Source organism: Xenopus laevis, chromosome 7S (genome assembly GCF_017654675.1).
Source record: "Xenopus laevis strain J_2021 chromosome 7S, Xenopus_laevis_v10.1, whole genome shotgun sequence".
Classification (NCBI taxonomy): Eukaryota; Metazoa; Chordata; class Amphibia; order Anura; family Pipidae; genus Xenopus; species Xenopus laevis.
Genome location: NC_054384.1, coordinates 12,564,690 through 12,708,868, shown reverse-complemented (window position 1 = coordinate 12,708,868; position 144,179 = coordinate 12,564,690). Strand labels below are relative to the sequence as shown.

Sequence of the window (144,179 nt, the reverse complement as noted above, 5' to 3'; positions counted from 1 at the left end):
CTTGGTATTGGGTGCCGGCCGTGACAATCGCGTTTTGGAGTGAAGTTTACATATTTTAAGCGGCTTTGGGCTGAAACTCATTGCCCGAAAAGGCTTACTAATTGCCCGGAAAGGCTTAAAACAAAGGGCAAGAAAAGATGTCACCAACAGATGGAGTCTGGCTTATCACAAGTTACTCTGCAAAACAAGTTTGTTGTTCCAAGCAGCAGTAGTAAGCTTCAGCCTCACCCACTGTAGCCAAAGATGGAATGTCTTTAATGATATCAAGTAGAAACCTGTTTTTTTATGACATCATCGCGTTTTGGAGTGAAGTTACAGACCACTGCCTGTCTGACCCTTGCTTGAATGCTGCCTGTACCGACCCTGGCCTGCCTGACCACACTATTCCATCTAAGACCTGGCAGCATCTGAGAAGCTGAGGGCTCCTCCCAAGGCCAAAGGTGGCTGCTACAGAGAGAAGGCTGAGCCGTGGCCAGGAGCTTAGCACTAGTTCTGGATTCAGGGTGCCAATCGTGACAGTAACATGACACAAATGCCTTAATTATGACATTTGTATGGATGCAACATCATGTCCCTTTTTCACTTTGCACCGCAGGACTATTTGTGAATGCTTAAATCATCCAAAAGTGCAGAAGTAAGCTCTATTTCAGACACTTACATATTTGCTAATTTTCTTCTTAAAACTTGAATTGACAGTAATGGATTAACAGAAGAAAACATTCACATTTGCTGCCTCATCGGTTAAACAATACTCGTAAACTCATTGCTTCTGCCAATTCTACAGAGATTTCTACTCAGCCCCTGCAATTTACAATCAAGGCAAGCAGCTGATAAAGAATTAGAGCTTAGAGTTATGTTCCTGCAAAATAAATCTCCATGTTTTTAGTACGTTTCTGTGTTCTACAACCATCTCTCAGGGATTTCACCCCGTTTTTTCTTAATAGATTAATTGTATCTGCAGAGATACTGATCCTCCTTTTAATAATGTCAAGAATAATGCCTTTTACCAGCAAAGAAGCCGCGGTATTAATTAGATGACTTGTGTTCCTACTCTGTTTTGATTCAGAATGCTCATTAATATCATTCATGGTGGAAGGTTTTTAGATAACGTAAACTGTAGCTAAGATCCTACCGTACACAGATATTAAAATAAATTCTTCATAAGAAAACCCTTCATTGGCATCATTAAACAGTGCACTTGAATAGTGATGAGTATCTTACTTACTAAAGGCAACATTACTCAAGTGAAGAAGTCAAGCTAAACTACAGAGCCTCATTATTCATACTTTGGGTGAGTGAGCACAAAAATAATAATTGTTGCCGTTGCAGAGAATTTGAGCTGCTAATGAAGATTTTAACTGTTTTTCAATGCTGCCATACCTAGCCTGTCTTTTTATGGTGGCATAAATATCCAGCAATACCAGAATTGACTTTATACATTGGCACAAAAGTGTTACATTTATTAGCACTATCTTTTATTTATGAAGCAAGGAGCTTTTTATGTGCTATCCTATTTCCTTCTGAGTCGCTAGACAGATACAGGGACACCAGAGATGTGAACTGGAACTTTGAAGCACATTAAGGAGACATAACCGACAGATCTTCAGTTGCTAATAAACATCCACCTGCAGGAACAGACTCGGTTTTCTGTGACCCCTTGGTTAGTCCCAAGCAGCTGCTAGAAAGGTAAGAAAGTGAACGTTTGCTTTATTATTATACTTTATTTATCAACTATCTTTTATTTATGAAATGCCTCCATATCATGCAGCTCCTGGAGACGAATACTTGCTCAAGTTCAGCTTACAGTCTTAATTCTCTACCACATTCAAAAAGAGTCACCTATAGTGCTATGGTCAGAATGTGGGAGGAAAATAGAGAACCCAAAGGAATTACTTCACCTAAAATGTAATGTACCAAGTGGAAGGCCTAAAGTCTATAGCTGCATACAAAGTTACCAATAGCAGGCAAACAACTGTGACTACATTACGAGATTTTTGTAATTGGGGCATAGATGCACATAGGAATTCAGTGTTGGACTTAAAGGGGCCAATTCATTAACTTCGAGTGAAGGATTCGAAGTAGAAAAACTTCGAATTTCGAAGTGTTTTTTGGGCTACTTCGACCTTTGACTACGACTTCGAATCGAAGGATTCGAACTAAAAATCATTCGACTATTCGACCATTCGATAGTCAAAGTACTGTCTTGTACTTTAAGAAAAAACTTTGACCCCCTAGTTCGCCATCTAAAACCTACCGAACCCAATGTTAGCCTATGGGGAAGGTCCCCATAGGCTTGCCTAAGTTTTTTTGGTCGAAGGATTTAATAGTTTGATCGAAGGATTATTCCTTCGATCGTTCAATCGAACTATTTGCGCTAAAATCCTTCGACTTTGATATTCGAAGTCGAAGGATTTTAATTCCCAGTCGAATATCGAGGGTTAATTAACCCTCGATATTCGACCCTTGGTGAATTTGCCCCTTAGTGTACCCTGAGCCCACTATAGAACCTGACCTCTAGGGCTCCCACTGGAAAAACTGGCCTCTAGGACCTGGCACCTGCCATGCCACCACCTACCCAATCCCAATGCTACCGTAAGCCACAACCAATGCCGATGCCCCACCCAATGCAGACGCCCCCCTCAATCTGTGACACCTCTGGCTGAAAGTACTGGTGGTGGTTATTGAGAAGGCAACTGCATGAACTGGGGGATGGGCTGGGATTTTTCCCTATACCCCAGTGGGCCAGTTTGATCCTGATGGAGTTACATGTTGTGACTTAAAATGTAAGACATACGGTACAATTAAACACTACAGAAAATGGTGAATGTATTTACTTAATAAATATAAACTATGTATATAAATAAAAGTTTAGCAATGCACTTGAACTCACTGTAACGTGTATTATAAAGAATAATGTACACACCCTAAGGAGGCTATTAGAAGTTACAAAGAGGTTTCACGACGATATAAAAGCACAAGGTCATAGGGAAGAATATGGTCTCTTTTAAAGTCTCTTTTGTTAGAGGAGAAGTTCCTCATTGACTTCTTTTCCACCCTCCAGGAGCTCTTAGAGTTCATATGTAGTAACACCATAAACATGAGACCATATAATTCATCTGTTTCTGGAAGAAGAAACAAATGACAAATACCTTAACATGCTAATTAAATTGTACCACTACTATTGTTATATAGTACAATGTATGTTTGGATCGTGATGCATAGCTGGAGAAAGGAGACATCAGAGTGGTTCAGTGGGAGACAAAGGCTAAGACAAGAAGACATATGAGTTACTCAACTTGCTGTAAGCTGCGTTTTTACATTACACACAGATACTATTTATTTTAATAATTATTGTAATTATTCTGTATCACTTTAACAGCACAGCTAACATTGTGAGTTTTTGGAGAACTATCATGTGGCATTTTCATATTTAATGCAATCCCTTGCATATAGTTTCTTTATTGCTCAGTGGAGTTTTGCTCAATAAAATTGTTCAAACCAGCACTTAATCTGATGGCACTTGAAAAAATGTAGAACACGATGTTGTATCTGAAACACAAAATAATTGCTCCTGTTATGTTCAGCTGAATAATTACTTTGCATCCGGCTTGAAGGAAGCAAGAACTACGTGTTGTATGTATCTGCATTTGCCATTTTAATTGCATTACATTTACTTTAATTTAATTGCATTACTTTGGTGAGTTTCTTAAATTCAGTATTAAATAATATGAATACATTTAGACAACTGTGGATTACTGTCTCGTCTACTTTATTGACAATAATTGCATCCTGAAAAGATTTCTGCTTGTTCAGGTATGTTTGTTGTTAATGTTTTTTTTCTATTTTTTTAAATCAACAAATGTTAATTATATAATATGTTTCTTCCACTTCTAGACTTCCTAATTATTTTGCAGTTCAGTATTTATACAATGGAAAACACTAATTATGCTACAGAAAGGCAAATGCAGCTGGAATCCCAGAGTGATAACTACTCCAGTCTGTAACTCTAGTTCTGTTTGCATTATACCATCTTACAGAAACTGAATGTATGACTTCTGTACCCTTCCTACTCTAGTTAATAAATTATTGATTTGTTTACAATGAATCACTAGTGCCTAAGTATTGTGTGAATTAAGTAGTTATACCTTCCTCTGAGAAGGCCCAAGTAGTCCATGCTGTAGTTTTCCATGGAGAGACCAAAAGAAGTCTAGGCCAACTTAACCCCTCATTCCCCAAAATTGCCTAAATAAAATAGGTTTAATAGTTTTTCATTTATATTTTGTTCCATGTACTTGATTTTCTTAAGTAATATGATTTTTTAAAAATAGAATGACAGCTCCAAATTGAGAACAATGCATATACAGTATAGAGGCATGTTCTGTGCACACAGCAACTTCTTCTTGTACTATGACAATTTACAAAGTTAAAGGGATACTGTCATGGGAAAAAATTTTTTTTCAAAATGAATCATTTAATAGTGCTGCTCCAGCAGAATTCTGCACTGAAATCCATTTCTCAAAAGAGCAAACAGATTTTTTTATATTCAATTTTGAAATCTGACATGGGGCTAGACATATTGTCAATTTCCCAGCTGCCCCAAGTCATGTGACTTGTGCTCTGATAAAGTTCAATCACTCTTTACTGCTGTACTGCAAGTTGGAGTGATATCATCCCCCTCCCTTTTTTCCCCCAGCAGCCAAACAAAAGAACAATGGGAAGGTAACCAGATAACAGCTCCCTAACACAAGATAACAGCTGCCTGGTAGATCTAAAAACAACACTCAATAGTAAAAACCCATGTCCCACTGAGACACATTCAGTTACATTGAGAAGGAAAAACAGCAGCCTGCCAGAAAGCATTTCTCTCCTGAAGTGCAGGCACACGTCACATGACTTGGGGCAGCTGGGAAATTGACAAAATGTCTAGCCCCATGTCAGATTTTAAAATTAAATATAAAAAAATCTGTTTGCTCTTTTGAGAAATGAATTCTGCTGGAACAACACTATTAACTGATTCATTTTGGAATTTTTTTTTTCCCCATGACAGTATCCCTTTAAAGAAAAATAGGATTTATTTACCCCTACACGTGACTTTTTTTTTCCTCCTCATGAGCAAGCAAGTGTTGTGGTTTGGTTGAAGCAGGTCATATGGGAGACTTCAGTGCAGAAATCGAAATACGTCAATTGAATATGAAATAAATGAGCATTTGTGACTTTCGTCATTATTTTTCTCCCACCAGAAGTAACCACAATGCTTTTAAGCTTTAAAGACATGACAGTTTTAAATAATACCCTATTCACCTATAACTGTATCTTGTTTTCGAAAGATATGCTATCAGATGCGCCATTCAGTGCTGTATAAATTGAAAATCTTCAGTAACAATTTAAACAGCGAGAGATTTGTGCTCAGCAACACAATAAGCTGCATCTCTTTAACAGTAAATTGCAAACTGATGGCTTAGACAATCTATGCATCATTCAGGTGGTTTTACAATACCCCAAAATGCCAGAGACAAATATTTTATTTTAAAATGAAAACTGATTAGCTTGTTTTAGACAAAGCATTTCTTCTGTTTTCCAGAAAACTGACTATTTCATCCACAGGGAGAAAGAGAACATAAACGATGAGGAGACTGTACATATCCATCAAGCCTGACTAAAAAGCAATAACAAAACCAAGGCAGCAGAATCCAGAGGAAATTGTTCTGTAAACTGGCCTTTAGACTGCGCATTCAGCCAAGTTGTGCTCTTATTACTCACAAGCAAGTTTACAGGTTATTATTGGCAATGGATTGGCTGCTAAATTTCTCACTGATGAGCCACATACATCTTATCTAGCCAAATATAAGGTCAACAATGTGCACAACACATAACGGTAGCACCAAACCCACTTGAGGTTTCAGGACAGCAGAAGCCCCAGGATATCAGCAGAGGAGGACATCATAAGATGGAAGTCATTTTATATTATAGTTTCTAAGTGATTTCAAGACAGTGTCATGACACCTCTGAAATGATATTGGGATGGTGTCATTTGTCACGCTCAGTGTTAAAATGACATTTGCGCGTGATACTCAGGTGCTAGTAAGTTACACCTACACCTACATCTACAGCCCACAGTGGAAGCCTTGCAATTATTGTTACAATAAGGATGGCAGTATATTCAGGGTTCCCATTTATCAATAAACACACTTCCGTGTGATCCGTCAGACACTCTGAGAGGCCTATTTATTTTTTAGTTTTAGATACAAAAAAAAATACGATCTCTGAAGAAAAAAATATCATCCCCTGAGTCTCAGCTGGGGACAAATGACAGTTTAAATTTCAGCATGAGGCATTTCTTACGCCACATCACTCCACAAAATCTCTCTAATATACCTAGATGAATGCCCCACTGCCACCAAACCAAAGCACACTTTATGCACATGGTCTATCTATTCTCTAAATTCCAACACTTTTGAACCTCCTTAACTGATGTTATAACCTATATACTCGATTCACCTACTGATTGGGACCCTCGGATAACCCTATTCAACCAAATGTCTGGGCTGGACCCAAATAGGGCTGAGACAGTATTAATATCCTTATTGTTGGCATATGCCAAAAATTGCATATCCACCAAATGGAAATATCAGGCAGGTGACCCCTCCTAAAACTTTTTTGGAATAAAAATGACTTGTCAATATATTATTTAATCAGGAGAGGCTTATTATTTTACTTCTCCTCTGTCTACTATTCTTATGCAAAGATGCCCTAAAAACCGGCCTGTTCCTTTTAGACCCCTTATAAGAAAGATATCTCCGGTCCCTTGCATTGCATATGCAGAGGCATAGTAAGCCCTCATACACCCCTCGGCACCCTACATTGCATTATAGAGCCTGAGTCATTAAGATACAAACTATTAAAATGACTTAGACATTACAGAATATACTCTACAGTAGTGGAAATCTACTATAATAGATTAACTCTGACATCTGTTATCCATTAAGAAACTCCTTGTATGCAGAATTGCTAAACATTATAAAATTCGACAAAATGCACATTATTAATCTAAAATAATATGATGCTGCAGGATTTAAAGATATCATAAATTATACATCAGTGTCAGAGGGTTTGCTGTACAATGTAAAACTGGCTTCATCTGTTAAATTGGACACTGACTATTGTTAATAATATAAACCAGGTGTTATTCCAGACACTTATCCAAACAATGATAAAGCACCTGCTGAAAATGTATATTTTTAAGAGAAGGCAGCAGAAATAAACAAGAACATTTAGAGTCGGTGGTATCTGTCTATCTCAATTACATATTGTACATAGTGGTGCAGTGTCAACCCTCTATTAATAAGATAACTATATTCTGCATAATATGATACTTTTCCCATCTAATTATCATCATGTCATAAGCAAACTCATCTTTCATTCCTTTCCAAAGACAGGCATGTTTAGCCTGTTGTCTCCTGAAACTGTAAAGCTATTGTTGATGAATGTGACAGGGGTAGTTGTTATGTATGTGTATAATCATTTATATAGCGCTAGTGTGTATATCAAAAAGACTTGGGTGCTGGAAATAACTGCCGAGACTGGAGAAGATACAATACTAGTAATAAAAGGAATCATGAACACCGATGAGATGGAAATGATCATGGTTTTATTGGCTGTAAGGAAGCATGTTTATATTTTTTCATATTGTTTGGGAGCTTCATTGATATTGTATATAGAACAATACATATGCATAGGCACACAGCCCCTATGTCTTCTAGGAACCTTACTCACACTGGTCATGATCAGAAATGCAGAACACTGAGAAGTAAGTCATATACAAATCAGTAGATCACAGCAAGCTTTGTCTTGAATTATAGCCCCACCCGAAGGAAGGTAAGAAGGGCAAGTCTTCATATTGTATTTTGAAGCCCATATTGGGGATATGAATACTCAAGCAGATTAGAGAAATTTTCTTCTTTAGGTGGATTATATTGACACAGTGTACATGTAAAGTCATTTGCTTGGACGATTGATATTGAATTGTTTAAAATATTTAATAGATAAAGTGAGTGTCACTTATGGTATCCCAAAACCCAGATCAAACCCCAAAGTCCCGGTATCGACTCATGTGTCTGCCATTCGCTTCAGGAGGAGCCCTCTGCTACTCGAATGCTGCCAGGTCTTAAAGTTAGAGGACCAAGGGGGAAGTTCTGGGCAGGCAAAGGAACCGTAACATATAAAGGAAGGACTGGGAACAGAGAAAGCAGATGTGGAACAGGCAGGGACAGTACTAATCAGGGCAGTACAGAATCAGGAACCAGGAACATAGTCAGGATAAACAGAGTCAAAACCAATCAGTAACACAGTACAAAGTCCGGATCCACAAGAGTGGTCAAACAGGCAAGGGTCGGTTCAAGCAAGGTCAAGACAGGCAAAGATCTGGAACAGAAAATTAGACAAGAATCACACCCAGGAACTATGGAACATAGACCTACGTCAGGCAATGAGTCATTGCAAAGTAGGGGGTTTTGTAGCCAGACTAATGGTTTACACTGATCACTTATGGCCAAATTAGCAGAAAGTTAACCTGAGGCAAAACAAGTTACACCCAACCCTTGAATTGAAATGTGATATTAAATTTGATTTGTGACCGAAAATAAAATCATTATGAACCAGGATTTCTATAAACTGATATAATCCTTTTTATTTGTGGACTATTGTTAATGTGCGTCCAACATTGTTGGTTTTGGGAAGTTTATAGAATAGCTATCATTTCTAATCCACAAGTCTAGAAATAGTGTTTATTCACCCTCAAGATATTGGATTCATAATCTACTCTCAGGGGTCTTTTATTGCATGGAAATAAGTTGTTACAAATGACACTGATGGAATGACCATGACCCCACATTTTAATGAGCAAATTACTTAAGTGTCCACTGACTAGTAATGAGCGAATAAATTCGGCAGGCATGGATTTGTGGCGAATTCTTGCGTTTGACGTCTGCGAATGTTTTTGCAAAACTGCGTCAAAATTCGTCAAAAATTTTCAAAATTATTCGGACTTTAATACATTTGGACAAAGTAGCTGCGTGTATAAAAATTGTTGCTCGAGTCAAAAATTGTCAAAATTATTTTGACGCCCATTGACTTCAATGAGTTTCGCAAATTTTCTCTGTTTACGCAATTTTTTTGCAGTTTTCACAAATTATCTGGCAAATCGAAATGGGACAGATTTGCCCATCACTACCACTGACATCAGTGCTCTGAATGATGATCTTGGTAATATTCCCTGCCCTGAAACAAGGGCTAATTGCAGGGCATCTTTTGTTTCCATTGCCCACTGCATACATAGGGGTCTGTTTGAAGTCTAATGCTAACCAAACTAACCAAAAAAACTAAACTAACTAACTAAACTTACTAAAACTGTCATGCCAAAAAGGGACCATTGAAAGGTGAGTGAGAGGTATATAGGGTCAGACTGTGCCGGCAGGACACTGGGGAAAAAATGGGTGGGCCCCAGCCCTCATGAACCTGCCAACTGAATCCTGCCCACCCCTATCAGTCCCCCATTGCTTTCCCTCCCGATCCAGAACAGATTCTGCCTAGATCCTGCCCTCCAAGCCACTCTCCCTCACTCGGGGGGGGGGGAGCTGGTAGTGGGTGGGCAACAGGGGCCCTAGAGATGGAGTGGGTCCCTTGGTAGGCAGCCTCCCATAATGCAGTACAACCCTGGAGGTATATAGCATAAAACTGCAAAGACAGATATTTGTTTTTAAAAATACATACCCACAAAAAGTTCATTCAAATTTCAAGGTGTAAAGAGTAGAAAAACATATTAAACATGGCAGAACAATATAAGTAGTGTTAATGAACAGAAATAGATTTGAAGCTTCCCAGTGAGCGATTATTATATAAATATTAGAAAAATCGTTGTCTTAGAGACACAAGTTCAGTTAGCTCAAGCAACATTTGACCTTGTATTTCATAAAAAATATATCTAAAATGATACATAATTGATTATTACTTGCACTGTATGAAGTCATGGAAAAGTTTAGCCATGAAATGGATTTTATTCTTTTAATTAAGAAGTGATAAGGTAGATCCTTATTTAGCTTACGTGCTAGATATGCCTTTTGTTTAACTCAGTGTGGGCCGAAAGTGTAACTCTTGTATAATTCCCTGGTACTATTCAGTCTTACCAAGAGAAGGTACAAGTTCAGTTACAGCCTCTTATATTGAGAGATGGGGTGGGTGCATTTTATTTGGGTATATGAATATCTCATACAACATGGTACATAGGTTCCATATTTTCCAAAATCTATGCATCTAGTCTAGGTAATAAGGCCAATCCAGCCCAGTACTGGGCCTTTTTCACAGTTGATGTTTCTCTTTATAGGTTAATGTTTCCCTGCAGTTCTTATATTGGCCAGGAGTGTCAGATGTCCCTGGTTCTGTCTCTTTGGACCCCATTAGCTGGATGTTGATGTTGCAGAGTCTGAGGCAGTGGTATGAAATCAGTGATCACCTGCAACCCCACCCTCAAGGGATGTTCCCAGGGATCCCACAATCCCATAGGGGTCTGATTCCTCTATAGCCACTGCCCTGACGTAGAAGACATCAGTGGGACTTGACAGTGTAAGGAAACATTATGTATTAGCTTACTATAGGAGTGAGGCAGTCTTAGGGTAGTTAGTAGAGCAGCCCAAGTCTCCAACTAGGAGACCAGCAGAATCCCCTGCCAGCATAGGGATTCAAACAATTGGGCTCAGGGATATAGAAATTCCTGGAGTAAGCATCAATATGAGCATCCTAGTTCACCTATAAGTGAGTACTACCTCTGGTTGTAAATATTGTTCTGCCTGTGCCCAGTACCATCCAACGAGGTAACTATTTTAAGTATCTGTGAAGTGATTGAATATTGTACCATCTACGATATAATACCAAAAAGATTGTATGAGATCCAACAAATAAAGTAGTAAACCACTGTCCTTCCTCCATCCTACAATTAGGGCTCGTCTGAGAGAAAGAATCACATGTAACACATGCTCTAGCAGAAGTTACAGGGAAATGCAGGGCTGTCAACTTCTGAGTGTGGAGTGCTTGGGGATGTGTCATGTTGGTTTGCTACCTGTGTTGGTGACATCAGTGGAAGTACATACAGACATGTACAAGAGGTCCTCTACAATTAACCAATTATCAGTATATTAAGGATATTGAGACTAAGGATATATAGTTTGTGCCTTTTAAACAAAACAGGGATTGTTTGTCCATATATTGCAATATATTTAAGCTGACCAACTACGTCAAAGTCAACCCTGGACTGGCCAGTCCTACACGCACTTTCATCAGATTCATTAATATTTGTCCTGTTTTTACAATATATTTTTTTGCAGGGACTACATTTCACCTTTGCTACCTTTGCTAAAGTTGCTTTCAAGATTAAAACTCCCACGATTGCCCTTTAAATTGCCTAATTCTACTGCTTCATTATACATTTTACACAGGAACTAAGTTTACCTGCAACTTGATTGCTTTCAAGGTTAATACTCCCAAAATGGAAGTTACATCACACGCATGTGCACAACCTTTTCTGAAGCCACAGAATCAGTGCTGTACATGCCCACATTGCTCTGTTGACATTACTGTGGTTGACAGGGCCTCTTATTAGTCTTGAAATAGACAATAGCAGCTGATTGGATGAAAGCAAACACACTTTGGGACACTAGAGGGACCTTTCCTTCTCCCTTACACCCCCTAAAACACAGTTAATTTTGAGTCTCCACTTGAGTTGAGTGGACAAACATGTCTACAGTCTTTGCTTTCTGCTGTAATAGGGACTCCATTGCTTTAATGTGTAGTTGATTCCTGAATATTATAGAGTATCTGGCTATGTTGGAAATTAGTTTTGTCTTTATATGATGAACTGTGAACAACATACGCATTTTTAAAAGAATTCATTTGAATTCAAAGTCGGAAACATTATTAAATTTTAATAGGAGTCAGTACTGTGAAAGCCAGGCTCCTTGGCCTGACCTCTCTTCTTGAATTCTTCATCAGAGATTCAAGCCTGCATACAGGGAAAATTTTGAAAAACAAAACTGAACCGATTCAGTAAAGTCTAAAATGTGTTATTATTATACTGTATAATCGTAGACATCAAGTTAGATGGTCCCTGAAAGCATGGGAACCATTATTTTTGATAGACTATGCCAAAAGTTGAACAATCCTGTTCTGATGCATATACAGTATAAATGGCCAAGCCCTGTTCTTTTGATTATAATCTTTAAAGGACAAGCATAAGAGAGGTGATTCTTACCAGCAAAATGTTTTGGCAAACACTTACAGATTCCACAAACAGGTGTTGTAAAGGTAAAGTTAACATATTTTAAACAACCTTAGGGTGCACCATAATTTTACTTAATTATAGGCTAAATACAGAATATGTTTTATTCATATCCCTTATATTCCCTGTTCTTTGTATTCTTAATTTAGCCTGTAATTAAGTGCTGGGTGCAAGAAAAACATAAGGCTAGTACGAAATATTTGGGGTATTGTGCTAAACACAAATAAAAAGAGAATGGAATGATTTGCAAATCGTTTAAACCCTAAATTTAATTATAGATTGTAGTAATTGTAGTACAAATACAAAGGTTATTACTGAGTATATGTTATTGTTTTCTGAAAAATATAGCTCATTTTGAATTTGATTCCAGCAACATTTCATCAAAAAAACTTGGGCAAAGGGCATGTTTCCCACTGAGTTGCAGACTTCTTCACACTCTACATATAAATTCACTATGTAACCGTTTGGGAACCAAGGAGACCAATTTCTGTAGCTCTGAAAAGCGAAATGTCGTCCCTTTCTTGTCTGATTTCAGCTGCTCAATAGTTTGGGGTCTCCCTTCAGAATGTGCCAAGTGTTTTCAATGGGTGACATGTCAGAACTGCAGGTACGTCTGGGGCCACTCCTGTTGTAATAGGTGCAGAATGCAGTTTTGCGTTGTGTTCCTGAAATAAAAAAGGCCATCCCTGAAAAATACATTGTTTGGATGAGAGCATATGTTGCTACAAAACCTGTATTTATCATTCAGCAGCATTAATGGTGCCTTCCCAGATGTGCAAGCTCTTCATGCCATGTGCACTAATGAAACCTCATACAATGAAAGACACATGTGTAATATAAGGTATCCCAAAGCCCAGAACAAACCCCAAGGTTCCTGTTCACGCCTTTGGGAGGAGCCCTCCACTACTCGCTGCCAGTTCTTAAAGTGAGTATAAAACCAAGAATCAGAGATGTAGTTGGGGCACAGACCAGGGTTAGAACCAACAGTAGCACAGTACAAAAATCTGAATCCGAAGAATTGTCAGTAAATAGGCAGAGGTTAGTACAGGCAGCAAAGTATCAGATGTCAGGGACAGGCTACAGTCAAGGAACAGAGATCAGAACAACAAGAGCACCCAGGAACTATAAGGAAATAGACCTACGTTGGGCAAGGAACAAGTGGCCATGGGCCCTTTAAATATTTGAATTTTGCACCCAACGTCAGACCCAACACTCGGAATATAAAAGAAGAGGAAGCGGCAGGTATTCACACACTGTGCTCTGGTAAAAAGCTATGATTTCAAAGGACCACAGATTTTCCACTTTGCATCTGTCCATTTTAAATGGGCCCAGAGAAGGCAGTGATGTTTCTGGATCTTGTTGATATATGGTTTCTTCTTTGCATGGCTGAGTTGAAACTTGTATTTGTGGATGCAGCAATGAACTGTCTTCATTGACAATGTATTCAGGAAAGTATTCCTGAACCCATGCAGTGATATTCCACTACAGAATTGTCTGTTTTAATGCAGTGCCCCCTGAGGTCCAAAGATAACAATCATCCAATATTGGCTTTCTACCCTGCCCCTTACACACAGAGCTTTCCCTGTGTTCTCTGAATCTTTTAATGATGATATGTACTATAGATGATAAATCCCCAAACTCTTTACAATTTTACATTGAGAAAAGTTCTTCTTAACTTGTGTGTGTTCCCCTCCCCACCTTTACTTCTGAGAGACCCAGCCTCTAAGGCTTTTGCTCTTTTTTTAGTACTACACAACTCTTTCAGTCTTTCGGTGCCCCTGTCCCAACTATTTTGAAATGTGTTGCTGACATCCAATGCACAATTTGCCTTCAAATAAAGGGTTTAAATTATTGACAAATCATCTCATTCTTTTTATTTACATTTTACAACTTTCTTGAAAGGGGGTTGTCATTTGTAATTGTATATAAATAATGCTTTTAACTACTTATTCGGTTTATGGCATTTAGGAAAACACATAAATGTATTTCAGGCATTTCCTGTCCTTCTTCCTAGAATTGAATAAGAAAAATTCAAGGCTGTCCTTGAATTCACTGCATGTTTGATTCGTACTACTGTCCTTTATGTAGAGGGCTGCCAAATTATACAGCAGTAATGTGCTGTATAATTTGGCAGCCCACTGTATAAAGGACACTAGTGAATGTTAATAATTAATGTCAGCTCCTGTTCCTTTTGAGCTTATAGTCTCGTATTCCTGCCTCATGTTCAAAAACCAGGCACTAGGCTCAATTTAATCAGAAACCAATTAACCTGCTGCTGTTTTAGAGAAAACTCTAAGGGAGCAATTTATATTTTTATAAGAGGTGCCAATGTGTATCACTTATGAAACAGGTAAGGAAAGTTTTGAATCTGACTTCATTTTTTTAATAAATGTTTTAGTTTATTAAAAACTTTTCCAACTCTCAACAAACTTTTCCTGACAGCAAGTTTTGATAAATCATAAAAGGATTGAACTGCTGCGAATCTTTCAGGACCACTAGTTCTCTTGCATGAACTCATGAGAGTTCATGGCATATGCACCCTAGCAACCCTATAATTCTATTAAATATATTAGACAAACTAGAAACCCAGAAATGGTTTAGGGATCACAACAGTTGTATTCAAAGTTGTAAATCATTCTAGAGTGAAAGGCACACAATAATATACATATTAACATACTGTATAAGTAGCAAATCTAGTAAATGTCCTGGATTAGATGGGATATTTTTAAAAGGGGCCTACACAAATGTTGGCCAATAATCAGTGCAGAGAGAAAAGAGAACAATAGGATAAATGCCAGAAAATTAGTTTTTCTCCATCTCTATAAGAGCCCATAAGAAGTGAACATTCACTAGTATGAAGGCAAACGAATGATTGGTTCTCGTTGATTACTATTTACTTCTATTTACATGATTTTCATGTTGTTATATTGCTAACTTTGTCTTGCAACCAGAAAGTATTTCTATAGACAAAATAATGTCATTAATGTAACTTTATTACTCAAGAGTCATGAATATGCTGATACCCTTATAAATGGTGCTAAGTGATGTTATGAGTTATAATCAGTGTTTAGTGATGTCATTTGTGTCAAATGACTTATGGAAATAAAGAACCAGGATATTTTAATAAAAAAAGTCCAACCAAACCAGAATCCACGATTTTTATTAAAAAAACACGATTTAATTGGATTGGGGACAAACCTGAAAAAAATCCCTGATTTATCAAGGGTCAAATTTCGAAGTAGAAAAAGCTTCGAAATTCGACCATCGAATTGGAATACTTCGACTTCAAATATCGAAGTTGAATTTTTTTACCTCGAATTTGGCTATTTGCGGTCGAAGTAAAATCGCTCAATCGAACGATGACATCCTTCGAAAGGATTTCGTCCATCGATCGAACAATTTTTCTATGACTTCAAAAAACGTCGAAAAATGCTCTAGAAGGTCCCCATAGGCTAACATGGCACTTCAGCAGGTTTAATTTGGCGAAATATTGAAATCAAAGTTTTTTAATGAGACAGTACTTCGATTATCGAATGGTCGAATGATCGAAGTATTTTTACTTCGAATCAAAGTCATAGTAGCATATTCGATGGTCGAAGTATCCAAAAAATTACTTAGAATTTCGAATATTTTTACTTCGAAAATTCCCTCAAATTCACTTCGACCCTTGATAAATCTGCCCCCAATTGTAAAGGTTTTTCCACCACCTGATGCTATCAAAAAGTATAAATACCAATTAAAAGAGTTTATTATAGGATGAGTTTGCTTTGAAGTGCCGCCTTTCCTTTTTTATTGCCTACTGCTTCCCAAAGAATTAATTGTATCAAATAGAAAAGTCACCTAACACATGGGCACAGTGATGTAGCTCCCATAATAATCCACATTTTTTTTTATCGCTATTAAAGGCTTAAGTTATAAACAAGTATCTTAGTAGTTAGACTACAAAGTCCATAGCGTCGAGGAGATGAAAGTCAGTAAACAAGAAGATCAGAAGCAAGAATTTCTCCAGGCATAATACCTTGTAATCTGTCTCCAAAGCAACACAAATGCTGGTTATGTAAAAGAAGAATAAACAGAAGAGACAAATGACTCGGCAAATCAATAAACTTCATGAAGCCTGAATTCTGACATATTAAAATGCAAATACACTGGTGTCTTTTGATTTTGGAAATTGATATTGTTATTATTATTTTATATCTATTTGAGCTCATGGTGTTAACCGCTTTATGTATTTCAATGAAATACATTGAACAAACACTTTCACCTCCCATATATCAATTCTTTTGCTCTTCTGTTTATGCAGAGTAAATACACCCCCTACTAATAAAACAGAACCTGGTTTAATAAACTGTGCACGATTAGAAGTGACTGCATATTCACCCAACAACACTCTCATAAACTGATTGAGCTGTCAGCTTAAAGGAGAAGGAAAGGTTAAAACGAAGTAAGCCTTATCAGAAAGGTCCATCTAAATATACCAGTAAACCCCCAAAGTAGTCCACTGTCAAAAGAAACACTGCATTTCTTTCCTTCTATTGTGTACACATGGGCTTCTGTATCAGACTTCCTGACTTCAGCTTAAACCTCATTGCCCTGGGCAAGAGCATGCTCAGTTTGCTCTTCTCCCCCCCCCTCTTCCTTCTCTCTGTTATCTGAGCCCAGAGCAGGGAGAGACTCAGGCAGGAAGTGATGTCACACCATGTTAATACTGCAGCTCCTATCCTAAACAAACAGAGAGTTTCTAGAGCTTTTTACTCAGGTATGGTAAAACATTCTACAGAATAAATATAGCAATCTAGCTTGCACTATTGCAGATAATCTATTGGCAATAAAATGCCTCCATAGCTTTCCTTCAGGTAATTTGTCTGTGCTATCCATTTCAGAAAGTTATGTGTGTCCTTTGGTATAACCACTCAAATGGGCTGTTCCCAGCAACTTTTATGCCCACATAAACTTCCCTAATCTCACATTTGGAATTAGGGTAGGTGCTGCCTTCATGATGATATTGAGGACACAAAGCATATGTGTATCAGCTGGCAGTTATCCTCCTGCAGATAAAGGATATATAGTAAGATGGTGAGCACTTTGCCCTATAGCCAGTTACCATTGTAGGTAGGCTGGTACACAAGTGTATGTATTCATAGAAAATCAGATGGCACACACAAAAGCATTCGTGCTAAATGGTTGTAGTTTTATTGAGATCCCCACAACATTTCGGAGGCACAGCCTCCTTTCTCAAGTGCTCTCCACTTTCGAAACATTGTGGGGATCTCAATAAAACTACAACCATTTAGCACGAATGCATTTGTGTGTGCCATCTGATTTTCTATGAATATATGGACTAAGGATACCAAGGATTGCAGCAAGGATCCCAGATAGAGCACCACCCAAAAAAGTGAGCAGATTCTGCAATATTATATACATGGTAAACAAATGTTTAGCATGGCATTTGCTTTCACTTGATGTTACATTCACTTTTTATTTCTACACAAATCCCAAGCATGCTATAGACCCATAAAGGCTTCAGTCCCAATGATCTAGGACAGAGTTGTGTGGCCTTCTGGTTCTCTGGAACTCTGTCCCATGTGTTCTGTGACAGAACAAAATATTTCTACAGAACCAACTCCTGATATATCTCCTCTATAGGGATGTAGCGAACGTCGGAAAAAAAGTTCGCGAACATATTCGCGAACTTGCGCAAAAATGCGAGCGGTTCGCGAACGGTTCGCGAACCCCATAGACTTCAATGGGAAGGCGAACTTTAACATCTAGAAAAGACATTTCTGGCCAGAAAAATGATTTTAAAGTTGTTTAAAGGGTGCAACGACCTGGACAGTGGCATGCCAGAGGGGGATCAAGGGCAAAAATGTATCTGAAAAATCTGCCTGTGTGTGCTTGGAAGAGATAGTGTAGGGGGAGAGCTGTTAGTGATTTCAGGGACAGATGATAGTAAGTTTGCTGGCTAGTAATCTGCTTGATACTGCTCTGTATTGGAGGGACAGAAGTCTGCAGGGATTTGAGGGACATTTTAGCTTAGGTAGCTTTGCTGGCTAGTAATCTACTGTTCTCTTTAAACAACTGCCATACGTTGACCTTGTAGGCATTGTTTGCCCAGTTTTTTTGGACGCAGCCACTGAAGCACAGTTGCCAGAAAAAATATGCCATATAAATGCTGAAAATAGTCATTTTTCGCCATACGTTGACCTTGTAGACATTGTTTGCCCAGTTTTTTTGGACGCAGCCACTGAAGCACAGTTGCCAGAAAAAATATGCCATATAAATGCTGAAAATAGTAATTTTTCGCCATACGTTGACCTTGTAGACATTGTTTGCCCAGTTTTTTTGGTTGCAGCCACTGAAGCACAGTTGCCAGAAAAAATATGCCACATAAATGCTGAAAATAGTCATTTTTTGCCATATACGTTGAGTCAACGTATGGCAAAAAATGACTATTTTCAGCATTTATATGGCATATTTTTTCTGGCCTCTGTGCTTCAGTGGCTGCGGCCAAAAAAACTGGGCAAACAATGCCTACAAGGTCAACGTATACACTACTACAGCGGTGGATACGGATTACGTAAAATATATTATGGCTGCTTGAAAAAAGTCACTCCGGTGTTTTTTCTGGAGACGGTAATATTATGGATATTTAGACAGAATGTGAACAAGGTCACACAGCTAGATGGCGGGTTGAAGAAAACAGTGTGCAAATAATGCCTACAGGGCAAATAATGCCTAAAAGGTCAACTTATACACTACTACAGCGGTAGTAAAATAAAAAAAAGTAAAATAAAAAAAAAATGAATATTAAAAAAAAAAAATTAAAGTTGGTGCTGCTGAACTACTAGGAGCAGCAGATTAGCACACCAGTCCCACTCCCCAACACTGCTAGACTAATAGCACTGGGCTCTTATAGTAGTAGTAGTAGTAGTAGTAGTAAAACAACAAAAAAATAAATAAAAGCAGTCCTTACAAGGACTACTGTTATTGCAGCAGTCAGCAGATGAGATCAGAAGCAGGACAGCTGCCCACTGCAGCTACATACAGAGCACTGCAGTAGAAGGTAGATTACTAGCCAGCAAAGCTACCTAAGCTTAAATGTCCCTCAAACCCCTGCAGACTTCTGTCCCTCCAATAACAGAGCAGTATCAAAACGATTACTAGCCAGCAAACTTTCAACTGTCCCTGAAATCACTAACAGGCAGCAGCTCTCTCCCTACACTATCTCTTCAGCACACACAGGCAGAGTGAAAAAACGCTGCAGGGCTTCGGTTTTTATAGGGAAGGGGAGTGGTCCAGGGGAGACTTCCTGATTGGCTGCCATGTACCTGCTGGTCTGGGGTGAGAGGGCAAAAAAAAGCGCCAACAATGGCGAACCCAAAATGGCGAACGTCGCGCGACGTTCGCGAACTTCCGGCGAGCGCGAACACCCGATGTTCGCGCGAACAAGTTCGCCGGCGAACAGTTCGCGACATCTCTACTCCTCTACCGTATCTACTGGGAAGTAGAGCTTCTGCTCCATAGCAAATGTTATTAATAACTATTATAGAAAACATTTTACATTTAAGCAAGCCATCAAAATGGAATAGATTTCTTTGAGAGAAATATCAATATTACACCGGCGCTTAGAAGGATGTATAGAGAGAGACTGCCCATGATGGCTGCATTTGATCTGAGTTGCAGCTGATTATAACTGACCTGAGGTTGCGTTTAATTGAAGCTATTTTGTTAACAGCGCATCCACAAAAATGTCAGTCTGGGTGCATTATAAATTCATGATCGTTGCTTGGGAGGGATATATATTCTGTAAATAGGCAGATGACTGGGAACTAATTGTAGGCTGTAATTTTATATCTCGGAAAACTGAAGAGGGTCATAACCAAACAAGTGCATATGAATAATGATGGTAGGGAGCCGCAGCGCAGCAACCCCACAAAGCCATGAAGATCTGCTACAGAGTGAGAAAGGTTTATTAAGCTTCAAGAATGAATTAAACTTTTGTAATCTTGTTTCTTAACCTTTTAGCATTTGCGCGGTGCCTTCATGGAAATTAAAATGTAGAATCCTCTCTACCGGATGATTTGTTTTAATATCATGCACTTATAAAAAATACAGAGAAAGCAGAGAAGCAGAAATGGAAATGAGTTGATTGTCTGGATTTGTTAACCCTAGCCAAGGATGCCACTAATAAATATCTGCATTATCAGACTGGGGATCCAAACCCTACTGGAGGACCCAACAACCCAACCACAAACATACCTAAAAAACCTGTGGTGTAAACTGATCACCCAAACTAAACAGGCAGTGTGCCTGCAGCAGTTTTCTCCCATTGACCCAAAAGCCAAGTCTGACCCTCAGGGGTTTATTTATTGAAGTCAGATTTTTTTTTGTGATTTATTAAACTCCGATGGTGTAAATAGTCCAAATAAAAAAGTACTCCAGCTCAGACCTGCCAAGATCATGCAGAAGTCAATAGCAGATGTCCCATTATCATTTTGAGATATCCTGATCTGCGCAGGGTTTCGTACAGAAATTCCAAAGATTTTGTGGTTTTTGGGCAATAATCCAAAAAAAGTTGGAGTTTTTGGGATTCAAATCCCAAAAAACCATACGATTCAGATTTTCTCAAGACATTTTAGTGAAAATGTATTGATACCTAGGGGAGAAAAGTCTGTGCGGATTTGGTCGGAGTGGTTTTCAGAAAATTGTGAGAAAATTTGGGATTTTGATGTATAATTAATGTCTGTAAGAAATTTATTACTGAAGACACCAATGTGTTTTGGACAGCAGAACTGCTAAACAAAGATGCAGATGGACTACAATTCTCAACATTGTCCAGCAAATTGTTAAAGATTTAGCAATCATGGGAGGTATAATGAACCACTTCAAGAAGAGGTATGCCTCCATAATATCAAAGGACGTTAAAGCAGCACTCATTTAAATACCAGCTCTCCAGTGTAAGCAACTCCATCAAAATGCAAAATAATCCACCAATGACAATTCCACCTGATCTGTGTAAATCTGGCCTTATTGTCTGCTGCATTAAAGGGGCGTTAATCACACAAAATGCTGTCCCACTGTTCCCTTTAATTTTCTATAGAAGATGACAAAAAACTTAATTACACATGCAGGAAAATCAAAATGGAAAATGGAATTATAGATGCAAGAAAATTCCCCAATGAGAATGCTGGTTAATTACAATATCGCAACCATCTTGCTGGTATCTTACATATGGAGATTATGTTATTTTGGTGTCATCATATTACTCAGGAAGAAGACATGGTCATAAAGAACAGACTTGTTTAGTGCTGGGAAGCTGTTCTTAATTCTTCCAAATCCAATTGCAGGAACAAAGAACATGGAACAGGTTCACACAGATTAGCTGAGATTATTTTGCATTTTGCCGTCACGGGTACTGGACAAGTAGAGATCACTGTACAGTCCGTTAGCAGTGAAGATCTATGGGGAAGATTTACTAAAGGGTGAAGTGGCTGTCGCTAGCGTAAATTCACCAGAAATCAGGGACATTGCCAATTCACTAACAGGCACAGATGACAATTTGCTAGCAAAGGAGACCGTCGCTAGCGTTTGTTCGCACTCTATCACCAGGTGACTTTTCACTCACAGGTAAATGGTCGTTGCTCTCCGAATTCACTAAAGTGCTGATTTTCCTGAACTTTACCTCTTTCGCCAGAGTTGACTTTGCCACCTTAGTGGCCACCTAAAATTAAGCTACATCCTCCTCAATCTTATGTCACTTACATCATCATATCCTGTCTGACGAAAATGCATTAAAGTTGAAAAAACACTGGTGACTTTTCTTTTTTTTTTTTAAGCGGGATTGCCTGCAAATATCCTAACAAACTTTTTGGGGTTAACATTTTTCCCCAGACATTTGAGGGCCATGGAACAGTCATTTTACAGTGGGTTCATGTCTAGGGCATTTTCTGATCTCTTATTAAGGTTCCTTGGACATTTGTGATAAAAAGTGGCCACTTCAAGCAATTGTACTAACACCTCTAATAAATATGTCCATAAAACCTTAATGTACCCGCTGTATTCAAATTGACCTAAGCGTAAGATCACTAGCGACTTTTCGCTAGGTATAATGGAACGCTAGCGAAACTTCGCTATGAAATGCTCTAACTAAAGAAAAGTCGCCAGCCTTCTGCTGGCCAGGACGCAACTTCACATTTTAGTGAATTAACGTAGTGGTAACGAATTTGGCCCTGGCATAGTGGTCGCTGGCGACAATTTGCCCTTTAGTTAATCTGCCCCTATGTCTTCAAATTAGCAGCTCCCCTTCTCCTTCTTCTGTCTGGCTGTGTTCTTAAATAAATATTGCTCAATAACCTTTCTAACCACCTCTCTAGGGCCCTTGGCAGCATTAAAAAATAATAGTAATCCTCCACTCCAATGAGACTTTCAGTTGATCTGTGTTAATCTGGCGCAATTGGTCTTGCAACTGCAGTTGTAAGAATCACTGTAAGTACAGCTTCCCAGAACTGAACCAGTCTGTCCTAATCCTCATGTAAATTCCAGTGTAATATAATAAAACCAAATGACATAATAATCTCCATATGGACAATACCAGCAAGATGCCTGGCATAGTGCTGGGAATCCACATTCTTATTGGTGAATTCACTTGCATCTATAATTAGGTTCTTTTGTGGTTCTGCAAAAGCTGCTTTAAATGCCTCCTACTTGCAGGAACAAGGAACCACCCACAGATTAGCTGAGATTCACATTGGAAGAACTGTCTGCGGTTTAATGTAGCCACTGGCTCTGGAGAGCTTGGGATTTGCAATACTCCAAAAGGAGAGACTGTCATTGATCATATAAAGATAGATAGAAGAAGATTATATTGAAATCCCAAATGGAATGAAACCATCTCTACCTCTTCTACAAAATAGAAATATGCAGCAAAGTCCATTGTCATTTATATAATATTTTAAAGTTGTGGTTACTGTACAAATATTTAATCCTCCAACATCCTCCTAGAAGGTCTTGCTTTGCCCTGAATTTTTGTTTCAGGCTGTCTATGAGAATTTGTTGCTTTAACGAATGGAGAGAAAGAGGCAGATCAGCTGCAGGCTTTTTTCATTTTGTGACTGTGATCTCCTGGTGAGGGTTTCTGTTCTGCCTGAGTCCTGGGTCATTGGCTGCTGATTTATTTTTGATTTATATCTCAATCTAGAGATACAGTATTGCACAGATTTATTTTGATTGTTTTCATATGACCATTATGTTTGTGAGGTACGAATTCCGGCTGATCACTAAGCCTTATACTCACATCATCCTGAAATACGGTGAGATAGTGAAAGCTTATGCTTTATTTTTCTTTACAAGATTGAAACTCTGGGGAGAGAAAAAAGCAATAAAACTGCATAGAAATAATAAATATTAAAGAGCCCATTAGATTCATAGAAAGCTTTGCATCTAATGCGAATATATATATATACAGTATTCCTGGATCCTGGAGCACTCCCATGCATCTTTGATCCTTGAAAAAGGTCCAAGTGTGGACCGAAACATGGGAACACCAAGGGGCAGATTTATCAAGGGTCGAATTTCGAAGTTGAAAATACTTTGAAAATCGACCATCGAATTGAATTCGAAGTCGAAGTTTTTTTCATCTAATTTGGAAATTTGTGGTCGAAGTAAAATCGTGCGATCAAACGATGAAATCTTTCGATTCGAAGGATTTCAGCGATCGATCGAATGATTTTACTTCACTTCAAAAAACTTAGAAAACTGTTCTAGAAGGTCCCCATAGGCTAACATAGCACGTTAGTAGGTTTAATTTGGTGAAGTATTGAAGTCGAAGTTTTTTTAAAGAGACAATACTTCGATTATCGAATGGTCGAATATTCAAACTATTTTACTTCGAATCGAATTTGAAGTTGAAGTCGTAGTATCCTATTCGCTGGTCCCTCGATAAATCTGCCCCTAAATTATGTGTGTATAAAAAAAGGACATTATTTCACAAAAAAATGGGAGTGCTGATCCAGGAATAAATCATTCCAAAAATTGAATGTATGCTAGAAATTGATAGTGCACCCCAAATAGGTTTCAGTAAATCAATACCAAGCAATAAATATTTTCCCAGTGAGAGGATAACAAGCCAAGCAAATCACAATGGTGGGGCATTAGATACTTTGAGGGTGAAAAGGTTAAATAAGTTCGAAAATCAAACTTTTTTTTATACTTTGTGCCTTTTTGCTTAGCCAATATTGAATAACTGCAAAATGAATTGAAGACTAAGGGGCACGGTGGGACAGATTAACAGTTGATTTAGGGAGTTATTTATCAAAATCTGAACATTTTTCACTATTTTCTGAAAACCACTCTGACCAAAGCTGCACAGATGTTCACAATAAATGTTCATGAATATTTCTTGTTCAGAAAGAAAAACTCGATAAAATCATGAAAAAAATCACAATCATAAGATTTTTCGGATTTGAATTTTAAGATTATTGAATGAAACCCAGTGCAGATTAGGATATTTTAAAAATGTCAATGGGACACCTGCCATTGACTTCTACATGAACTCAGCAGGTCTGAGTTGGAGTACTTTTTTTCTGACTTTTAACACCATTGGGGTTTAATAAATCTAGGAAAATTTTTAGTTTTTTTTCTGTAAAAAAAATTGTGTTTTTTCTCTTTAAAAGTCTGACAAGAAATAATCGGACTTTAATAAATAACCCCCTAAGTGTCCCTTTACGAATAAAGAATACAGCATGTCTAAAATTATTAATTTTTAAGATTTAGTTCCCCTTTAAGATTAGCTGTTTATCTTTCAGTGGAAGTGCTCATCCTGTTGAAAGAAAAACCAGCCTGTGCCCACAGACTGTTACACAAAACACATTTGCAAGCTGCAATATATCTTTTTCAGGGAAATCCTTTTAGAAGCAGAAATAGGTCTCTTTTCCAGGCAGCATTATAAATTACAGAGCCATCACTTCAAATACAATTTATACCTGAATTATACACATGCAAAAGAGGGTTGAACTAAAAGCCTGTTCCTTAATTCTAAGAGATGGTCCTGAAGAACATTAACCTCTTTAGCTTCTTCTCGTGACTTGGTGTATTTTATATGAAGTGTTACGCAAGTGGCTTCAGAGTTTGAAGGGGGACAAGTGAGACTCAAAATATTAACCACAAAGCTACAGATGCATAGCATTGCATGTATACTATTTGTATTTTTTGATCTTACAGTTAGGTTTTTGCTTAATTGTGATGGTTGTGGGCACCCATTTGCTGATGTGACGGCACAGCAATACCAAGTGTAGATAATTAACAAGCCGATGGATTTTTTTCTATACAACTCTACTTGGCCTTGGTCTATGACCATTTTCAGCTTAGCTTCCCCCAGTGAGGGGCCCAGTACAGTAGTCTCTGTCTGTTAGATAAGAAAGAAGAGGTTGAAAAGCTTGAAAGCAGTTTTTGTAGTTTTAGTTTGCCCACTGCTGCCGAAAGGTAGAACCTTGTTATACATGTAACTACACTATACTAGAACAAGCACAGGTGAACCTTTGTGTCAAAATGTTCAATCTATCCTCCCAGCACCCTGTCTACATTCAGTTGTGCCATTCTTATTCACTACAGTGACAGGGGCAGTGTTTTGCAACTGTGTGGTGTGGTCATCTAGAAAGAAAGAAAGAAAGAAAGAAAGAAAGAAAGAAAGAAAGAAAGAAAGAAAGAAAGAAAGAAAGAAAGAAAGAAAGATGGAAGGAGGGAGGGAGGGATGGAGCGAGGGAGGGATAATTGGATAGATAGAGGGATGGATAGATGGAAGGACGGACAGACAGACAGACAGACAGACAGACAGACAGACAGACAGACAGACAGACAGACAGACAGACAGACAGACAGACAGACAGACAGATAGATAGATAGATAGATAGATAGATAGATAGATAGATAGATATAGATGGGTAGATAAATGATAAATAGATGATAGATAGATGCTAAAAAGGCCATAATTGAAATATAATTTTGTTCTTCCATTGGCTCCTGTGCATTTTAACAAAACTGTTTCACACAATATAGATATAGATATACAGTATATGTAGAGACAGACAACCACAGACAGGGAGAGAGAGAGAGATTGTGTAGATAGATATAGATAGATTTATAGACAGATAGACATAGACAGAGAACAATCACGTAGCTATAGATAGATGCATAGACAGAAAGACACTGATAGAAATACAAATGGGATAAAACAGTAACTGGAAGATAAATATTTTCTTCATCTTTCTTGAAGGATCTTTAAGAAATTTCCCTGCAGAAACGATCTCAAATAATGTAAAAAACAACATAATCTTTATTAAGGGCAGTTTGAGGTATTTCCCCACGAGAAAGGCACAGAGAATCAAACAACATGGATCTTTGCTTTGTTTTGTTTTAAACTCCAAAGACCAATTTCTTGTGCAAAACACCTACAGTCAAATTTTATTTCAGCAAATGCCAGATCCTGAGAAGCAGATGAAAGTGGTTTTATTACATGGAAGTTCTGAAGCCCCCAGTGTGACAGGTGTCATTATTCATGTTGGATAGTAATATAAACCCATATTCATGTCAGTGACAATTTGCAAGTAACAGTGAAACTTGAAGTCACCCCCAGCCACAGTTACAGTAGCTCACACATTTTTCCACATAACATATTCCCATATCCTGCTTGATATGTAATTGATAGAGGCTTTAAAGTCCTCTTATATGGTATCTGTTAAATATAATTATCCAAGCAGCCATAAATAGCAATGAAACAATTAGTAATGCAAAAGGTCTTCTTATTTCTAACTACAAACTCCAGAACCAATGCTTATACACAAACCTTTGTTTGTAAATTCTAACTTGCCCTAAAGAGCCAGATGGCAATGTGGGCCTTTCAGTTTTGCTTCAGACATGGATAGAAGCCCCAATCTGTCAGGAAGAACCAAGGTTTGTAGTTAAATTCAAGGGGTTGCGAGAGAGAGAGAGGTTATAAAAGCTCCCCTGCTGCAGCATCCAGACAGATCCAGTGTGTGTTAGACTGTCCATGAGTGCAGACAGGCTGCTGTTTCATGCTGTGCAGTTTTGGTTGAGTTCTGCATCTCTAGAAGTACAGAGAGAGCCCATCCTGTTCCCTGCCGTGCTGCTAGAGACTGAGGAGTTAAAAGGTGCCACTGTGGAGATTGACCCTGCTGCAGAGCTGCCTGTAATCTCCAATGTGACTGCCTCTGAGAGTGAGTCACTCAAGGGAGGATATTGGCAAGCCTACAAGTGTGGTCCCCTGTGTAAGGACAGGTCTTGTTAGTTTACCTGCCACATAGGAGTGGCTGCTAAGTTCTAAAGGGAGAGGTACTTTTGGGAAAGATAGTGCTACCTGGGGTATAAGAGCTCTTGGGGAAGGGATATTTTTATTTGAATTAAACTCTGTGGTCATTAACCCCTTCCAGTGTGATTGGGACTGTAATACTAAAATGACTGTATTAGAGAGACAGTCAGTGTAATATCTAATAGTGAGTTAGGTAGTTCCCCATCTGCCCCCAGTGCAGGAGTGTATTGTGTATTAGATGCCCAATTTCTTCAGTTAAATGTAAAAGTTTATATTTGTTTTACTGCAAACTTGTGTATTCATTGTTCCTCGTGGAATTCCCCTGAGGTATATTTCCTCAGTGTCCACTAGGTGGAGGCATTGCGCTGTAAATTCCAGTTCCCAGAATCTTTCATACACAAATAGAAATCAGGGCCCTGGATTGCAGAGGGTTAATCACTATTTAATAACACAAATTGAGTTATATCTGTATATATACAGTATGTATATATATATGTATGGGATCCGTTATCCGGAAACCCTGTATTCAGAAAGCTATGAATTACGGAAAGGCCATCTCCCATAGACTCCATTATAATCAAGTAATCCAATTTGTTTTAAAATGATTTTCTTTTTCTCTGTAATAATAAAACAGAAAACCTTGTACTTGATCCAACCTAAGATATAATTAATTCTCATTGGAAGCAAAACCAGCCTGTTTGGGTTTATTTAATGTTTACATGATTTTCTAGTAGACTTAAGGTATGAAAATCCAAATTACAGAAAAATATGTTATCCAGAAAACCCCAGGTCCCAAACATTCTGGATAACAGGTCCCATTTGGAGGGGTTGAACTTGATGGATTTTGACTTTTTTCATCCCAGATTAACTGTGTATCTATATAAATATTTCATATATATAACATTACAGAAAATCCCAAATCAACGCAGTGTTTTTTAAAACCAACATTTTACTTTCAGAAGAATAAATTTAATATGAAAAGCATTTTCAAGTTTGTGTTACATCGTTAATTTATTTTTTTCAGACCAAAAGCCGATATCTTGGGAGGTCACAACACAGACAATTTAATTTCAGTGCCAGTCCATGCATTTTTAGGTGACATTTGCGATGCATTTGTAACATTGCCCATCTCTGGCCATTTGCAGTCACTGGTGCAGAATGTACCACATCCCCATTATTTTTTAATGAGTTTCTCATGTACTTTTGAAATGTACATTATTTCATCTTGACAGTAAATTAAATGTACATTATTTCATCTAGACAATAAATTACAATCACATAAAACTTTGTCCATTAACAAAAAGGTCTAGACAAACCTTTTGCTCATATTTTGTCCCTTCCCTTCCAAAAAGTGTCTTGCAAATATAACTTTCAAAATTGTGACAATGTAAAAATGTTATGGAGACAGGCACAAATTACCCCCATAAGGTCCCTGTTTTTTCCTGTTTTTTCCATGATACAGTATCTATTGCTGAGTTAGCTCACCCCCTGGACTGCTAAAGCAATTTGTATTTCTAGACTTTTACTGGTAGGCTCTTCTATGCTTCACAGTGCAAAGTGCAAAAAAACAGAATAAATCCTGTTTCCCAGGCACCCCCAGGGGCATTCCGCTGAGGCAAGTTGAAACTTCAGGTCCTGAGAATACTGGATAACAGGTTCCATGCCTGTATTCATTTGTTGAGGTTCAAGTGTATCTGCTCAGTCTATATCTGATGGTTGTTAATATGCTTTCCCAGGAGAACGTTCATTTCCTCTTATGCATAATGGCGTCATAGTAATTCTAATTATCCATACAAAATATGTGTCTATATTAGTTGACTTAATTTCTGGTGTTACTACAAGTGCATCGGGCAAAGCACCATTTTGGACAGAATTGGCATGATTTAAAGCCACAATGCAGTGTTTTAGATTACAGACTCATTGTGGCTGTGAGCAGGAGATGTGTCTAATGCAATTGTGACTGATGCATTGTAGTGATGGATGAATAAATTTGCCAGGCGCAAATTCGCAGTGAATTTCCGAGTTTCGCATTGGTGAATAAATTTGCGAAACTGCGCAGGAATATTCGCTGGCGAAAAATCCACAGCGTCAAAAAAAATATGGGCACATGTCAAAATAGACTTGCACATAAAAATTATCGCACGTCAAAATTACCCGTACGCCCATTGATTTTAATGCATTTGGACAAAATAGGCGCGTATATAAAAATTGTCGTGGGCGTCTAAATTGACGCGCATCAAAATAATTTTGATGCCCATTGACTTTCTTGGGAGATTCGAAAATATTTTGACGAAGCAGACCAGGACAAATTCGCCCATCACTAATGCATTGAAATGCACACAACTGCATTTGCATTGTAACAAGAACTGGATGCAATTGCAAATAAAATGTTCTTTTTTGGGACTTTGTCATTTCTGTCAAAAGAAGTAGTTGCACAACATTTAAGACCAAGAGCTACAAGGTAGCAATTCTAGCCACTGCACCACTAAGCTGTGGTTTTCACTCCAAAAAAGAGCTTGCAATGGTTTAGTAGGCAATTTATTAAATGTAGCGTTAAAACAAAGTTCTAGTGGGCAAACCCAGGGATAATATAGCTTCATTCCCCTTGCTAGGGCTTACAGGGGAGTTGTAACACAAACCGAGGTAGTGAAAGAACCACTGCCACCTAATTATTCTTCTAAATAAGCTGCTGTTTTCCATTAGAAAAGCTTCTTCATGGTGATTTATTAAGAGTCTCAGCTCTATCCATCCATATTGTAAGGAGTGATTTTTGTAGCCTGTGTGTTCAAATATTTTCTATGGGTTTTAAAAAAGATCACCTTCTGCACAGCTTGGCAGGTGATTCCAAGGAAGTGCTATGTAAAACACTCCTTGTATTCATGTAGGAATGTGAATTATGCAAGTGTTTGTTACATAGTTAGTTACATAGTTAAATTGGGTTGAAAAAAAGACAAAGTCCATCAAGTTCAACCCCTCCAAATGAAAACCCAGCATCAATACACACACCCCTCCCTACTTTTAATTAAATTCTATATACCCATACCTATACTAACTATAGAGCTTAGTATCACAATAGCCTTTGATATTATGTCTGTCCAAAAATTCATACAAGTCATTCTTATAGTCATTAACTGAATCAGCCATCACAACATCACCCGGCAGTGCATTCCACAACCTCACTGTCCTGACTGTGAAGAACCCCCTACGTTGCTTCAAATGAAAGTTCTTTTCTTCTAGTCTAAAGGGGAGGCCTCTGGTACGGTTATCCTCTTAATGGGTAAAAAGGTCCCCTGCTATTTGTCTATAATGTCCTCTAATGTACTTGTAAAGTGTAATCATGTCCCCTCTCAAGTGCCTTTTTTCCAGAGAAAACAACCCCAACCTTGTCAGTCTCCCCTCATAATTTAAGTCTTCCCTCCCTCTAACCAATTTACTTGTACTTAGTCTCTGCACTCTCTCCAGCTCATTTATATCCCTCTTAAGGACTGGAGTCCAAAACTGCACTGCATACTCCAGATGAGGCCTTACCAGGGACCTATAAAGAGGCATAATTATGTTTTCATCCCTTGAGTTAATTTACCAATGCAAATGCCTGTGTGCTCCACAAAGTGTTATAGAGTTATTGTATGTGCTGTTCATTAAAAAGAAAAGGATAAGAAGGGCCAGTTCTACATCAAGCAGATAATCATGGTGAAGTCCACAAGGAACAAAATAAAGTCAGAAAACTTTGGACAGGAGACCATAGTAAGTGAGCTTATGGAGGCTATATCTGACTCATTAACTGAATTGTGAGTGCTCAGTCTTATCCCTCACACAAAAAGTGTCCCATTGACTCACATGTCCCAATGACCTTCACCATTTGACAATTTAAGACACAAACACAAATTGATACTTACTGAACTCCAAAAAGAAGTAAAGTAAAGACAAAGGAAGATATAAGAAAAGGCAAATGAAGATATAGATTGGTGTACATGGAAAAACCAGGAGAGGGAGGATAAAAAATATGAATTGGAGTACATGGAAAAAGAAGACAACCAAAAAATCTATCTATTTGCACCAACGCACCCTTCTTTGGGGGGGGTGTTACTTGCACCTCTTTTATAAAAAAAAGTTTCTCATGGTCTCATGCTGAAACAAACCCAAAGTAAAATTGAAATGGTCAGAATATTTACATTGCAGTTTATCCATATTTCTATGGAACAACATGCCTTTATTTTCTATTCTGCATATATTTGTTGAAAGTATTTAAAAAAAAGTATGCAAACGTTACATATTTATATTTGTTTGCTACATATTATATTGTCCTCCCCTTTCCCTCCAAGAGTTTCACTAGTTCTTAATACAGTATTCTTTGAATCATTTCTAGATACCCACAAATTTAGTCCTGGAAACAAATCAGCAGCATGTGGAGATCTATGAGAATTGCATGCCCACTTTCTCATCCAATCCCACTGCTTTGTGCATGTTCTGCATTTGGTTTCCCAAGGATGAACTGGAAAATCAAAGGCTTTATCATATTGCTGGTAATAAAGGCTGTCTCTGGTAGGTGATATACTCAGTGTATTACAGTGCAATGTAGACTTTGTGAATTAGAAAAAAAATAATTAAAATCCAATAATAAATCCTCAAAAAATATAATATAAAGTAAACTTTTGTAGGTGACTCAGACTTGTAAAATTCTTATTATACACACCAGGGATGATTTATCCTTTACATTATTTATCTGTATAATACACACGCACACACACACACATCTTTAAAAGGAAAAAAACACAAAAAAGTCCCTTGAGAGATGTTGTGCCTGAAGCTCAAAATTTGCTCTAGTCTTGATCTTGTCTCTTTGTTGACAATACAAGTGGCAAGCTTTAAGGTATAGCATTGTGTGGGGCAAATTTAAATACCCCAAATTGTTATCTATGAAAGAAGAAAACACAGAAGGGCTTATACTATCTAGGGATCAGAAATCTGAGAACACAAATTTTTATAGGATGTTTAGGAGGATGTATTGACTTGTGTAAGTATTCGGACACTTGACCAATTCTGTCGTATTACTGATTTTTTTTTTAAATACATGTATTTAAAACATATTATCCAACTTTGGGTGAGGATGAAGCAGATGTACATACCTTATATTTGAATACAGGTATGGGACCTGTTATCCAGAATGTTCAGGACCTGGGGTTTTCTGGGTAATGAACCTTCATACCTTTATTTATCAAAGTCCGATTTTATCTCAACATTCTCTGCTACAAACTCCGATCAAATACGCTTGGGTTTTTACGTTTATTTATTATTACATTTTCCAGAAGATTTCAAGATTTTTTCAGATTTTGCACCCGAAAACTTTGATTTCTTATGCTTTTTTTGCCCGAGTATTGCACAAATCCAGCACACATCAAAAAATCATTGGGACTTCTCCCTTTGACTTATATGCAACCTCGACAGGTCTGAGATGCCAGATTTTCTGATTCAGACTTTTCCATCCTCGGGGTTTAATAAATTACAAAAAATTCATGATTTTTTAAAAGTCTGATTTTATAAAAAAAATGTTATAAATTTTTTTTTCGGGATTTTTGCATTTGGAGTTTAGTAAATAACCCTCCAAGTCTACTAAAAATTCAGGGAAACATTAAAAAAAAAAACATATAGACAAATACATGTGGTCCTCTGCACTCAACCCATAATAAATATATTAAGGATATTGAGACATTATGTGCATTAAGCTATTAAAAAATGCCTTACCCTTTAAACAAAACGTTTGGAATGTTTGGATCAAGTAGAAGGTACTGTTTTATTATTACAGAGAAAAAGGAAATCATTTTTAAAATTTTGGATTATCTGAATAAAATGAAGTCTACAAGAGATGGCCTTTCCCAAATGTGTATACAGTAGAACCCCCATTTTACATCCCCTGATTTTAAGTTTTCCCTCATTTTACATTGGTGTTTTGTGGTCCCACCTATATATAATGCATAATACATTTCCCTGATTTTACATTTTCCTGGATTTTACATCTTTTTTTTCTGGTCCCCTGAAAAACGTAAAACGGGGGTTCAACTGTATATATTTTTTTAGCATGTTGTCTTTGCCAATATTTTGCACCACCAAATTGCCAAAGTCTTGATAAAATGCCAACTATGCTCCAAGTGTCAGATTTGCACCACACATATTGCACTTTAACTTTTTTATCAGGTAAGATTTTTCCAACATTAAACAAAAAAAATTTTTTTTGAATACCACCTAAACCATATTTTCTTCTCTCTGGTTTGCGATCTTCCTTTTATATATTTACATTTTTCTTTTTTTGTTCTCAGTGCTACACACACTCCCCTTAAAAACAATACATTTGGAAAGCAATTTATATAAGGGACAGACAAATAAACCTAAGGCCGGAATTGGAAGGTCGTGCAAATTGAGTTTGAAATTGTTAAGCACTGGGATATTTCAAATGAAATATTGGACGGTGCAGTCAAGGTTACTTCTCACATAATAGTAGTTTCAGTACTGACCTCATTTGCAGTGATGAAGACCAGTAACAGCGCCTTAGAGCAACCAACAGGGACCTGCAGAGCAAACAATGTTGTTGAATATAAGCAAGAACATGAACAATAAGGATGACAGAGATCATTATGTAAGAAGAGAGGAAGATGAGTTGACAAAGAGAAACAAAGAAAAGCAGGAAAACAACTATATAATACTATCTTTGTTTTTTTTTCTCTTTCTCACACATACATTTATACTGTATTTATATACACCTACCCTTGTTGAGGGGATGTCTTGGTTTGCCACTGGCAGTTTATCTACAGATACAATCTGACATCTGAACAACAGACATTAATCCAGTTAATGTGTTCAGCAGATGTAATAGAGAACAATGCTTGTTTATTTTTATTACTACAAAGACCTTGGCAAGAGATGACTGCAACTGGTTATGTACTGCCTGTACCTCCACCATGTCTAAATTATCATTTATTACAGGGATAGGTATTTGGTACAAAGTCACCATGCTGATCTCAGTTTGTTAATTTTCAAGTATGTTCCCTTGTCTCTGTGGATGTTATTGTAACTCAACAAAATATAAATAACATTGAGTTTAAGGATAAAGCTTCAACTCTACACCCCAAATGCACCACTTCTCTTCTAGTGAGGTAATAAAAATATTATAGTCCAGAAAAATTGTAGTTTAGTGGGAGCACTTACCGGACACTGGGCTGCACACTCCGCCGCCATCCCATGCGGTTGATTCAATCCAGAAAAAAACAAAAACAGCGGAACCACGGGGGAGTCCAGTAAAAATATTAAAAAAAAAATTTAATTTTATTTAGTATACATATAAAAACAAATTAACGCTTAACGCGTTTCATGGCGTCCTGCCACTTCATCAGAAGTGGGCAGCCAGGGTTCACTGCTGCTCTAATTTGTTTTTATATGTATACTAAATAAAATTTCAATAAAAATATTATGTATGGTGCCACTCTGTAGAGTAGAACTTGCCTTTTATTAGGCACATCATTTGCCTTGCTCTAGATATTTGCACAACAGACCAGCAAGTCCATGCAAATGTTCTACAGAAAGTTGATTTACCAAAGTCATGATTTCTTCTTGGTCAATTCCATTTCTTGGTCAATCTTCCTTCTTCTATTAAATTGTATCCTGCACTAGCATGGATAAGTCCACATGGGTATTGGAGTCATAACTGGTAAAGTGTTTGTTCCTTACTAATGGTACATGTCCAGTCCACTTTGTCATTAGCTTACACAAGATATTAATTATAGGTAAGTATTCAGTGAACTGAGGTAGGGCTCCACAAGCTAACTCTAGATTGCGTTGTCCAAGTTAGAACCTGAGTTAATTAAAAAAACGTTATATCATTTTTTATTGTATTATTTACTTTTTTTAAAAATCTGTAATTACCATTATTGGGAAATTATTGCACATTAAAGGAGACACATTTGAAACACAAAAATGTGCCAGTGCATTATACTCTTATATAGAATGTGCTTTAAAAAAAACAGTAGTGCTACTAGTCCCGCCCATCTTCACCATTTCCTGATGCCTCCGTTCCCAGCACACAGCACTATAGGATAGGAACCAATCAGCAGCTAGGCTGACCTCATAGGGAACTGAAGCCTTTCTTTTCTTGTGTGAGTGAAAGGCTGTGATTGGTTATCCCCTCCTACTGTGCTTCTGGCAGGGACCCTTTAGGATACTCCCACCCCTCATTTGAAACAGAGACCATAGATGATCTATTGGGAGCTCCAATAAGAGGGCCATTTTTTTAATTTTTAGCCAAAAGTAAAACCAGCACTGTATAGTATTCATCATAGCATACAAGAATTAGGTTTTTTTTTTTTCATTTATCCTATGTGTATCGTTAAAAAGTACCTGTAAGAATTTAAATTTCTTACAACAAAGGGGAAGGGTATATTTTGGTATCTCGAATTTTTAGTTTTGAGAAAATATAGAAAAAAAACACAAATCTTTATAGATTTGTGAAAAAATTTAATTTGATTGTTAGTAAATTTAAATTTGATTGTTAGTAAATTGAGTGCCAGCATACACAGTTTTAAAAAAAAATGCAATGCCCCCAAAGAGAAAAGGGCAGCAGCTCCATCATTTCTCCACCCTTCCAGTTGTCCCTTGGCAGACTTTGGGTTTTTAGGGGGCTTTTAATATTTTCCTAAAATGAGCTCTGGTCTGGGGAAAACTGATCATTTAAATGCATACAGTATATAACCTTATATACAGGTATGGGATCCATAAACCAGAAACCCATTATCCAGAAAGCTCTGACTTATGGGAAGCCAAATCTCATAGACTCCATTTTAATCAATTCAGTTTTTAGAAAATGATTTCCTTTTTCTCTGTAGTAATAAAACAGTACCTTGTACTTGATCCCAACTAAGATATAATTAATGCTGGGTTTATTTAATGTTTACATGAATGAGATCCAAAATACAGAAAGACCCCTTATCTGGAAAACCCAGGATCTCTGGAATTTTCGATAGCAGGTCCCTAAGCTGTATTAGACATTTTACTTTCCTTGCCTTTTAAAGTTTTTGACGCTGGCGTCCATTTTTTAAGTCAAATTTTTTTGATGCCAGGGAATTTTTGAGGGCGTTTTGCGAAATTGCGCAAAATTCGCTGCAAATTCGCACCTGCCAAATAAATTTGCCCCTCACTACATACTTTGCCACTTTAAACCTACCGAGCTACAATGTTAGACCTTCCCCATCAGTTTTCTAAGGTTTTTTTGATCGAAGGAAAATTGTTCGATCGATCGATTAAAAAAATTAGAAGGATTTTATCGTTCGATCAAACGATTTTTCCTTTGATCATAGGATTTGCGGTAAATCCTACGAATTCGATATTCAAATTCATAGGATTTTACCTCGAGGGTTGAATTAGAGCGTTTATTAACCCTCGATATTCGACCATTAGTAAATGTGCCCCTCTATGTATGGTGTTCTCAGTTAGTGATATCATCACATCCTTAGTGTTTTCCTTTCAGTTTTATGCAAAAAAAAATCATTTTTATAGACATTATAGACATTAATATTACCCTGAATTAAAACTGCACCCAATGGAGTCACTGGCTGAAACCAAAATATTCATTAGACTTATATGATAACTTCTCCTCCACAGACCATGCATCTTAATTTGAATGTATGTATGAATGTATGAATGTATGTCATTAGTTTTTTTTTAAGCATGGCTTTTTTAGGAGAAACACTGGATTCATGCAGCACATTTGTAGCCCACATTTAATAAGTTACTAATGGGTAGTGATGAGGATAGAAAACAGAGAGAAATTCGAGAAATGCATTCGTCAATGGGAGTTTTATTTTTTACGCGCGCATCAATTTTTTCTTACTCAAAATACAATGGGCGTTTTTTCTCATGGCGACTTTTTTTGTCCTAATGCATTAAAGTCAAAGGCTTAAAGTCAATGGGCGGTTTTTCTTATGGAGACTTTTTTGTCCAAGTGCATTAAAGTCAATAGGTGTCTTTTCTAATTTTTCCTTGCAGTTTCACAAAAAAATTCGCACATGACGAAATTCGGAATTTCACTGTGAATCCATGGCTGGTGAATAAATTCGCTCATCACTAGTAAAGGGTACTCAACACCCAGTATGTGATAGATCCATATCTCACTGGAAGACCCAGAAACATCACACAGTTCTTGCAAGGTCCTGCATTTAATGCTAGGGCATGCAAAGTGTATTCTGCAGTGGGGTATTTTAGCCAGTAGAGAAAAGCTAAAAATAACTAAAACACTCTTACACACAAGCATTAATTCATGCACTTGCAGTGGATCTTTCACGTGTTCCACCACGAGGAAACACAAGAAGAAAAACAGCCTGTACTTTTCAATGAGTTTGTACTCGAACTGATGCATCCCACCTAAGTTGGGAAATTCCCTGCAGTAGAGTGAGAACAAATGGCTGTGTTTACAGGGAATGCTGGAACGCGCATCCAGGACTTGGCCAGGCCGGCCGGGTGCCCTAGGCAACCTGGCCAGCAAGCCCCGCCCCAGACTGACAAGCCCCGCCCCTGGAATGCCAGAGTGATGGAGAGTGAAGAGACAGATGGTGAGGGAGGGGTGAGTGATGGAGGGGATGGCAACAGAGGGGAGAGCAACAAGAGAGGGGAGGGTGTCAAGGGGGAAAAAGTAAGACTAGGACAAGGGGTAGGCAGAAAACAGTTTTAAGGTAGCTGCCCAGTCCCCCCCCCTTTTTATTGCACCCTAGGCAGCTGCCTCTTCTGCCTTAAAGAAAATTTGTTCTATCTATAAAAATTTAGCAAATGTGCACTGAATGTTCAATAAATCTATCCCTCAAATACATAGCAATTCTTTGTTCCTACATTTTGATACAAATAAATGATTAAACAGTGCCCTGCTCCCATTCCTAACAACGTTTTTCCTGTTGCTATTGATAGTTGGCTATCCCAATCTCGAATTCAAGCTGCTGTCATTTTATTAGGTCAAAAAAAAAAAGACCAAATGACAGCTTTTGCCACCAATAATGAACCACGTCAATGCAATCTTTACATATTCATTTGTTAAATTGGGAAGGAAAAAATAACTCAAGATAGGCTTGCTTAAAATATTTATTAATTTAAAAAAGTTAAAATATTTGTGTATACAAATTGGATGAGGAAAAAACTCATGCATACCATCAGCATACAATTAAAAAAGAAAAAGAACTTGACATGGATTGTTAAAACAACTTTGTTACTGTAACTTTAATTAAAAAGTTACATATACCAAGTGAGTCCATCAGATCAAAGACAAAAGCATTTTTTTTGTGCCTACTTTTGTTCTAATGACATACATATATAGTCACACTTTCACTTAAGGTTTAAGCATTATTATTGTACCACTCAGACTGCAACATGTGAACATCATTAAAGAAATGATTTCTGGTAATACTACATCTTGAGTATACAAGGATGTGTGAGTTAAAAAAAATTCTGATGGTTTAATGGCATACACTCTTGATAGCATTGTATTCTGAATCTATACATCGTGTATATGATTAATTGAAACAACCAATGAATCTGACATGTGGAAAGATGGGAAATTGAAACATTATATTCTGAATGTTATAAAATAAATAGCTTCAATATGAAACATTATTCCTCGGTAAACTCCATTTTCTCTTCTGAGAAACCATTTATAAACACAAACACGTGAACATTTCCTCTAGTTTCTTTTTCTCTCCTGCTAAATGGTGGAAATATATAAAGAACAAATGTCCTTTTTTTCGGCAGTTGCAATATAGTAGAGATGTATATTATTGCACATTTACATATTTTATCTCATTTTCCGCAACCTCAATCTGTTTTCTTTGTCCCTCTTTTTCAGCACGTTGATAAACTGATTGAAAAAATGTTCCTGATCTTTTTTCTTTTGAACAGCGCGAAAACGTTGATCTCTTCCATATTTTTCTGCAAATTCTTTAAATGCAGTCCTAAAAGAAATTACAGTTTTTACTTAAATTTTAATACAGAAATATAGAAATAATAGAATATAATTAAAATTATTGAAAAAGTCATTTTTATATCGTTATTTAAAATTATTTAAAAAAAACACCTATTTCTATATATAATACTTGATCTTTATTTCTAAATGACATTGTTTACACTGCAAAAACCATTCCTTGTAATATTTATATGTAGGCAGCCATCTAAGGTAATTTTGCCTGATCCTGTGCAATTAGAAAGAGCCAGCACTTCATGATGGAAGTGCTTTCAGGCAGACTGTTGTTGCTCCTATTTAATATAACTGGAGGAGTCACATAGATCTACCAAGAAGCTGTTATTTGGTGTCAGGGAGTTGTGATCTGGTAACCTTTACATTGTTCTATTGTTAGGCTGCTTGGGGGGGAGGGAACGGATGATATCACTCCAGTTTGCAGTGCAGCAGTAAAAAGTGACTGAAGTTTATCAGAGTAAAAGACTGGGGGCACCTGGGAAACTGACAATACTGTATGTCTAGCCTTATGTCCGATTTTAAAATTAAGTATAAAAAAAATCTGTTTGCTCTTTTGAAAAACAGATTTCAGTTCAGCATTCTGCTGGAGCAGCACTATGAACAGATGTGTTTTGAAAAAAAACTTTTCCAGTGACAGAATCCCTTTAACAAAATATCTTAATTTAAAAAGTTGATCTTTACAAAAATGTTTATTTATGAATTCCAATTGTTTTATAATATTGATATAATGTTTAAAGCTTACCTATTCAGATGAAGTGATGGGTCTCTAACTGAGATTTAAATGAGCTGTACTATTAGGTGGATCAGGAGCATATTTATAGAGCCATGTAAAAAATTTAAACATAAAAAGAGGTAAAAAAAAAGTGGTGTAAAATAAAGATGTGTGTTGAGCATTCCAATGGATCTTTAGCAGAGCGACGCAGTTCAAATAACAAAATAAGAACCTTCAGACGCTGAAAACAGAAAGAAGGAGCAAGGGAATAGATAATGAAGTTGTTTTATATAATCCAATGCCTATAATGCCTTAGAAGCAGATTGTCATAGGTTATCCGTATACCATTGTGCCTTCTTCCTGTTGGCATTTGGAGGGGGTGAACTTTATGGATTGTTGTTCCCTTTTCAGCCTAAGATAACTATGTTTTTTCTTACCCACATTATAATGTTTTTTCCATATTTTCAGAGTTGTGCTAGGGGGAGAACTGCCTGATGCAATTGCATGCTTTTGTAAATGAGCATTATAATTTAGGACAGTTGTTACCAAACATCTGCAGGGAGAGCAGCAGCAGGGGGCTTAGCCTAAAGGCCAGTTACGATGAGAGTTGGGGAGAATTACTATTTGATCTCCAAACTTAGCTTCAAAGACAACTCTTGCATCTACAGCTGAATGATTGATGAATCATTGTTTGCTAAAATAACTTTGATTGACATTAGAGGGACCCTGAGTAAAGGTTTAACCTGCAATGGGCAGGTCTGACAAACAATGATTTAGAATTACCTTAACACCTAGCCTTCAATAAAGCATATTCAATTATGAAATTATATAGACGACTTCTTGCTGTTTAGATTATACCTTGAAGTCAGTTTTGATTCTTCTAGAAGCTTTTTAAATTCTTCTTTGGCAACCATTAATTTGCTTCTCTTTTCTTTGTATTCCTCCTTGATTCGGGTCTTTACAAACTGTTCAAATACCTTGAAGTGGAGAGATAAAATAATAAAGAATCAAGTTAAAATGAATTATGACATGACTACAAACAAACATAAAGGGGACAAATTATTAAGCTGTGATTTTTTCGTGGTTGGGCTTTTTGATTCCAAAAATCCGAAAAAGTATCTGAAAAAAAAAATAATTTTCGGGGAAAAACTCCAGTTAAAAACTGTCAAAGTCATGTAAAAGTCAATGGCAGATGACCCTTTTACAATTGGAATATGTGTTTTGCCTTCATGATCTTCAATGATTTCAGACAGTTTAACACAGATTTTTGTGCGAAAATCCAAACGAGTCACACTTTTCATGCGTCATCTCAAAAAAGTTGCACGAATTGCCGCATGATTTTGACAAAACTTTTCCCACAAAGGCTTTTTTTGATCATATTTTTTTGATAAATTTAGGCAATTTGTGGTTGGGCATAAGGTCAAACTTGTTTTTTTTATTAAATAACTAGAAAAATGTGAGTTTTATTAAATAGGTCCCAAAATGATATGACATTTGATCAAGTTGCTTCTATATTTGCTAGGGAGTAACCACAGAGTCAGCTGCCTTGCTTTAAGTCAATCACAGCTTTGAGGACTCATGAGTAAAAAATTAGTAATACCATCATTAAGCTCACAGTAGACCCCCTCCATTGCCAAAATAGAGCACATTTTTCTTAATACCCAATAACTTTAATTGGTATTATATAATACAGAAAAATAAACAAATAAATAAAGATAAATACACAGGATAGTATTCAAATTATTCATATTGGAGGACCCATTGGCATTAAAAATCAAATAGCTGTGTATACGAGTATTGTATCAAAAAACCCTATTTTGACACCCTTTGTATTATAGGATTAATATCTTATAATACACAGGTCCTGAATACCCTTTGCTAAACAAAAGGGTTCTAGGAAATTCTCTCAATTGCAGTGTCTCCACCTAGTGGGATCAGGGGATACACCTACGGGTGGCCCCACTAGCAAACAAAAAGTAAACACACAAGTGCAGTAAACAAAATAATTTATACAACTGGGAAAAATGTAAAGTACAATTAAATATAAATAACCCTGCCCTGCCATGTGGTCTTCCAACTCCTGGTACAGTCTCTACCCAGGACAAAGTCCCACTCTGCACTCCTGGTGGAGATATAGTCACATTCCCAAGAGCTCTTTATCTCAGGTAGCACTACCTGACCCTATACAGTTCCTTTGAATAGAGACAGTAGTTTCCACATAGCAGGCTATCAACGACAACCTGTCCTCACACAGGGGACACAGAACTGGTATAGGTATCCACAGCATCTCACTCATGCAGAGTGTGAGCACATCCCAGCCTCTTTCACCAGAATCCATTACCAGGCAGTTCATTTACTTTATCAGCTGCCTCCAAGCTCTAAACGATTATCGGGGTCCTGTTATCCCAGAGCCCACCAAGGGCATAACTACCCATGTGGTTTCTCTTCATAGCCAGGGGCCTTTTGCTGCAAGGACCCCAGCCAACAAGACTCACTCCATTTTGGCATGAATTGGAAGTAGACTGACCCTGAGCACATGGCAAGTCAGTTTTTTATAGTTCTTACACAACAGGGACACCTTTTGGCCAAATCTGAAATCTGACAGGGCACACTGCACTGGGGAACAAAGGAATCACTCCCCCTCCCAGATACAAATTAGGTCCAACACTTAGATGGCCACAAAATTAGCAATTTCACTGGAAGTTAAAATTTTCATGAATCTGTGCTTGCATTCTCTTGCATTTATTTGCCCCTAAAACACCAAAAAAATGCTGATATTACTTTCCACACTTACTTTTCCAAACGTATACAGTATACAGTATAAGTGCTAAACTGGAAGCGAAGAATAAAAGGTAATTGCCTTTCTATGCCACAGGCATAGAGTGGGGGCAGGCAATACAATAAATGACAACTAAGATTTTGAAATACATTTATAGTAGGAATGGATGCTTTAAAAAAAATAGATAGAAAATAGAAAATAGATAGAAATAGACCAATAGAATTTGGACTTTTAAATTTTAAAAGGGATTTTATTATACAGCTTTTCTGGGTGACAGGTCCACTTTAACAACTAGTTAGACAACAGCATTTTCTTGTTTGCATTTTATCACTGTTCTGAGCATATGATACATTTTAAGAGGTATTAGGTATTTATTTAACAATATTCTGCCCCTAATAGTCACATAAAGAGGGCCTAAGTTTAGAAAGTCATTTCGATTCCCCTAAAATGATATAAATTGTCCCCAATCCCTTCTTTATCTCATTTTATACAGGGTGATGCTCAATGGTGTCAAACAAATGATTTATAAATGGCTTAGACAGATCAAACCCTTTCAAAGTTATTACCATAAACTCCATTAGTCATGGGAGGAAGTGATCAGTACTTGATGATTTCAGTATATTGAAACTGAGTAAGAAATACAATAATGGTAAATTTACCAGATGATCTCTTGTCTATCACCTTAGAAAATTCTTCTAGTAAATACAATAGGATTTACCTGCTTTCGTTCTTCTGAGTTCAGTAAAAGGTACCGGGGGTCAAATACGATTTTATGTAACTCCTTCTCCCATGTCGAGAATGCTGAAACCTAGGGACCAGTAAACACGCCATCATAAATGTAATAAACTTTTGTGTAATTATTTAACTAATCACAATTTCATTATACTGTTCCCCTTTGAGCAATGATTTTGACAAGGGATCAATTACAACATTCTGGAGAGGTGTCATTCTAAAGCAATTTACTTGTATCTGTAAAAACAATTCCATCTGATGATTATATTGTGCATAGCATTCCAATACTGAAAACTTTCAGTTTCTCAGTATGAGGACAAGGCTCTATTGGCCCCTTGAGCCTTCTTGTAAGCACAACTTCTAAAATCTCTACTTGTACATTAATATATATGCGAGTGGGCTGTATGATTCAGAACCTGTCTATGCCGTCTTTAATGAAAACGCCATTTGAACACAGAAGCAACTAAAAGTATGGAGACTGTGATATACTGGCTTTAAGTAACTCTAACCGCTCCTTATCTACTCACTTTGGAGGAAGATTCGGGAAACCGCAAGATTGACTGGCAGTATGTTCCCTGATATGTGGGACTTTTGAACTGTGAAATACAGTCCCCCCAGATGATCGATATGGTGACTTTCCTATTATAAATAATATAAGATTTTTCGTTTGCTTAATATCGGACTGCGAAAGGGTGGGTACTGGGGTACTGTGGTTTATACATCTATAGCTATAAAGAGATATAGGGGTCTGTGAGTTTTTTATTTTAGTTCAATATGGATTTCATTTATTATATTTTTTTATATCTCTCTAAATATGTTGACATGTGGGTCTTTAGGTTCACTTGATATAAGTAATGTTTTTTCATTTAGGTTTGAGTGGGTTTACTTTTTCATTGATCATTACACCCTTTGTTTTCTTTTTTTTCTCTATATTTTTTTTTCTCTATATTTCTTTTTCTCTATTTTTCTTTTTTTTGTGGGAACTAAATATATGTAGTCTCAAGGGTGACACTTACGTTATTTTCGTTTACTACTTATTAGTGGATTATAGAAAGGTGTATTTCAGGGTGCACTTATTTTATTTTTATTTTCTTTTTTTTTCTTTTTTTTTTTTTTTGTTATGGGTAGGCCAGAGTTGGTCCCAAGCAGCAGTACCTAGTATAGTCTTAGGATAGCATTGAGTAAATACTGGCAGTAAGCGGTGACGAGTAGCCACACTACAACGGGTTGCAGGTATCAGATACGCTACACATTATGTGGAAGAAGAGGTATCGGGTTACAGGGGAGGCTCATCTCTTGCTCTCACTCTAGGAACTTCCTCAAACTTAAACATTTAGTAACACTTAGAATAATATCGATACGATGAAACAAAAGTGTTACATTCTTGTTTTTAAACTTGTTAACCTTTTTAAAATCATGATAATGATTAACTGTGAGATGTAATGTAGGGGTATAGCTAATTGTTTGTTTAATCTTTTATGTGTATAATATACATAGTAAATAGCTAATGTGATCTATGCTAATGATATTCACTGGGCATTGACGTGAGTTATACGTCATTAAGGGTGTTGCTGTCTTTTCCCGCCATTTCATGTGTTTAAAGCACGTATTTTGGCATTTTCTGTACCTTGAGAAAGGCCTTGGAGGAGGCCGAAACGTTGGTCATATAATTAATAAATCATAATCATATAAATAATAAATCAATTTTTTATTTTTTAAGTCCTGTGAGTGCGTCTCTCTCTCTCTCTCTCTCTCTCTCTATATATATATATATAGTATATTATATACAGGTATGGGATCCATTATCTGGAAACCCTTTATAAAGAAAGGTCTGAAATATGGAAAGGCCCTCTACTTTAGACTCCATTATAGTAAAATAATCCACATTTTTTAAAAATGATTACCTTTTTCTCTGTAACAATAAAACAGTACCTGGTACTAAGATATAACTAATCCTTATTAGAAACAACACCAGCTTCTTGGTTTTATTAGCTCCGAATTTTTCTAGTCAGACTAAGAACCATCTAGAATAAAACATGTTCTTGATTTTTTTCGGGATTTAAAGTCCGGTGGTGTTAAAAGTCAGTTGAAAAAAGTACTCCAACTCAGACCTGCCGAGAATATTTAAAAGTCTATGGCAGATGTCTCTTTAACAATTGGAAGGTTTTCTGAGTTGCACTGGGTATCTTTACAATTTTATCGTGACTTTTTCTGCACAAGAAAAATTTGTGAAAATGTATTAATAAATAGGAGGGGGGAGTCAGTGTGGATTTGGTCGGAGCAGTTTTCAGAAAATAGTGAGAACTTTTTGGATTTTGATAAATAACCACCTTAATGTTGCAAACTTACAGTATGAAGATCCAAATTATGGAAAGATCCGTTATCCAAAACTCCCCAGGTCCTGAGCATTCTGGATAACAGGTTCCATATCTGTATATACATTATCCCATTAATAATTTACATTTAAATTATAACATTAAAATGGAGGTTGTTTATTGAAACAGAGTTATGTTATGAAGAAATTAAAAATTCCATCTAAACATATTTGAATTTATATTTATAGGCTTTCATTAGCATGCACTGCAGGTCTTCAGGAAGAAATGACTAGCATATAAAGAATGATATACAAGGGACTACCCCTTGATGCATGGCTAAATGTGAACTGTATTAGCCCACTGAAAAGTAAAATTTTTGGCAAAAAAGCAAATCATAATTACACAAAAGTAACTCTATTGAAAATAGGGGAAAAGCCATGGAAATGTTAACAAGTACAATGCATATTGCATATATTATATTGTTCTTCCATTTTCCTGCTGTTGCTATTGTGTCCATAATTTTTCTTTATATGCCGGTGTTTCATTTGTAATTTCTTCCTGAAGACCTGCGGTGCATGCTAATGAAACCCAACCAATAACCAGTGTCAGGAGTGACTACAATACACAGCAAAGAGCTTTTCATATTATTAATACCATGAACCTGCAGCACAAATATAAAACATAAAGAAGCTGCTACTGTACCCCTCTCTCGAGAAGCATACTTCTGAAGCACGTCATGCGTTCCTCCAAAGGGGGCAATAATTCCAGAGAAGCCGTTTTCTCTTTCTTCTCTTCAGTGTTGGCTTCCTCTTTTTCGTTAATGTGGAGATCTTCAGTTCTTCAACAATTTGATAATACAACACAAAAAGCTTAGGCAAACCTTCAAAACATTCAAAACATTTATCAAATGTTGGCCAACTTAAAGGCTTAATTGGCTGAACAGAAATGAGTAATGTATCAGGGGCCTCTTAAGGACCTGTAGTTGACTAGTTTTGGTTAAGATATAGGGGGTTATTTACTAAAGTCCGACTGCTAAAAACTCCAAAAATTCTTACTATAAAATCCAAATTTTTAGTAAAAAAAAAAATTATTGGGATTTATTATACCCCAAGGATAGAAAAAGTCCAAATCAAAATAAATCCAGCAAGTCAATAGGGAGAAGTCCCAAAGGTATCCTGATCTTTGCTGGGTTTTGTGCAATAACACAAAGTTTTTGTGGTTTTCAGGTTAAAAACCCCCAAAAAATTTCTTTTTCAGACCGAAAATCCCAAAAATGTGTACGATTTGAATTTTCAGACAATTTTCACATTTTTTTATTTTTTGTATTGATAAATAAGGGGAAATATCCCATGCGGATTTGGTTGGAGTATATTTCAGAAAATAATCTGATAAATTCTAATTTTGATAAATAAACCCCTTCCATGAAATACATGCTAGCCAATTAGAGAATCCAAAAAGACTGTTTTTGTAGTAGGGGAGAGCAAGTATAGTTTGGGCAGAATTATAGGTAACCCCATTAATTTTGCATGGAATACATATAGGCCAGCAATACAGTGAGCCACTGAAAAATAATAAATGATTAGGGATGGGCGAATTTGACCCATTTCGTTTCACCAAAAATTCGCCGCCGGCGAAATGTCACAGACGCCCATTAAAGTCTATGGGCGTCAAGTGGCGAAATTTTTTTGACACGCATCTTTTTTTTTTTTTGACGCACGACACCATACAAGTCTATGGGCGTCATTTTTGAGGCGAATCAAGGTGAAAAAATTCACCCATCCCTATAAATGATAAAAATAATAGGTGTTCAAGGGAATGGTGAAAAGCTTCACTGAAGCAACATGGTTTTAAGACTAAGTACAGCTTGGATTTATTAATACAAATGATAACATTCCCTTCAAAATAGAAATTGTCTTGAAATGTAGTATTTGTTTTTAGAATTCATACGAGATAAACCACTGGCCTTAAAATCTAACAACAGATATACAATCATGTGTTGCTGAGATCAGTGACTAATAAAAAACACGCAGGCTCTTATTGGTCTTTCATTCTGTTATTCAAAGCATTGCCTTGATCTGTGGCTTGAGAACCGTTCTTCAGATAGTATCTTACTATGAATGGAAACATCTACCCCCTGGTAACAATACCACATATCTGGGGTTTTAACTACCTAGCAAATCTGTGGTTGGCACATTGAGGAAAGGGAAGTGACATTGACTCAGCCCTGGTTTTATTGTTTAAGGGGCCCATTCACTAAGTTCGAGTGAAGGAATAGAGGAAAAATAGTTAGATTTTCAAATGTTTTTTTTGGCTACTTCGAATCGAACGTTTCAAACTAAAAATCGTTCGACTATTCAACCTTTCGTTAATCAAAGTACTGTCTCTTTAAAAATTTCTTCGACCCCCTAGTTCGCCACCTAAAACCTACCGAGACCAATGTTAGCCTATGGGGATATTCGTAGTCAAAGAATTTTAATTCGCCAGTCGAATATCGAGGGTTAATTAACCCTCGATAATCGACCCTTGATACGTCTGCCCCTAAGTCAGACAAACAATTACATCCTTTAAAAGCTGAAAGTTTCATGAATGTGCTGTGCTTGGTATGCCGTATACTGAGTAAATAAAAAAAAGTCTGTAAATGCTGTACCCAGAATATCAAGTCCTGAGCATTTCTAAATCACATCCACTTAAAGAATACATAGGGTGGCACTGCTATTTGTCTGCTTTGACCTTCATTCTTGCATTATTAGAAAAAGATTAATATACAGCAACTCCAATACTCTCTTTGCAGTATAAGTACTTTTACCTTTGAACTGATTTATCTTATTATAGATTTTCTTTTCTTATAATAAGCACTACAAATAGATGAAATCCATTAACTGGGAAGCATTTCTGCAGGGGAAATGCTTAGTCGGTGATAAACATAAAAAAGGCAACTCTGCTACTGTATTTCAGTCTATTTTATGGAAAGTTCAAGAAAAAGACAAGGCCTTTGTCTCTAGCAGAGCTTTACTTTAAAGAAGTTCAGGTTTCAGTTGGGGAATTTGTTTTATTGGACTTTAAGGGCAGATTTTTTAACATTGGTATTTTTTTATGTCCCCAAATCATATTTAGCCCTATCATATTAGTATTTGACTAATTTGGACGTTTCGCAAAATGGCAAAACATTTGCCAAATGGGCGCCAAATTTTTTTGCACCCGCAACAAATTTCTTTTAACCATTGGAGTCTATGGGTGTCTTTTTCGCAGCAAAACCTGGTGAAACCTGGTGAAAAATTTCTCTCATCACTAATTATGTGTAAAAAGCACAAAAACCACTAATACAAAACCAAAAGCAAAATGGTCATGTACAAGTCAATGGGAGATTCCTTGTAAAATATTTTTTTGCTTTGTGGTTTTAGGTTTAGTGGCTTTTCATGATTTTTGATGCTTGTAACTGTAAGAAAATTCTTGCACAAATTACATTTTCCGGGTTTTGGATTTGCTTAGCTTTTTTTTGTTTGCACTTTTTTATTTCAGAATCTTTTAAATAAATAGCTTGACATTTCTGGTTTTTAAAAAAGTGAGATTTTTGTGGTTTAAAAATCAATAAACCCACAAAAAATTTTGAGAAATGAGCCAAGAAATTTGACTTTTTCAATTTTTTTATCAGCAAAAATCGCAAATTTAAATAAAATGTTCCCAATATTGTATTTTCAATATTTATTAAAAGCTTGAATACTAAGTTTGGCATCATGTATAAATTTGACTTAATGTAGAAGTCGATAAGAGACGTAATTTGAAAGTTTGAGTATTAAAAGTTAATTCAAAATTTAGAAGACTTGAAAATGAAAGGTAGAATGTAATTTCACAATATTTTACAAAACTAACTTTTCAAGAACTGAGTTTTTCATAAATGCGCATTCAAGATTTTCAAGAAACTCATATATTCAAAATAACTCAAAATATCATAGTTGTGCATGTATCAGCTTTGATTAAGTTAACCTTTTGTATTTTATATGATTTAAACTGATGCAAACATTTTTAAAATACACTAAAAAAACTGTGCAACACAACTGTTGAACTGGTACTTTTATCTCAAACTTTATCTTGAATAATTTTGTTGAGAAAAGGGGAATGCAATATATTTAAATGGATTATGGCTTCTGGAAACATTTCAGAGAAAGGATGGGGTGCAAAGGTTTACTGTACTCTGGAGGTCCAGCATATTCTGACAATATTCTTGAGGAAGGGTTTGGGAAGGGAGAAAAGATTTTTTTTCCCAAAAAGAGCAACACAGAAATGTATTTAAAGTGAAAAAAATAGGAAAGAGTCTGCATCACTGCACAATACTGGCCATAGCAAGTTTTGAAAAATGTCGACATTTTTCCCGTTAGTCCCTTTGCCCTTTGTTTTGGCAGCTGGTTATCTGATAATATCTTACTTATTGGGTTATCTATATGTAAATAATAATAAGGCAAATTAAATACATTATGTAAACTTACTTATTTCGTTTGGTTTTAGTACTGTGGTCATCGCTAACATCTTCTGGAACAAACCCACCTTTTTTGTCATCTATCAAATAGAAAGGAGAGAAATATGTATGATTAAACATTAAAGCTGTTGCTTCATTTGAAGAGTCAAAAGACATCAGTTGCAGAGGGCAATAAGCACTCCGTGTGATCAAAATGAATTAGGAATCTCATGGTTTGGGCGTATTGCAGCATCCTGCATGGTAATATTGCCTAAAATTCTTTACCTATTTAGAGCCTTAGTATAAGAAAGATATTGATGTATTAAAAAGCAAGATCCTTAATTTCATATGGCATAACAAATATCACAGAGTTAATAAATCAACACTATACAGATTACCACATCAAGGTGGTCTAAATGTACTATTTTTGCAGAGCTATTTTAAGGCAGCCCATCTGGCTCAACTGATCCAATGGCATTTAAATCAGGATGTGCATCAATGGGTAGACTTTGAAAACGCATCTATTACTAAGATATCCACCTAAGCACTTTTATGGGCAACTCCTATGAAAATAGTATAAAATTCAAAACCCAAAGATTTATCAAAGGTCGAGGTGAATTTTCGAATGAAAAAAAAAATAGAATTTAGAGCTATTTTTTGTGTACTTCGACTAGGGAATAGTCCAAATTCAATTTAAATTTGAAAAAAAGATCTAAATGTATCATGTACTGGGAGTCATTTATAAACTTTGCGCAGGGCAGATTGGTTCGCAAAGTGAATATATTTTCCCAGCGCATGGTTATATTAATAAAGCTGAATAAGAGGGTGCAAACAGAATTGCGAATTTTCTTTTCACAATGCGAATGTCTATAGGATTTTTTTAAATATGTCACAATTCGCAAATTGCGAATATTTATGGGAACACTCTGCAACTTAATTACGCCACAACTTTGGTGGCGGATGAAATATTCGCAGAACAGTTTTGCAAACTGTGAATTTAAGTTATTGTCAACGCTATTTTCGCGCACAACAACCTCAAACATCCCGTCTCATTTGCGAAAATATTTTCACACTGCAAATTCACAAAAAAACGGAAAGACGGGCAGAGCAGTGCAATATATTAGCGTTCAGGAAAAAACATGCACAATACAACCATTTGCGAAAAATATGCGCTGCGCGAACTTTATAAATCACCCACACTGTCTCTTTAAAAATTTGACTTCGACCATTCGCCATCTAAAACCTGCCAAATTGCTGTTTTAGCCTATGGGGGACCTCCTAGAACCTATTTGTAGTCAATTGGTGGACTTTGAAAAATCTTAGTTTTTTTGGGGAAAAACTTTGCAATTGAATTTGATTGAATGCGCCATTCCTTCGGTTCGTATTATTCTAATTCGGCCGAATACGGACCTATTCGATCGAAAACGGACCAATTTGACAAGAAAAAATTCGACTTAATTTTGGTTGGTCTTTTTGAATTCGAATTTCAACGTTTTTTCAATTCGAAATTCAACCCTTCATAAATATGCCCCATAGTGTAGTATGTTTTGGAGTGCAGAGACCTATGGCAGTTCTTCAGGTTTTCACCATGCCCTAAACATATTAAATTGCTCCTTGTGTTTCCAACCTGAAGCTGTTCAGATGTCATTGTAATTCTGAAGTGAAGGAAACCCTCTTTTTGAATATTAATATAGTTAACTCACCAATTACAGTTTCAAGTTAATTTTAGAAAACCAGGGGTTCAATTCATCAACCAATTAGGAAAGCAACTAATTCTTATTATAAGGTCAAAATGCTGTAATAAATAATTCATAAAACTACACTGCAAATTCAAAAAGTTCAATGGATAATTCAGTTCAGGACCCAACCTAATTAATAAAGAGATTAGTACATAAATAGTTGTAAATGAAAAATTTCCTAAGTTGATGTATAGCAAAAACCACTTTGATTGTATGAACAGAATTGAAATGAAAAATAGAGCTGTGAATATAAACCTCAATTCTGCGATCTTGTTTTTGGCTGTATATAACTTGCACCTGCACTTTGACCTCATAATAAGAACTAATCACTTTCCTAATTGGTTGATGAATTGAACCTCTAATTTTATTAGTAATTGGTGTGGAAGGAAGGACGGATTTATTCCCTGTTCCGCTATTTCCTGATTGTTCAGTTGTTATTGTATGTTACCTCCTTGCATCATTGACAGCTTTACTAGTTGAAGTTCTAATCTAATAAAGGTATGAGACCTGTTATCCAGAATGCTCCGGATCTGGGGTTTTCCGAATAATGGATTTTTCCATATTTTGGATCTTTATACCTTAAGTCTGCTAGAAAATCATGTAAACATTAAATAAACCCAATAGGCTGGTTTTGGTTTCAATAATGATTAATCATATCTTAGTACAAGCTACTGTTTTCATTTTACAGAGAAAAAGGAAATCAATTTTAAAAATTTGGATTATGTGGATAAAATGGAGCCTATTGGAGGTGGACTTTCCATGATTTAGAGCTTCTGTATAATGGATTTCCAGATAACAGATCCCATACCAGTAATATAATCCTACGCTATATAAAGTAATATTACCTTTGTAATTTTATCTATGTCATTCAACAACCCTTGGATGCTGGGTAACTAAAGGCAAAGCCCTTTTATTGCTTTACCCTAGGACCAGATTGTGTATGAAATGAGGTCAATACTAGACCTCAGCATATAAATATATTTAGAGCCACTCAGAACAGAAGGCATGAGAGGAAACTGCAATTACTCAATTTTATATTTATTCATTTCATGCGCTGTAAGAGGAATTCCATGAAACTGAGTTATAGTTTGGAGAATAATCTTCCACAAAATGATTTTTTGTTTCTATAACAGATGGCAAAGCTGAAAACATATTGCAAAGCTAAATTTGATTAAATTACTTCCTACACCAGACAGCCAACCCTCTGAGGTTGTATCTACCTTTGCTTGGTACTAACACCTCGATGGTATCATGCAAAACTGCATTTACCTCCTACTGGTTTTATCGTTGCCTATTTAAGAAAACAGCTGTTACATTACGGTGACTATATTTGAGAAACATGGAAAGACGACATTGATATTTCAGAAACCATAGGTATATAGTCCTGCTTGTATGGGGCTAGCATTCAAAGCTAGACTAAAAGTTTCACTTAACATTTATGGGCAACAAGCAAATTATAGTCCTGCACTGTGTTGGGTACCCACGGAATACCTGCAAAGTGTTCGGCTGTGGATAGAACATCCCTGTTTCCCTGACCGCACAGGTAGTCCACAGGTAACTCACATGGGTACCTGGCAACAAATTTTCTGTCCTCTACCCTAAGGGGCAGATTTATCAAGTGTCGAATTTCGAAGTGGAAAATACTTCGAAATTCGACCATCAAATTGAATACTACGAAATTCGAAGTCGAATTCGTAGGATTTTTTGCATTGTACGATCATATTCCGATTGTAGTACAAACGATTTTATCATACGATCGTGCGATTTACCTTCGAATACAAAAAACTTAGAAATATGCTCTGGAAGGTCCCCATAGGGTAACATAGCACTTCGGCAGGTTTAAGTTGGCGAAGTATTGAAGTCAAAGTTTTTTTCGATTATCGGTTATCAAATGGTCGAATATTCGAATGATTTTACTTCGAATAGAAGGTCGAAGTCATAGTAGCCTATTCGATGGTCGAAGTATCCAAAAATTACTTCGAATTTCGAATTTTTTAACTTCGAAAATTCCCTCGATTTCACTTCGACCCATGATAAATCTGCCCCTATATGTCATTCAGAAGCACATGTTGGGGAGACCCAGGAAGAAATAAGAAGGCAGTAAGAAGAGTGTTTTTACCGCATCTTATACAACTACACTCAAGAGGGTTCATTTATGAACGCTATCGCAAATGCCGCTGACACATTTGTGGCCTAAGTAGTTAAACATGGGCTACAAAGTAAATTCATGAACATGCAATTTATTGAATTTTGGTGTTAGAATAGCGTCAAGGACTCAGCATGTGAACCTGATTCTTTAATTGCAAATGTGCTTACCTATTAACTTAGGGCACTGAAGGAACTCAGTAGGTCCAAAAGTTATATAACTGATTGACACATTTACAATGCAGAATGTTCATTAAGAAATGAACTTCGTTATAAAATATGAGCATATCAGTAGGGTAGCCACTGGAATTGTGATCATGAAAACTGAGCATTTCTTGAAATTCATTATATTTTTTTGTAGTATGTATATAAAATAATTTCCATCAAGCTACTTACTTTACCTAAAACTTGCAAATAAATAGCCCTTTCCAACCTGATCCATACACAAAAATAAGATTAATGCTGTTGCCATAACATTAATCATGTAACTAATCACAGTGGTTAGTTACTTGTGGATGTATCCAGTTTGCGTTTGTGCGGCGGATCCTCAATTATTCTGTTAATATCAATCCGGTTCTTCAAGTCAATGGGTTTGTCCCATACAGAAAGCTGGATTGTAGGGTTGAAGAAAAATACTTTGTCGTCACCAGTCCAAACCACGCACCTGTCAGACAAAAACAAGATAAGTTTTTACTCTTTGATTTGTTTAAAAGTGTTTTTCCCTTGAATATCAGGGCTTCAAAAGAAAAAAAACAATGTTCCCTTATCATTCTTCTTTGCCCTCCCTACACCACTGCAAGGGGAGTTAAGAGATATTTGAATTAACACTGAGTGGATAGGATTTCATGCAAACCCTCTGTAAGGGCTCATCCTGCTGGTCTAGCGGGGACTAGGGCGGGGACACCAGTAGAGTCCTCTCTCCTCAAGCACTGGTTCCTCTATGGCATGCAGCCGGTCACTTCTGGGTTTATGCCGGCGGCGCATGATGTCATCTCGCATGGAGCGGTATTCTAATGTATTTAAGGGGGCTTTCGTCTTGTTAGGTCTACTTAGTAAATTCCTGGGTGTGCTTATTCTGTTCAGTATATTCTGGTTTGACCCCTGCCTGTTTGACTCTGCTGTATTCTGCCGATATTGACCTTTGCCTGCCTGACTACTCTAAACTCTGCTAATCCTGTTACCTGCCGCCTGACGATTCTACCGGTATTGACCCTTGCCTGTCTGACTATACTTGAATGCTGCCTATACCGACCCGTCCTGTCTGACCTTGCTTGAACTCTGCCTGCACCGGCCCACGGCCTGCCTGACTATGATTTCTGTCCATTCCTTGAACTGTTGCCTTCCATTCCAAACCTTGACCATGCCCCTTTGCCAGTCCAGAACTCTTGCTTGGCTCCTCTCTTATTAAGACCCGGCAGCATCCAATTAGCAGAGGGCTCCTCCTGAAGTGAAAAGTGGCTGCTACAGGCTGAAGCAAGCCCGAGACCAGGGAGTCTAGCACCTGTCCTGGATTTAGGGAGCCAATTGTGACATCCTCAGGGAAATAATGCTAAAGACACCCATACCCTTTTCATTTGGTTGGTTGACTTGTGTTAAAAGATCTTTAATAAATTCTTATTTTACTCTCAAAAAGGGCACAATTTATCCATAAATGGTATACAAATATAACATTAAACCCCTATTTTTGCTTCTTATGAGAAATAGGTGGTAAGTGGAAAACTATAAAACCATACAATTCACAAATGGTTTTTTTAGGGGCACAAACTGTAACTTTTTTTTAGGGGCACAAACTGTACCAGAGACTCCATGAATGGTAGTGGGCTAAGTGTGAGAGAAGGAGAAGTGTTTCTTGTGTAATTATCAAGGGCCACCAGTTGTTCAAGACTGTACCATTTCTATTGAACTCTGCTACTGCTATGAGATTCATTCCTTGGCATCTGTGTACCGTGTCTGATTTGTACAGTAAAGTTCTACCTAAATACTTTTCTACTAATGGGAGTCCACTGACTATGGGTGGCCCTGTTACACGCCACGACCATTACAATCTAAGATAGCACTAGTGATGGGCGAATTTATTCGGCAGGCGCAAATTCGCGGTGAATTTGTGCGATTCGCCGCCAGCGAATAAATTTGCGAAACGCCCGCGAAAATTCACCCGAATTGCCAGCGTCAAAAAACGGGCACCGGCGTCAAAAACGAGACGCCGTGCCGTTTCGTGAATTTTGCGCGAAATTCGCCCATCACTAGATAGCACTGACAAATGCCACCCCTTATTTTACAACTGATACTTTTGACAGAACATTGATACTTTGACAGTAGCCAAACTGGAATATCAGATCTCTTGCACTCACACTAAGCTCACAATCATCCAAAAAACAGGGCCATTCTGCTTAGCAAGAGAATTATTATATGTTTACCATGAAATATTTAGTGAAGGAATATTTAGAGGAAAAACAAATTGTCATTGTTATAAAGTAAAAATGCTACAGCACCTGAGATCAACTCTGAACTAATTTCTCTTTGAGTCTTCCCTTTGTGCATGCCCACAATATAACTGATATATTACTTTCTTTATAAAGCTAAGAACTATTATGTATTATAATTTGAAACACCTGCATTGGAAAATGCTTAGATCTGCTTACAGCCCACCTGACGAAAAAAATATACTTAATGCATTGGAAAAACAGCTGGCCATCTGAGTTTTGTTATCAAATGGAGCAGAAAGCAATTAAGATGGTCTGTAAATTATGCAGAATCTCACTCCAGCAATAATATCAGGCTGTAGGGGTACACACATGTTACGCTCATTGAAGAATGTAAGACATTTTAACATTTTCAAGTGCAGTGTGATAAGCATCTGGAAAAGGAAGGAACTGAATGATGCGCCTCACTACTGCTGGTGTATGTTGTTTTTACTGGCACAAAAATAATCTTAGCTGAGGTGTGACTTCTACAGTTCATTTGTAAAAAAAACATTGAAAAGACTTATATGTATATACTGTATATGTATATATAATATAAATATATCACCTAGTCGATTCAACTAAAATAGTTGGCTGACTACCATTGTATTAATGAGCCAGATTCAATTCAGAGAGAAAAAGTTATCTCACAGTTTATCACGTGAAAATTCATGGACGAGATTCATTTTGAGGAGAAAAAACTTTTTTCCAAACCGTTAGTTTGGAAATATTTGTCTCTGCCCTGGTTATTTCACATAATTTCATATAATAAGCAATAAACAAATATCCAATCTAACCTTATTATCACAGAAGGGTCCAATATACAATGCCATTATTCAGAGTTCGAAAAGTCAACATTTATGTCCTACAGTGAAAACACTCAACAAATGTAATTTTCCCAAGCAGTTACATATGAAGGTGCACAAATGGCAAGGAAAAAAAAATACATCAATTGCAGATTTAAATTCCATTTTTTTCATGGACGAGATTCAATTTAAGATGCAATTCAAGTCAGAAAAATGTATCCCATTGTTTATCATGTGAAAACTCTATAGAAGTCTATGGGTAAAAAACTGAATCTGAATTTGGAGAAAAGTTTTTTTCTCCACAACTTAAATCTTGTCCATGAGTTTTCACATGATAAAACACAAGATGCATTTTTCTCATTGAATTGAATCTGGCTCTTTTAATGATCTCTGAACCAAACCACTTGAGAAATCCTTTACAAAAAGGTTTATCATGTGAAAACACATGGACAAGACACAAGACATCTCACTGTTTTTCACATGAAAACTCTTTTAAAGTCTATAGGAAAACACTGGAGAAAAATGTGTTCTCCTTGAATTGAATTTCATCCATGAGTTTTCATGTGATAAATCATGAAATTTTTCTCACTGAATTGAATCTGGCCCTCATGTGACAAACAGTGAGATAAGTCGAATTGAATTGCATTGACTAACCCGAAAATATACAATACAATATACGAATATCACTAAAACCTCTTAAATTTGAGTTTTTCGGACCATTACTAGTGAAAACAAACCTGAAAACCTCTAAAAGTCTAAATTGATTAAAATGGTCCTATAGGATCAGAGAAGCTCCCATTGACTTCTAGGGGACTTTGGCAGCTTTTACTTTTTTGTATTAGAAGTTATCAGGGTTTTTTACCTCTCATTTTTAGAGTTTTAGAGAAATGAAAAATAGTGGGAAAAAAATCAGAATTTTAGTAAATCGGCCCCTCAGAGTAACTAGAAGCATATATAAGCATTTGTATGCTTTGAACCATTTGCCCACTAGATCTAATATTATTTTGCATGACTGGGTTTGGAAAGACATGAAGACATACTTGAGAAATGTTTATTCTTCTACAAAAGAGAAGAGAGCCTAACCATTGCTGCTGGAGTTGGAGATAAATTATGCTATCCATCTAGCACAATGGGATTCCCTTTACAACAAGATATATTTCATTACAGGTATAGGATCTATTATCCAGAATGCTTGGGACTTTGGGTTTTCTAAATAAGGGATCTGTAACTTGGATCTCCATCTGATTAAAAATACATTTAAATATTAAATAAACCCAACAGAATTGTTTTACTACCAACATGGATTCAAGCATTTTAAATACCAACAAGTACAATTTTTTGTTGTTTTAAATTAGAATTATTTGCTTATAACTCTCTGGGAGATGGCCGTCCTTTAATTCAGAATTGTATAACAGATTTCCCGATAACCGATCCAATACCTGTATAATCAATTAACAGCATTCATGTCTGTGGTGTTTTTACAAATGACCTGTAGATGTCTCTGTGTTCAAGACTTATTCTGTTCATACAGCTTGTGGTGTTAGAGTTGCTTAGTTGCTTACTGTTGTGTAATGGCTGCATGAGCCTGCTAATAAAGCATTATTATACTCTACTCATCCTCGGCTACCAAAACATAACAATGTCGTCATTCTCCTCCAATAAATAATTTTATGAATTTGCTCACCTTAAACTTGCACACAATAAACACTTTGAAGGAGGTGCAACCCTATTCTCCAATGAGAATGCTGCTTATTAGCATTCAGTTAGTCATCTTGGTATTATCTTACATATGGAGATTATGGTGTCTCCAGCAACAGTTGAGTAAAGTGGGCTTGAGTTACACCTACATAAGGATTCAGAAACCAGGGTTATGAAAATCCCCTTAAATACAAGTCATAGGAGGCATAAAGTAATCTAGACTCTATTGTCCTAACAGATGAACTAGCAAAATAGATGTTACATAGTTACATAGTTAAATCAGGTTGAAAAAAGACAAAGTCCATCAAGTTCAATCCCTTCAAATGAAAACCCAGCATCCATACACACACCCCTCCCTACTTTTAATTCAATTCTATATACCCATATCTATACTAACTATAGAGCTTAGTATCACAATAGCCTTTGATATTATGTCTGTCCAAAAAATCATCCAAGCCATTCTTATAGTCATTAACTGAATCAGCATCACAACATCACCCGGCAGTGCATTCCACAACCTCACTGTCCTGACTGTGAAGAACCCCCTACGTTGCTTCAAATGAAAGTTCTTTTCTTCTAGTCTAAAGGGGAGGCCTCTGGTACGGTGATTCTCTTTATGGGTAAAAAGGTCCCCTGTTATTTGTCTATAATCTTCTCTAATGTACTTGTAAAGTGTAACCATGTCCCCTCCCAAGCGCCTTTTTTCTAGAGAAAACAACCCCAACCTTGACAGTCTCCCCTCATAATTTAACTCTTCCCTCCCTCTAACCAGTTTAGTTGCACTTAGTCTCTGCACTCTCTCCAGCTCATTTATATATCATGTATATCCCTATATATATGTTGTAAAGAAGCAACAACAAAAACAGCTATAGCGATTGTATATTTATGCTTTGAGGCATCATAGTCCTCAACCACAACACACAATCGAAAGAAGTGAACAAAAACCATCACCTTACAAGATATGTAACTCGCTAAAATCATGACATTTAGTAGCTTATGATTTTTGCGAGTTACATTTATTATCACAGCTGTACAACCGATTTTTTTTATGCTGTCTCTGCAACATATTTTTTCACTCAAACATATCTTTGGCTACAAAGTTAGATGCACATCAAATTTAAATGCAAATCCAACTTTATTATCAGATGTGCTGTAAAGACTGGTTCAGTGGTTTTCAAGAAAAAAAAATTAAAAAATGTTTTATGAAATGTGAGATTTCACCCTAATAACACTGCAGAGGAGGTTTTGTTGCTTTTGCATTGCAAAATATTATAAGCTTTTGGGTTACATGGGTGCAGAGATTGTCATGATACATAAGACAATAAAGCATCATTCATTGAGGCCATGTAATGAACTACTTTTTTATCCTACTTTTTTTCCTTCTCATGATGTATCCCAGCTCTGTTCCCTTGTGCCACTCACTTCCCAGCAACATGGAGTACCCATCCCATCCAGGCACTAATGAGTAATAACTGAATAATTACAGTTCAGAAAAGAGAATTGTAAGTACATGTATGAGATCCCTTATTCGGAACCCCATTTACCAGAAAGTTCCGAATTATGGAAAGGCCATTTCCCATAATTTGAAAATTATTTCCTTTTACCCCTTTAAAGCGATACTGACACAGTACTTTTTACTTTATTCTAAGATATAATAGATCCTTATTGGAGACGAAACAATCCTATTAGGTTTATTAAATGTTTAAATTCTTTTTTTTTAAGTAGACTTAGGGTATGGAGATTCAAATTATGGAAAGACCCCTTATCCGGAAAGCCCCAGGTCCCAAGCATTCTGGATAACAGGTCCCTGACCTGTAATTGTTGAAATTGATATAATTTGTGATATCATTTGAGACCCCCCCCCTCACAAACACAATCATTTTCTATATAGACCAGTTTAAAGCAACAACTGTATCTTATATGGTTCCCTTGACTGAAACATGTTTAGCAACCACATTAGCTGTGCTTTATCTGCCTGCAGCAGTCATATACCTTATATTGACCCCTCTCTAATAATTGTAGTGCCCCATGCATATACTGATGTTTCAAGTGATGGAGACTCTAACCATTTAGGGGTGCTGTCTGCATAAAGGGTCACATAATACCAGTGTCGGACTAGCCCACCGGGATACCAGGAAAAGTCCCGGGGGGCCCAGTTGTCAGTGGGCCTCTTGCTTCTAAACATTTGGCCTATATTATGGCCATTCCCTATTTCTATGAGAACAAAGAGGCTAAATAGATGGAATAACAGAGTATAGTATGTAAAGAAAAGAGACTAGGACAATAGAAGTTGAGTGAGGAGAGGAAGAAAAATAGTAGAGTGGGCCCCTGGTCCAAGATTAATTGGTTGGCCCCATGTCAAAGGTTTTTGGGTGGGCTCCTGGTGTCCCAGTCTGACACTGCATAATACAATAGCTAGTAACCCCCAATCCCATTAAAAAGCAAACCTAATGCTATGTGGGGAAGAGAGGATTTAGTGGTGGTATATAAGACTAATATAAGGCAAATGTAAGGTCCTGGTACCAAGTGGTCAAAGGGTTATCTTAGAGGAGAGGAAAGGCTTCATGCATTTGGGGGTGCCAAGTGTTTGGCACCCAAGTGAATGTATTGACTTACCTGAAACCCCGGGCCGGTGCTCCTATCAGTGAGCACCAATGAGCAATCCTCTTCTGGCTTCCTCTTTTATCGCGCGGCTGCGCATGTGCAGTAGAACAAAAAAGCCGAAATTTAACTAAAAAGTAGGATATTTTGTTCAACTGCACATGCGTCTGCCCCGGGAAATTGAAGAAAGAAGAAGATGGAAGAGAAGCGATCCTCGGTGGCTCCCCGGGCAGTTTTCTGCTGATAGGAGCACCGGCCTGGGGTTTCAGGTAAGTCAATACAATCATTTGGGGGTGCCTAACATTTGACACCCCCAAGTGCACAAAGCCTTTCCTTTTCCTTTAAATAACAGAACATGACAGGACTGCAGTACAAACAGCATGTACACCCTGTTTCCTGTCAGCAAAACTTAGGCCACAATGCTTGCTTGCTCCATTGCTCACAAAAAAAACTTTATTTTGCAAACATTTGTCTCTGCCCTGGTGAAGAATTTTTTTTACCATTTATAGAAATCATTGCAAAGTATTGTACCTCTTTTCTGTAACTGTAAGGGTCCAGCAAGGGGTATATCAGCTTGGACAAATTGGTGTGGCATCTGAAGCTCTTCTTGCCATACTTGCTAAGTGTGTTCTGCTGACAGCTTCCCTGAAACTCTTGTCTTGTTTTTTTCTGTCTAATGATCAAACTCAATTATTCTAAAGAACGTTGCCTCGGAGTCTTGCTTAGTAATAAGGTTCTGGTAAACAAATTACCAACACAAGGCCCAAAAGCTATGTTATTTCATATAATAAGCAACAAACAAATATCCAATCTAACCTTGTTATCACAGATGGGTTCAATATACAATGCCATTATTCAGAGTTCGAAAAGTCAACATTTATGTCCTACAGTTAAGTGAAAACACTCAACAAACTTATAAAGGTGCACAAGTGGTAAGGAAAAAAAATACATCAATTGCAGAAAGCTTTTCTTCCTGTTCCAACAATCTACCGTATTCAATGGTCTTTTATTATAATTGGAGGAATTGTAACAGCTTCTACGCACTGATTTATTCTAAACTCTTATTTATTCTACTAGCAAATATAGAGATATAAATGAACAGATAGATTGGTAGTGTCTAGATAATCGATAAACAAGTAGATATAAGGGCAGGGTGTAAATTTAAAAAACTGGCATCATTTTCCATTTTTGTTTTGAATTGTCTCTTTCTCATGGGATGCTGGAAACTGTTCACATTGACATTTTCCTCGTTTCAGTCTATGTTATGGGTTTCCATCTGCTTTTGGTAATTCTATATGCTGTATTATTGGTTTAAACCTTTTGTACCTTGGTCTTTCATTACCTTTTTCGAGTGCCTCCAACTTATATTTACGACTGTCAGTTGTAGATTATCACAACATGAATGGGTTTTGGAATGATTTGCCAATCAGTTCTAAATATATACATTGCAAATACTCTACAACATTTCGATTAATATTTGACCATTTTTTTGAGTACTGAAATACACTGCACCCAACCAGTAGGAAAATCTAAGATCACTGCAGCACACTGATCCATTTTTGTGAATGGTGATTTTATTGGCTCAAAAGGTAGACATCAATGCATGGCAACGTTTCAGGCCATGGTGGGTCTTGCTATAGTGATGTTGGATTTTCCTATGTTTTGTTCTGACCCAGAGTAGGGAGTCTTATAGACTGTCACCTGCCATACCGATTAGAGCACTCTAATATTTTGTGGAATTGCACCCAACCAGTAGGCATGCCTACTTTTATTTGGTGGTTGGTGTGTTGAGACCGCCTTTGTTTTTGAAACCAACAGACACCTCCACAAGAAGGCGTAATAGCTGAACCAAGCTAAAAATACAATGTATAAGCAGCAGTCATAGTAATAGTACAGGAATGAGACCTGTTATCCAAAATGCTTTTCAGATAATAGATCTGATTTCTGTAAGTTCTGCAATTTGGCTCTTCATAGAAAATCATGTAAACATTAAATAAACCCAATAGGCTGGTTCTGCCTCCAATAAGGATTAATTATTTCTTAGTTTGGATCAAGAACAAGGTACTTTTTTATTATTACAGAGGAAAAGGAAATTATTTAAAAAAAATTGGATTATTTTGATTTTAATGTAGTCAATGGGAGATGTTCATTCTGTAATTAGAAACTTTGGATAATGGGTTTCCGGATGATGGATCCAATGCCTGTACTATTATTTAATTGTGATTTGGGATATTTGAAGGAGCTCTTGTTTTAGGGTTGTATTTAAAGGGCATGTAAAGTCTAAAATAGAATAAGGCTAAAAATGCTGCATTTTGTATACTAAATATAAACATGAACTTACTGCACCACAAGCCTAATCAAACAAATAATTTATGCTTTCAAAGTTGGCTACAGGGGGTCACCATCTTGTAACTTTGTTAAACATCTTTGCAAGACTAAGACTGTGCACATGCTCAGTGTGGTCTGGGCTGCTTAGGGATCATCATAAACAAAGCTGCTTGAGTTCTGCATGACTGGGAAGTAAGGCGGGGGCTCCCCCTGCTGTTCATAAGTATGATTGTTTCCCTGCTCAACAGTTAGGGACCGTCTGACAATTCCTTTCCACAGCAAGTAAATGAAGGGGGAATTTCACTGCATACAGTCAGGTTTCTTATAAAAACTATACACATTTTTTAATTTAAGTATATTGGAGATAGGTTTCTTTTTCATTAAAGAAATAAAAATGGGATTTTATTTGTTTGCCTTTACATGTCCTTTAAGCTTTTCAAAAATTATAATGTTATTATGGGATCTTTCATCAAGAAACCTGTTACCCACAATGATCTGAATTATGGGAAGATCATCTCCTATAGAGTCCATTTCAATGAAATACTAATAATGGTCTTTTTTATCTGTAATAATAAAACAGTACAGGTATGGGATCTGTTTCAGGAGCCCCGTTATCCACAAGGCTCTGAATTAAGGCCATTTCCTATAGACTCCATTCTATCCAAATATTTTTTTTTAGAAAAAGATTTCCTTTTATTCTGTAATAATAAAACAGTACATTCTACTTGATCCCAACTAAGATATAATTAATCCTTATTGGAAGCAAAACCAGTCTATTGGTTTTATTTAATGTTTAAATGATTTTCTAGGAGACAAATTATGAAGATCCATATTACTGAAAGACCGGTTATCTGAAATAACCCAGCATTCTGGATAACAGGTCCCTTACCTGTACCTTGTGCTTGATCCCAATTAACACATAGTTAATACTTGGAAGCAAAACAATCAGTTTAATTAATATTTAAATTATTTTTAGTAGACTTAAAGAATAGAGATCCAATTTACAGATAGGCCCCTTATTTAGAAACCCCCAGGTCCTAAGCATTCTGAATAACAGGTCCCATACCTGTACTAATAATAAAGGTATCAATAATTATCAAAAACTTACCATGGTGACCCTGGAACAGGTCTAGAAGCCACTGGCTTATTGCCACTATTGGTGCATCCCTCTTCACTTTCTATCTTTATAAAGTTGTCCTAAAAATACAATTTATTCAAACATTTTATTTTTTGGCGTTTCATTTTTCCACACAGTTTTAGTTCAGTACAACAGTAATTGTATTAATCTTTTTGTATTTGTTGGATGACTTATTTTAAAGACAGTTCAGTGGCTGTATATTTCTATTCATCTCCTATTAATAATGAAGCACATAAAATGGCATAAAGACAAATTAAAGCTTTGTTCCCTAAACAAATTTGCATTAGATGACAGTACATATGTTAAAAAGATACAAACCTTTTCATCCATCTTTGATGGCATATTTTTCTTTTCAGAATGTAAAATTAATGCTGCCGAGCAAGAAGCTCTGTTTGCATCTTTGCTCTTATCTGTGGATAAACCAGATTTGAATTATAGTTGAATTCTAGTCTACAGAAAAATTCATATCAACTAAAAATATATGTTCTATATATAAATACAGTTGACAACAAAGGTTAGGGCATCCATTGTCAAATTACATATTTACAGTAGTAATTGTGAAGGTTTGGAAAAGTAGTAATCAACCGGGAATAAGTGTAAAAAAACAACCTTTTTGCAGTTTAATGCGAATGTAAGGGGCAGATTTATCTAAGGTCGAGGTGAATTTTCTAATGAAAAAAAAAATAGAATTTCGAGCTATTTTTTGTGTACTTCGACTAGGGAATAGTCAAAATTCGATTCAAATTTGAAAAATCAATATCGAAATTTATCATGTACTGTCGCTTTAAAAATTCGACTTCAATCATTCACCATCTAAAACCTGCTGAATTGCTGTTTTCGCCTATGGGAGACCTCCTAGAACCTATTTGGAGTCAATTGGTGGAAACCAATCCATCGAATTGAATCGGATCCCATTCGATCGAATGCGCTATTCCTTCGATTCGTATGATTCGAATTCAGCCAAATACGGAACTATTCGATAAAGGACGGACCTATTCGCCAAAAAAAAAAAAACCTTCAACTTAATTTCGGGTAGTCTTTTTGAATTAGAATTTCAAAGTTTTTTCAATTCAAAATTCTACCCTTGATAAATATGCCCCTTAATGTTACATTTTATTTCACAAACTTCAAAACATAGGCAAAAAATGAAAAGCAATTGCAGCATGTGGAAAATGGTTGACCCCACTCCATCGGTCTCTGTTTTTATAAGGTCCCTGCTGTGAGCCCTGGAGAGTTGGAAAAATGTTTTAATTTTAATAATAATATGGTTTTAAGAAAACAACCCTGATATTGCTGGTCTACAGCTCATAGTAAGCTTTAAACCTTGAAGGTGTGCTGGAATTTGTAGCTAAGCAACAACTAAAGGTGGCCATACACGGATAGATCCGCTCGTTTGGCGATGTCGCCAAACGAGCGGATCTCCCTCCGATATGCCCACCTTGAGGTGGGCAATATCGGGCTGATCCGATCGTGGGCCCTAGGGCCCAACGATCGGATCCTAGCGTTCACCAAACGGGCGGTCAGATCGCGGGACCGCATCAACGAACAGATGCGGCCGCGATCCGACGGGATTTTTAATCCCATCCGATCGAGATCTGGCCGACTTTCGGCCAGATCTCGATCGGGGAAGCCCGTCGGGGGCCCCCATACACGGGCCAATAAGCTGCCGACACGGTCTGTCGGCAGCTTTTATCGGCCCGTGTATGGCCACCTTAAGAGTAAAATGTGGTGGTTGAGCATTGCAGTGCAACAGGGTACGGTGTAAACTTTAACCTCTCTATGTTATGTGGAATAGTCTGGACCATAAATAATTATTTCTTATCATTTAACAGGCACAATTAGCTCTAACAAAAAGAAAGCTTTACGGTGATTTGCCCAATATTTCACAGCATTCTAGGTGGTTTAACCAAAACGCAAGAGTTCAGAGCTTCTTGGCCTAATCATAATAAATACATGAGGTCTAACTATTTGGGAAGTAGCCACTTAGCTAAAATCTCTGACTGGTGGGTCCTTGGAGATATTACATTGGCAGGAATCCTGCTGGTCTTAAGGGGAGGAACTCGGGTCCTGCAATGGCCTCCCTACAGTGATCTTCCAAAAAAGGATGCAGGATTCCTTACCTTGCCTTCATGATATTAAGTACATTTGCTTTGCCTACTGTATGTCCTATCTAATGAGCCCTAATTTTCACTAAACAACTTACACTCCCATGTATCTGATTACGCATTGTCATCACAGGCCTACTGTTAAAGGCCACGTTAAAATATATAGTCACAAATCTCTAAGGTACAGTAACATGATTCTCAGAGAAGAGTTGATACCACAGTGCCATGCTCAGGACCTGGGGTTTTCTGGATAAGGGATCTTTTTATAATTTGGATTTCCTTGCATTAAGTCTACTAAAAAATTATTTAAACATTTAATAATAGGATTGTTTTCCTATTGTTTTCATATTCGGTTTATCCTATCTTAGTTGGGATCAAGTATAAGGAACTGCTTTATTATTATAGTGAAAAGGAAATGTGTTTTTAAATGTTGTACTACTTGATTTAAATGGAGTCTATGGGAGATAACTGCCCCGTAATTCTGAGCTTTCTGGATAACGGGTTTCTAAATAACAGTTCCCAAAAAAACATTTCTCTGGGGAGTTAAGAAGATTTTCTAGACTTTTCTGCTTCTTTCACAGAAGATTTTCTGTCCTTTAATGGCTCTTTCACAAAGTAATCACACAATTACCCATTTCACATATTTGTAATATGTACTATTATAAGATGAAAACCACGTAAACTCTGTTTGACAGGGCATTATATGCTTCAATAGTTAACATTTTAAGTTAATTGCAAAGACATATTGTGCTTGTGCTTTTAGTTCAGGAAAGGCTAATGTATCCCTAATTATCAGTTTTTTTTTATTACATTTGCACCCAGATTGCTGACCTGTTAATGGTCCATTAAGTGTTGCTAAGAGCAAGGTGTTACTTTGACTACTTACCATAAAAGATAAGGGACTAAATGATTCTTTAATAAAATCAAGTGGTATGACTATACTCTGCATTCCTACATACCGTATTAATGAATGTAATTCCTGAAAAAACAAGTTCCTTACTACAGGTATGGGACCTGTTATTCAGAATGCTCGGGACCTGGGGGTTTCCGGATAATGGATCTTTCTGTAATTTGGGTCTTCATGCATTAAAGGACCAGTAACATTAAAAAATTTTTTTTCAAAATTCGTTAGTATAGAACGAAAAAATAAACATCAAGGCAAATTAAACTTTTAAATTGCAAAGCCTTTATTAAGATATAACTTACCAAAACTCCACTTCCTGTCCTCTTCTAAAACGGCGAAAGGGCGACCATCCATGCAGCGGTGTTCAACTTCTCCTCCCTGGCTATTCAAGTGACAGTTTGTGAAGGAGGCAGAGGTCCGCTCTGCAGCGCTTCCCCTATTCCCAGCAGTCGGACTTTGACTCCAGCCTTTCCTCGTCCGGCGAAAAAGAAGAAGAGGAGGAGGAGGGCAGCCTCTGCCTCTCCAGCGGCAAGTGTTGTCTGCAGGCGCACCGATCTGCTGAAGAATATCCCCAGAACTATAGTGCACAAGCGCATGGACAAACCCCTTGTTCCCGTGATGTTCCCACCTGAGTGTGCCTGGGGCAGGCAGTCCCTGCTGCTGCAGGAGAAGGCGGCGATTTTAGATTCCAGTAGCGCCGAACCACTTGCTATCCATCGATGCGCTACGATTGCGGGCTACGAGCCGGTAGCACTCCCGGCTCAAAGGAGGAGCGGAATGCCACGGTTTGCAGGAGCTGTGTACTTGGCCGCGTGGAAAGCCTTGTGTTTGCGCAGCTCCTCCACGTCGCACTGATCCATGCGCTTGGGGATATTCTTCAGCAGATCGGTACGCCTGCAGACAACACTTGCCGCTCGAGAGGCAGAGGCTGCCCTCCTCCTCTTCTTCTTCCTCGCCGGACAAGGAAAGGCTGGATTCAAAGTCTGACTGCTGGGAATAGGGGAAGCGCTGCAGAGAGAATAGCCAGGGAGGAGAAGTTGAACACCGCTGCAAGGATGGTCGCCCTTTCGCCGTTTTAGAAGAGGACAGGAAGTGGAATTTTGGTAAGTTATATCTTAATAAAGGCTTTGCAATTTAAAAGTTTTATTTGCCTTGGTGTTGATTTTTCGTTCTATACTAACGAATTTTGAACAAATTTTTTTTAACGTTACTGGTCCTTTAAGTCTTCTAGAAATTAATTTAATCATTACATAAACCCACTAGGCTGATTTTGCTTCCAATAAGGATTAATTATATCTTAGTTGGGATCAAGTACAAGGTACTGTTTTGTTATTACAGAGAAAAAGGAAATCATTTTTAAAAATTTGGATTATTTGGATAAAATGGAGTCTATAGGAGACAGCCATTCCGTAATTCGGAGCATTCTGGATATCGGGTTTCCGGATAAGGGATCCTATACCTGTACTAGTATGTAAAATCAAAGTAATTTCCAAACACAATGAAATCAATGTAAAAGAAGTCACTTGACTGTGAGGTTCTGGGGCAGTTTGACTTCCAGAAAACAAATTGTTGCTAGAATATAGAGTAGGAAGATTATACACAAAGCCACGGTAGTCTACTGTCTGATACTCCCAAATCCCAATAATGTATATTCTGATGTACTTTTACCAAACAGACATGACAGTTTTCTTGTTAATTTAATAGTTGCGGTGACATGATTTTTAAATTCGTCATGCACTGTAGAAAGGCTATAATCATGTAGAACTAAGACACAATTATGCTTTATTCTACTACATGGTTGTAGTCACTAGGCCTTAAAATAAAATGATATAAAGTATAATTACAGCTTTGTTCTGCGTGTTAATAGGACTGCTGACATTCGGATTGCTTTGAGCTGCAAGTATAAGGGGTTTATTTATTAAAGTCAGATTTTTTCTGGTCTGACTTTTAAAGGAGAAAACCAAAATTTTTTCGTAGAAAAAGAACCCTCAAATTTATTAAACCCAGATGGTGTTAAAAGTCTGAATAAAAAAGTACTCCAACTCAGACCCGATGAGTTCATATAGAAGTCAATGGCAGATGTCCCATTGATATCCTGATCTGCACTGGGTTTCGTTCAATAATCCGAATATTTTGTGGTTTTCGGGCATCAAATCTGAAAAAGTCGTAGGTTTCACCATCCGAAAAAAGTTGCAGTTTTTTGGCAACAAATGTGAAAAATTTGTATGATTCTGATTTTTTTTTCTGATTTGATCGCATTTTTTTCCCACACAAGAAATTTTCCTAAAAATGTAATGGTAAATAGGGGGGAAAGTCCGTGAGAATTTGGTCGGAGTCGTTTTCAGAAAATAGTGAGATAGTAGTGGGGTTTTGATAAGTACCCACTCAATGTTGATTGGTTTGTAGTGAGTCTGGAAGTCAGATTGGGCTTATAATAAGTGTCACAAAAGATATATTTTTTTAACTGTTATTTCTTGAATGTGAAGGGTTATAGCAGGGGAGCTTTGACCATGTTATGAAGACAAGAAGGAAAGGGTTAATAGTTGTGCAAACATAGGAAAAGAGCTAAGGGTAAGGGGGGTTTTTACTAAAATGTCTCACTATTTTCTTAAAACCCTTTTGACTAAACTCCCATGCACATTTTTACTGTATTTATCAATAAATTTACTCGAAAAACTCTAGGACGGGAAAAGACTAATGAACCGGATTATTGTACGAAACCCAACACAGATCATGATATCTTTCAATTGTAAACTGGACATCTGTCAGTGACTTCTTCCTAACCTTGATAAGTCTTACATGGAGTACTTTTTATTCAGACTATTAACAGCATTGGGGTTTAATAAATCACAAAAAAAAGGTTTTTTTCTATGTGTTTTTCTCCTTTAAAAAAATCAGAGCTTAGTAAATAACCCCCATAGTGTTGACGTTTATATAAACAGGTTAGAGGTGTAGTAGCTTCCTTTTGTTGTGTTTGGCTGGAGCAGGTGTGGTTGGATCTTACCTTCTTGTGAAAGCTGGGGTGGGGGGACAGGCTGGTGGTCCCAGCTTAGTACAGGTTAGTTTGTTACATTCTTGGTTATTGGTCCAGGAAGTAGGAGTGTGGAGAGAGACCTATTTTACCTTCACTTGCCCATCTGATTATGGCTGCGGCTGGTGGCTGGCATGGTGGGAAGCCACTTTTGCTAGCAAACATTCTTGGGGTGTTTACTAATTTTGTATTGCACTATTTGAACCTAACATGTTATTGTGTCCATCCTGGACTCTGTGTGTGAGTATTATTATATTATTCAATAGAGGTGGATTAAATAATTGGGTTTTGTAAGGGACAACCAGTTGCAAAGACGCTGCCCTGTTCAGTGAGTTTTTATTCATGTGTATTTTCACCCAAGCTTTCTATTCCACACTTGCATTTCCCTCTCTCATTCTTTATACAAAGATGATAATCGCGCTAACTTACTCTTGCGGCAAATACAATGAGGCAGCAGAGAGCTGAAATATCTCTATCAATCTCACTTATTAGCTCCCTTGGACTTAAATATATATATTTTAGACTTTCTAAGCAAGTGCCTAGTCTGAAGGGTGAAATTGAGTGCTTATTAGTTCATAGAAAACTGCAGTGCTTGTAATGAACAGTTATCATTCATATATATTGCTAGAGTCAAGCCAGCAAAATGAGGACCTGCACCATACAGTGTATAGGAATAGTATTAAAAAGCCATGAATAGAGGACATACTAATGCTCTATAATATACATGTAAGTAAGTTTGCTTTGAAGCATTTTGGATGCTCTCAGTTCTGTGATGTTCGTTTATATTTTTTCATCAGAAAAATAAAGTCGACAAGCTGGCAGATCTGAACTAACTCAGTCAAAAGCTTCTCTGCAGAAATGATGAACATCAGAAGCCTCAAGAGTGCACAAATGAATATATCTGCACTGAGTAAGGAGATTTCATCCATGTGTTTATGATCTTTATAGATGTCAATTAGACAATTCCAGGGAGGTCTAAATAATCAGATGTTGCATATTGACGTTGGCCTTCTTTATAACCTCTTCTAAGAAGAGCTGTTGTGAAGTTTTCCATTTGGTTATGTAACAGGTGGGTGGATCAGGGTCTTCCTAAACCTTCCCTTGGGTTACTATCCACTGGTTTCAGTACCCGGGCAAGGGGTCCAATTCCAAGCAACTCCCGGTAGGCACAATATAATTAGACTATCTTCAGGTGGGGCCCCCGCTTATGGTATGGAGGAAGGGATTACGACTTGGAATATGCACACAGTAATAACTCTTGATCAAATAAACTTTGGGCGCCACTGGTTCTTTAAAACAGCAGAACAACTTATTGAACTGATGGTACACTTATCAGTGCACAGTCACATATTTAAGATGTGTGCTCAGATGATAAACTCTGCAATATGTTACTCACAGATGAATTGAGCCACCTTTCCTGCCTTTGGTGTACAATACCCATTGAAGGTACCTCACAGCTGGTTTTACACTCCAAGGATCTCTCTATCCCTGAGCTTAACCACTGGTGGCCTTGTCACCGCAGGGTGCTAACCCTTCAGTGAACTCCTGGTTGGAGCCTTGGCTGCTCACTAACTTTCCTGAACTTATCCGTCACTCCTTTAGTGACCAATTACAATTTCTGACCTGACACTTCATCTATTCTGAGGCCTACCTCCACCTCAGGCCATAGCAGCACTCCCCACTTCCAATGGGTGCACTGGAAAGAGGCAGAACACATGGCAAAATACCTTTTTATAACCTCTGGGGAACTACTCCCTCTCCCCTATGGGAAAAAAGACCCAGCCTAGCTGGCAAACATATTCCCTTGAGTATAGGAAAACATTTACCCTTCTACAGTTACAATGAGCACAACAAGTTGTGGTGAAGTTCTGATTGATAACAAGTTGGATAGGTCTAGGAGTTTTAATGAAAGATTTTCCTAGGAGAAATGTGAACATGCCTTGGATTGGATGGCCTTAAAGCTGATGTAAAATATTGTCCAAAAAAGCTGGCTCATCCAGAGAATGTGAGATAAAGTGCCTTGAGCATCACTTCCCCTCCAGCATTTGGTTGATGGAGATTGATAAAAAGCTTGCGTAGCTTATAGTGACTTGTGGCTCAAGAACATTTATATTTTATAAACATGCTCACTCTGTTACCATTTCTTAAACACTGTTCCGGATCTGCCCACATACTTGTTATTTAAGAGAAAATTTAGGTAAGATTATTCAAAGATCTTATAACAGTTTATAAAACAATATAACTGTATGATTCTGAGTCATCAACAGCATTAATTGAGACAAGTATGCATAAGAAAAGTAATATTAAAAATGTATTTAAACATTATAAATACAAAATATTTTGCTACTGGATTTTTCCTGAAAAAATAGTCGTGTTTCAAACATTTCTTTATAATCATAAAAACACAAACAAATCAATAACCTAGCAGACTCATACAGGTCTCTTTATAGCCTTTCTGTTCCATTAAAAAGAAAACACATATTTTTTTAACTGCAGAACCTTGTGTTCATGGTCTTTTTATGAACCATTTCATCAAAGTTGCATATTTCTAAATGAGCATTTGTATGTGGTAAACAAACAGTAGAGCTAATACATTACTAATGTCATTCAGAGAAGTAAAGTGCAAACCATTTGATGATTCATCCATTATGCTTGTTGTCATGAAGGTCAAAGATGGGGCAGAGGTCAGTCTGGCCAACTGAGATGGCCGCAATGGAGCAACATGAGCCGAGATTCTTGAACGGCCACCTGCAAAATTAATAATGACCATTAATGAACAACATAGTTCTTTATTTCCTAAAAAAAAAAAACAAAGAAATCAGTGCAGCCAGTATTACAACGGCCGGCCCAAGACGATCGGGTGCCCTAGGCAACCCCGTCCGCTAACCCTGCCCCCCGTGTGTGTACCATAACATAGGTGCAACGAAGGGGAAGCAGAGGGGAAGTTTGGGGCAGGGGATGGATGGACAAAGTAGGTAGGGACGGAGGGGGGGAAAGGAGGGAGGGACAGAAAAGTGAGTGACAGAGGGGGTAGGCAAGACCTGCAGAGAGCAGCAAATCTGGACTAGGGGTAGGCAGAAGAATCTTGAACAGGGTCCTGCCCAACCCCCTACATCACTGCATCCTAGGCAGGTGTCTCTTCTGCCTTCCCCTAGTTCCAACCGAAATATTACTAGCATTGTGAAGCAACCAAAGATGTGTATTCTTTATGGTTATTAACAAATGCAGAGCATAGTGCAAAGTGCACATTTCTGATGCAAATAAGCTTAATTTTTTCCAAGTATACTTTCAAGAAATTCTAGTCATACCATTGAGCTTGTCTGCAAGTTGCAGCTAGCATTTTCATCACTTCTGGCACACCAATGTGCACAGGGTTAATTACGATATTAAAAACAATATTTTTTTTTGGCACAAGTCAATAGCAGCTATTAATACAACCCACTAGTGGAACCCTGGATCTCAATGTTCAGATTTTGATTTAGCAAAATCTGAAAAGTTTTCACTATTTTCTGAAAACCAACCCAACCAAAAAATAAATAAATAAATAAATGACCCCCCTAGTGTCAATGTGTGTACTTGTACACTATACATCAGAGGATGCTGTGCAGGTGCAATGGTACTCACAAGTGCAAGGAGCAAGTATTGAACCTGCTATCCAGAATGACAAATACAAGAGATTTTACATTAAACATTTTGTGTGTACGTCAAAGTCATCCCCAATATGGCCAGTCCTACACTCAACTTTCATCTGATTCATTAAAAATTCAATTGCTTTATTATACATTTTACAAAGTAAAACTCCCAAAATTGGCTGCCCTTTTATTAGACACCAGTGGGATCACCTAAATGGGCTGAGTGCAGAGGATCTCTTCTATTGTCTATGTGAATTTTGTGGTCACAACCTCATTGCACCCCCGCTTAATGTTTTTAAAAATTAGTGGTGAGCACAACTTTCCCTTGTTTGTTATAGTTATTCAGGAGCAGTGCCCAGCTCCCTGCTGTAGCTCCCACCCCTTCCAACTATAGTCAGGTGATCCCACAGGTGGCTAATAAAAGGGCAACCAATTTTGGAAGTTTTACTTTGATTCAAAAATTCAAGACTTATTGAGTGTATAAAAAAAAACGAAAAAAACTCTAATACGAAAATTAACCAGGTAAAAAGTAAAAAGTTAAAGGTCCTATATGAAACTGCGCTGATCCTATTGGATCATTTTCAATCAATTTGGGCAGTTTGTAGTGCATTTACAATCAAGTCCATCAGCAAAGAGTATGACTGAGTATTAAGACCATTGTGCACTTACCCTTAACTCGGGGGCTCTAGTGAGAAAGCAGAGAACTTTTAAAGGAGAACTAAAGCTTAGGTAAAGAAGTAGCTAGATTTAGTGTACATTATGTGTTGTGCTTCTGTACCAGCCCTAGGCAACCACAGCCCTTTAGCAGTAAAGATCTGTGTCTCCAAAGATGCCCCAGTAGCTCCCCATCATCTTTTCTGCTAATTCACTTCAATGTGAGTAATAAGGCCATATTTATTTAGGACCTAATAAAACCTATTTATCCTTTCTATCTACTATCATTCAACAATCTGAATCGACTTGCTATGACCAGAAAGCCTAGCAAACTGAAAAAAAGGGCTGTGAGTGAGGTCTCTGTCCAGGAAGTAGGAACCAGGATGTGAGGAGGTGCAGCCGAAAGAGCTAAGAAAAAAATTCTAAACAATTTCCTGGATTAATTTGCCCTAATAGTGACTAAAGCACTATTTAAGACCAGGTCCCTGTATAGGCAGACTGCCGTAGACCAGTGTGTTTTGGTTTCAGAAAAAAATTATTTAATTTGTTTGTTGCATGTGCAGTAAACAAATTTAAATGTGGTCAATAAAATGAAGGCAAGCATCTTCATGAATTTACACTGTATGTCGCTGCCTCTTCCATTTGAATGAATTTCCACAATATATATATATTTATATACAGTATATATGAAAATGAATACTGACCACAAATTGTTGTCACAGTCACTGCCTTTAAGGGGACCTGTCACCCAAACATTATCCCCACATGTAATATAAGGCACCAGGAGCAGTAACCAATAGCAACCAATCAGATGTTTGCATTTAAATAGGTGACCAGTAAATGGTACCTGTTGATTGGTTGGAGTCAACAATTACTTTCATTTTTCATTTTGTACTTCCAAGATGTCACTGTACTTTGCACAATCCCCCTCTTCCTCTTCATCTAATTGTGTGGCCAGTGCATGGCGATAGGCATTAGGTCCCCCATTTTGGAGCATAACCAAGATTTTGGCATGATTCAAAGCTCGCCCTAATAACAGTGTTTAAAAAATGTCAGCTGCCTGCTTGCTGTGATTGTGAATTCCAAAACCGAAAGGTGCAACATTTAAATAATTTATACAGTGTAAGTAAAGTTTATATATTGATTGACTAAAAGAATTTGGAATTATTTCGTAGGATGACAGGTTCCCATTTAATCATACAATATTACCTGTAAGGTACGATGCTTTCAAAATGGGAATTCTAAAATGTGATATTGGTGCTTGTGATTATGTCTGTGAATTAATAGAATACTGTGCAATGACTCGCGGAAGAAAATAGCTATTGAACTGCAGAATGTGCTAGAAATGTTAATTTTTTTTTTTATCATAATGAAAAATATATTAACGCACTGAAGAAATTACCATACTTCAGAGCGAACTGATTTGTAAAAAAAAAAGCACCATATTGCCAGTACAGGTATTGAAATTGAAAAAAACACATAAAAAAATATTGCTTTCGTTGTTCCGACACACATTGTTTTCATTTGCATTCCTTTTTGGAAGTTTATTTTAATGTCAGCAAACTTCAACATCTATCCAACATCAATTATCCAACATAATAAAAGGCCAAACTTTTACTCAGGTAAACAACAAGTTGCTTGCATTTAAACAGGTAATAATAGCTGTTAATAAAAGCCAACATTGCTCCTTATATTACATAACCCCGTATATGCTTCACATTCTATCATTCAATCTTAAAGGGGACCCGTCACCCCAAAAAAATATTTAAAATCCTATTTTATCACATTAGTCAAGCAAAATGAACTTTAATTACACTGTATAGATTATTTGAATCTTGTTTTCTTCAGTCTGGGAATTCATAATTATAGCAAGCAGGAAGCAGCCATTTTGTGGACACTGTTATTAAGACAAGCCTTGTATCATCTCAGAATCTTGTTTGTGCACCAGAATGGGACCAGATGTCCATTTCTATACACTGGCTACACAATTAAGTGGTGAAGAGAACGGGGGAATATATGGAAAGCAGTGACAACTAGGAAGTGCTGAATGGAAAGTGAAAGTAATTGTCTGCCCCGCCTCTATGCCCATGGCATAGAGGAGGGGCAGACAATATTTGATTGACAGCTGAGATTTTTAAATGAGCTTACAACAGCTATGAATGCTTTAATAAAAAATAGAAATTGTATTTCATGTTTAATTTGAAAAGGACTTTTATTATACAGATTTTTGTGTCTGGGTGACAGGTCCACTTTAAGTATTCACTGGTTGGTCAATGGAACACATTAAAGGGGTTATTTATAAAAGTCGGAATGCTAAAAACTCGAAAAATTCAAGTTTTTTTTTTTTACTATATATTCTGATTTTTAGTGGAGAAAAAAAACTCACATTTTTCAAGATTTATTATACCCCGAGGCTGCAAAAATCTGAATCTGAAAATACTCCATCTTCAACCTGTCGAGGTCCTAAAGAAGTTAATAGCAGAGGTCTTTTTTGCAATATGAAGATATTATTGTCTGCGCTGGGTTTCATACGATAATCCAAACATTTCAGGCTTTTCTGGCAATTTCACGAAAAATGTGAACTTTTTGTGGGTCAATTCAGTCTTGAGTTGAAAAATTTAAATTCGGCTCTTAGTTACCAGGAGTGGCATTTTTGCCAGGGGGTTGCTGCCGCCTGAGTGTCTCAACTCCCCTCATTGGTGGAGCACCCCTGAATGCAACAATTTGATTGGTTGCCATGGGTTAATGCCTGCGGACAAATGTGCCCAGTGTTGATAAATGACCCCCTGTAACTTTTTAAAACATGGGGTTGTGACTAGGGATGCAACCTGAACAGTTTTAAACTGGGTAACCAGCTGTCTGGTTAAAAACTGTGACTTGTGACTGACACATGATGTGTGTCACAGGCTGCTGCATTATAACCCCCTTCTATATACACCATTGGCCTACCCCAAAAATCACCAGCCCTGCCCCCTCTCCCAGATTGAAAAGATGGAAACCCTAGATGTGACACTGGCTAACCTATATGTAGGGTGGTCAAATATTCAGCTGGTCTGGAGTTTAAGGCTAGATAGCAGAAATAATAGAGGAAAACCTAAAAATATAAATATACCTAATTACAAGATGTGTTAAGAGACACAAGAGTAAACCCTATTAAAGATGAACTATAGAAATGCCATATTTATGTATTGAACTTATTATAAGAGCCCAAAAGAACCTCTACAGTAGTAATGACCCAGGCCTTCAAAGTTTCTTTACTTGGATTTCTCTCTACATGCTCAGTGTTGTTTGAGCAGCTACTGAGAAGCTAAGCTTAGTCATCACTAGTGATGGGCGAATTTGCTCCATTTCGCTTTGCCGAAAAATTCGCGAAATTCGCGAAACGGCGAAAAATTCGCGAAACGGGCGTTTTTTCGTAAATTATTTTTTTGACGCCGCTGAATTTTTGCCGCGAATTTTCGCGGGCGTTTTGAGAAATTATTCGCTGACGGCGAATCGCGCAAATTCGCTGCGAATTCGTGCCTGCCGAATAAATTCGCCCATCACTAGTCATCACAAATCATCAAGCTGATGCTACAGGGCTGATTATTATGTGATGCTAATTGTGCTAGTCACTGGCTGCCCTCTACCAATAGTTTTTACTAATCAGCTTGAGCCTTATATTATGACATTTATATGAAATATATTCAGTATATTGTGTGTCAGTTCCTAAGCTCAGTAAGTGACAGCAGCACAGAGTATTTGCAGTAAATCCATTAAAAAGAAGATGGGGAGCTACAGGAGAGTCAAAGATCTTCCCTGCTAAAGGGCTGTGGTTCCCTTGGGCTGGTATAGAAAACTTAAATATAATGTACAACATATCTAGCCTACTTCTTAAGTTAAGCTTTAGTTCTCTGTAAAGTTTTGCCCTCTGTTTGCTATACATGAATGCGACCAACCAATAAACAAAGGACCACTTCAAAGTATGGTGTTTATGCAAATGGCCTGTAGATGTCACTGTGCTCATACTTATACTGCGCATACTTCCTGGTAGCTTAAAAGTGAAAGTGAAAGTTACTGTTGTGTAATAGCTGCATGAGAGCCTGCTAATAAAGCACTGTTATACTCTACTCATCATTGGCTACCCAAAACATAACACAAAGGGAAAATGACTGTTGCACAGAAACCTAAAAAAAATCAAAATTTTGTCTGGAGAACTTGCCATTGTGTGTTTCTACTATTAGTATGAATACATCATACAATTCAATCAGCAAATACTGAACAATAAGAGGAAATGAAGTACTGCATTTCAGTTAACTTTGAGATTCAAGCAACTAATAATGTATTACATGGAGGAAATAAAACATGTTCATTCATTATCACCTTCATTGCATTCCAGACCTGAAACTAGAATTCTATCCCCTTTCAGTCAGTAACAATGTGAAACTGTTATATTGTGGAATACAAGATCTGGTGCTGAAAGAACTCATGGTCTTTCTGTAACAGGTTCTTGAGGGAAACAGAGGGGCAATTTTGAACTTATAATAGGATTTCCTTTGTGTGAATGATACAGCAAGTCTATAATCAATTTTTAACATTTTTCTGCGAACAGTACAATGAGAACCTTGACTGACTGAATATAAGGTACTGTAGATATGAGACCAGCAGAAACCTGGTTGTCATTTTACAACTATTTATTTTGTCACTCGAGTACAGACTCACTAATTTTCTGGGTCACAAATTTTTGGGACCTGCGCTCTATGCAGTGATTTATTTTCAGAAATGAAAACTAAGTTCTTCTTTAATATCTTATGAGAATTTCCATCACTTTTGGGAAAACCCTAAGTTTTCCATGAACTCAAATTATTATGGGGCCAATTCATTAACTTCGAGTGAAGGAATAGAAGGAAAAAAAAACTTCGAATTTCGAAGGTTTTTTTTGGCTTCTTCGACCATCGAATGGGCTACTTTGACCTTCAACTACGACTTCAAATTGAAGGATTCGAACTAAAAATCGTTCAACCATTCGATAGTCGAAGTACTGTCTCTTTAAGAAAAAACTTCGACCCCCCTAGTTCACCACCTAAAAGCTACTGAACCCAATGTTAGCCTATGGGGAAGGTACCCATAGGCTTGCCTAACTTTTTTTGGTCGAAGGATAATCCTTCGATCGTTGGATTAAAATCCTTCGAATCGTTCGATCGAAGTATTTGCACCAAATCCTTCGACTTCGATATTCGAAGTCGAAGGATTTTCATTCCCAGTCGAATATCGAGAGTTAATTAACCCTCGATATTCGACCCTTGATGAATTTGCCCCTATGTGTATGATTGGAACCGTTTAGCAGGTTTTTTTTAACTTTGAAATTGCAGAAATAAAAGTGCAGAGCTCTACACAGTACCATAGGAATTGTGTTTTTATAGGAACCACAACAGAATGTGAGTCATTGTAGATACAAGACCAGCAGAAACAGGTTTGTTATTTTACACCGATTGAATTTGTCGCTCACCTGCAGATTTGCTAATTTTCCGGGTCACAAATTTTTTTAGACATTTATTATTTAAATTTATTTTCAGAAATTAAAACTAGGGGGCCGATTCACTAACTTCGAGTGAAGGATTAGAAGTTAAAAAACTTCGAAGTTTTTTTTGGGCTACTTTGACCATCGAATGGGCTACTTCGACCTTCGACTATGACTTTGAATCGAAGGATTCGAAGTAAAAATCGTACGACTATTCGACCATTCAATAGTCGAAGTACTGTCTCTTTAAAAAAAACTTCGACCCCCTAGTTCGCCATCTAAAAGCTACCGAAGTCAATGTTAGCCTATGGGGAAGGTCTCCATATGGGGACCTTTCCCATAGGCTAACATTGACTTCGGCTAACTTTTTTTGATTGAAGGATATTCCTTCGATCGTTGGATTTAAATCCTTCGATCCTTCGATCGTTCGATCGAACTATCTGCGCTAAATCCTTCGACTTCGATATTCGAAGTCGAAGGATTTTAATTCCTAGTTGAATATCGAGGGTTAACCTCGATATTCGACCCTTAGTGAATCGGCCCCTAAGTCCTTCTTTAATATCTTATGAAAGTTCCCATCAGTTTTGGGAAAATAAAAGCTCAGGTTACCGTTTCCCTTGGCAGTACAAAGCTTTGCTTAAGCACAGATTATTGTTTTTTAATCTTGAAAAATATAATATTCTTTTATTCTTGATCATTTAAAAGGCCAGATTCAAGTACTGTATTTTACATAAACTGTAATTTGACATACTCAAATCGTTTGTTTCAATCTTGTTTTATTTTGAATTCCAGCGGTTTGTGTCAGTTAGTAGGTAATTTGACTTGATGTTGCCAAGGACATTACAGCAAATCTTTATAAGTATATTATGAATTGTTGAGAACTAGGTTATGAATAAATTTTAATCTAATGCGAAGGGGCAGATGTATTAAGGGTCGAATATCGAGGGTTAATTAACCCTCGATATTTGACTGGCAAATTAAAATCCGAATATCGAAGTCAAAGGATTTTGCGCAATTCGATCGAACGATCGAAGGAATAATTGTTCGATCGAACGATTAAATCCTTCGAATCGAACGATTCGAAGGATTTTAATCCATCGATCGAAGGATTATCCTTCGATCAGAAAAAACTTGGAAAGCCTATGGGGACCTTCCCCATAGGCTAACATGGACTTCGGTAGCTTTTAGGTGGCGAACTAGGGGTTCGAAGGTTTTTCTTAAAGAGACAGTACTTCGACAATCGAATGGTCGAATGGTCGAATAGTCGAACGTTTTTTTTGTTCGAATCGTTTGATTCGAAGTAGTAGTCGAAGGTCGAAGTAGCCCATTCGATGGTCGAAGTAGCCAAAAAAATACTTCGAAATTCGAAGTATTTTTTTTTTCTATTCCTTCACTCGAATTTAGTGAATGGGCCCCGAAGTGTACCAAACTGAAAGAGAACTTGTGCTGTACTGTATACAATAGTTATGAAATAGAGCTCTGATCTCTTTGATGGTGTTCCTTTGTGAAAACACCTGCTTACAGATAATACACACCACACGCTGTGATGCAATTAAAAATTCATTGAGAACCATATAATAATGAAAAAATCTTCATTACTTTCATACAAAGTCATTGTTGTGACAAAAATAAAAAATAATGACCGCCTAAGTGTGAAAACCAAGAACAACTCTTATACAAAACTGCACCAAGTAAAAGCTGATGGGTCCATTAGAAGTCAAAGGAAGCTGTACTGATCCTATTGGACCATTTCTAATCAATTTGGGGGTTTTCCGTTTTTTTTATCTGTAGTAATTACGCGAAAAACTCATCTTTCATCTCAAACGCATTTTTTCCATTTGTACTTTTTCTATTTGGATCTTGTAATAACTCTCATAGATTTAGAGGGATGTAGCTTTAGAGGAATAGATTAAAATTAAGAAAGAAAGAAGAATAAAACATGGTTTCTAGGTCATTCAAGAAACAAATAATCTGACAATGATCAAGACTAGTTAAATGGTAGGAAAGTCTTGTCCCAAGAATGTCATTATTAATGGTATTCCCAGTATACTGTTTAGCTATTTTATCTTTCTTAAGATTTACTTGTGAATTTTTAATGTTTCCCTTTCACAATCTGCAGTTGCTCCTGCCGGTTATTCATTTTATCTCCACCAGTTCATTTTGTCTCTGCTTTCCCCTTCACTGCTCAGTACACAGCTCTGTTAGCTTTTCTTATATGCAAGGCAATGTGAAGATAAATTGGCTTCTTGCAGGTGCTTGCATCCAAGTAATGTAGCTTGTAAGTCCCTATTGCCTTATTAGTGCTAATTTCAGTTTTGCTGCAAATTTTACTCTCCACTAGGCTGTAGGCAATGATTAGACGTTGTACAAGTCGATACAGTATGCATTAGTAGACTATCTGGCCAGTCTGAACCAATGACTGAAATGAGATCGCAATAACTAATACGTATGAAATTTTATATTTCTACTTTCAGAATAGAGTATTCAGAATATTAAAAATGCAAAATATAGACCAAAAAAAGCGGCATTCATGTTTTAGACTTACAACAGCCCATCCTGAATGCAAATCAGTCATTTCAAAGGTTTTAGTTGTGTAACAGGCATTTAGAAGAATTCAGTTTGCTCTTAACTATCAAGAGAAGTTGTGAAAGGCCTCTGGAGAAATTCTGGTTGGACTAACATTGTTTGATCTGTGAATAGGGTTGCCACCTTTTTAAAAAAATTTTAATGCTGGGGGGAGGGGACACAAAGGGGTGGACCGTGACGTCAAAAGGGGCGGGCTGTGACGTCAAAAGGGGCGAGGCCATGCCACGGACACCGCGGACGCTATAAGAGGCAAAAGAAAAGGTAAATTGCAGGGGATTGGGGGCAGGCCGAGGGCTCCTTTTAATCGTACTACAAATTTACTAGTAGCTACATTGCGGCCGGGGCCGGTAATTTGTAATACCGGCCCCGGCCTTGGCATGTATTTTACCGGCTAGGCCCCCACTGCTCCCAGTGCTTTCCTTTTCCTGCACTGGAGGGGGTCCAGGGGCGCATCAGGAGTGCGGGGATTGTAGTTTTGCTCTCTCACACTAGAAGAGCCAAATTTCCACTTTAAAAAATGGAAATCTGGCTCTTAAATATACCAGGAATTACTTTTTTGCCACCCCTGGTATCCTGCTTGGCACTGCCGCCTGAGGCAAGTTTTGCATTGCCCCTGCTGTTTACTATATGCTGTCTTGATTATATGCCTTCTTTATTCTTTAAACATTGTTCTGCTATCCTTGCTACACTCTTATATTCCGTTGTTCCATAGAATCTCTAGTTTTCTGATTGTCTTCAAACAGATCTGTGTTTAAGTTTCTTTTTAAAAAGACCACACTAGACCTTGTATTTTCTCATATTACGAGATTAAATCCATAATATGCTAGAACATATGCAATTATGCAATCACGTTTTTGACCTGCACCCACAGTCCTGAGACCTTATACAAAGATGCAAACGATCTTCAGAGCCTTAAAAAGAAGTATTGGATCATCCTCCCGGACTTATTTTGCACTTTGATAATGTTGGACATTTATTTCTCATCTAAATTCTCAGTTCATCAAGCTGCATCCTGTTGACTCTTAACCATTCCATCTCAGTCTCTTATACTCACAATGTCTTTTCTCCAGTTTAGCCCTGGGTTACCACAAGTACTTGACCCTCTGAAGGAGACCTAATTTATTAAATTCTAATTCCATCCCAAATGTAAATACTCTCTGAACATCTTCAGGTATGCTCTAGTGCTCTTTAATGCTCTTACACTTGCAACCCATGTCACTATAAATGACCTCTTTGATCATTGTAACTATTTATATAAATTGTTAAGTCATTGCAATGTTTGTACCCACCCCCCTATTAATGTATTGTAAAAATGTACAACCCTGTTATAGAAGGAGTATATCAATAAAGATATAACAAATATCTAACTGTCATGAACTTTTTCTAAAAAAATAAACAAATGCCATGACAACCAAATTTTTCTATTATTAATCCAAGAATCTGAACACTTTGTAGTCCCTTTGTTTTTTCATAGATACAGATAAATATCTAGATATTTTTAAGACTACTAGTAGAAGAGGGTTGACACTGATTTAGGAGCGATAAAAACATATTAAAACCTTCTAACTAGAATAATTTGGGAAATAGAGAAGCTATTAAAAAAGCTGTCCATAGAAACTGAATTGGCAAACTAGGGCAAAATACAAAATACGTGTAGACGTCTGTACTTACTTTATAAGTATTCAGTAACCTGCCTGTATTATTTTATCAAGTATTTCCAGCTCACTCAAGCACTTCAATTCTTTCCGTTTAGAAACACAAAAGAAACAAAAGATGAATTGGATACTTAGGACAACTCTTTGCTATAACTTTTTTTTAGCACAGCAGCAGCAATTTCTTTCTAGTTGTTTGAAATGATGACTAGTATTCCATCTGAAAATAAGCATGTTCCAATATTAAGTGTTAGTATCACACTGGGAGACCACGTCGTGTTTATCAGAGTCTTTCTTTCCAAGCAGAAGACGTAGCTCACCACAGTGATATTGAGACATAAAACTGGAGCTTATGAAAAATGGTGCCGACGCATATGCATCACAGTTTTTATAATACACAAGGAGATATGGGAGGGGGAACTGGCAGGCCCTCATGAAAGTAGACTATTTTAGCAGGAAAGAAAATAAAGATATAGCACCTTGCAGTATAAAAACCATAAGCTATCTCACAATACATTTCATGAGGGTTCCTGCAGATTATGTTTTATTTTAAACACTGGGTGACGTCTCTACAAGTGCATTTTATAGACCTCTATGTCCTTGTTCACTTCCTACACAAGAAATCCACTTACATAGTATCCATAACAGGGGCGTTGGTGTGGACTTTACAACTAGAGTGTTAGAGCTACTGGCAAATTTCTGAACAATGCAATTCTAGATCTTAACCTTAGCCTTAGTGCAAGGCCATTACTATGTTAGGACACCACATCTCAGAAGCTATTAGACAAAAACAATAAAACCACAATTTGTGAAAAAAATTCAGGAAACACGAAAACTTCAAGGTGACTTTTCCTTCTAAAGGCAGAGCCCTTGCAGTAAGGATAGATCTGTAATACAGGTATTGGACCCGTTATCTGGAAACCTGGAATGCCCGTCTCCCATATACTCCATATTACCCAAATAATCGAAATGTTTAAAAATGATTTCCTTTTTCTCAGTAATAATAAAACAGTAGCTTGTTCTTGATCCCAACTAAGTTATAATTCATCCTTATTGGAAGTAAAAACAGCCTATTGGGTTTATTTAATGTTTATATGATTTTCTAGTAGACTTAAGGTACGAAGATCCAAATTATGGAAAAATCTGTTATCCGGTAAAGCCCAGGTCCCGAGCATTCTGAATAACAGGTCCCATGCCTGTAGTAAATCCTATCCTACATATTGCAGTACAGGTATGGGATCCATTATGTGCAAAACCGTTATCTGGAAAGCTCCAAATTATGGAAAGGCCATCTCCCACAGACTCCATTATATCCAAATAATCCAAATTTTTTAAAATTATTTCCTTTTTCTCTGTAATAATAAAACAGTAGCTTGTACTTGATCCTAACTAAGATATAATTAATCCTTATTGGAAGCAAAACCAGCCTATTGGGTTTATTTAATGTTTACATGATTTTCTAGCAGACTTAAGGTATGGAGATCCAAATTACAGAAAGATCCATTATCTGGAAACCCCTAGGTCCCAAGCATTCTGCATTACAGGTCCCATACCTGTACAGGCAAGGTGCCATGCAAGACCTTAAAACAGCATTAAGCAACTTTTCATGTGGTCTTCATATTTTCCTTTTTATAGTTTTGAATTATTTACCTTCTTCCTCTGACTCTTTTCAGCTTTCACATGGGGGTCACTGACCCCATCTAAAAAACACATGCTTTGTAAGGCTACAGATATATTTCTATTTATGCTACCTTTTATTATTAGTCTTTCTTTTCAGACCTTCTCTTATTTATTTTCAGTTTCTTATTTGTGTCAATTTAGGGTTGCTACGGTAATCTGGACCCTAGCAAGTGGATTGCTGAAATTGTAAACTGGAGAGCTGCTGAATAAAAAGCTAAATAATTCAAAAACCACAAATAATAAAAAATGAAAACCAAGTGCAAATTGTTTCAGAATATCAATGTCTACATGTCACGACCGGCACCCAATACCAGAACAAGTGCCAAGCACCCTGGTCTCGGCTCGGCTTCACCAATAGTGTGACCACCGTTGGGCTTCGGGAGGAGCCCTCAGCTTACTTGGGTGCCACCTGGACTTAACGAGGGGTGCAAGGCGAGATGTTCTGGCTGGCAAAGGGGCACGGCTGTTAGCAGAGTCTTTTGGGCCGAAGGTCACGGTACAAAGGATTAGGCAGAAGGATGGTCAGACAGGCTGGGTCGAGGCAGGCGGATATCAGAATCGTCAGGCAGGCTAGGGTCAAAACCGGGTAGTCAATCAAGGGGTTAAGCAGGAGAGTTGTCGTAGGCAGGCAAGAGTCAGGATACAGAATGCAGAATAGTCAGGAACAGGCAGGGTCAAACACGGATAATCAGATCAGAATTTCAAAGACAGACGCACAAGGCTCAGGAAAACCACTAGAACAAGTTCTATCACGGGCACTGGCTGGGGGTCAGAATGGGCCTTAAATACAGAAAAGTTCGCGACAAAACATGCGTCAATGCAATCACGCCAGCGCGCCTGTACCTTTAAGAGGCACGCCGTGTGCGCCCTAGGAAACAAAGATGGCGCCTAAGAACCACGCGGCGGGCGTCCCCGCCGATGGCGTGGGCGGACGACCCCTCCGCACAGGTAATTTTATTACACTACATCATACCACATCATACTAAAAGTCAATTTAAAGGTGAACAACCCCTTTAATATCCAAATTCTTTTGAAGTACCTGTCAACCATACTATTCAAGTCACTGTACCTGCTGCTTAATATAAATAAAAAATCCTCCATTATTTTTGTTGACTTGGCACAATAACATTTTGCAACATTCAAAATCTGCTTGATCATTTTGATAATCTTTGTTTCGTGGTCAACACAAGCAGCGCACTACTTACATCCCACTGCTACCAATTCAGAGAAACCATGTGGGTTTATTGGCCTTGCAGTATCCCATATTAACCAATCTAATATGTGCTTTCTTATTTTACCTGCAGTAAAGAAAAAGTATTTATGCATATTATTTCCCCTCTGAAGACACTTTTCCAGGTATGAAGCCCTTTCTTTAAACCTAAATATTTTTCATTTTTGTTTCTTTCTTATTGATGTGTGCTCAGAAATACAAAGCTTAAAGGCACAATAAAGGATTGTTTAAACTGAAATCTGTGCATCCATTTATCAAAGAAAGATAAAAGATAATCTGCAGATTAGTGATAATCATATGCATCAAATATCAATAATGTAGGAAGAAAATGTGACACGCAATGAAGATAAACTGTCTTAAAAATAATCAGCAGCAGATTATCACTAAGGAAACAGGCTTGTGCATCAGGTAGGCTGGAATTATTATAGAAAAAAACAACATGGTAAAAAAAGAAAGCTAAATACTAAAATCAACCTACTCCCCATGATCCTACTCTTAATCCGCAGGAAAGCAGCATGACTCCTAACTTCTTACCCCCTGAAACTCAGTTTGGAATAGGGAAAAAATATCTTTATGCCGATTATTCTAATCAGACTAATCTCAAATGGCTTATGCTTGATTGCAACAAAAAAAACATGAATGTTGTGAAAAAAAGTGTTTTGTAAAAGATTATCTAATGAATAAATCAGACCATTAATGCCATTTGCTACAAAAACATGGAAGGAAGGATGTCCCTGCCCCATAGAACTTACAATCTACATCCCCACCAGAAAATCCAGATTTGCAGAGTAGTGAGAGATATTACATTGACAAGGGGACTCCTCAAATGACTTTGCTTTTAGCCATCCACTGAACACCATTGTTACATACCTTAATGAAACACCAAAAATAGTCACAGCATTTATTCACATTTTATCAAATAAATAGGACCTTGACAGCCTCACCCTAAAGCAATATTCAAAGCCAGAATTCCATAAGAAATTGCTACTATGCTCTGCCATTCCTTAGTGAAGACTTGAGGTCAGCACTGTCATTATATCCGCAACTGATTATTAGTCTGCCTCTACCTACAGAGAGAATGGCCCCCAAACTCTGATACCAGCAGGAACTGCATCTCCCAACATGAGAGCAGCCCTGCTGCCTTTCCTAAATGTGCAGTGTGTCGATGATAGGAAATCCAAGTAGGCTGTCACCCAGCACAAGCAGTAGTAGCGTCTGTATCAATCAACCCACTGTGCAGTCACAGGAGAGAACCTCCTTTCTCCCTCTTCTAAATTTACCTGTGCTCTGGCAAGGTCCTACCTCTCTTGTGACAAAATGTAAAATACATTATCATATATCCACTGTTTTGATCCAGAGGAAGGCAAAAAACCCAGCCTGGAGCCAATGCCAATTATGCCTCAAGATGGAAAAATTCCTTCCTGACACCAATGGCTCCTGGTGTTTCATTAAGGTATGTAACAATGGGTTTCAGTGGGATGGCTGAAAGCAAAAGGTCAATCGAGGAGTCCCCTTGTCAAATGATTGCATGACTTTCCTAATTCCTGCATTATGATGGTATATAAAGGAAATATAGTAATATAATCTGTTAGGCCCATGCTGCTACAGGATCTGAAGGGACATTACATCACCTTCCCACCTGCCAGCCAATTCTGCCTGCAGAAGATGGTTGTGTGTAGGCAGTGGAGGCAACAACAATGGGAAGGAATAAAAGCTTGTGATACTCTTCTCTGCTTGGGTTGTGTAATTCATTCAATCTATACATTTATAGAATGATCTTTCTGACATGTCTGGGGTTAATGGAGTGCTCATTGGCCATTTTTGCAGTGTCCTTACTGGCTTAAAATGTAGGGGCCACAGTGTGTTTTGGAATGAATAAGGTCACAATATATCATGACATGGTGGGGAGTATGGTTGCGATCTTCTGGTGCACTTCAGATGCTGCTATTCAAAACACAGAAAATGTTGTATATTTGTGAAATATGGGCATTAACAAACATGTTTTGATAATTGCATGTGTCTTTATCCATGCAGAAAATAGTTTAGCCTAAATGTAACCTAGCCCTGTTCCAACCTCACATACCCTGAAAATAAAGGACAAACAAAAACCAGAATGGACATATCTAATATAAAACATGAATGGATATAGCTAATATATATCTAATATATTGCACAATGTGAATAGGTTGCACAATTTGATATTCCATTTTCACTTCTCATTTACTCTAGCTTTTGATCTTAATGATTAAAAGAACATTTTAGAGAGTCCAGCCATTGGAAAGAAGAAAAAGTCTAGCGGGAAAAATATATGGCAGCCAAATAAATGGCAGCCAGAAGAGTTCAGAAGGTTTCAGTTCCTAAGCAAATAAATGGGGAGTCATAAACGGATTTCTATGGCCAAGGTTTAAAAAAATAAAGAAGCATATAGAGAACATCTGCAATAAAGAAAAACGGCTTTAGTCACTTTTATAACAATACATTTTAGTGACAATTTTATGTTTATGGATCAATATATCTCATATTCCAATGTTCCTATGTTTTGTTCAGATCTCTCTCTATCTATCTATCTACCTATAAAAACCCCATGTACAAAAATATATTAAAAACAAAAACTCGAAATCGAAAATATATAAATACAAAAACTGAAAATCTCAAAATGTTAATTGTTATTAGGAAATATTTGGACTTCTTCGGTTTGAAGTTTTATTACACCCATTACTTACTGGTGCAAACTATAAAATGTACAAAATTTCTTTCCACTGGTTCTCTGAATACCAAGCAGGGTCACAAAGGCTATATTTATTATAAAATATGTGAGTAATTAGGGGCACTTTAAGGGGTAATCACCTATGCGGTGGGAAGCAGGGAGGGGGGACTATGTAGGGTTTTTTTATTATTGGGGGGGTTTAGTTTTTCTTTAAGGCAACTTTTATGTTACAGTGTCATTTTTGCCGCAGTTTTGTGAGAAAATTTGCATAATGCTAAATGCAGAATTTCGCCATGAATCCATGTCTGGCAAATAAATTCACTCATCACTATTCAATGAGAAAATGTATGCCTTTGAATGAACAGATTTGCTTTTGCATGGATTAAATAGAGCATTTGTAACCTGGAAACTGTTTTGTGACCAGTGGAACAAAGAATGCGAATTTTATAGTTTACACCAGTGCACAGTGTATGTAATAAAACTTCTTACTGAAAAAGATCACGCCACCTTCAAGTACTTCCAAAAAAATTTGCACTGTAATAACAGTCTAAGGAAGAATTCTACATTGAGAAATGCAAATTTTTATTCTTATTTGTGCAAATTGTTATTCTCTTTGAGACTTTTATTACATTTCCCCTCTGTGTTTTGATTAGGAATTGGTTGATGATATAAATGTTAATTTTTAAATTTATTTGAGAAAGCATATTCTGCTGACAGTTTCAGTCTAGGCAGAATGTTGTTTTTAATGCTGAAGCGATAACAAAAGAGAGGTTTTTGGGTCTTAAACATATTTTCTTTCGAATTTATTCGCCAGGCGCAAATTCATGGCAAATTTGACCGATTCGAAGCCAGCGAATAAATTTGCAAAATGGCCACGAACATTTGCTGGCGTAAAAAAAACAGATGCCGGCATCAAAAACGAGACGCCGGTGCAGTTTCGTGAATTTTACACTGTTTCATGAATTACACAGGAAATTTGCGAATTTTTTTATTTTGGTTGAGGATAGATATTTAACAAATTCAATTTGGTAGGATTTGATTCAGAGCATATTAGGATAAGCAATAGGATTTCAGGGGTACTTGGGAATTGGTGATATTGCTTCATTTGTAAAAATAATAGAACTGGTTAATATGCCATAGGTCTCATTTTATCCAGCTCTGACACATTTAATAATATGCATTGTTTTCAAACCTATCAGCAGACTCTTTATCGTTCTTACAATCAATACCCTTATAACCTGAGGTTATATCATTTCTAGGTACAACACTGCTTTATTACAGATATTACTCTCATTGAGGTTTCTGCAAAGACAGTTTGCTAGCTTGTGTACAAAAACCTGTTTAACCCAGAAACAACACAAACTACATAAATAAAGCATGTTATATAAGAAATGGATGAGAGGAGAAAAACTCTCCTCAATATTACAATGAAAGAATTTTATTCTAGTAAAAACTATGAACAAACATCAACAAATGGCATAACACTGGCTCTGTTGGTATATAATCAATAACATTAAATTATATTATACTTTGCTTATGCACAGTTGACAAATTCAATTCTTTGTTACCCATAAATCACAAAAACTACTTTTTGCCAAAAGTGAACAAGATTATAGAAGGAGATTATTTTTTAGTTGCAATGTTTACTCCAGGCCAACCTGTCTGCCATTAGAATTTATTGCTCTAAGATGATGACCGAAATGTTGAGGACATGGTGTCCATTTAAATCTGTCTCTGTAAGATTTTGTTTATACTGACACTGACAGCTCAGAATCAAATTTATAAGAAGTAGAAGTACCACCCCCCTGGGCCAATATCCAGCAGTTAAAAAATACAGACCCCAATTTCTCATGGAACCAGGTTGCTTCTCATGAGTGTATTTGTGGGCTTCTGCAGCTCTGTAAACCTGAAACTGTATTGGCATGTGGGCAGCTTACTAAAGAAATATGCCCTCTTGTTTTTAATGTCTATAATGTTAATTTAAAGGGAAAGTAAGGTCTAAAACAGAATAAGGCTAGAAATGCTGTATTTTGTATACTAAACATAAACATGAACTTACTGCAGCACAAGCCTAATCAAACAAATGATGTCTGCTTTCAAAGTTTGCCACAGGGTGCTGTCATCTTGTAACTGTTAAACATCTTTGCAAGACCAAGACTGTGCACATGCTCAGTGTAGTCTGGGCTGCTTAGGGATCATCATAATCATAAACAGCAAAGTCAAATAATATCTGCCAGAAGCCGATACAGCAAGACTGATTAATAATCAGAATAGGCAGACTTCACTGGGTCCTGTGTTGTCATGTAATCTAATGTGGATTTTGTAGTTTTTGTATTGCCTAATACAAACTTTCTCCAACTCTTTAGAACCAGTGGCTTCAGCAAAATAATCCTCCAAATAGAATACAATTTGGGCACATCCCAGCTGTTGTTGAGCAAAAAAAAGATTACATTTTGAATCAATAAATCTTTTCAGGAGAAAACAAACAGGTGGCAAATATTTTCTAAAATAGATGATGTTGTTTAAATATTTGTATGTGCTAAAAATATTCCTAAAAGGTTGCCCATAACTTTTACACACAGTTTCACTTATTCTTCACTTCTTCACTTCAGGAATCAAAGGTTTTCTTTATTCAAAAGGTCTTTGCTCTAAGGTCAGGCACATGGTCCATAATAGACTATTTTGCAACCTTCTTGTATCCTATTATTTTTATGGGATTATGCTTTGAACAATCAATGTTCTATTGAATATTAAAGTGCTTTAAGTATTATTCTCGCTTTGTCTTTTAGCCACTGTAAAGCATGGATCAAAGATATCAAAAGACAATTGCAAAAGCAATATTACGTTTTGAACACTGTCTTTGTTAAATTGGAGCTGATTCAACAACTGGCTAGACATTTTGGCCCGAGAACACAGACAATGATTTATTTAATCACAAATTGATGGACATTAAAGAATGCTGGCAACTCTATAGATTTTAGTTTGTTGCAATTGCCATGGATTTTCAACACGTAAAGCGGACCTGTGACCTACTCATAAAAAACTACATAATGAAAGTCCTTTGCAAATGAAACATGAAACATAAAATTCTTTTTTTTTTTCATTAAAACATCCATACCTGTTATAAAGGTGTTTCAATATCTATCTGTCTATCTATCTATCTATCTATCTATCTATCTATCTATCTATCTATCTAATCTTCTCTCTCTCTCTCTCTCTCTCTCTCTCTCTCTCTCTCTCTCTCTCTCTCTCTCTATCTATCATCATCATCATCTATGTATGTATGTATGTATGTATCTATCTATCTATCTATCTAGCTACCATCTATCTATTTATCTTCTCTTTAAATGTTTTTATTGAATTTTTCAAAACAAAACAAGCTAGCATTTAATTTATACTCAAAGCATAAATATACAAAGCTGTACAATGAGGCCAATCAAAACAGATAATTGTGGCTCAAGACCTATCTGTCTTCCTATCAATCTAATATAGATATCTATTTTGGAGGGGGAACTGAAGAATGCTTTTGTCCAACATTTTAAGGCTCCCTTGTGAATGTGGCAAGGCTTAAATGAGCTCCTTCCTCTTTGTACATTTTAAAAGCTGCTGCTACACCTTTGTAGAATATATTACGATCTGGTTTATATTTCCAAAATTTTGATGAATGTTACTGCACCCTTGTAGGGGGTCAGAGAGCAGGCCAGCAAGAAAGTGAGAAGAATGTAAACACATGAACCACCTTTACCTTTAAAACTTAGGGACTGATTTAACAAAAATCGAGTTTGTGAAAAAAATACAGATATGAAGAAAAAAACATGGATGTGAAAAAAAACCAGACAATCATAAAACATTCCCATACTTTTATAAAACCAGCTTTAACTTGCCAATTTTTTTCTGCTGAATTTTCACGTTTTTTTTCCTTAAATAAATTCCGTCAATTTGAGGTTTCAGAAAATACTTCAGAGTTACACCAACTCAATTTTTGATAAATCAGCCTCCTAAAGGCTGTAGATTTTCTGAATGTCAGTTTAAAATTGACATATCTTACGGCATGTCCACGAGGTAGGTTAACAAAAACCCAATTGCAATTTATTTTGTGAATAAATTGTGTCAAAGAATAGTTTTCTTTCATAATAGCCACAAACTGGCCAAAATTATACATATTTACTAATTATATATTCCTATAGTCAACATATTGACATATCCCTAGAAGAGTAATGGGGCAGAGTATGCTGCACTATCGATCGAAATTCTGTGCATTTTTCTCTAGTTCTTCTACTGCTAAAGAGATCTCAAAAATGAGACTGGGAAAAAAACTGTAAAGTAGAAAATGTTATCATTTAAATATTGAAACTAATGAAGTATAAAGCAATCTGAAAATGAATGGAAATGGCACACTGCCTATTCCTAGATCACTAGATACAGATAACTATTTCATTTTTAGACAAATATTTAAAAGTGCAATGAGAGAATATTTTTTTGGTGTACCAGGCGTTGCAAAGAAAAAGTCTCTCTACCTTCAAGAGTAAGCTCCTTGTCACTTTTCTAAATGAAAACTTAAAGGGACAGTATATTCTTGAATACATGCTTTCTAAAAATTAGTGCAATAAATAGGATTTGTGTTAAAAATACATTCTGCCTATTCTTCTAATTTAAGAAACATTTTTCCTATGTTTTGCAACTATAAAAAAAAATAACTGAAAATTATTTTTTCCACTGAGCTCCAACCCATTCCTTTTATAAACAGGGCAATCTGTGAACAAACACCACTTCCATTCAATATGCACCACCTTTTGAGCAATTCATTATCAGGGGGTTTCTCAGTGGACTGGTTGCTAGATTTCTCAACTTTTCATTGGATTTGCAGGACCAGGAAGTGGCAGGAAATACTAAGTTCAATGATTTCATTCTAAGTGTTTAGTGCCAGAAATAACAAAAATCATAGTTTGTTTTCAAAGTAAACAATAGGCAAAAAGTATGTAAAAGTATGTTGAGTATGTTAAAAACACTGTCCCTTTCAGAGCAGATGTCAGTTACTCTGAATACCCTCTGATAATATATCCCAAATTTTAATGATGCTGAATTAAGAAAACATCCCTGGTAGCCAAGAAAGTTTAATAACTAGTGATAATGAGCTAATTTTTTCACCATGTATGGTTTTGCAGTGAATGTCATGTGGTAGACAAAATTGTAGAGGTAGACAAAAAATTCACGCATAGATAGAAGTAATTTGGATCTTCATACCTTAAGTCTACTAGAAAATCATGTAAACATTAAATAAACCCAATAGGCTGGTTTTGCTTCCAATAAGGATTAATTATATTTTAATTTGGATAAAGTACAGAGAAAAAGGAAATAATTTTTAGAAATTTGGATTATTTGATTATAATGGAGTCTATCGAAGATGACCTTTCAGTTATTTCGTAGCATTCTGGATAATGGGTTTCTGGATAACTGAACCCATACCTGTACCATTAGGTTAATAACCATCAGTATTAAATTATGCTGAGTAGCATTATGTAGATTTATTGGGTTTGAAGTAAACAAACCAAATTGTAATGTACCCATAGATTATTGCAAACTTGTTTCTTGTAGTAATTAAAAGCTGGCCTCACATGGATTGAGATGGTGAACATATTTAGCTTTTGTCAGCCAAAATAATTCTGACCAACTATTCTATACAGGTAGCTTTAGCCTTCAATTAGGGGCAGATTTATCTAGGGTCAAAGTGAAAATTTGAATTCGAATTTAGAATTTCACATTTTGAGTTTTATTGTGAAAAATTTATCATGCACTGGACTATTCTCCACCTTAAACCTGTCGAATTGTTTTAGCCTATGGGGAAATCCTGGGATCAATTTGGAGTTGTTTGCAGCCTTCCTGAAAATCGTGTTTTTCTCAAATTTGAGTTTGCGGGTTGATCCCATTCACCCGAGTTTGAAAAAATTTTTTTTTTTTAATAAATTGCAGTTGGTCAAATATCAGTCTAATTTCGAGTTCATGGTAGTTTATGGAAGTTTATGGGAGTTTAAAAAACAACCATGGTACTTGTTCGAAACATTGCCAATTCCCTTTCCCACCAAAGCATTTAAAGATTTGCAAAAACTCTCCACAAGTTTATATGGGGCAATAAAGGCCATCGTATATGTAAGGCAACGCAAACTACCTCCACGAAAAATTGGCCTGGGAGTCCCAATTCTACAAAAGTACTATGAAGCGGCTCAATTAAGCCAACTACTGGCCTGGTCCCATTGGGAGCATGACCCGATATGGGCATGTATTGAGAACGATATTTCTCAGAGAGGTCACCTCAACTCAAGAATATGGTCTCCTAACACAATCTCCACAACTGATTTCCTTAAAACTTAAAACTACACAGCGGATGTTCATGGTGTGGAATAAATTAAAACTCAAAACCGTTCTAGTATCAACTTATTTGCCGAGCACAATATAATTGGACAACCCAAACTTCATTCCTGGGACACAGCAGGACTTTTGTACTAGATGGCAGCAGACAAATCTCTTTACTGTAAGAGATCTGATTGACAAACCTACAACCACGTGTCTGACTTTTGAAAACCTGAAACAAAAAGCTCCGAATATAACGATAAAGCTTTATACCCACTATGCAAAATCCTCGCTTTCTGCACCTTTTGAAATTCTAGCAGCAGTGGACTTACCACAAAAAGGGCTAATTTCAAAAATCTATAAAATGCTGATAGAACCACCAAAGGATAGAATCCACCAGCATGGCCAAGTGGGCCCTTACACAACAAACGACAAATGCAGATTCGTCTTTAATTTGGGCAAATGCCGGAAGAATGGTCACATGCATTATACAAAAACAAAGCATTTACAAAGTACTTATGTATTGGTACCAAATACCAGATAAGCTGCATGCAATCTTTCCGAACCATCCTAATTATTTCTGGAAGCAGTGTGGGGAAGTGGGAAACCTGCTTCATATCTTTTGGACTTGTTCCAAGTTACAGAAACTTTGGGATGATATTGCAATCTTATTAACCAAGCTAACTACTTGTACCCTTACCAGGGATCCACTCACTTACCTTTTGGGTAAACCTTTTGATGAGTTACCCAAGCAGACCCAATCTTTGGCCAATCATGTACTAATGGCCTCTCACGTATGGCCATAGAAGCCAGATGGAAGTCCCCAAACCCTCCAAAGTAGCGGAGGTAATCACTAGGGTTAATAACAACATTTTTGAGGAAAGAATAGCTTTTTTACAAAACTCCCAACTATCTGAAGTTTTGGTCTGCTTGGGTACTCAATGGTCCACTTCACAGGTTTGAGCTATATATATGGTTGTGTATGGTAGAAATTTATTTCTAAAAAAGACATAAATGCATTACAAATGTATAACCTCAATACTCCTCTTCTCTTCTGAACTCAAAGGCTGAAAGTTCCTACTATACTCTTTCCTCTTCTTCTTTTTGATTTGTAGTACAATTTTATTCCCTAATTTTGTTTTATTGCCCCTCCCTCTAAAAATACTTTGCAATGTTGTATGATTGTGAAATTTGCTTAATATTGCAAAATAAAAATCATAAATTACAAAACAAAAAAACTAACATGAACTCTAAATTAGACCCTTGATAAATCTGCCCCTTAATGTATGTAAGAGGCCATAACTTTCTCCCTCATCCCTTATATTTTCCAACCAATTTTTGCTCCAACAACATTGCATTTTTACAATTTCCTATTAAACCATTATCACCGAGATTACATTTGAAATATTATTGGTTCTGCTGTTTTTATAAAAAGGTGTTTTCAATTTTATTCAGAAAGCATCAAATGGTTTACTTACACAATCGCCTTTGGCAACAAGTCTTTCCAGTAAAGAGCACTTTACTGTGTTAATAGAAAATGTTACTTTGTACACGCCTGTGAGTAAAGTCATACCCAGATCACAGTTTGCATAGTCCTTGTAAATACAAATTCTTACAGAGTATAAATGATAATAATGAGGCATTATTTTCTCACATGACTTTTTTTTTCATATTGAATTTTAAAACACCAACAGTAGCCCATTGTATTATAAAATACAAGAAGCAAACAGAACCAAATGGATACCGTTAGTGATGGGCGAATAAATTCACGTTTCAATGCCAGCGAATAAATTTGCAAAAATTCACCTGCGAAAAATTCAGAACGGCAAAAAAATTTTGGCGTGCGTTAGAATAGTCGGGGGCCATAAAAAAATTTTGTGCGTCAAGATTATTCGGACACTTTGACTTCAATGCGTTTCACCATTTTGCAAATTTTGAGGTAAATTTGCGAATTTTCCGGTGAAGCAAAACAGGACAAATTTGCCCATCACTAGATACCGTTCATTTATGAACTTTTTGCTGTCAATTGCCAAAAATTCTTTAACAACATATGTATTTTGTAAGGAAATAAAAAGCCTGTGAACCAATATCCTTTATACTTTATCCAATATACTTTAATTAAAAAATGTGTACCATTTTTATAAGAAACCTGACTGTATGCAGTGAAATTCTCCCTTCATTTACTGCTGTGGATAGGAATTGTCAGATGGTCCCTAACTGCTGAGCAGGGAAACAATCATACGTATGAACAGCAGGGAGAGCCCCCGCCTTACTTCCCAGCCATGCAGAACTCAAGCAGCTTTGTTTATGATGATCCCTAAGCAGCCCAGACCACACTGAGCATGTGCACAGTCTTAGTCTTGCAAAGATGTATAACAAAGTTACAAGATGGTGACCCTCTGTAGCCAACTTTGAAAGCATAAATTATTTGTTTGATTAGGCTTGTGGTGCAGTAAGTTCATGTTTATGTTTAGTATACAGTACTTCGACTATCGAATGGGTGAATAGTCGCAGCCTTTTTGTGCTCGATCCAGTACTTTGACTATCGAAAGGCGAATAGTCGCAGCGTTTTTGCGCTCGATGTATTCGAATTTACGCCAATTCAATAGTCGAGGAGCGCAAAAAACTACTCGAAATTCGAGCTTTTTTTCCCTCTATTCATTCACCCGAGCTTGGTGAATGGGCCCCCAAGTCTGCTTTATTACAATATGTAAGTGCTAGCCATGCTCATAATAGGCTTCAGACAGACTGAATTGCAAGAAGACCTTACTGTCTCACTGTCCATTAGTGACATCAAATTATAATTTCTTTTTAAAAAACACCTAAATGGCTTATCTTTAATGTTACTGAAAAAAGTGGAAGAATTATTATTATAATTATTATCCTTACCTGCCAAATGTGATGCTATAAATGGTATCTTAATCGGTGTCAGCATCTGACAAGGTGGAACAGTTGCAGAAGACAGTTCCTGAGTTGGCTCTGGATTGATTCCTATTAACGCTGCAGGAGCTGCAGTGACGGTGCCAACAATTGCAAGAGCTTGATTGTTGGAAATTGGCTTAATAGTGCCACTCTGGCAAAGGCCTGTGAAAGAACAGCATTGTTATTTTAAATAGCCTCATCCTTATGGTGGCAATCACACAGAAAATAATCAAGAATAATTACAACGCAGTAGACTTTTTAATGTTCCATAATATTTTCTAGATCAAATAAATTAGTGAAGTTCTGGAAAAGTATTATTTTTAAGGTTCCTGAAGACAGGATGACATAGGACTGATCAGTGTCCATCAATGGGGCAAATTCACTAAGATGCGAAGTTGCGCCAGGCACAACTTCGCCGCACTTCGCCGCACTTCGCCAGGCGTATTTTCGCCAGCGCTCCGCAAATTCACTGAAATCCGAAGTTGCGCACAGGGGTAGCGTAAGTTTGCGAAGTTGCGCTAGCGTTAATTCGCCAAGCGAAGCGAAGTTGCGCTAGCGATGGTTCATTTACATACGGCGCCAAATTCAAATTTCAATGGAGGAATACGTATCAGCACTACAAATGCCTAGAAAACCTTCAAATCAGCAAATAAAAATTTTATTTTGCCCTACACATGTGCCCACTGTCTAGGTAAGTTGCCATGAGTCAGGAAATGTAGGGGGGAGGAAGGGGAGCCCCAAAATTTTTTCGATCTTTTTCAGCCTATCACCCATAATGTAGAAAACACGCCAGCGTTTTTTGGGACTTAGAAAAAAAATTGACTTTTTTTTAAACAATCCCTATCTACTCTATTGCGCTTCGCCAGGTCTGAGGTGGTGAAGGAAGTCTAGCGTAAAAGGTAGCGTTCAGTACACTGCGCAAGTTAGTGAATTTGCGTAGTTTCGTCGCTAGCGAAAATTCGCCTGGCGTAAGGTTGCGAAGTAACACTAGCGAAACTACGCCAGCGTTCGTTAGTGAATTTGCGCAGTAGCCAAAATGCCAAACGCTAGCGAATTAACGCTAGCGTTCGGCGCTTCGCGGTTTAGTGAATTTTAGTCAATGGGTTTAGTCATTTCTTTTTAAGAATGTAATGTAGTAATGTAACAATTCCCTTGAGAATGGGACCTGGGCATTGGCTCTTACAGGGGAAGTTCATTTTAAAATTTAATTTCGATACCATACTAAGTACTAATACGTTATTATAATATTAAAAGCTAAAACATAATCCCCCTAAATAGCTATTACAATTTGGAAAGCATAATACGTGTAATACATAAAGCACGTCACATTCATGGAAGTAAATATTGGTTTATAGAAGAACAAGTAACAATGCATTTCCTGTACTTGTATTTGTTAAGGGAGCAGCTGTTTTTTTCCTTAGTATTTCTGTAAAAACAAGGAAATTATTTGATCCTCTTTTTAAATTATTTAAAGGAAATTATTGGTTTCTCTCTTAAAGAGTATTAATACTACTCGGCTGCCAAAAAAATTCCCTTTGCATTCTTTAGTAAAGTGGATCATTACCTGAAAATTACTTTTAAGTACTATACAGGCAATGGTATTCAAAGACAAATTGCAACTGTGTTTTTGTTCTGAGACTCTCCAGCTTGGTATTGAAATTGTTTGGTTCCCACTTATCCTATCAATGAGGCAGAAGTCTAAATGGCAGCCTGGAAGATGAATAGCATTGGGACTGAATAGAAACAACACTACTTTATTAAACCTCAAACGTTTCTGGTCGAGTTTTTAAAGGGAAAAAAACCCTAAAATTTTTCAAGTTCTATTATGCTCTGAAGCTGCTAAAAATTAGAATCCAAAAATACTCAAACTAAAACCTGCTGAAATCATGTAGAAGTCAATGGCAGTCAATGGCATGGAACATGTTGTGATTCTCAATAGTTTAAGGCTGTTTGCGCTGGTTTTTGTTATAAAATCCTATAAATTCGAGTTTTTTGGGCATCAACTCGAAAAAGTAGAGTTTTCAGAGCATCAATTCAAAAAAGTTGAAAGATTTGAATTGATGCTTGATTTTGTATGAACTTTTTGTCACGCTGATTTTTTTGAGAGGTATTATTGGTAAATTAAGGGGATTTGGATTTGGGAGAATTTTTTTTTAATTAAGTAAGAAAAAGTTTTGTTTTAGTAAATAAAGCCCTTAATATTATCTTATAATAAAGAAATCAATATTGTATGGTATACAACTATAATAAGCAAATCAGAGTATTGAGGTAGGTCACATCAAGACTGAAGTTGCAATAACTTATATGAAGACAATGCATTGCCCATACAACATTTTGAATACTAACATCAGATTCTGCATTCAAATCTTTGCTGGAAAACAGTAATTATACAAAGCTGTTTTTAACTGGATGACCTGAAAACACTGTTTACTGTATGTTTATGGCAACAAACACTCTATGTACTGGATGAAATAAATAGGAATCTGTGTAAGGCCCTTGCCTCAGCTACTAGAAAGTAGTGATGGGCGAATTTATTCGCCAGGCGCAAATTTGTGGCGAATTCCCGTGATTCGCTGCTGCCGAAAAAATTTGTGAAACCGCTGCAAAAATTCACCAGCGAAAATTTGTTGGCGTCAAAAAAATGGATGCTGGCGTCAAAAACGGCGTCATTTTGCAAATTTTTCGCCGTTTCACAAATTTTGTGGGAAATTCGGTAATTTTTCAGCGAAGCGAAACCCCACAAATTCACCCATCACTACTAGAAAGTATTCTAAAAAAAACAGAAAAAGACATTAGGAAATTAATTTGATTCAACATTTAGGGGCACATTTACTAAGCTCGAGTGAAGGATTCGAATATAAAAAACGTTGAATTTCGAAGTATTTTTTTGGGTACTTCGAATAGGCTACTATGACCTTCGACTTCGATTCGAACAATTCGAACTAAAAAACGTTCGACTATTCGACCATTCGAAAGTCGAAGTACTGTCTCTTTAAAAAAAACTTCGACTACATACTTCGGTAGTTTAAACCTACCGAGGTACAATGTTAGCCTATGGGGACCTTCCCCATCACTTTGCTAAGCTTTTTTTGATTGAAGAAAAATCGTTCGATCGATTGATTAAAATCCTTTGAATCGTTCGATTCGATATTCGAATTCGAAGGATTTAACTTCGAGGGTCGAATTCGAGGGTTAATTAACCCTCGATATTCGACCCTTGATAAATGTGCCCATTAATCTTTTCTTTGGAGTAAGAACTCTGGTATATTTCAGTTGGAGGCAAATTCTTTGAAGGTCGAATTTTAGTGGGATTAGAGTTTTTTGAAACCAGGATTGAACTCTAATGGCTATATGAAAAGTACAATTAAAAAAAAATGAACGATGCTCTAAAAAAAATCGAAAATTTCCAACGTTTTTCGGATAATTACTGGCGAAAAACTGTTAAAAGTCTGAGTTAATTAAAAATGGTCCCATAGGATTATCACAGCTCCCATTGAATTTTATGGTCCCTTAAAAGCTTTTACTTTTTTTTTTTCTGGTTTTTACACTTAATAAACCTCAAATTTTTTGAGTTTTAAACACCGAAAAACCACACTTTTTGTTAAAGAAAAGGAAAAATTCAAATGTCAGTAAACAGGCTAGTTTTTGAATATGTATTTCGTAATGTCTATTGATAGAGCTAAATGATAAGTAAACCTTTAAAATAAGTGAATGTAATATTGATGAGGGTGCTACTGTAAGCACTTCTGCAAAAAAATTAAAAACCTTTCTGAAATCTTTCTTTCTTAAGCAGAAGAACATTAGAGCACCCCTCTTTCTTTCTCCTGACAACTTCTTTCTTGACTACTTGGTGGTCAGAATGGTTGGAAAATGACCAGCACGTAGAACTGTTATAACAAGATTCATTCATTCATATTAACAGTACATGTATCCTTTAATATCTTAGAATTAAAAAAATAAATAAATCATGAATGTTCATTGCAAATGTGCTTAGAATAGCACCCGTATCAATATTACATTCACTTATAGTAAAGGTTTACTTATCCTTTAAGTGGAAACATTTTCCCCGGGTAAATTTGCAGCAAAATCGGTGAGTTTTTTGTTGCAAATTTGCCTCAAAAATTCCCAGCAAATATTTGAAGAGGGGAACACAAGCAGCAGATGCAATTTGAATACATAGTTCTTTATTTTCCTTTATCCTAAGAATGACCCCAATATATTTACGTCTGAAGTCAATAAATACAACCAGCAGTAGTCACTTTTTGACATGATGAACAGTATAAATGTTATGTGCCTTTGGTTACAAGAGATCTTCACACTTGTCACAAATAATACAGATATTGTCAGGGATGCCAATAGGCAAAAAGTTGAACATTTTCCCTCTGATGATAAAATGTTAAAACCAGAGAGATCTGAGAGTTCCCTAAGTGAGGCATTATGATCAGACACAGGCAGACTATTTTTTTCCTTACTCATTTAATCGAGAATGTCTGGTTGGAAGAGTACGTGCGAGACTGAGCTAATCCTCTGTCCTGCTGTTCTCTCTCCTACTGATTTGCTTTTTGCCCAAGATGTTACGTAGCTAATAAATATCTAAAACCCTCATGGCCTATATCCTTGGGAGACACTTAGTTAGTTAGTGCATTTCAACTGCCGCTGCATATAGAGAAAAATATTGACAAATGGCAAAACATGCTCATTATTGAGAACCCTATGATCATAATTCACACTGAGGCTTTTGTTTTGTTAGAGAATCAATACAATTAATGTTCACACAGCAGTTATTTTGGCCAGAACCTGCATTTCTACAAAAAAAAATGAAATCCAGAATAGTAGACATACATTTAATGTTGCAGTTTGAGACTGGGAACAATAACATTAGAAGTACTTCTTTCTGTTGCATAGGGCACATAAGGAACATCTGATAATTCTCCAGTGCCTAAAACATGGTGACCTGCACTGATAACCCAGCAAAAAAAAAAGTAATAGTGCCCCTCAATCCATGATCCCTCACCCCCATAGTTATGCCCAGGGGCAATTCTGACCCCTAAGCCATGCTGAGGTGGATCCTGTGATGCCGCCCCCCACCTCCACTCTTACTATCTTCCATTTGAGCTGGTCGGGGGGAGGGTGCATCGCTAGTGCAGAGAGCTGAATTACACTCTTGTGCACTAGAAGAGACTCTGGGGCAAATTTACTAAACGACGAAGTGGCTAACGCTAGCGTAAATTCGCCAGTGTGACATCATTTCGTTACTTCGCCGATTTACTGATGGGTGCTGGCGTAAATTCGCTAGCGAAGTGGACCTACTCTAGTGCTACTTTGCACCCTTACGCCAGGCCGAGTTGCGCTATGGCGAAGGGATGTAACTAGAGTGGCTAAACTAGGATGTAACGAAGTGGCTAACGCTAGTGTAAATTCGCTAGTGTGACGTCATTTCATTACTTCGCCAATTTACTAACGGGTGCTGGCGTAAATTCGCTAGCGAAGTGGACCTACTCTAGCGCTACTTCGCACCCTTATGCCAGGCCGAGTTGCGCTATGGCGAAGGGATGTAACTACGGTAATTCACTAACTTGCGCATTTTACTGAACGTTACCTCTTACGCCAGACTTGCCTTCGCCACCTCAGACCAGACGGAGTGCAATAGAGTAGATAGCTTCATAAAAAGTTGAAATTTTTTCTAAGTCCCAAAAAACGCTGGCGTCTTTTACTTATTTAAGGGTGATAGGCTGAAAAAGATTGTAAATTATTTTGGGGTACCCTCCTTCCCCCCTACATTTCCTAACATACGGCACCTAAACTATACAGTGGGCACATGTATAAGGCAATATAATAACTCTATTTTATTTTATGAAGCTTTCCCAGGCTTGTGTATTGTAATGTATTTGCTGCTACATATACGTCCATTGTACTTTAAAGGGATACTGTCATGGGGAAAAAATTTTTTTTCAAAATGAATCAGTTAATAGTACTGCTCCAGCAGAATTCTGCGCTGAAATCCATTTCTCAAAAGAGCAAACAGATTTTTTTATATTTAATTTTAATGAAATCTGAAATGGGGCTAGACATTTGGTCAGTTTCCCAGCTGCCCCAAGTCATGCTGGAAGTGCAACTTTGCTTTGCTTGATGAATTAATGGTAGCGCAACTTCACTACCTTTCACCTCCCTGAGCACAACTTTGGATTTTAGTGAATTAGCGGCGGCCTGGCAAAGTGCGGCGAAGTCAACGCTGGCGCAACTTCGAAGGTAAGTAAATTTGCCCCTCTGGCTCTTAAAGTTACCAGGAGCAGCTTTTTTCGGCCTCTGGTAACTTGCAGGGAAATGCCGTCTGATTATCTTGATAAATATGGGGGAAAAAACTCTATTTAATTTTGATTATATGTCATTTTTTATTATAATGCCATTCTCATTATAATGTTAGATTTAGCCTGTGTTTCACATGAATGGACAATGAGAAAATCATGTATGGAGGCTATGCAACACTATGACCCGGGGTCTATGTATTGAACTTTAAAAACACAACCTTACAGTTTTTCTAATTTCCAAGCTTTATCGTAATTCAGAAAAAAAGATTTTGGTAGCTAAATCCTGGTGTGCTTCTATAGAATCAATGGGAGGTGTGTTTTCAACATCTCAGCTATTTTATGTTTTAATTTATACCATAAATATGCTTGCAGTCATGAAAAAAAAGTGTGATCCCAAAAACACTAGGGGGCCCATTTACTTAGGGGCAGATGTATTAAGGGTCGAATATCGAGGGTTAATTAACCCTCGATATTCGATTGGCGAATTAAAATCCTTTGACTTCGAATATCGAAGTCGAAGGATTTTGCGCAATACGTTCGAAGGAATTTAATCCATCGATCGAAGGATTATCCTTCGATCAGAAAAAACTTGGAAAGCCTATGGGGACCTTACCCACAGGCTAACATTGACATTGGTAGCTTTTAGGTGGCGAACTAGGGGGTCGAAGTTTTTCCTTAAAGAGACAGTACTTCGACTATCGAATGGTCGAATAGTCGAACGATTTTTAGTTTGAATCGTTCGGTTCGAAGTTGAAGTAGCCAATTCGATGGTCGAAGTAGCCAAAAAAATACTTCGAAATTCGAAGTATTTTTTATTCTATTCCTTCACTCGAACTTAGTGAATGGGCCCCTAACTTCGAGTGAAGGAATAGAATAAAAAACAACTTCGCAATTTCGAATGTTTTTTTTGGCTACTTCGACCATTGAATTGGCTACTTCGACCTTCGACTACGACTTCGACTTTGAATCGAACGATTTGAAGTAAAAATCGGTTGACTATTCGACCATTCGATAGTCGAAGTACTTCGGTTGACTATTCGACCCCCTAGTTCGCCACCTTAAACCTAAATCCTTCGACTTCAATATTTGAAGTCGAAGGATTTCCATTCAGCAGTCAAATATCAAGGGTTAATTAACCCTCAATATTCGACCATAAGTAAATTTGCCCCTAGATGAAGTATAAACAGTTTTTTTTCTTAATCCAATATAAGACATTTGAGAATTAATATTCGAATAAAGGTGTGATTTTCAACCTAAATTAACCACAGTCAAACAATTAGTTCCAGCACAGAAAATAATTGTCTAAATACTTTTTTTCCCCACATAAGATATGCATCAGGGAGTCAGGGTATTTGTGCACACAACACCACTGCTGAGCTACACTATGCACTAATTACCCATAGAAAATTGCCCATTGAATACATTCTGACAAACTGATACCTTAATCAGCTGTGAAAAATATGTGAATTTGTTTCTGAAAAGTCAGGAAAGTTTTGATTAATCCAAAGACAAATCAAACTGCCAAATATCCTAAAGTATTCCCTAGTCTGATCTTTTATAAATGAGGCCTTTAGTCTTTCTTCAGAGCAGATGCTGCTGGCTCTAAATGTAACCCTTTAAAAATCTGTCTAGAATTATTATTGTACCAAACAGGAATTGTAAAAAATATTCCACCACTTATAAAAAGGCCAATCAGTATCCCAACATGCAATAAGAGGAAAATACATTTGCCAGTACTGTTTTAACTAATCAAAAAAAAAAAATAAGTAGTGTGCAAAGTTCTTAATTTAATTACATTAAATTGTAAAGCTAATTGTTATTTACAACTTAGCCATAAACTGCACACCTTCAACTATATTTAGCCAATTCTCTTAACTGTAAGCAAACAAGGGAAATAATATTTTATGAGCTAGATTTCTCATTTTAAATTTTGTTCAGAAAAATGCACTGTACTGGCTTATAGCTATACTATATTCATCTTATAGTGTACTTTTTTTATTTCATGAGAAAATAAATCAGAATAAACTACCACCAGAGGAAATAAAACCATTGGCAATAATCCAATATGCAAAAAAAAAAATAGGTTTCATGAAATTCTTTATGGTAGCCCACTACTTTCTAAAGCAAATTGTGAAAAGGAGGTCAGAGGTTAATGTATCTGAAATTGAATAATTGTATTCTTGATTCTAAATTTTAAAAAAAACTGTTATCTATGCACATTTTATACATTGGCATGAATTTGTGGCAAAATTTCACGAAATGACAGCAAAAATCCGATGCGACAAAAAAATCACCATGACATGATTGTTGCAAAAGCCACCATGACTAAAAAGTTGCAAAGACAATAAAGTTGCCACAAAAACAACACCCATTGACTTTAATGCATATGGAGTGAGAAAAAAATTGTTGCACATGTAAAACATTGTAGCATGTAAAAAAAAATTGTTGATGCCTATTGAAATTTTTATTTAGTTCTGTGAATTTTTTTGGCAAAACGGTACAGATTTGCTCATCACTATTGATAAGTTTTTCTTTTTTAAAGTTTAACACTTTAGAAATCGACATAATAGTATAATAATAGTATACATAATATACATAATATACATAATATACATAATATACATAATAGTTATATATATATATATATATATATATATATATATATATATATATATATATAAATATTCCTCAATTTTGACTTTATCAAAATTGAGGAATATTTATATATTGATCTTTAGTTAAGAAGAAAAAACTTGTCCCTATTTTATAAAGCTTGAGGAATTCTAGTTTTTACCTAGTTATCTTCTTTTTACATATTGTCCTGTATTTCCCCCACAAACCACTCCTGTCAGTTCAATGCCTATTTTATGAGAAATCCCCAGTAGGGATTGGCAAATTTATGTTGCCTTGTTTCGCCGCAGAAATGACGCCCATAGACTTGTGTGACGTTGTGTGACAAAAAAAAAAGACGCATGTCAAAAAAATTTTGGCGAGCGACACAATATTTTTGACGCCCATTGACTTTAATGGGCATCGGCGACATTTCGCCGACGGCTAATTTTTGCCGAAACGAAATGGGTCAAATTAGCCCTTCCCTAATCACCAGGGGCCGTGGCCCAATCACCAACGAAGGCCATTCTGACATCCAGAGTCTCGGGTTCAATTGTGTGAAAAAAGGTCTGGTAAATTTGCCACAAAAAAACCCTTCTGTGTCTGCTAGGTCTTTTGTTATCACCGTGAAAATTACTACTGTTTAACTGTCTTAAGGCAAACATTTGTTAAAAACTTGACAAACAGTAGGGATGGGCGAATTTGAGCCGTTCCGTTTCGCCAAAAATTCTTTTTTTGACGCACGTCTTTTTTTTTTTTTTGACGCACGCTACCATACAAGTCTATGGGCGTCATTTCCATGGCGAAACAAGGCAAAAAAATTCGCCCATCCCTAAAACAGTAATAGACAAACACCTTTCCTATGAACCAGGATCCAAAATTTATAATAAACTGTTTTATGGGTGGCTTCAGATTTTCATAGTTTTCGTAGATTTCTAAATATGAAAATCTTTTTTTCAGTGACAATACATTTGCTACTAACCTGTAAATCTTTGAGGTGTTAGTATGACAGTATGGCGGGACCTGGGCGTGGAAGGCTTTGATACAGCCAAAGTCATTTGACTTGCCCTAGGTTTTTCAAGTCCTTGAATTAATATCAGTTCTTCGGGTTGGCGCATCCATGAAGACTCCAGCGCAAAGGAGTTATTGAAAAAGATCTGTCCAAAAAAGTGGATAAGCATATTAATACATCTACTGTATGCTGAAGATAAAGATTCAATAAAGAAATTAGTAACATTGGTTCATAAACATTCATAAATGATTCTGATCAATCTTTGCATCAGCGTTCTATTTAGACTACGGTAATTAGGAAAAGGGGATTTTAATAGATTGTAATTGAATCTAACCCAACTTTCATCAAGCTTAAAAAATGTACAGAGCTGAAAAAACAAGTTCAGTAATTGATTTATTTCTACTCAGTAGGGATGTCATTGTTTATTATTATTTTTTTTAGATTCAATATATCAAGCTCTAGGTCTTTTTAGGATATGCCAGAAAAGTTAGAAGAAAACATCATTAAAGTAGACCAAGCTGAATATTGAATTTTAACTTCACAACTAGAAAAACATGATACCACTGCTAAGGGGGCTCTTATTCAAATTTAAGTTTCTGAACTTTCAAGTGCAAAAACTCAGAAACTTGAATATAAAAATGTGGCATATATAATCTGGCCCGTTTATGTAGAAGTCAATAGGAGTTGTTCTAGCAAAATTCCTCTAGTGGCAGAAGGAAGATTCAAGAAGCTGAATTTGAAGGACAAGGAAAGTTAAACTAAAGAAGTAGCTAGAAATGTTGTACAATAGGGGGCACATTTACTAAGGGTCGAATATCGAGGGTTAATAAACTTTCGAATTCGACCCTCGAAGTAAAATCCTACGAATTTGAATATCGAATTCAAAGGATTTACCCCAAATCCTACGATCGGTCGATCGAAGGAAAAATCGTTCGATCGAACAATGAAATCCTTCGAATCGAACGATTCGAAGGATTTTAATCGATCAGTCGAAATATTTTCCTTTGATCAAAAAAACCTTAGAATACATGGGGAAGGTGCCCATAGGCTAACATTGTACCTCGGTAGGTTTAAACTGCCGAAATATGTAGTCAAAGTTGTTTTTAAAGAGAGTACTTCGACTATTAAATGGTCGAATAGTCGACGATTTTTAGTTCAAATCGAAGTCGAAGTTGTAGGTCGTAGTAGCCTATTCGATGGTCGCAGTACCCAAAAAAATACTTCGAAATTCAAAGTTTTTTTTACTTCAAATCCTTCACTCGACCTTAGTAAATGTGCCCCTAGGTGTTGGGCTTCTGTGCCAGCCCCAGACAACCAAAGCGCTTTAGCAGTAAAGATCTGTGTCTTCAAAGATGCCCCAGTAGCTCCCCATCTTCTTTTCTGCTGATTTACTGCACATGCTCTGTGCTGCTGTCACTTACTGAGCTTAGGGACCCACTCACAATATACAGTATACATAGGGGCACATTTACTAAGGGTCGAAGTGGTAAAACTTCTAAATTCGACCATCGAATTGTAGAAATTCGATAGCCTGAGTTTTTTGATTAAATTTAGTCATTTTCGATCAAATTCAAATCGTTCGAATCTAATGATTCAAACAATTTAATTGATCAATCGAACCATTTTCCAAAAAAAAACCTTTGACTTCTAAAAACTTAGCCACATACTGGCTATGGGTTCTAGGAGGTCCCCATAGGCTAACATAGCAATTCAGCAGGTTTAAGGCGGCGAATTGTCGAAGTCAAAGTTTTTTAAAGAGACAGTACTTCGATTTTCGAATGGTCGAATATTCAAAGTTTTTTCAATTCAAATCGAATTTCAGCCTATTTGATGATCGAAGAACCCAAAAATTACTTTGAAATTCGAAGTTTTTGAATTTGAAAATTCACTTCGACCATTAGTAAATGTGCCCATAGGCTATACATGTCACAATATAAGGCTGATTAGTAATTAATACAGATAATTACTACACGGCAGCACAGAAACCAGTGCAATTAGCATCAGAATTTAATAATCAGCAAACCTGTAGCATCAGCTTATATTACAGCCAGGGAAGCTCATTTTATGCTGGATAATTAGTGACGAGCCCTAAGCTTAGCTTCTCAACAGCCAATCAGAGCCCACTGAGCATGTGAGTGTCACAGACACTTTCCAAGATGGTGACCCCCCTGTGACAAGTTTGAAGTCCTGGATCATTGCTGCTATTGACAAGCTGAAACTTTAGGCTGGGTAATAAGTTCAGTATACAAAACATTGCCTTTTAGCCCTATTCATTTTTTAGGGTTTAGTTCTCCTTTAAGAGCTGCAAGGTGGGATAAGGTCTCACAACAGAGGTAGAAATGGAACAACACAGGATTAGGTATAGAACATTGAGACCTATACTAAGCAATAGTTTAGCATGTGGAGTGGAGCATCTCAATTTTTACTTTTCGTTATCACCTGGCTTGGCTGTTAGTTGGAGAGAAGCAGTTAAATCATGAATGTTGTTATTATGATCTTGCATAGATCTACTGATCTACTGTTATCTTTTATCTTTTTCTATATTATATTCTTCTCTCCATTGAAATGCTTTTTTTTTCTATGTTTGTAAAAAAAAATATTACTTAATGCCACATTGTTTAAATAAGGGGAAATTAAACAACATTTTAGATAAGACATTTCCTGCCTGAGTCTCTCCCTGCTCTGGGCTCAGATTACAGTAGAGAAGGGAGGGGGGTGGGGAAGAGGAGCAAACTGAGCATGCTCACACCCAGTGCAATGAGGTTTAAGATGAAGGCAGGAAGTCTGATACAGAAGCCCATGTGTACACAATAGAAGGAAAGAAATGCTGTGTTTCTTTTGACAGGGGACTCAGAGCAGCACTACTTTGGGGGTTTACTGGTATATTTAGATGGACATTTCTGATAAGACTAACTTAGTTTTAACCTTTCCTTCTCCTTTAAGTCTACTCTTTCTTGTATGAATCAACCTTAGAGTATAACCAATTCTATATAAGCATGACTAGCCTTGACTCTCATCTACAGAGTGAAAGATAACTCCCCCTCAAGAAACAGAAGACAGAAACTGTTTCTTATAAAACATCATAAGTTTTTTGCACCTCATCCCATTCAAAGTCTTTGCTTATGCCTAAAGTTACAACACATTGGCATACACTAGGACAGCCATAGTTTATGAACCTTTCAGAATACACAAGCTTGGGTGCCCTTGGGGGAATGCAATGAGTTTGGGAATCCTCTGCTTTTATTAATAAGTTCACATCTTAATATAAAAATTGAAACTGAATTTGTGAGATATCTTTTACTATTCAGTTCACAAGTTAAAGTTCCCCCCTTGATCCATTTTCAAATGACCAAAAGCTATGCCTTCCATTGCTGGTATATAATCATGTGAGTAACACGTCCTGGATATAGTGATGGGCGAATAAATTCGGCCGGCGCAAATGCCCAGCGAATTTCTGAATTTAGTTGGCATTAAATAAATTTGTGAAACTGCGGCAAAAAATCTGCAGCGTCAAAATAATTTTGACGCCCATTTACTTCAATGTGTTTTGTGAATTGTTCGCCATTTCCCATATTTCACTGTAAATTCTCTGATTTTCCAGCGAAACGAGACAAATTTGCCCATCACTACCTGGATATAAAGAGTAACCCCGCATGCATTTCATCTTGTTACTGTTTGTCTGTGTTGCATCTGGAGTTTACATTCCTGCCATTAAAGGGTGTGAGGTGCAATCCCTAGATCTATATATTATATATTCAATTGTTGCATGATATCAACACTGAGGGGCCGATTTACTTAGCTCGAGTGAAGGAATAGAAGAAAAAAAAATTTTTTTTTGGCTATGTCGACCATCGAATTGGCTACTTCGACCTTCGACTTCGAATCGAACGATTCGGACTAATCGTTCGACTATTCGACCATTCGATAGTACTGTCTATTTAAAAAAAACTTCGACCCCCTAGTTCGCCACCTAAAACCTACCAAAGTCAATGTTAGCCAATGGGAAAGGTCCCCATAGGCTTTGCTAGCTTTTTAAGGACGAAGAAAAATCGTTCGATCGAAGGATTAAAATCGATTTTTCGTTCGATCGAACGAATTGAGGTAAATCCTTCGACTTCGATGTTCGAAGTCGAAGGATTTCAATTCGGCAGTTAATTAACCCTCGATATTCGACCCTATGTAAATCTGCCCCTAACCATTCAGGCTTAAATTGAAAACTTGACTTTTGTTTCACTATGGAATTTTATTCTCCTTAAAAGAACAGATGTAGAAGGTAAAGAATGCATTGTCTTTCCTTTCATAACACCATCATATTTGATATCACTGACTGCTCCTTGAACAAGATACTTCTAGGTCTACAAGAGGGTTTAGGAATGCCTTATAACTTGTATTTACCATGATACTGAGCAACTTCGATGACATATCATTGGTACTGCCAGGGATAAAAAAAAAACTGAAAATGTTATTTATAAGACCTTTTTTGCAAGGATTTTTTTCTGCAGAACATAAGTGGACTGCCATTGATTTTCTCCCCTGCACATGCTGCCTCTGAGCAGGACTACATTTCAAAAGCTGTATGTGGAGCTTTTCAGAAACTGAAATTGCAGATTATAAATGCTTCCCATTTTGCTGTTATACAATAATATCAGCACCCCAATATGTGTAGAAAGGGAAGGGTTCACAATATAATGACTGAAGATGCCAATGTCATTGTTGATATGATACCAGTAGAAACATTAATAAAGACTTGGCTTCTTATTTGTATTAATGCCTATGGCAGGAGACAATAATTATATGATAGAACCATCGTTTTGCAGCTGCAGCGAAAGTTATAAACAACAAAATCCTAAGAAATCCAGCATTTCTCTAGTCATTACTCTTTATTTTACTCTTATTTTATTAGTTTGTTTGCAATATTGCATTATACTTGTTGCTTAGAGTACTGGCATGGCGCTATATTTTTGAAAATACCCTAAATTAGGAAAAAGTTTGGAACTGCGTTGTGCTTGTGTGGTCCCTCAAAATGATCTTTTTGGCTGATCTCCCTCTTGTACAGTAGAACCAAGTTTTATATTTTAATAAGAAAAACATACTTCTCTATTAACCTAGTGATGATCCTCATTCTGTCCATTCATCTTTCTATATATACACTAAGGGGGTTATTTACTAAACTCCGAATACCCGAAATTCCCCGAAATCCGTTTTTTTTTTTAATTAAATCGGACTTTTAAAAAAAATCACAAATTATATGGAATTTATTAAACTCCGAGGGCTAAAAAGCCCGGATATAAAAACACGGCATCTCAAATCTGTCGAGGTTGCATAAAAGTCAATGGGAACATTCCCGTTGATTTTTGGTTGTGTAGGGTGTTTTCTGAGCTTTCGGGTAAAAACTCAGAAAAAGTCGGAGATTTCGGGGAAAATTCACGAAAAAATCGTGAAAATCTGAGCTTTTCACGCAAAGCAAATTTTCGGGAAAATGTAATAATAAATAAGTGTTAAAAACCCGAGCGGGTTAGATCGGAGTTTGTAGCAGCCGATATTGAGATAAATTCGGACCTTGATAAATAACCCCCTAATTATAGCTCTTCAAAGGAACCTTTTTCTTGAGGCTAAACAAACCCAGATTCCCATGTCTTTCTTCATTGTGCATAACATCCCCACCTAATAAACTTAATTGACTTTAGTTGTTTTTTTTGTATACTAAAGCCCAAAAATGAGCCCCAAAACTGTTACAATGCAGGGAATTTATATATCCTTTCTTGATCAAACTCTATACAATAGACACAGAGCAACACTATAGACGCCAGAGAAAACAACATTTAAATTTGTATGTGCCCCATTATGTTTGAAGTTATATGACCCTATATAAATATTTTTAGTGATTTCTGAAATATTTGCAGTTTTAGATTGCTAATACCAGGGGTTTGGCTCAACAGCTCACTATTAGGGGCAGATTTACATAGGGTTGAATATTGAGGGTTAATTAACCCTCGATATTCGACTGCCGAATGTAAATCCTTAGACTTCAAATATCGAATTCGAAGGATTTACCGAAATAGTTCGATCGAACGAAAAATCATTCAATCAAAAGATTAAATCCTTCTAATCGTTCGATTTGAAGGATTTTAATCCATCGATCGAACGATTTTTCTTCGACCTAAAAATTGCTAGAAAGCCTATGGGGACCTTCCCCATAGGCCAACATTGCACCTCGGTAGGTTTTAGGTGGCGAAGTAGGGGGGGTCAAAGGTTTTTTTAAAGAGACAGTACTTCGACTATCGAATGGTCGAATAGTCGAACGATTTTTAGTTTGAATCGTTTGATTCGAAGTCGAAGTCGTAGTCGAAGGTCGAAGTAGCCAATTCAATGGTCGAAGTAGCCAAAAAAATCATTCGAAATTCGAAGTTTTTTTTATTCTATTCCTTCACTCGAGCTAAGTAAATGGGCCCCCTTAGTGTTATATTATGAGCAATCTCTCATGGACCTCTGGGCTGCCTGCATAGTTAGTTTAACAAAGGGTCACTGATACTCTTTCAACTACAGCTGTTGAGCTGAAAGCCTGGCATAAGCAGTCTAAAACTGCTAATGTATCAGATACTGCAAAAAATTAACATATATTGGAAAAATGCTCAGATGAACACTTGGGGGCTTTAGAACCCCTTTAAAGATGTCTATAGCATATAACACACCACAGACTTCTTGTTACCTTGCAACGGGGCATTTTCTTTTCGACCCAACACTTCCCAGCATGTGGAGGAACCCCAGATGTGTACACATGGGGGTAAAAGGGAATTAGCTCGACTCTTGATGTTGGAGAAAATCCAAAGGCAGGAGAAGGAGTAGCTACCCACTGAAACAAGACAAAGTAAAAGAATTATTAGAGAGAACGATTGTAAATCATTTCCAGTCCAATTGTAATTGTACTAATTCCAAATGCTTTTTTAACAGCCAATGAATTAAAAAGCAATGAAACTCTACAGAAATAGACAGATGGGCAGGCATATGCACAGCCACACACACTCTCTGGTATTTAAACAAATTAATCCTATTCTCTAAGACACTCTCCCAGGAAAATATTATCCAGCTTTAATAAAGAATTAAGCATTACGTGTCCACTATGGAGAGAGCAGAAAGAGCATTTCAGATTCAATAAAAACTGGTCAAGGCAACATATGGAAAAGTGTTACTCACAAGGAAGACCACCCCTTTGAACATTAAGCCAACCAAGAAACAGGAGCAACCATATATATTCATTATAGCTTAAAAGGACAACACCAAAAATATGATATCTGTATTTAATATTATATATAATATTTGAGTTCACATATAAACTTAGCACCAATTTACATACTATTCAATTATACCATGAAATAACCTATTCTGTATTCAAACTGCCATATGCCTTTGTTGTTTTTATTCAATAAATCTCAAAAAATAACACTTACATAGCCTTCTATTCATATCCCCTTTACTGTAATGATTTTTAGGTTTCTTAGGTTTGGTTAAGTCTGATTTTAGGTCCTTTTTATCTGTAGTTGATTTATGCCTTATGCTTTGTTCTGCCAATATATTTAGGAACTGCACTCATATGGGCCAAGATATATTGTCCTTTTAGAAAATAATGACTTTAACCAATATAAATACTCCATCCACATCTGTGTACTTAAAGGGATCCTGTCATCGGAAATCATGTTTTTTTTTCAAAACGCATGACTTGGGGCAGCTGGGAAATTGACAATATGTCTAGCCCCTTGTCGGATTTCAAAATTAAATATAAAAAAATCTGTTTGCTCTTTTGAGAAATGGATTTCAGTGCAGAATTCTGCTGGAGCAGCACTATTAACTGATTCATTTTGGAAAAAATGCTTTTTCCCATGACAGTATCCCTTTAAAGCAAATGAATTGACCTTTAGATATATTACACATATATAAAGCTGATGTCACTCAAACATTTTTATTTCTGCCCCTCAATATTTCTTGAAATTGATCTATAATTTCAGAAGTGATGGATAAAGTAATTTTGTTTTACAAAATCTCAGCTTATATTGGGCAAGTTGTTTAAAAAGAATGTCTCTTTCTTTTGCAACCCTCTGTTTTTTATTACCTAGAAGATGATGTCTGTCTGAGGATACAGTATTATCATAAGCTACTTTCATCTGCCCCAGGGTAATGAGAGAGAGAATAAAATTCTGTGTGTACAGATTTCCCTGGGAGCCCCCTGATTTGAATGGATCCTGTCAGTTAGCCTTGGTAACTTGTACCCTGACCTTGAGGCAGAACCACCTGACTGGCTATAAGAGCAGTTCTTTGTTTTTCGGTGCCGTGAAGAGATATACCTATTGGTCCCTTTTATTGATGTACACTTTCATGTCCTATGTTCCCAAGTCTACAAAACTTTGTGGGGCTCATTTATAAACTTTAGTGCTGGGTGGTTAGGAGAGATCCGGGTACAGGGTGGGTTGGGGAGTTGGGGGTGGTTTTGGTATTGCAGTGTGCCAGGCCTTTCAGAGATGTAGGGGGGGGGTCCAGCACACTGTAGTAACACCACTGGTACAATGGATTGGTTAGTGGGAAGCAAGCAAGAAAAAGGGTTATTGAATCAGTGCTAGTGTGGCAGACAATAGGGCAGGTAGATTGATCAACAGGGTCATGGGAAATCCAGGAGGCAGGAGCTTGTAGGGAGTATTAATTCATTTTAGGGAGAGGGGAGAGTACAGTACAGTTTTTAGCAAATATAGCTAAGTCTGTGGTCGACTTTTTTTGTTGCAGTGGTTTTTTATTGTGCCCTTTTATTTTCTGTTTTTGGGCTACCAATACAATTGTTTTCCTTACTTTAAAGTCTTGTTGACTGTGCTGAGCAAATCTGCCATTGTTAGAGAACCTCCAATCCACTATGCTACAACTGCTTTGTCAATAGAAAAAAAAGCCCCCTGTCATGTTTCCAATTTTTTAAAAACAAGTCTGTGATTTCTCATTTAAACAAATTTTATCCCAACGTAATCCTAATTACATGCCTGACATTTAGGGGCAGATTTACTTAGCTCGTGTGAAGGAATAGAATAAAAAAAAACGTAGAATTTTGAATGATTTTTTTGGCTACTTCGACCTTCGACTACGACTTCGAATCGAACGATTCGAACTAAAAATCATTTGACTATTCGACCATTCGATAGTCGAAGTACTGTCTCTTTAAAAAAACTTCGACCCCCTACTTCGCCAAGTAAAACCTACCGAACCTCAATGGACCTTCCCCATAGGCTTTCTAAGAAATTTTTGGTCGAAGGATTTCAATCGAATGATTTTTCCTTCGATCGTTCAAAGGAACGAATTGCGGTAAGTCCCTCGACTTTGATATTCAAAGTCGAAGGATTTAACTTTGACAGTCGAATATCGAGGGTTAATTAACCATCGATATTGGACCCTAAGTAAATGTGCCCCTTAAACTGTGATGTTTCCTATTATTTCCTATATTTATTCCATAAACTTCTATTATTACCAGAACTGTACCCCGTTTGCTTTTATTTTAACATTTTTCAGAGCAGATTCTCCAAATTCTTGTAAAAAAAAAATCATTAAATCATTAATGAAACTCAATGGGATTGTTTGGCCTCTTAGTTGAGTTCAAGTACAAGCTACTGTTTTATTATTATAGATAAAAGGGAAATCATGTTTTAAAAATTTGAAACTATTAAATTAAAATGGAGTCTATGGGAGATAGTTTAGATCATAATTTAGAGCTTTCTGGATAACGTGTTTCCGGATAACGGATCCAATACCTGTATCTCTATCCCTTCCACTGAGTAGATGTCAGTATTCCTCTGCACTGTAGGAAGAACCGTTCTTCTATTATCACATACAATATACAATCATTGTCTTAAAAATGTATCATAAATCACTATGTCATGTCGAAATAATGATATTGAATCCTCTCACTTTAAATACTTTCCATATTGCTACAACTCCATCATCCCTTTAACCCTTTTAAGGAGAAGAAAAGGTAAATTACACCTGGGAGTGCCAAAAGTTAGGCACCCCAAGTAACTATATTTACTTACCTGAAACCCCAGGCTAGTGCTCCTATCACTAGAAAACTGCACCGGCTCGGGGTTCTTCCAGCGAGCACCACGGAGCAATCCTCTACATTGTATGTAACCTCTGCCTTCTTGCGGCTGCACATGCGCAGTAGAGCGAAGAGACGAACTTTAACGAAAAAGCCGGCTATATCGTTCTACTGCGCATACGTCTGCCCTGGGAAATTTGAAAAACGAAGAAGAAGGAAGATGATCGCTCCATGGTGCCCACTGGAAGAACCCCGGGAAGGTGCAGATTTATGCTGATAGGAGCATAACTTTTGGCACCCCAATGTAAATTACCTTTCCTTCTCCTTTAAGTGGCATAGATCATAAAATCTATTATTATAAAATCTAAGTATTGGCAAACATAGATTTGACATTTCCGGTTCCTATCACATGATTACTTGCAGCAATTAAAGGGTTAAATAAAACAGGGCATGTTATAAGGAACACAGACAAAGTTAAAGTAAGGTAGACACAAAATACTCTTATTTCTTTCACACAAGCAAATGGAAACCTGGGTAAGTATTGATGGGTGAACAAATTTGGCAGGCGTGACCTTGCTGCAAATGTACGCGTTTTGACGCCGGCTAATACATTTGCGAAACTGCTGAGAAAATTCGCAGTCAAAAAAAACCTTGCCTCGAAAAAATTTGGGTGCGCGTCAGAATTAACATTGTCGCGCATCAAAATTATTCGGACATTCATTGGCTTTAATGCATTTGGCCAACATAGGTACTTGTATAACTTAAATAAATTTTTGCTGGAGTCAAAATTGACGCGCGTCAAAATCATTTTGATGGCCATTGACTTCAATGTGTTCATGAATTTTTCGCAGTTTCGCAGGAAATTCGCAAATTTTTCATCAAAGCGAAACAGGGCAAATTCACCCATCACTATGGGTAAGTCAAATTTAACAGATGGGAAATAAAACCAGGATCATCAGTTAATATTATAGCAGTAACATATTTGCGGTGCTTTAAAGAGATTATACATCCTTTACATCGTCCACTGTCCCAGTGGAGCTTACAGTATAAGGTCTCTGTCACTAATACAGGTATGGGATCCGTTATCGGGAAACCCATTATCCAGAAAGTTCAGAATTACGGAAAGACAGTCTCCCATAGACTCCATTTTATCCAATGAATGCAGATTTTTAAAACGTGTTTCTGTTTTCCCCTGTAATAATGAAAAGGTACCTTTTACTTGACCCCAACTAAGATACAATTAATCCTTATGGGAAGCAGAAGAAGCCTATTTGAGTTATTTAAAGGGATACTGTCATGGGAAAAAAAAATTTTTCAAAATGAATCTGTTAATAGTGCTGCTCCAGCAGAATTCTGCACTGAAATCCATTTCTCAAAAGAGCATACAGATTTTTTTATATTCAATTTTGAAATCTGACATGGGGCTAGACATATTGTCAATTTCCCAGCTGCCCCATGTCATGTGACTTGTCACTCTTTACTGCTGTACTGCAAGTTGGAGTGATATCACCCTCCTCCCTTTCATCAGCAGCAGCCAAACAAAAGAACAATGGGAAGGTAACTAGATAACAGCTCCCTAACACAAGATAACAGCTGCCTGGTAGATCTAAGAACAACACTCAATAGTAAAAACCCATGTCCCACTGAGATACATTCAGTTACATTGAGAAGGAAAAACAGCAGCCTGCCAGAAAGCATTTCTCTCCTGAAGTGCAGGCACAAGTCACATGACCAGGGGCAGCTGGGAAATTGACAAAATGTCTAGCATCATGTCAGATTTCAAAATTGAATATTAAAAAATCTGTTTGCTCTTTTGAGAAATGGATTTCAGTGCAGAATTCTGCTGGAGCAGCACTATTAACTGATTCATTTTGAAAAATTTTTTTCCCATGACAGTATCCCTTTAATGTTTACATGATTTTCTAGTAATCTCCCGAAGTGCCTGATCTATGCTACTTAAAGATCAATTTAGACGCCTTAAAATATTAAAGTCTTCAAACAGAAAGACAACTGATTTTTTTTAATAATACAAAGTAGTAGTTTATTTATTTTATGCAAAACCTTAGTAGTGGGTCCCTCTAGCGGCATTTTCCTGTTATAACACCCCATAGACCATGGTTTAAAAATAAAGGTACAGTTAACACTTCAAAGCATTCACCAAGGGGCACATTTACTAAGGGTCGAATTTCGAAGTGAAAAAACGTTGAAATTTGACCATCGAATAGGTGTAGTACGATTTTAGAAGTTGAAGGTTTTAAAATCGTATGATCGTACGATTTTACAAAAAAACCTTTGACTTCTCAAAACTTAGCCAACGGCTCATGTACTGTAGGTTATAGGAGGTTCCCCCATAGGCTAAACAGCAATTCGGCAGGTTTAAGGTGGCGAAGTGTCAAAGTCGAAGTTTTTTAAAGAGACAGTACTTCGATTTTCGAAAATTAATTCGAAATTCAAAGTTTTAGAATTCGAAATTTCACTGGGCCCCTAAATGTATTAATTTAAAAAAAAAAAAAAAGAAAACACATCATTTTCTAAATCCAACATGTAGCTATATTCCCTTCCTTCTCGGGCTTTCATCCAGTACTGGTTCAACATTCATAAAGAATCAATCATTTCAATGATGACGATGATTGGAGATTAGGAGAGTGGGTTTGATGTATACCTTTGCACCTTGAAATGAATATGAATATGATATCAGCCCCTCTCTAAGATGAAGCCTTACTTTAGGGAAACCGCTTGTCAGTTTCTGCAATTCCTTTCTGAAATCATCGATCTGTTAAGTATGGGTTAATATTAACCCCTTACGTGCCAGTGTGGCAGTGATATAAACTTTATGAATATTGAACAGGTATGGTGCAGTGATGCACTCCTCATACGTACTCACATGTACTTATCCAGATATATATATATATATCTTTATATCAATAACTATAATATATACATAGATGATGGTCTCAGTATTTGATCCATATTCAGGCATAGTGCATTGACTGCAAATATTGATGGGAAGAACTAATATGAAACACTGACTATTCCAAAACTTCTGCAGGTATATGGCTACCTACTGCACCATATCACAGTCAGTAAGTGATCCTGTCTCACCGGCTATGGTTCCCATTAATGTCAATGTTGTCTCAGTAACATGCAAATTTAGAATCTGGGAATTTACCTGCCCGCTTGGCAGATGAATGTGACGCACAGCAGGATCTGGTGCAGAGGGCACAGACATCAAAGGCAGGAAAGGATCACAGGCAACTTGCCATGCAGGTACCCCCTGTAGCAAAGGAGATGGGTGAGAAAGAATCAAAGGTGGGGGCACGGCACCTATCCGGAAAACACCAGGTGTCTCAGGGATCACACAAATCCAGGGAGGTGGTTCTGCATTCACTGGCCAGAAAAAAGGCTGCCGCTTGATTCTTGAAAGAGGGAGCATCCTACATCTTATACATCAAACTGCTGGAATATTTGGCCTCCCACGGACTGTGGCTGGACTGGGGAGCTTCCCTTTCCCCTGCAACTATAATCTCCAGTAGTGCCTGTGCTCCTAGCATCCAAATGACAGTTTGAGCAGGAGTCCTGCATGCCGCTCTGCTGCTGCGAATAAAAAAAGAGTGCAGAATGAGAATCCACCGCTCAGTTGCAAAGGCAAGCAGTCTCCTCCCTCCTCATCTCATTTAGCAATGCTTTATCCCCCCCCTGCTGCCCTGCTAGCTCATCATACCTACTGATGTGCCTCTCACATCTTGTACACTAAACCTTCTCTTCCCCAGATAAAAAGACATTGCATCAATTATGCATTTGCCTATCAATCGCCCCATTGTTCTATATCACCTGAACAAAGCGAGATCCCTTTTGAACTTTTTTCCATTTAGTCCCTTTCCATTAATCTGCTCATCTCCCTATTTTCTACCCTTGTTAACAGTCCTCGAGCTGGAAAAATTACTTTTTTTTAAAGGAAATCAGATCACAAGGCGGCATGTATTCAAAGTATTCAAATGTTTCAAATGTCACAATAATAGTTAACTTCACAAACAAACTTGATCGTCGGGATAACCTCACCGGATCAGAAATCGGGGAAACCAAACTTGAATAAAACCAGTTAACTTTATTGATCCATGTTAAAAATACAAAAGTATAACAATTATAGTTAACAAATGACAAACGGCAGTAACTGCAGATGGTCTGAAAATATTGTGCCAATTTTTGTGATCACAAAGGGACCCCCTCCCTCCCCACAGCAAACGTAACACGAAATACCCTTAACATACTGCAGGGCCTCATTATAAAGTGATCACACAGTGTTCTGAGTTTCCATCCAACTCCTGCATTTTTTTTGGCATTTTCCTTACCAGTGTGCTTAGTGAACTTTTTTCAAACCTACCAATGCATCTGACCATCAATACTGGGATAGAAAGATGATATATGGGAAAAGTAGGGAATGAGAGGACCGTGGCGAAGTTGGGAACTGGAGAGGTCAAGAGATTCAGGAGGAGCAGGTTTCAGGAGGAGACTAGGGTGTGTTTGGGACTGCCACCTCTGGAACCCCCTGTGCCAGTCATGACCCTCCCTGCACCAATTGTTCCACCCCTGCTCCAGTTGCAAGCTCCTCAAACCCCTCTAATGTATCTTTTAAACTTTTGAGAGGAGAGAGGGAAGCCACCACAATTCTCATCAGTGGTTGGGCCTAGGACAGTGTGCCACCAAGTTTTTCCCTGTTGTCCCACCGGCATCAAAGAGGAAAGAAAAGGAGTTAAAAGCAGGAGGGATTGAAGTGAGTTTCCATTTTAACCTTGAACAGCTCCTGCCTGCCTGCCCCAGAGCAGGGGTTGTGATGGGGTAGGATTAAGGCTTAGAGGTTGGTATTGGTAATGGGTTGCAGTGGAAGGGAGTTGGTGAAAGTTGGTGTTCAAAGAGCCCTTGTGGAAGGGGTTTGATTTGTGGAGGAAAGTCTATTTTCATGTGGTCCAGCATATTATTTTAATGGCATCGATAGGAGAGGCCCCTATCCTACTTAATTTATCCTATTTTAAGATCCATTTAAAATTCTACTTATGATTTCCCTTTCTGTTGGTTATCAAGATTATTTAATTATGATGCCTGACAACCTTTCAACATTTGTATTTTTTTTTTTGTGCACTTCCCAATGAAACTACTAAAAGCATCAGCTCAGCATTGGTATAAACACAAATGATTCATATTAGAGTTAAAAGGAAAGCTTCCTTCATTCTTTAAATTGATTAAAACTAATTAATTAAACTGATTGCATATCTAGTAACCCAAGAGCTGTGAGATTTAACTCATGCTTCTTGCTTAAAAGGGTTACTTTTTATATTAATAGCCTAGCTGTCTTTCTAACTAACTAGTGCCATCTAATGGTCAGTTCTTCATGGTAATCATTTTTCTTTTCCCAGTAGCAATAAGTTGGCGTTTAGCTACATCATAAACCCTAGTCAAGCACTGTAACTCACTGATACAGCACTAACACACCTTCAAATGTATACTGCAGTGGGTTTCTACATTTTTAATATGATAATTATTCAAACTTGACATTTTACGATTACCTGGGCAGGAAGGCTCAGGTCCATGGAATCTAAAGTTGAGTTTAGCCTTTTAGCCTTGCTGAGCTGGAGCCATTGGTTTCTCTCTGATCAGTTTGCCCCCTGATCACATTGCTTCTTGTTTCTGTGGTTGGGGAATTTAGCTGTAAACTCCAAAAGTTTGGGACTGATACAAGGAACAGAACATTTTTTGGGGGGGAACCTCACTTAGTAAGATGACTTGTTATCTGTGGCTTCATCCTCGTAAACTTAATTTTACATGTTACACACTGTAGCTACTAAATGGCTTTAGCTCAGTTAGCTACAGCTGTGCCACTCCTGTTTTTTTTTCATTGTTCCATTTGTTCCTACCATAATGGTCACCAAAATGAATGACCATTAATAAAAAATTAAATATAAGCTTTATCTGACTGAAATAGGAAACTTTCTAAATATACATTACATGCTGTAACATTTCTGAAATGATCTAGTTACTCTTTTGTGATGGGGTGAATTTAGTTTTTTTGTTTGTTAATGCTAATTTGTTTTGCTGGCCAGTAATCTGTGTAAATAGTTTATGTGTATAATTTATGTAAATACTTTGGGTGTTATTTAGCTTTGGTTAACAACTCTGAAGGTCCTCGTGAGGCATATGCCCAGCTTTATGAACTGTTGTTAAAATGGATTCAACCAGAAAAAAAAACTGGTGAGGAAATCCTTGAAATTATTGCACTGGAGCAATTGGTTGAAATCCTGCCTGAAAAAGCAAAGTTATGGGTACAGGAGCATCGTCCTGAAACAAGCTCAAAGGCAATTGCTCTAGCGGAGGACTTTTTGCTCGCTAGAAGGGAAGCAGAGCAAAGAAATACTGTACTTACATGCGCCCAGTGACATCTTTACTCTGTAACCTGTCTCTTGTTCTTTTCTCTTCGTTAGGCAGAGTCTAATACATCCTTTGGGGGGTTGCACCTTTTCAAAAAAGATGTGAGGACCTCCAATAGTAAAGAAGCAATTAGTTGAAAAATTTAAAATTTTTTATTAGGACTTAAAAAACGTATTTAGTGCCTGTTGGGGCACTTACTCATAGCCTATGAGTAAGTGCCCCAACAGGCACGAAATGCATTCTGGACTTGCACCCTGGGACTGGGGTGAACTATAAGTAAATCCTCTTAGATTTATTTAATATTTGACTTTGCATTTTTTGATTCATTAGTTATTTTTGAGTAGTACCATATATATTTTTCTATGTGGCATTGGCACAAACCTTGCCATTATACACATGGATTGCACCTTTTGCCTAGAACGGTGATCCCCAACCAGTGGCTCGCAAGCCACATGTTGCTCACTAACCCCTTGGATGTTGCTCCCAGTGGTCTCAAAGCAGCTGTGTCACGGCCGGCACCCTTAACCAGAACAAGTGCCAAGCACCCTGGTCTCGGCTCAGCTTCACCAGTAGTGTGACCACCGTTGGGCTTCGGGAGGAACCCTCAGCTTACTTGGGTGCCACCTGGACTAAATGAGAGGTGCAAGGCGAGATGTTCTGGCTGGCAAAGGGGCACGGCTGTTTAGTCTTTAGGCCGAAAGTCACGGTACAAAGGTCAAGGCAAGCGGATGGTCAGACAGGCTGGGTCGAGGCAGGCGGATAACAGAATTGTCAAGCAGGCAAGGGTCAAAACCGGGTATCAATCAGGCAGATGGGATCAGGCAAAGAGTGGTCAAAGTTTAGGCTGGGTCAATATACAGAGTTCAGAGTAGTCAGAATACAGGCAGGGTCAAACACGGATTAATCAAACAGATCTGGGTTCAGGCAACAGAAAGCGCAAGGCTACGAACACCAGGATAACAATCCTATCACGGGCAATGCAAAAAGTAAAACTGTAGCTTTAAATACATTTGAATTTCGCGCCATTGCGCGCTGACGTAATAACGCATGCGCCTATAAAATGCGGAAGTGCACGCCGCGCGCACACTAGGAAGCCGGCACACAGAGAGAAGAGGAGCGGCGTGGCGGGCTTCCCCGCCGATGGCACCACGGGTGTCCCCGCCGCACCATTAGACTACCAGGGACAGGTAATTTTATTACAAGCTGCTTAATTTTGACGTCCTGGCTTGGATTTGGGGCTATCAAATAGCCAATAACAGCCCTTATTTAGTATGATTTTTTTCATGCTTATATTGCTTCCAAACTATTTTTACATTTGGATGTGGCTCACGGATAAATAATATTGGCAACCCCTGACCTAGATGATGTACTAGAGCTCATGCTTTTTAAATAAGCAGCTCTGATGGAAATCCTGTTTCTCTGCTTGCAGGGTGTGTGCCAGAGTCAGTTATTTTGTTTGCTCTTGTTCGTGTTGGAGTTGGTTATTTGAGTTAACTCTAAAACATCTGCTAGGAAAGGGAGTCCCCCCACAAAAGACATATTAGACTTACCTGTCAATCAAAATGTGACCCAGACCTCTGCATAAAGAAAGCTTTGAGACTGACAGGTTGCTGAACATACTGAACAGTAACTTGGTTATTTCATAAACAGTACAGAATTTTTAATTGATTATACTTAGAAAGTGTCTTATTTCAGTGAGATGAAGCTTACATTCAATTTTCATTTTCATGATAGATCCCTTTTTTTGGAATTTTGATCACCTTGGACACCTATATAAAGCTTCCCATAGACGCGACGATTCTTCTTGCCAAACGACCGATTTTAGGGAAGCCCAACCAATCCTTCGAAATTATCGTGCGGTTAGTGGGATTCGAACGATCGTACATTTTACGATTTTTCGGCCGATATCTGTCAGGAAATTGATTGGCCAGGTCAAAAAAATCTTTGTCGGTCCCAGTGCAATCTATGTATGTTTGCAGGGCCAAGCAGGCAGCTCCCCTTTGTTTTCCTGGCAAATTGGTCTTTTTAGTTGATGGTCAATTCGTACGATCGTCCCGAGAAAATCGTGGTCTCACGATGAGGATCGGATCTTTTAAAAATCTCAACATCTATGGCCAGCTTTAGACTTTGGCCAGGTACAGTAGTTAAAGACAAGAGGTCCTCCCGAAGACAATACGAAGTGATGGAAGATGGTGACTGGGAGCTGTTTACCCTTGTCCAATAAACCACATTGTTTGCTTTCATTGTTCTAATTATATTGTACTTGAACACTAAAGCCTGACTGTTTAAATACCCTGGCATGGGAGTAGAAGGTCTGGCCTTAATAACCCACTAATAAACCTAACATATACATGCAGGACCTTACTCAGTAAAGTTAATATGTAGTAATATATAACTAAACTTAACAGATAAATAAGTGACCCCCAGACCAGGAAATTGCTTGGAGAAAGGCTGCAGCTTATATTTATTTATAACACAGAATTACCAGAACTAATTTTCAGATCCAAAACAATTCATCCTTATAGGCCAGGCTCTTTAATCTCAAGGGCCCGCCATATCTGAAAAATGTTCTGCCATGACCAAAGACAGAACTATCTTTTACATACCACCATAACCAAATAACATCTTTTATAGCTGCGACAATTTTTTTAAAAAAAATCAATTTATTTATTTTAAATTTAAATAAAAAAAACATAGAGTGGTAGGGATGGGGACTTTCACAAACGGCGCTGACCAAACTGCAGTGAGAGCCCTGGTACCTCCTATTTATAATCTTTGCTAGCGCAGGCTTTTTCGTCTGGTGGGCTAGCAGCCAATCACTGTGCACTAGCACTTTGCATTAATACATTTATCTGTGCTTGTCAGCCCACCAGACAAAAGCCCCTTCATTGTGCCCTATACTAATAATTCTAACCAACCTTTGCCATGCCACACTCACATGAACAACTAAGGGGTTACTCACCCCATGCTGTGCCATATTCTATCTATAGTTTGTTACTACATAACCTCTGATGTGCTAGCCCTCAGTCAATAAGGCAGACAGAGAGTAACCTGAATTGAACTCATATTTCCAGCATCTTGTACTGTTTGCATTATCTCCTAGTGTCCCAACATATCTGATATGCTAAGAGAGAACTGCCTAAAGCTCTTTTGGGGAAAAAGCAATATTAAATAAAACATTACTATATTTTAACAGTACATCCTGAGGCTGAGTGTGACAGGCTGACAACAGTAAAAATTTTTAGTCCGGCAGCTGATGGAGAGTCATAAAATAATAACTATACCTGAGCATTAAAAAACACACAGTTTAGCCAACATTGAGATGAATCTGTTGTTGTAGAACAGCAAGATCTCTATGAATATATAATGGAGACTGACATGATATAATGGCATCATCTTCTCTCTTCTAAGACTGATTAACATCTTTTCAGAGTGCTGCCATTTACCTGTCCAGTTCTTTGCGTGTCTGCGTTCAGCTCATCCTTATTAATTTGTTACAATTCCCCATACTGACAGGCAGGTAACAGCTCATATGATTCAGAAGAAATAATTGACTCTAATTTTGATGAGAGACCAAACACAGCCCAAAACTGAGTGATCATAGTGAGTGTACTTCTGAGTGTACTTGACTGAACTGCACTTCTGACAACAGTTATTTGACCTTAAAGGGATACTGTCATGGAAATTTTTTTTTTTTTTCAAAATGAATCAGTTAATAGTGCTGCTCCAGCATAATTATACACTGAAATCCATTTCTCAAAAGAGCAATCAGATTTTTTTATATTCAATTTTGAAATCTGACATGGGGCTAGACATTTTGTCAATTTCCCAGCTGTCCCATGTCATGTGACTTGTGCCTGCACTTTAGGAGAGAAATGCTTTCTGGCAGGCTGCTGTTTTTCCTTTTCAATGTAACTGAATGTGTCTCAGTGGGACATGGGTTTTTACTATTGAGTGTTGTTCTTAGATCTACCAGGCAGCTGTTATCTTGTGTTAGGGAGCTGCTATCTGGTTACCTTCCCATTGTTTTTTTGTTTGGCTGCTGGGGGGGAAAAGGGAGGCGGTGATATCACTCCAATTTGCAGTACAGCAGTAAAGAGTGATTGAAGTTTATCAGAGCACAAGTCACATGACTTAGGGCAGCTGGGAAATTGACAATATGTCTAGCCCCATGTCAGATTTCAAAATTGAATATAAAAAATCTGTTTGCTCTTTTGAGAAATGGATTTCAGTGCAGAATTCTGCTGGAGCAGCACTATTAACTGATTCATTTTGAAAACATTTTTTTTTTCCATGACAGTATCCCTTTAATGGGACAACAAGCTGACCAATGACCCTGTTTGCAAGAGAACTGAAGAAGGAGTTGGAAATCAAACCCCTGACACAAGATGGGAGTTTTGCACTCAAGTAAGTCCAACATCAGCACATATGTATTTTGAGATTTATCATGTATTTAACAGTTTTAAGATTGACTGGGAAGCATACAATACTTAAAATACCCTCGCCTAACCATTCCAAAATAAAACTAACAACTCCAACCTATTGTCTGTCTGTTGACTAAGGTGTTTTGCCTTCTCACTAGGGACCTTCATATTAGTTACATCAATGTAGGATCATTGGACTGACACACAAATTATATCCCTGAACTGTACAAGATTCGTTGGGTTTCTTTGTTGATTTGATATGGGTATGTCGTTATATTCAAAATACTAGTCACTAAACATACTGTATGGCTGGGGAAATAGCACTCCATTAAATCCATGACCCAATATGCCTGGTAAAAAGCTTGAAGCTGACAACATTTGAGAAAAATACATTGGAAGAACCCCCCAACTCAATGTTTCCAGAAATGGATCAACAGTCAGTTGGAACTGTATAAAGATACCTACTTGACCAATGCAGTATTTGATAATTTTGACAAGATCTGAGGACCATAGATGTTATTTCCCTTTTGTTACCCCAACTCCTGAAGCAAATCTCAAAACATTTACAAAGTCATTATACTGTATAAAATGACTACCCAAGAATAAGTTGGTTCCCATACAACTAATAAGTTCAAATAACATTTATATAAAAATAAATAAACCTATTGTTCTCAATAATAACTATTTAACATTATTGGTTATTATACTAACTTTTATACTTTTATACTAACTTATTCTAAGTTATTTATAAAATAGGCAGGCAAATCCTAAGGCAGGTACATAAGGGAGCAACAGACAACACTTGGGGGCCGATTCACTAACTTCGAGTGAAGGATTCGAAGTAAAAAAACTTCGAATTTCGAAGTGTTTTTGGGCTACTTCGACCATGGCATGGGCTACTTCGACCTTCGACTTCGACTACGACTTTGAAACGAAGGATTCGAACTAAAAATCGTTCGACCATTCGATAGTCGAAGTACTGTCTCTTTAAGAAAAAACTTCGACCCCCTAGTTCGCCATCTAATACCTACCGAACTCAATGTTAGCCTATGGGGAAGGTCCCCATAGGCTTTCCTAAGGTTTTTTTGGTCGAAGGATAATCCTTCGATCGTTGGATTAAAATCCTTCAAATCGTTCAATTGGAAGGATTTAATCGTTCGATCAAAGGATTATTCCTTCGATCGAACGATCAAACTATTTGCGCTAAAATCCTTCGACTTCGATATTCAAAGTCAAAGGATTTTAATTCCCAGTCGAATATCGAGGGTTAATTAACCCTCGATATTCGACCCTTGGTGAATCGGCCCCTTATAGTGACAATCCAAACCAAGTTAAAACAAATAGCAGTGAAGGCCTCACACCCATTATATTGATAATGAGCAACATATTGCTGCTACAATTGATGACAAAGATATATTAATATATACTAGAGAAGCTAATATATATATTCTGTATGCAGCAGAAAGTGATATCAAATACTTTGCAGGTTATAGACCAACCACAGAGAACCTATTTAATTCAACAGCAAAGAACTATTCCTATTGATTTTTAAATGCGATGAGAGAAGAGGAAACTTGTATTACCTGGTATTACCTAAACCATGTTTAACCATCCAATTTTCCATCCAGAGCAGATGGTAGATGTCATTGACATGCAATACTGTAGCAATAGTCACCAGGGAAACAGTCATAGTTTCTATAGTAAAGAATTCCACACCCACACAATCGAGAAGTCAAGAAACAATGTGAATGCAGGTTGATTTTAAAATGTACTTTAATAAAATTGTAAATAAGAATTACCTAAGGAACTTCTTAGGCATTGTTTATGAATGGTTTCTCAATGTAGGACCCAATTTATAAACTGCTAAATCAGAATTTCGTTCTCAAAAGGCTTCAACACATTTCGATAAAAAAAAGGGTTTGGGTGTCAAATCCGAATAAGTTGGAGGGTTCAGACATTAAATCCGAAAGAATCACAGTTTTCGGCAACAAATTCTAAAAAATTTGTACAATTCTGATTTTTTCAGGATGTTATCAAGTTTTCTCCCCACATAAGAAATTTTCTGAAAAATATATTGATAAATAGGGGGGGGGGGAAGTCTGAGCGGACTTGGTCGGAGTGGTTTTCAGAAAATAGCGAGTTAATTTTGGATTTTGATAAATACCCCCCTGAATGTGCCATTCAACACTGAAGAGCTTGACTAACAGGACCAGTGTTTCTATCCCTTCCCATATGGAATTGCTTTTTCCTGACCATACCTGCCCAAAAATAAAAAACGTAGCGATCTTTCACCAGATCCTGGTTAAACATGCGGGAAACCATCTTTATACAATGATTCCTTGACACTATGGGGCTGATTTATAAAAATTTGAATTTGAGTTTTAATATTTTCCGATTTGAGTTTTTCCAATCTGAATTTCAGAGATTTAGCGATTAAAAATATCTCAAGTTTGAAAGAAAATAATTGTCAACTAAAAACCTACAGCGCTTCTACATACTGTAAGTTAATAGGATGTGTATTTTCAATGCACAAGTTATTGTACCATTCTGTAACGCTTACCTCCGGGGTCCTGGGGTGATGGGTGGTTGCACAGGCACATACCCGTTCGCGGAGCAATGAATGCGTATGTTTGCATGCTGATGCGTGCGCCTGTTCATCATGCATCAATGTGAATTCCAGCATTAGTTTGCACTCATCCTTTTGGCACGAAAACCCCCTTTTAAAAAGGATTCTCAAGGGTCAATTTAGAATTAAAAAAACTTCAAAATTTGAATTCAAAAAGACCAACAGAAATTAAGTTTTTTTTGGTCGAATAGGACAGTTTTCAATCGAATAGGTCTGTATGAATTGTACGAATCTAAGGAATACCGCATTCGATTGAATTTGATTCAAAGTTTTTTTCCAAAAAAAAACTTCCATTGATCAACGTCCACCAATTGACTCCAAACAGGTTCTAGGAGGTCCCCCCATAGGCTAAAACAGCAATTCCGCAGGTTTTAGATGGCGAATGGTCGAAGTCGAATTTTTAAAGAGACAGTACATGATAAATTTCGATATTTTAATTTTTGCATTGTTTTTTCAAATTCAAATTGAATTTGGTCTATTCCCTAGTACACAAAAAATAGCTCTAAATTCTGATTTTTTTTTCATTCGAAAATTCACCTCGACCTTTGATAAATCTGCCCCTTAGTGTTCTCTCGGTTATTAAACTAGCTGTGTGAACGTCTTTGGTAATTCCTATTGATCTACTGTATACTTCCTCGCCTGATTACTGACCCTGTTTGAACTCGGCTTCCCCCAGACCTCGGCCTGTTTTACTAATTGAAAATTTAGTAAATCACCCCATGTTAGGTTGAAGGCTCATGCAGCATTAGCTGGAATCTTGACACCATTGCCTACTGTCACCATCACAGTTGCTCATGGTTTTCCAATTGAAAATGGGCAAATACATATTTTTTTAGCCTCCTGTCGTTTGAAGTGACACATCATTTTATTTATGACAATGGCAAGTGACATGAAGGGTTTTGGACAACACAATTAAGAAACACTGCCTGTGCCATAAGTGATAGGAATGATCACTGCTCTTTTGCCAAAACTCAAGAAAAATAATAATGTAGGGAACAGATAAAAGAACTGCTTGAATGACTTGGATTGTGACAATACAAAATTTTAGATATAATCCCTTTAGCCTCTGTCATAGTTTGTGGAGTCACAAAAAGTCCTCCTTTAGCTATGTCATAATTAGTAAATGGAACTCCCAATGAGCTGAAGATAGAGTTGAAGAGCAGAGAAGAATCTATTCAGATGCTATTTAGAAATAGGAGCCCTTCACCTTGCATTTGATTTAAAATTCAGCTCAAAGTGCACATTCCAGCTCACAAGGTAGGCGTTAACTATAGGACTCCCACCCCCCTGCCCTGTGTTCCCTGATGTTCCTCAGCTGGGTCCTATACTGCCATTGTTAATAATGTCTTATAATTCACAGCATAGTTTTCATTTGACAATTACATTCCATGTTTCTTTCTTCTAGGCTCTGCATACATTTCTTTGAGCACAGCAGGCGTGCCGTGTCTAATTTGTAGAACTATACTGGATTGAAATTTAATCATGAAAAATCCAGTATCCATCTTCTTCCTCAATTGCATTGCGGCAAAGAAGCCAATCAAGCCAAACAATGGGTTACATACAGTAATCTTCATCTTTGTAAATGTTTTTTTTTGATCAAGAATAATGTGTGTTTGACTTCATCTCATATGCTTTCATCCCAAGCCAACAGAATGATAGGGCCTTTAAAGTATTTTCACATGATGATGAAGGGTTTCTGGCTGTGTGCTTTATTGTAACTTGTATTAGCCGTCAGACTTATGATCTGCCTAATTCGGAGGCCCCTTTGTGTAACACAAAGAGTTCGAATAAACTCTATAAGCTGCTCTTCTCTCATATTTGAGATCGGAATTTAATTTCACGCTGCACTTGCATCCATAAATGACCCCTAAAGTGTCGAATGTCCAATAAATATCCAATAAATATCACTTTTATCTTCATGTTTTTCATGAAATAGCAAAATATTGACACATCAATACTCATTTACTCATTTAAGGAAATTGAATGTCCTGTAAAGGTACAGTGTTACCAAATATTAATGCACCTTGTTGCCTGGATCCCGTCAATGGGTGTCACCCATGCATAAGAATAATAGCCTGGGTCCCTTGCTACTTTGGTGCCTAACATGATGGAGTACAAAACTCTCTACTAGATGGTTCTAGTTAGCTACTTTGTTACCTAGGATCTAGGATGTGTGTACTTCTGCTTGGCTATGTACTATCATTCTTAATTTGTAAAACACATATATATATATATATATAGAAAAAGGAAAAAGCTTGCACTCACAGGTCTTAAAAAATATATAAAGTCTTTATTAGAAAAACGAACAACTAACGTTTCGGCTAGCACTCTAGCCTTTCTCACTTTGAGAAAGGCTAGAGTGCTAGCCGAAACATTAGTTTGCAACACATTATCACCATTTTGGTTGTTACCAGCATTGTCACACTGAAATCTATCCCATCATGCACAAAACAGACCAGGAAAAACCAACACAAACATTTGTAGAAGATTTAGGGTAGAACTCCACTTCCGTTTGGCGTCAGATCAACGCCCGCCGACAAAACGCACCTGAAAAGTCGGATGGAGTCACACATGTCAAGATATAATTGGACTGAATGAAAAGTCAGAGGTAACAACTACACAGTCTGACTGTTGGATGAAGGAGCTGCTTTCTGCTTCCACATCCGACAGTTGCGTTACGTTGGATGTAATGTAGTTTTTACCTGCAACTTTTCATTCAGTCCAATTAGAATCTTGACACCTTTGTCTCCACCCGACTTGTCGCATGCGTTTTATCGGCGGGCGTCGATCCAACGAAAAACGCTTGTGGAATTCTACCCTGTGCACCTGAATTAATAAATCATACACAAAAATGTGTTGCTTTGTGGGCACCAACCTTTAAGCTGGATTTTGAATTATGGGCATATAACTTGATACATTTTTTTTTTTTTTTGCACTCTTTACAGATAGGCCCTTTAGTGACTTGACCGTTTCATGTTTGGTTCAAAAAGATTGAGCTGCTCTTTCCAATAAAAAGCTGCTTGTTTACGGCAGAAGGATTTATCATAAAGTATAATCAGAATTTGTTTTTTTTCCAAGCGAAAAATTTGCATGGTTTGATGGCCTGAACATCTTGAAAGGTACTGTATATCTGTTTTATTTCTTTCGGTTCATATGGCAACAAGTACAGAAAGAATTTTCAATAAGGCACTTTCAAGAAAAAGAAATAAGCACTGATGCTGATGATATGGGATATTAGCTTATAATATTAGATATTAGCTCCAGGAGTGCTACTTTTCAAGTAAAGTTTTGAATGTTAAATAATGTTTCACATTACAAAGAATCAAGCTTGGATCCACAGGAACAAGAGCCCACTATCAAACAGCATGCAAAGAAAACAAGAGTGGGAATAAATCACACAATTTGCCTCTGACATACAGTACACCAAATTATTGGTATATTTTAATACACTTTGGTGTAGGCTTTCCTCTATTATTTTTAAATTACAGAACAAACTATATCTACAAATATCCACAAAAAGTTAATTAATGAGAAAAGAAGACAGAAAAAAACACAGCTGAAATGAAGTTAAGGCTCATTTATGACCACAAATGAACAAATGTATAATAAAATTATGAACAAATTTAGGAACAAAGCCAAAAATGTGTGCGAAATTTCATCCAAACATTAAGGGGCATATTTATCAAGGGTCGAATTTAGAGTTTATGAGAGTTTATAAAAACTTGTAGGAGGTCCTCCGTAGGCTAAGGTTTTAGATAGTGAATATTTCATGATAAATTTCTAAATTTGAATTTGAATTTTTCTCTTAAACTCAAATCGAATTTGGATTATTCCCTGGTCGAATTACACTAAAATAAACTCAATATTCAAATTTAAAAATTACAATTTTCAGTCGACCCTTGATAAATCTGCCCCTAAATACTAATGGTGGTAAATTGCATGTTGTATTGTGGGCACTTTATTGTGGAGTGATTGGAAAACTCTAGAGGGTTGTTACGTCTCTCCCACAATGACGTAGCAGACACGGGAAATAATAGAGGCTGTGTTCACTCTGGCTAAAAAAGCCAGTACAGGTGTTGAAATTAATGAGTAATCACCTGTGAAAGAGAGGTGGTGCTAGAAGGAAGATGACGATCCAAAAAGAAGGAACAAGAAAGTGGGGTGAGCTTGTGCAATTTGAGGAGAGCAAATGAGAAAACCTTTTAAAGTCTGTGAGTAAAAGGTCAATACTTAGGGGCAAATTCGTCAAGGGTCGAATATCGAGGGTTAATTAACCCTCGATATTCGACTGGGAATGATAATCCTTCGACATCGAAGTCGAAGGATTTTGCGCAAATACTGCGATTGAACGATCGAAGGAATAATCGTTCGATCGAACGATTAAATCCTTCGAATCGGAGCGATTCTAAGGATTTCAATCCAACGATCGAAGGAATATCCTTCAACCAAAAAAACTTAGCCAAGCCTATGGGGACCTTCCCCATAGGCTAACATTGGGTTCGGTAGCTTTTAGGTGGCGAACTAGGGGGTCGAAGTTTTTTTCTTAAAGAGACAGTACTTCGACTATCGAATGGTTGAATAGTCAAACGATTTTTAGTTCGAATCATTCGATTCGAAGTCGAAGGTCGAAGTAGCCCATTCGCTGGTCGAAGTAGCCAAAAAAACACTTCGAAATTCGAAGTTTTTTTACTTCGAATCCTTCACTCGAAGTTAATGAATTGGCCCCTAAGACTTATCCTGGATAGAGTTGCTTTAACAATGATCAAGGCATTGTCAAAAGTAAGTTTCTGAGGTATTCATGCTACCAGTGGATCAGTCTGATCTGGCTTCGAAAGAATGTCCTGCCATATTTTGTGACTTTTTGTACAAAACCCTCCTGTGACTAGAATACAGGCAAAAAGCTGTTGAAGGTATCTTGGGTGACACTGCCTTTTCTTTTGAAAAAAAAACTGATAGATAGTGATGGGCGAATAAATTCGCCTGGCACAATTTTGCGGTGAATTTCTGAATTTTGCCACCGGTGTCGATTTTTCCGTGAAAAGGTTCGAATTGCTCGATTTTATAGTGAAAACATTCGAATTGCTCGATTTTTCCATGAAAACTTTCGAATTGCTCGATTTTTTCGTGAAAGCGTTTGAATTTCACAATATTTTCGTGAAAACGTTCGAATTTCACGATTTTTTCGTGAAGTTTCTGATTTCACAGTTTTTTGAGATTTTTTTGCCGTCTCGTGAATATTGCAGGAAATTCACAATTTTTTCGGCAAATCGAAACGGGAGAGATTCGCCCATCACTACTGATAGTATGTTGTGTTGTCCATTACGGTGGACAATCCATTATGGCAGTTTAAGTCCATAGTTGACACTGCAATATTTGTCAGTTACAAGTGCTGGCTGCTACAGTTTCAACGCAGTACTATTTTCTGTACTATATCTGTACTGGTTGTCACATCTTGAAAAATGTGCCGGAAAATGCAGAATTAAACAGGAAAAGTCTAATCAAGACATCTAGTCCAGCAATTTAGTTTCATTCTGGTGCTTGGTTTCTTCTCCTGTGAGACTGTTTGCTAATGCCAGACATACTTCAGTTCCTTTACTTAAAGTACATTGTTTTTACCACATCAGCTAGAATTCAGCTCAAACCTGCTACAGAAGTAGCATAACATAATGTGTTCTAATGATACCTCTGAGCTTTGCCACTTCACAAAGTAGTCTTTTACACCTTATATTCCTTGCATTACCACTGTTATAGCTGCTCACACTGAAATGGGAAACTGGCTGGAAAATGTATTAATTTAACCTTTTGTGGTTCTATTGAGAGGTTTGTGGAGAACATAGCATCATAAAATGGATGTGTTCTGAATTAAGTGTACGCTATGAGCACACAAGAGGATGCCCCTGGGCTGCCCATGCCCTACTCCAGAAGAAGCAAAACAAAAAGTTGTTTCTGCAGCCAGAGAGGGGTTTAATCACAAGTAATGTCACACCAATCACTCATTCAAATCACAGTGAAAAATTCGCTAGAGCACACCCTGGCATCTTCTTTTATTAATAAACATATGAGGCATAAGATTAGGATCAGTCATTTCGCTCTCCATACCTTAAGTCTGCTAAACATCATTTAAACGTGAAATAAATAGTGATGGGCTAATTTCTCCTGAAAAATGCACGAAAAATCCGTAAAACTGTACATGCGTCCGAAAACTCGCTTGCGTCAATTCTGACGCGGCGTTAAAGTCAATGGGTGTCTGAATAGTGTTGACACGTGGGAATTTCCCAAATTTATTCACTGGTGGCTAAACACAGAAAATCACCTCAAATTCGTGCCAGGTGAATTTATTCGCCCATCACTAGAAATAAACTAATTTTTTTGCCACCAATATGGATTCATGCAACTCATCATGAAGTGTAATGTACTTTTTTTATTATTACAGTGAACAAGAAACCATTTTTGAACATTAGAATTATTTGTTGTCAGGGTTGGACTGGGGCTCCAGGACCCGCTGGGGCTTCCATCACACCTCATCAGTAGCCCCCTGGCAGTACCCAATGCTGCAATTCTTCTCCCCCCAACACATACCTTTAACTTCTTACAATGACCTTAGCAGACGTGATCCGGGGGGGTGGGGAAGGGAGCAGAATGAGTGCATAAGATGCACGTAGGATTCACAAGGGCCCACCAGGTTTTTTCCTAGTTTTCCACCGGCCCAGTATGACCCTGCTTAAAATAGACTCTATGGTAGACGGGTTTCCTGTAATGCAGGGCTTTCTGGATAAAGATAATGATAAAAGATCTAGTACCTATATACTTAGTTAATAGGTCTTGATATTGACCCTTGCCTGTCTAACTCTGTCTGAATGCTGCCAGCCCTGAACCTTTGCCTGGACTTTAGACTATGGACTCTGTACCTCCTTGGTGTTGGAAGCTTAAAATGAATAAAGCTTTTTTATGTTGACACTGACCTGCCATCTTGTTTCCTCGTAACTTATTGTATAATTTCTATACATCATCACTTCCTTCCCCTGTTTGTGCTCTGGACACTGCTTGAGAGACATTGATGATACTAGCACAGCTCTCTTGATTCTCTCAGACATGGAGACAGATATCTCTGCAGGGGGCTATAAAGAAGGAATGTGCTTTTTCCGATCTCTTTTGGCAACTCTTCACTGCCAGTAGTTATTAAATTATGAGGATGACAGCGATTCTGGAACTGAACTTGGAGTGTTACGTTGAAATGGGCTGCTGCAACTCCATCTACTATTTAATATTTAAAGGGGATATATCCTTCATCTGAGCAGCTGGTAGTCACTTATAGAAGAATTCCAGGATTTGCAATTTTAGAAATTTCTATTTGCAGTATAGTTTAGTTGGGAACTAAGAAAAAGCCAATGCTAAACCCCTGCCCCCCTACATCGCCCTCCATGGTCCCCTGCCCTGGCCACAACCCTTCTCCGGCCTACTTACCCCAATAGGCACGTATAGTGTTGGGATGCCAGGGGCCCATATTCTAAACCATTGGAACCTCACTCAACCTCTTTATTCTCCTAGTCTCTTTTCTCTTCTCTACTCTTTTCTTCCATTATTAAACCTCTTTGTTCCCATAAAGAAATGAAGGAATGACCATGAAATAAGCCAAATGTTTAGAAGCAAGAGGCCCACTGACAGCTGGGCCCACCGGGAGTTTTCCTGGTATCCCTGTGGGCCAGTCAGACACTGCTAATGCTATTTGCAATGAAGTGTGATTGTTTTAGTATCAGTAACTTTCCTGCCTCTTTTTTCTTTTCCCCCACCTGCTGGGTGTACAGTTTTATCATTTTAGTAATTAAAATAGTTCACTCTTTCAATAAATATGAGCAGCCAATAAGAGCACTCTTTTCTTAATTTAATTGATCACCTGTTTAATCATCTGCCTGCAGTGCACATTGATATCAAGACATTAAATAATATGGCTGATTATACTCTAATAAATATATAGTAATTACTAATTCTTACCAGAAGTTGACCAATATTAGTTAAAAAGTTTGGCTGAATTCAGCATTACCATTACTATACCATGACAACATGGACTTTGGCAAGAAGTTTTGAAAGACCATCCTGCAATCCAAAAAGATCAGTTCTGGTCTTTTGCCTCCCATTGTTGAGTCTGGAGGTCATCTAGTCATCATGTGAAATTTGCAGGGTCCACAGTCCCTACCACCAGTGGATAAATGCAGTTTGGTTGTATGTGTGTAACTGTAACTCAGTCATAGAATAGTCATGTAGTTGACCCAACTATAGGTGGCAAACATGAAGTTATTGTTCCTTGTAAGAGTAGCACCCAGTATACTTCCAATTCACCTATTGCTAGTATTTTAGGTGCAATATCTTTGGGAATCCTGTAAATTACATCTGTAACTGGCCATGCACACTTTTCTTTTTCACCAACTATATCAAATCCATTTGCCACAAGATAGTACACGGGGTTTAGGCAGACATCCTTACCCTTCTGACTTTCTCCAATATCAAGTTTTGAAGTAAAATAGAACTAGAAGTGATGGGCAAATTTATTCGGCAGGCGCAAATTCACGGGTGAATTTGTGCGTTTCACGAAATTGCCGTTAAAATTTAATGTTTAATGTCTGCAGCAACACTTCCTCCACCCTGCGGCAATTCCGACGATGTTGCCAATTCCGATGCCAGCGCCAATTCAGATGCCGTTGACAATGAAACGGACACCTATTTACCTTTAATGTGGCCAGCGTCAGAATTTTTCGCCCGTTTCTCTAATTTCATGGGACAAATTCGCCATCACTACTGGAGATGGTTCTAATCTACTTCAACCTAACACTTTATTGATTTAATGTTCTGTTCTAACTATGAGACATAATTAGCAAAATCCGGGGGAGGGGACCCTCAAATGTGCTCTTATTTGGGTACAAATTTAAACTCGACCACTTAGAAAAGTGAAAAAACAACTTGAATGCAGTAAAATCACATTCATTTTCAACGAGTGTTACAAATTTCCAATCAATCTTGAAAACACGTTACGGAGAATAGTTTGAAATTTGAGATTGCAACTCCTATTGACTTCTACATGAACTTGCCAACTTTTACATTCAAATTTTCTATTTGATTTTTTTAGGGCTTATTAACACTTGAAAGAAAAAGTGGATAAATCTGCCCAGAGCCTACTATAAGTCCAACTATTCCCTATTACTACAAAGAAGCAGTCACAATTAATCTCATCCTAATTAGCCTTAAGCCCTTAGGTCCAGGCCACAAACTGATTTACACAAAATTGTCAGATACATATGGGCTAAACATGTTATTCAGAACAAGTGTGGTTGTCTACTTCCTACTGTACATATCACTGTATTTTTTGATTCCCTCTAAAATTCGAAATGTTGCCTTGTTTCTGTACGTATCCATAAAGCCACTGCCAGTTATACGTAGCTCTCTTTGGCTATATTTACTAGATGTCTTGGCCACGGTGCTCCTGTCGTGGAACAGTTTCATTACAATCATAGCACAAGCTTTATAGTTCTCCTTTCCACAAGAAACAGAGTAAAAAAAAACTGGCTAAGTAAACATAATAATATTTTGCAGAAAGTACATAGGCACCCTGGGATTTCCACAAACATTTTAATATCACAGAGAAAACTATGAATCCCAAACTGTTCACATTAGCTCTGGGAGGGGAAACACCATCATGCTTAATGTGTTATGCAAGAGAAGGGGGGTAGTTTAAAAAAAGGCAGCTTGGAGAACATCTGATTTATTTTATTTCATTGGCAAGAACATACGGTACATTAAAAGGCAATAAAATTGACTATCACACAACTAACTACTCTAATAATGCTCTTTAATGGATATTAAAAGCAGGCACCAGTGAAACAGAAGAAAAGAACCTTCTTTTGGTTGAAGCAGTGTCTTAAAATTGCTAAATACAGATGGTAGCTACCATAACATCACTCACCAACATCCATCAAGATCAAAAGGGGAGAAGGAGTTAAGCAACGAGTCACTGGAATTTCTCCTGCAATTTGTGGTCGTGGGTGAGACGTTTGGAGGGTCATTACCTTCATTTTTTATTTTCCCTTTGTATTTTTGTATTGAAAATATATTCCTTTTCCCTTAGCTTCTGTGATTATTCTGCTTGCTACTGGAATCATGCTTCATTGTCTTAAATTGGCTGGGTCAATGAAGAAGGAGAACAATACAATGTTATTACA

At 37.2% G+C, this 144,179-nt stretch overlaps 1 protein-coding gene across 1 annotated transcript; it reads right to left on the bottom strand.

Annotated features, from left to right (window-relative positions):
* Window positions 1-39,431: 39,431 nt before the first annotated feature.
* On the bottom strand, window positions 39,432-124,124 carry LOC108697180 (transcription elongation regulator 1-like protein). Its single transcript, XM_018227104.2, has 13 exons — window positions 123,668-124,124; window positions 117,145-117,288; window positions 110,406-110,580; window positions 100,473-100,667; window positions 74,222-74,341; window positions 65,872-65,963; window positions 65,524-65,612; window positions 55,030-55,184; window positions 50,668-50,737; window positions 46,886-47,021; window positions 43,855-43,944; window positions 41,216-41,334; window positions 39,432-39,622 (listed from the first exon to the last, which is right to left on the bottom strand). Exons 1-13 carry the CDS (start codon window positions 123,929-123,931, stop codon window positions 39,466-39,468), a joined length of 1,806 nt encoding a protein of 601 aa, XP_018082593.2. The 5' UTR covers window positions 123,932-124,124; the 3' UTR covers window positions 39,432-39,465.
* Window positions 124,125-144,179: the final 20,055 nt, after the last annotated feature.

Coding starts and splice junctions, on each gene's coding strand:
- LOC108697180 (XM_018227104.2), bottom strand. CDS start 123,931: ATGCTCCCTCTTTCAAGAATCAAGCGGCAGCCTTTTTTCTGGCCAGTG. Junction 100,668..110,405: donor AACACCTCAAAGATTTACAG/GTTAGTAGCAAA, acceptor GTTCTTTCACAG/GCCTTTGCCAGAGTGGCACT. Junction 41,335..43,854: donor ACTCAGAAGAACGAAAGCAG/GTAAATCCTATT, acceptor CTCCACTTCAAG/GTATTTGAACAGTTTGTAAA.